Source organism: Felis catus, chromosome B2 (genome assembly GCF_018350175.1).
Source record: "Felis catus isolate Fca126 chromosome B2, F.catus_Fca126_mat1.0, whole genome shotgun sequence".
In the NCBI taxonomy this organism is placed as follows: domain Eukaryota; kingdom Metazoa; phylum Chordata; class Mammalia; order Carnivora; family Felidae; genus Felis; species Felis catus.
Window position 1 is genome coordinate 88,704,697 of NC_058372.1, and position 144,179 is coordinate 88,848,875.

Here is a 144,179-nt window from a genome sequence, read left to right on the forward strand (position 1 = left end):
ATAATGAAATAAGAGTAAGTACTCATGACAACAAGCCCTCGTTTTTGTAACTGGTCATGAGGTCATAGCTGGTATTCACGACTACCTCCTTCCACTAGCCATTTGGTATTCCCTTTGCCTTTAGCAAGCACCTCTGCTGGTCTTGGTTATTTACATGGTGAGGTGACCCAGACCTTCATTCCTGACCGTGTACTGGAACATGTCTAGGACCAGACCAGGCAGTAAGGAACAATTAGGGAAATCTAGGCCGGGGAGGGGAAAATGCCCAAATAAGTGGGTTGTTTTAATGTGGTCTAATCTTATTCTATTAGAAATGTTGTAAACTCTACAGCAGCTATTTGTTTCCTTCGGTTTTCAAAGGGCTTTGGACCTGTTACCTCTGTAACTTCAGCTCTGTTTCAGTCAGGCATCTATTTTTATTTTATTTTTTAAGTAAGCTCTATGTCCAACGTGGGGCTTGAACTCATGACCCTGAGATCCAAAGTCACATGCTCTACATAGTGAGCCAGCCAGGCGCCCCCAATCGGGCATATTTTTATGGCATAAAAATATCTACCAGTACATATGTTGGCTTTAGAGGGCATGTATCAGACGGTACTGAAAAATAAATTATCCTTTTAGTTTGTTTTTTAATCAAGAAGATTTCTAGTTTTCAGAGGAAATCCTGAATGCTATTACACATTCATATACCTATCCCATATATGTATCACAAGAAGATAAGTGCTCAGTTTTATGGGAATGTAAATCTGGTGCCTTTCACCAACGTTGAATTCATAGTTGGGAGTTTCGTGTTTCAATTAAGTAATTAAAACTTGTTGAAATGAAATATCATCTTTAAATTGCCATAATTCAAAATAAAGTATCACACATAATTAAAAAATAGACTGGAAAAAGATGGAAAGAAGAGAGTTTGCAAAAAGGGATGATAAATCTAAAAGTAATAAATTAAAACGACTTTCAAAATAGATGGGGCATTAAGAGAAAATAAAACTGCCTTTAAAAACATCGCCTATCTTATAAAACTTGGATCTTAATAGTCTTGCCTTATACTGGAGACAGGCCAAGCTGTGTACAATCTCCAAAATTTGCTCAACAAATATTTATTGAGTACCTACTCTGTGCCAGGTATTATTCTAATTCCTGGAAGACAGAGCAGTGAACAAAACAAAGCCCTTATACTTATAGAGGTAAAACTTATAGAGGGATGGATATAAATCAACACATAGTATGTCAGAGAGTCCTAAGCGCTATAAATAAAAATACAGGGTCCAAAGGGTAGTGATTGATAGGTGGGAGAGAATACACTACTCTATCAGCTGTCAATAAGGGCCTTTCTATAGAGGCAATATTTGAACAGAGCCCTGAGGAAAGTGAGAGCTGGGATGGTGGAGATACGGGGGGGAAGAGCATTACAGCAAGGAGCAGGTGCAGAGGTGGGGGTGGGGGCTAGTTGGAGAGAGAAGATCCTAGAGGATAAGGGTTTTGGTTTCTATTCTGGAGGATTTTAAGCAGAGAAATGACATGATGTGAGCATGTTTTAAAAGGAGTATGTGGATGTGGAGATTAGATTGGAGGAACAAGGGAAGAAGCAGGGGACTGGGGGTAATAATCTAACAGTAGTGCTAATTTTGTAGTATTTCAGTCTCAGGTGGATCTACCCTTATGGATTTGAAGAAGCCAATACTAACCGAAGCACTTTCACTTCAAAGGAGTATTAAGATATTTTGGTTGCCGCGTTTCTAAAATGTATGTATGAACATAATTCCATACCTTACAGAGGTCCAATAAGCTAAATGCAGAAAAGAAAAAGTTAAATTAATGAAGACAAAATACAGCCACCAAATAAGGAATGTATAGTTGAGAGGCATGGCAGTAACTGATTTCAGATTATTAGGCTAGGTATTTAGTATCTCAGTGTTTGGGGTTGTTATTATTATTATTGTCATTATTATCATCAATATATAGGGTTTGTACTGCTTAGACTAGTGTGGATACTGGGGATGCTTGTTAGAAATGTAGTTTTCTGGGTTCTGTCTAGGCTTAGAATCTCCGGGGGTTTGGGGGCTACAAATTTAGATTTTAAACAAGCTCCCAGATGATTCTTACATATAGTGATGTTTACATCAGCAACCTCAGAGTAAAGGAAGTATTAGTTTGAATATTAAGATTAAAAACAAGGAGGATTGTATTCTATTACTTTATCTTGACTCCCTTTTTTCATTGGGTAGGATATGAATGAAAGAAAATTAAAATCCCATTGCTCTGCCGTAATTCTAAGAAAAGCAACGAGTTAAACTATCATAAAAATTGAAGAAGGATATGCTTTGTTAATGAGACGACAATAAAAAAGCATTAGAATGAGAGCTTTATAGTAAGAATGACCTTAGGAAGCTTGTGGAACAACTTTCTTATTTTACACGTGAGGAACTCGAGACACAGAAAAGTTAAATAACAACTACGACGTAGCACAGTCCAGACCGTGGATTCCTCCGGACTCCTGTTCCCCTTCTGTTGTTTCCATTCCTACACCATCAATTCTCTAGGGCCATTTCAATTAGTTTATCCTATTTTTCATTTCCTAGAGAATTAGGTGATAGTGGTATTTGAGACAAGCTTTTTATTTTCCCAGGGGCGAAATAGAAAGAGTGGGGATCCTCCTAAAAATTCTGAACGTCAACCAACATTATCAGTAATACATTTCTTTGTAAAGAATGAAGACGTTATTTCCTCTCATGTTATCTGGACATACTTTGGCTGCTTACAGTGAGCTCAAACATTGGTGGAAAATTGCGGTATCTGGAGTATTGTTGTTCAGAATTATTTGTTCCCAACACCTTTGGCTATGACCTCTAATGGCTCCCTGAAGGAGAGCAGTCCTGTTGCCTGATGACTGGGCTTGGCCACATGCCTGGCTTTGGCCAACAGAGTGTGAGCGGACCTAATGAGCAGCGTATCCACTTCGACATTATAGATGCATTTCACATTGCTTCCACTTCTCCATCATGCCTTTTGCCACTGGAAGGGCATATCCCAGTTCGGGCCTTCTTCAGCCTGGATCCTGGATGGAGCAGACCTGAACCTGAACCACATCCTGGAGGCAGCTACAGAAATCAACCCACAGTAGCTAACGTGCCACATGAGCGAGAATTAGATGTTCTTGGAAGCCACTCGTATTTCTTAAGTTGTTATTCACTGTAGCCTGATAAAAGCTAATACACAAATGCTTCCAAATCTGGACCAAAAATCTGGTACCTGAGGCAGAAGGATATCAAAAGTAAAAATTCTGAGGTTCCCAAGCTCAGAATCTTTGTTACAAAATTGTGTACACATCTTATCAATGTGCCTACATATACGTTAGTGATAGAATGTTTTTATGCAGTTTAGAGTTTGGTATACGATAGGTACATGTTTGAATTATGGTCATTTGTGTTTGGAAAATAGATGTAATGAATCTCCATGACAATTTCATAATGTAAAATGGCACCAACATGCAGAAAGGAAATGTCACAACTTATCTGGGGATATAATTTTCAAAGTCCGTGGAAATATAGGGAAATGTTTTTTTTTAATTATAATCCCACAAACACACAATGCTCTTTCAATTTACATGAGTGATGTCAGATTTACATCAGCAAAAATATTTTGCTTCTCCTTGTAAGTTTTCTCAAAGTATTTTTCTTCTTAGTATTCTTAATCCTCCTACTGGTGATTTGATAATAGTGTAGGAAATTTTTTAATTTTATTCTTTTCAATGTATTTGGTGGCAAGGAAGAATTTCATAGATTTTGAAGGATCACTTGAGTACAGATAATACCACCTTGGCGGGAAAACTAGCTATAGCTTCTTTTGCCTATTTTCATCTGGCGTTGGTGAGCGGGAGCTGGATCGCATCAGCTCAAAAGAACAACGTGTGTGCATCTCATCCCAAATCAGCATTGAGTCACTTCACACTGAAAGCTCCAAATCAGGGAATATTTGCATGACAAAAATTGGGAGGCACTCCAAATCAGGGCTTTTCCCCCACCAGAGAGTTGGTGGTTGAACATTTGTCAAAAGGCTTAAAAAGTCACCTGCTTTAACATTTGGTACTTTAATGTTCAAAACATTACAAAAAATAGATGGCCTAATTTGATTTATGAGGGTGGACTGAAGGCTACCGAGTTAAAACCGAAGCGAGTGGCTTGTTACAGAGGTTAAGGACCGAAGGTGCTGAGGGGTAAGGCGGAGGCCCCAGGACACCACTCTGCTCAGACTCCAGGCTCCGGTAAACAAGACAGAGCCGAGAGTAGGAAATGAGACCCCTGGCTTTGGCAAGGAGCGTATATACATGGGCGATCAGAAGATGCTTTGAAAGAAGCAGAATAGTCGTTCAATAGTCTAATATTTTCTCTCTTTTCTGTGTAGCTACGCATGGTCAGACACAGCGCTGACAAACGTTAAGGTAACATATGCTAGGAACACACATGTGAAGGTCTTTCGATTTTACAAATATTTCTGGTTATAAATACTTGTGGATATTTATTTTAGGTTTTACTGGGTGGAATTATTTTTAGGGCTTTTCAACAAAGGAATCAACATGATCAATTCTTTATTTATGGTATCTGTGAGCAAAAACATCTCAAATGAAATAATGGTGTGACAGAATCTGTATTAGTATTAATAATTCTCTAGCTTTTATGGTTGTAATCTTAGCAGCAACTTACAAAGATTCTATGGAAAGCACTGCAGAAATATAACTTTCCACTAAAAAAATTAACAAAATTAAACACATATTTACCTAAAAGACTGAAAAGAATATATGAATGTGTGTATGACTACACATATAACAGGGTTCACGTAATGTAAAAGTATCTAATTGGGAAGAAATGGTCTTGTAATAAATTACCAACTTCTTTGATTCATAGACTTCAGCAAAACAGGTGCTAGCTCCGAACTGTTGTTACTGTAACTTTAAAAAACACATACTACATATTACACATTTTTAAGTAGTCACTGCTCAGAAGTTAATCTAAAATTTCTACTCTTTCTATGGCTACACAATTGATGATTAGAATAGTTTATGGACTAGCACAAGATATAAACAGTAAATACAGCAACTTGACCGTGAAACCCTACATACAAATATGAAAAATCATCATATGATGGCAATTCCTTTAGCCATTCCCAATGACCAGACTGTCATTCATGTTCCCCAAATTTTAGGATACCTAAAGTAAATACATATTCTAGAAATCTAATACAGGAAGAAAAATGGGCTTAGAAATTATGGGCCCAAATAAAAAGAAATCATGCCCAGAAATATTTTTTTCATCGTATCGCCAGAGCACTAGTCAACTTCCTAATCTTCCTCTTAAATAAATACATTTTAAATATTTTTATTGTTAAGAAATTACAATGCAGGATCTTGAGGAAGCATTTAAAAGTAACTGTAGTGAATACTTTTTTTTTAATGTTTATTTGTGGAGAGAGACAGCACGGGAGCAAGCTCAAGCTGGAGAGGGGCAGAGAGAGACAGGGAGACAAGGGATCTGGAGCAGGTTCTGTGCTGAGAACAGCGCCCGATGCGGGGCTCAAACCCACAAACTGTGAGATCGTGACCTGAGCCAAAGTTGGACACTTCATCGACTGAGCCACCCAGGTGCCCCTGTAGTCAATACTTTTTATAAGACACCGTGTACTGCTTAGTAACACTTGCCAAAGTGCTCTGAGAGACTAGTTTCCAAGAAATGTTGACAAGTATTCCACAGAAAATTGGGAAACGCCACAAACCTTACCTCATCTCACCTTCACAGCGTCCATTAAATATCAAGGTTCTGAAGTTCAGCAGTAAGGAAACCTGCCTAACTGTGCTGAATTCTTGGTATCCCGTGCTTATTTCACCATAGAATTTTTTCTTGGCACATATACCCCTTTTGAAATGTGCTCTTTGGTGATTTATATGCATTCTGTAAACCTGATCTGCCCACCTAATTATGTGCTAGCACAAGAGATCTCAACATGTCTTTGTTGTCCATATATATACTGTTGACTAAGTGGATAGATGAATGTGTCTTATCTTGTGTACTTCATTCCGTTCTAGCTCCCCAAAGTAATTGGGGCGCGACAAGAACTGCAGTACTTAGGAGCTAATTCGTAAGAAAGGGACTGGCTTCCACAAAAAGCAAATGCCACAGTACACGATACCCTGCAAGTAAAATCAGTTAAACACTGTATCAAACTCTGGTTTAAGTAACAAGCCAACCAAACTTTAAGTAAATAACTCTTATATGGGGGAATTACTGAGAAAGGAAAGAGGAGTAAATAATAGTGTGCATGCAGTCTGCAGTGTAGTTGCAGACTCGTGTAATTTTTGAGTTTAAAATGAGCGGATGTCATTTTGTAACATGAGGACGGATTGTGAGTGTTTAGCACACAGATGATCGCTCATCTACTAGGCTTAGCCTCGTCTAATTTCATAGAGGCTGTGACACAAACCTATTTACCCAAACCTTCCATTATATTCAGCAGTGTCTTGAAATGATCAATTTTGAAAGTGAGCTAATGAGATACTCAAGCTTATCTTATTATTCTGAAGTACAGAATAATACAAACAATAAAAATCATTAGATATTGAACAGCATTTTTATACAAATAAAATTTAAGACATCTCAGTTGTCTGTACAGATTCTCATTTGTAACAGAAAGAGCTATTTTATCTTTAGTGTAATCTACTCAATATATCTGATCACATGACTGCTTTGCTTTTAAATTTTTCATTGAAATTTTATAGCTAAGACTGCACTAATTTACTTGCCAAATACACCGATAAAAAATCTTCTTTCCTCTGAAAATGTTAATTTCAACATAATTACATTTTTCCTTTCAAAACGTAATCAAACAAACTGTTAATGGTATTCATATGTACACAAATTTAAGCACAAAATTTAGACTTATAGGCAAAAATCTTTATATACTTTCTGCTGTGTCAAAGGAAAAATCTTGGCCTCTGTCCACGGTTATAAAATATATATAATAAATCATGATATCTGATTAAAGTAATTTATCTTTTCCCTTTTGACTTGTGGCTATTGCTGTCAATCATCACCTCATTTGCTTATTGACATTAACGTAACTGCTAGAGAAGCAGGTTACAAGGAAAAACATCACAGCTGCTAGAATAGTGTTTTAGCAATAGCTAACATTCTGGTAAGGGTCACTGACATTTTCAGAATGGCTAAACATGAAAAGTTCTTCTGAAGTATTAATTTAGTATTAAATGTGCTAAACAGGAGGAAACTAGATGCAGCACTGAAAAAATGTGTGATAAATGGCTTTGAAAATGAAAATTACTGTGTCAAGAATAGGTATCCTTTAACACTGTAAAGCAAAAAAATGAAAAATCAAACAATCATTTTAAATTTATGTGGCAGCCAAATGAAATTTTCATTTGGTTTTATAGCTCTTTGGTTAGTATTACTATACTTGTAAATGTGAGTTTCCAGTCTTTAGTTAATTCCTGGGAAACACCAAAAATAAAAACACTTCTGCAAAAAAAAAAATCACTTTTTCTTTGCTACATACTGGCTCAAAATTAATCACCCCAACAAAAAAGAAGAATATTAACTATGTAAATGTTTTTCTATATATTGTATATTTTTAGGGTCTTATTTTAGGGCAGTTTAAATTGAGAGGCTCCTTTAATTATGCTCAGAGTCAGGGACATAGCTTTATCTATTACTAGTCACTGGAAAGATATTTTATCTTACCAAAATGCTAACAAATATTAAAACAATTAAGTTAGTTGACAATACTAATAATAATGGGTCAGTTGTCTTCAAATTTTAATGGATAGTCTACATATTTTCTCTTGTTAACGGAATCCTTGTACACTGTTGGTGGGAATGTAAATTGGTACAGCCATTATGAAAAACAGTACGGAGGTTTCTCAAAAAATTAAAAATAGAACTACCATATGATCCAGCAATCCCACTTCTGGGTATATATCCAAAGAAAATAAAATCAGGATCTCAAAGAGATATCTGCATTCCCACATTAATTTCAGCACTTGTCAACAGATGAATGGATAACAAAAATAGGTGATGTGTGTTTATACACACACACACACACACACACACACACACTCTCACACAACACACACATATCGTTTATACTGTGTACACACATAATAATGGAATGAATGGTATTCAGCCTTGAAAAGAAGGAAATACTGCCATTTTCAATAACATGGATGAACCTGGAGAATACTTTGCTGAAACAAACCAGACACAGAAAGACAAATGCTGCATGATCTTATTTTTATGTGGAATCTAACAGTCAAATTCACAGGAGTGTAAGGGTTACCAGGGACTAGGGGAGGGAGAATGGGGAGATGTTGGTTAAAAGAAAGTTTCAGTTATGCATGATGAATAACTTCTGGATATCTAATGTACAATGTGACTACAGTAAATAGTACTTACTGTATGCTTGAAATGTGCTTGTCACTACCAAAATAAAAAAAAAAGTTGTAACTATCTAAAAAGATACATTATTTAGCTTGAATGTGGCAATGACTTCACAATGTATATATAATGTGTATCAAATCATCAAATTGTATACTTTCAACATATACAATTCTTAGTTGCCAAATATACCTCAATAAAAAAGAAAAGTTCAAAATTCTCTTTTGTTATGGTAAAAATTTTTGTTTTTTTCTAAGTCAATAAAATATGGTTCTTCATATTAAAATCTAAATGGTAAAGTGAGAAAGATAAAGGCTGAGAAGAGGTTTGAGAGCGGTGTATAAAATTAGGAGTGTGCAAACCTGAGCTTAGTCACTGATTTGAGAATATCCTAGAACCCGGGTTACAAATTTGCTCCACCAGCCTGCCACTTAAAACGGTTTTTCCATTTTCTATTGGCAAAAAAGAAAAGAATATAAAAGGAAGAACAGTATTTTGTGACACATGAAAATTACATGAAACTAAACCTTCAGTGTCCATAAGCAATGTGGCCACATTCATTTCTACATCGTCTATAGTGGCTACCACACCACAGGGGAAGAGGTTAAGTGGCTACAACAGAGACCTACGGTGCTCTCCATGCTCTGCTCTTCTGCTTGGCTCATTACAAATCGCAGTGATGCAGTTATAATCTTCGCCTTCTGAATACCACACATCTGGTCCTTCCACAATAGTTATTTATTACCAGTGGATACTCATAATGCCAGAACAAAGAAAGGGAAAGGAAAAAAAGAAACGTGGACTCCAAGTTTCATGTGCTGAAGGCACGGTGCAGTCTGGATAATTCTGTTATCAAATTAGATGGCAAAGCACTGTGTTCAACATGCAGCGATACTGCGGCTGTTCTGGAAGAATACTATACCTACATTGGAATTATCAAGTGAAGTACTCATCACAGTGGCCAGAAAAATTAGAAAACTTAAAGCAAGGTATCTCATTTCATTACAGAATTTCTTTATAAAAATAAAAACATGAAAATAAAGCCGCGGCCAAAATAAGCTTCTGAGCGGTTCATTTGTTAGCCAAGCAAGGAGAGCCATTTACCAATGGTGAGTTAATTAAAATGTTTTTGATTCATCAACTAAAGTAAAGTGTCCAAAGTAAACTTGCTTAGACTATTTAATTAGCCTTTTGGCAACAATAGTCACTCAAAGAGTGGAGAACATTGGGAACAACATCAACAGTCAATAAAAAACAAACAAAACAAAACAAAACAAAACAAAAAAAAACAAGGCAAATGATTCTGAGTAGTTTTCCTTGGCTCTTGATGAGTCAACAGATGTTACTGCTATTTCCTGGTTATTGTGGTTTATTTGATAAGTCAATGCTGAGGCTGAAGTGATTGAAGAGTTAGTTTCTATGAATAGTCTGTGTGTAACAACTATAGGTAAGAGTATTTTCTAAGAAGTTAAGAAAACGTGACTTTGGTACAAGCTGAAGTAGAATCTGCTAAGATGTGTTACATCTGGTGGTAAGAACGTGTGGAGCAAAAAAAAAGGCTTAGGTGGTCAAATTTACAAAACTTGTGAAGATGCAAAGTATTAAAACCCTATGGTTGGGGCGCCTGGGTGGCGCAGTCGGTTAAGCGTCCGACTTCAGCCAGGTTACGATCTCGCGGTCCGTGAGTTCGAGCCCCGCGTCGGGCTCTGGGCTGATGGCTCGGATCCTGGAGCCTGTTTCCGATTCTGTGTCTCCCTCTCTCTCTGCCCCTCCCCCATTCATGCTCTGTCTCTCTCTGTCCCAAAAATAAATAAACGTTGAAAAAAACAATTAAAAAAAAAAACCTATGGTTATTCACTGTACTATTTACAGCAGGTTTTTGTGGAATATGGTTGACTTTCATCTTGTGTTAATGAACTAGTGCTATCGACATTGAACTTCATGTAACCGGCATCAGTTGTTATCTTTTGTCAGCTATGGAAGGTGACATCCCGATTTGTCCTACCAGTTGGCTTAGCAGCAGTTTTATTGTGAGTTTTTGAGTTCAGAACTGACACTGCAATTTTTCTGGACCAGAAGAAAATACCCTCAACTACTGTTACAGAACACTGAATGGCTTTGGAATCTAGCTTTGGTTGCAGACTTGATGTTTTGTAATGAATTCAACCAAAAACTGAGACCGTGCAAAACAATGGGAACAGTTATCCCCACTGTCTGTAGGATTCAGGAAAAGGCTCCTCCAGATTCAGTGTGTTCTAGAGTAGTGCTTTTCAAAGAGTGCCCTCAGACCAGCAGCATCAGCATCGACTGATTACTCATTAAAATGCAAATTCTACTGAATCAGAAGCTCTGGAGGTGGAGACAGCAAAACAATGTTCACGCAAAAAACATACACTAGAGTAATTTTGATGACAACTAACATGATTTGAATCACAAAGTAACACCCAGGAGCTTTATATATTCCTGTGCTCTCAAGAGGGAAGACAAGAAGCAGTATTTCCATTGTCGCACAAATCTGCAGCAGATACATTTTCTGCTCAAACCACAGGTCCGGCAGTGTTTTTCGGACCCTGATGCAAATGTAAAGGAAATTTCCATTTTTCAAAATCCATTCAATTGTGCAATTCAGGAGCTTCCATGTAACCCTTAATTGGAAGGGATTAATCTGCAAGGCTCTAGCAGGCTAAAAGGAAAAGACCAAGGGAAGAAAGAATCTAATAGAATTCTACCAATGCCTTCCAAGTGATAAATATGCTCCGGAAAATACTCTCATGGATTAACATATGTACTTGGCAATTCTTATCTGTCTGAAAAGATATTTTCAAAGACAAAATATGTAAAATCTTACTAGAGATCAACATTAACAGATGAATACTTACAATCAATTCTGATGATAGGAAATAGTAACTTTGAATCCCAATCGAGTGAAATATTATCCTCCCCATGAGTATTCCATTCTTCTTTAGTAGAACCGTATCACAAAAAAATTGTTTTCCATTACTATGTTTTGAATTCTGTCAATAAAAGTTTTGTGGAAATTCATTCCCTCTCTCATTATATAATACCTACATAATAATCTCAATTTTGCCTCTTAGTCCATTACAGAAAATGTTTGCTGACCTCTGCTCCGGAATCAGAAGTCACCCTGCACACTTAAAACATAGGTTAAACTCACTGCCTAGGTGTGTAAAAGCCAGGTGTCCAAGGTGTGTAAAATGGCTCTGCCACCAGCAGGTATGTGGACAGGAGGAAGTTCTTCAACCTTTCTTTGCCTCAGTTTCCTCAACTGTAACCGGAAGCAAGCAACAGTATCTATCTTACAGGGTTGTTGTGAAGATTAAGTGACTCAGGGAATACAAAGCCTACCAAAGAGGGTCTGGCCAAAGTAAGCATCAACTCAATGTCGGTTGCTAATTTACGATAAAAGTACCACTTCACCCAGTTGGTAGTCAAATTATAAATCTCATCCTCCTAAAAGTTCCACCAGATAAAACATCTAAAATGTTTATATACATTTGTGAGTGGAAAGAAGATACAAGTGCATGAAGGTAACGTGTAGGATAACCCAGCCCTCTCCCAACTGGCCCTTGCTTCTGCCATGAAAACAGAAGACAGGGTGGGTCCTGCCCCATGACCGCAATCTTCATATAGATGGTTTCTTATATGGAAGAGACTGTACTGCTATTTTAATATTTCAAATGTCACAGTATTGCATTCTTTATATTCTAGAAAAGAGTAAGCATAGTACTAGTTTATAACATTTACATTAAAGATTGTTCTTAATGTTTTATTTATTTTTGGGGAGCCTAAGTGGGGGATGGGACAAAGAGAGAGGGAATAGAGGGTACAAAGCAGACTCCATGCTGACAGCAGCGAGCTCGATGTGGGGCTCGTACTCACAAACCACGAGATCAGGACCTGAGCCAAAGTCTGATGCTCAACTGACTGAGCCACTCAGGAGCCCCTATAGCCTTTACGTTTTTAAGGTTTGACCTATTCTATGGCTTAGCTCAATAATATATTCTTACTCATTCAATAAATATTTATTGACTGCCTAATATTTGTCATATACATAAATTCACTAGCTTATGCACTTTGGGGGAAAAATGCTTTCATATATGTACTTTTGAGAATGCCCTCAAAAACTGCCCAGAGATATATATTAAGCATGCTAATTTTTTAACTAAGTGTGCTTCTTCTTAAATGGCTACAAGAAATTCTAGAGTAATGATGTCCAATATGATAACCACTAGCCTCAGGTGACTACTGAACACCTGAAATGTGGCTAGCACAACTGAGGTAGGGAATTTTTAATTACACTTAACTACAATTAAATAAAACAGCCAGATATGGCTAGTGGCTGCCAGATAGGACAGTAGAGTTCTACAGGATTATTCTGGGATGTGCAGATGTTGGAATTTAGCAGTTTGTCCTATGTGGGAAAGTAAATTTGGTTATACTATACACTTAATATTAGTTTGCTACTCAAAACAGCCCTGTCTTTTCATGCCACAAAATATTTTGTTTACTTTCTTAGCAACAGAACTAAATCAATTCACTATTTTAACAAAACAGTGTTTGTTTTTCCTCCACTGTAACTGATTTCTAATGATTTAAGGTGCTGGGACACAGAAAAAAAATAGATATAATCCACGTATGTTTCAGAAGTCTTAAGCCTCTCCCTCCAGGCAAATTTTTAAGGCATCTGCTAATAGTTGGAAAGTTATTTTGTTTAGTAGTTTACCTCTTGTTCTTGATTATGCCCACATTTCTACACTGGTATTATCCAGTAGTAAAATAAATAAGTCAGAAGAAAAATGGAAAAACTAAAACCGTCAAATTGAAGAGTTAATGTATCAGCTTAAAAAATAGTTGCAACATGAAAAAATAAGACTCTTCCTCCAAACAACTCTGAAAATTCTGTATACATCAAACAAAACACTGGCCAGGTCATAAGGCTTATTATAATAAGACATCTTTACATGAGGGTGTGAAAAATTAATTTTATTTTTAAACATCATGATACTTTCTGGCTCAACGTGTTCCTTTAAAAATAAGTTAAAAGGTTTCCATATTACTCTTTTATTACACATGTAATTATTGACTAAAGAATAATATTACTGATGAACATAAGGTAAAAATAATGTGACCCCCTCACATATTCTTGAAGAAAAGCGCTTACAGTATTTTATGAAAACACTTCTTTACATTTTTACTTGATTTAATGGACAATTTCATATCTTTCTTTACAATCTACAAATGCCTTAATGGAGCAGCAAGACATTCCCACCATTATAAAACTAAACGAAACCAACGCCAAAATAAAACCCTACGAAAGCACATGGATTTTATTATAGAACATATACGAAGTCACTGCGTAAAGCTCTTTTTTATGAATACATTTGGAAAGCTCACATTGAGTTCCAGCACAGCTCTGTTATCAATCTGTGAACAGAAGGACACATCAAGCAAGCAAAGATCTTTACAAGATTCCAGAAGTTTTCTTAAAGATGCTGGACTTACCATTCTTGTTCCTGTTAAAATAAAACAAAACACCTTAAGTATCATATTTACGTAATGTCCGGATAAAGAACCCCTTTATTATTTATTATTTAGAATGCATTTAAGATAAACTGCCTTTTAAAAATTAAAAGCATTTCTTTAAACAAAAGACATATTGAAATAGTCTTGTAAAAAAAATACAAACTGAATTGTTCCATCCAATTTGGCATCTAGGACCTGGACTTTGTCAATAGTCTACTCACTATCTTCATTCCTACCTCCTGGCCATTCCAATCAGCTCCTCCAGACTTTTCCTAGTTCTGTCACCCAAGTTCAAAACTGTCTACACATCTCGTTTTCCTCAACCCATGGGTCAAATCATACAGCAATGCTTACAGTGATTCAACCTCATATTCCATGCAGTGCAATTACTGAGCAACTACCACTTCAGGCACTGGAGATACAAAGATGAATAAGACATGTGTCTGCCCTAAGGAACTCCTTGACCAGAGTTGAAAACAAATAGTTACAATACAACTCGATAAGTGGGTATAAAATGGGTATAAAATGGCATTATCAGAAGTCAGATAGATAATGGCTGAGCAGTACTCCATTTAGCCCACGTTAAATCTGAAGAGACTACTGGCTATTCAGATAGAAGCCACTTTATATACGTTATGAAAAGCACCTGCTTAAAGTCAGCACTCAATAAATAACAAATATCATTAGGCTTGAAGATATCATCTATTGTAAAACACGCATGCATGCTTTAACTGTGGGTTTTCTAGGGAGGAAAAAAAATCACTATCATAGCACATAAACACATCTAATGTGATGGAACTGGAGTTTCTGAGACGTTAACCTATGCCTTTTCCCCTGAGAAATCCTTTCTGCTCCCCTCCTTGCCATGGGCTCCAGAAGCAGTATACTGCTACCTTGACTGCGGCTAGCCCCGTGCCAAACCCATACAGATTCTCCTGGGAATCAGGAGAACTGGAACTCACTAAAGCCTTCAGTGTCCATAGATCCCTTGAACTAAAGACACGAAAAACTGGGTTGGGACTGTTGTATCATATAGCCACATGTACATAGGAAGACAGAGATGGCCAGCATGACAAGAAAAGAGTAAGGCAAAAACAAAGGGAAAAGCAGATGGAAAAGTTATTGGTGAGTGTACAAGGGCAGTGGAGGTGGGGCAGGCGCCTGAGCATGAAGGACAGGAAAAGGCCGAAAAAAGAGAAAACAACGTTCTTGCCTTTTGATAGTTTTCCAGTCTCTGCTGAGGTCTGACCATAACTCCTACCTATGGATCCCAGAGAGACACCTGTACCTTCACAATAATGTTCCTTCTCTTATGTGGAAGTTACTGTGAGTGGGCTTCTGTTGTACAAGATCAGAGAACCTCAGCTGGGACACTTGGCTATGCGGTCGGTGTTCTTCACCTAGGGTTGTGACTGTTTTCTATTTGCCAGACTTGGTCATTAGCATCTGAGTTTCCTAGTAAGTTAGAAATTCCTAAAAGCCTAAGAGAATAGAATGTCAGGGAAGGAAGGTGGAAGACTGAAAATTTAACAAGGCTAAGGCGCCCTGTCTTATGCTTCCAGAGGACTGTGTGCTTTTGTTTTCTTATCCACCTAGGAGACAACTATGTTCTCAGTCAGTTTGCTCCCTCAGGGCAGGGGCCACATCTGTCTAGCTGACCTATCTCCAGTGTTGGAAATAATGCCTGACACAGTGTATGCTCAGTAAGTGTGTAATAAATGAAAGAATGAAAGGATGGTGTTTAATTTCACAATACCATTACCCTGGTTTGGACCCGTATTAGATGGATTACCATGGCTAATCTCCCCGATTTTGATTTCCTCGCTCTCCCAATTCACCTACCACTTGTTTCTAGATTAATATCCCTAACACAGCTCTAAATATATCACTCATGCTCCAAATTAAAACCCAGTAATAGCTCTTCCTTGTTTAATTTTGTGCAGATTCCTCATCCTTGTGTTCAAAACTCTCCACGAAAGCCTGCATTATACTAACGTTCTAAGTCAAATTAGATTGCCAATTCTCTGAAGGTATTCTGTATTTTTAACTCCTATGCCATGTTTCATGCTCTTCCTTCTGCTTAAAATGCTCTCCTCCTCCTATTTTCTATTCCCTTTTCAAGGATACCTTTCAAATACCTATTAACCTTAAAAAAAATTTTTTTTTTAATTTTAGAGAGAGAGCATGCACGAGCAGGGGAGAGGGGCAGAGGGAGAGAGAGACACAGAGAGAGAGAATCCTAAGCAAGCTTCAGGCTCAGCACAGACACAAACACAGGGCTCAATCCCACTACCCTGGGATCATGACCTGAACTGAAATCAAGAGCCGGACGCTCAACTGACTGAGCCACCCAGGTGCCCCCTATTAACCTTTTCAAGTAAACTTTTTCATATTTCTTTAATCATATATACTCTCTTTTCTTTGAGCCCCCAAATGAACTTGCTTCTGGCTTGCATTAAAGTTACTTATAATTGTTTTACTGCGTTTTTTGGGGGGGGGGGGGGTTTGGCCAGGTCATAAACTCTCTGAAGGTAGGGACTGTATCTTACTCAGCTTTGTACTGGTCAGTAAGCATTTTCAGTATGAAGAAGGAATGCCACTTAACATTAATATGCACCGGGGCGCCTGGGTGGCGCAGTCGGTTAAGCGTCCGACTTCAGCCAGGTCACGATCTCACGGTCCGTGAGTTCCAGCCCCGCATTGGGCTCTGGGCTGATGGCTCAGAGCCTGGAGCCTGTTTCCGATTCTGTGTCTCCCTCTCTCTCTGCCCCTCCCCCGTTCATGCTCTGTCTCTCTCTGTCCCAAAAATAAATAAACGTTGAAAAAAAAAATATGCACCAATCACAAAATGACAAAATAATGACTATAAGCTTGGTTTAACTAAGAATCTTTTTTTCAAAATGGATTCAAACACTTAAGGAAACCATAAACAACAATAAAAATGAAAATTTAGCATAGTGGTTTAGGAGCATAGATTCTGATTCAAATTCAGATTCCTGTGGCACCTGGGTGGCTCAGTTGGTTAAGCATCCACCTCTTGGTTTCGGCTCAGGTCATGGTCTTGTGGTTTCATGAGTTCGAGCCCCACATTGGGCTCTGTGCTGCCAGCACGAGCTTGCTTGGGATTCTCTCTTTCTCCTTCTCTCTCTGCCCCTCCCCCATTCACGCTCTCTTTCAAATAAACAAATAAACTTTAAAAAAATTGTAAAAAAAAAAAAAATTCAGATTCCTCATTAGACATGAGACTCTGGCAAATCATGTAACTTCTTCCAGCCTGTTTCCACTTCTGTGGCTATAATAACAGCTATCTCAAACACTGTGAGGGTTAAATCGGTTAGTATATGCTCGGAACAATATAAAGCATAGTCACATTGCTGTTAACATTATTTTACTTTGTTCTTTATATTTGAAATAAGATGTTCTAATATATTTGCATGATGGTCCTCTTCCTATAATTTATTTTGCCATAATAATACTTCCTTGCTCTCTCTTCTATTTTTTTTTAGTATAGTTGACACACAATGTTATATTAGTTTTAGATATACAAGGTAGTGATTCAACAGGTTTATACATTATGCTATGTTCACAAGTGTAGCTACCATCTGTTACCATGCAATGCTACTACAATATCACTGGCTATATTCCATATGCTGTGTCTTCTTTTCCTAGGACTTATTCATTCCATAACTGGAAGCCTGTATCTCCCACTCCTCCTCACACATCTTGCCCATCCCTCCACCCCCCTTTCCTCTGGCAACCATCAGTTTGTTCTCTATATTTATAGATTTGATTCTTTTTGTTTATTCATCTGTTGCTTTTTTTCCTAAAGATTCCACTTACAAGTGAAATCATGTATTATTTCTCTTTCTCAGTGTGACTTATTTCACTTAACAAAATACCCTACATGTTATCACAATCCCATCCTTTTTTATGGCCATGTAATATTTCACTGCATACCTATATACCACATTTTCCTTATCCATTTTTTATTGATAGACACTTAGGCTGACTTCATATCTTGGCTACTGTAAATAATACTCCAACAAACATAAGGGTGCATATACCTTTTTGAATTTGTGTTTTTTTGAGTAAATACCCAATAGTGGAATTACTAGAACATACGGTAATTCTATTTTTAATTTTTTGAGGTACTTCCATTCTGTTCTCCATAGTGGCTGTACCGGTTTACATGCCCACCTACAGTGCACAAGGGTTCCTTTATCTCCACATCCTCACCAACATTTATTTCTTGTGTTTTTGATTTTAGCCATTCTAATAAGCGTAAGGGTGATATCTCACTGTGGTTTTGATTTGCAGTTCCCTGATGAATGGTGATGTTGAACATCTTTTCATGTGTCTGTTCACCATCTGTGTGTCATCTCTGGAGAAATATCTATTCAGATCCTCTACCCATTCTTTTATCGCATTGTTTTTTCATATTGAGTTTTTAAGTTCTTTATGTATTTAGGATATTAACCCCTTATCAGATATATCAATTGCAAATATCTTCTCCCCTTCAGTAGGTTGTGTTTTTGCTTTGTTCATGGTGCATTTTTTTTTTTTTGATGTACTCCCAGTAGTTTCTTTTTGCTTTTGTTTCCCTTGCCTTAGGAGACATATCTAGAAAAATGTTGCTACAGCTGATGTTAGAGTAATTACTGCCTGTGGTCTCTTCTAAAATTTTTGTGATTTCAGGTTTCACATGTAGGTGTTTAATCATTTAAGTTTATTTTGCGGTAGGGTATTAAAAGGTAGTCCAGTTTTATTCTTCTACACATAGCTATCCAGTTTTCCTAGCACCATCTACTGAAGAGATTGTCTTTTCCCCATTATATAATCTTGCCTCCTTTATTTCTGGGCTCTCTATTCTGATCCATCGATCTATGTGTCTATTTTTATACCAGTACCATATTATTTTGATTACTACAGCTTTGTAGTATATCTTGAAATCTGGGATTGTGATACCTTAAGACTTTGTTCTTTCTCAAGACTGCTTTAGCTATTTGAGGTTTTTTGTGATTCCATAAAAATTTTAGTACTATTGGTTCTAGTTTTGTTAAAAATGCTGTTTGTATTTTGATAGGGATTGCACTGAATCTCAAGATTGATTGGGGAAATATTTGGGACATTTTAACAATCCTAATTCTTCTAATTCATGAGCATGGAATATCTTTCCATTTGTTTGAATCATCTTCAATTTCTTTCATCAGTGCTTTATAGTTTTCAAGAACAGTTCTTTCCCCATTTTGGTTAAGTTTATTCATAGGTGTTTTATTCTTTTTCGTGCAACTGTAAATGGTGTTGTTTTCTCTCTCTTTTTTTTTTTTTTTTTTTTGCTACTTCATTATTGGTGTATAGAAATGCTACTGATTTCTGGATACTAATCTTATATCCTGAAGCTTTACTGAATTCATGTCTTCTAGCAGTTTTTTTTTTTGTGGAATCTTTAGGACTTTCCATGTATCGTAACCAGTCATCTGCAAATAGTGAGAGTTTGACTTCTTTATCAATATGGATGACTGTTATTTCTTTTTCTTGTCTGACTGCTATGCCTTGGACTTCCAGTACTATCTTGAATAAACACAGTGAGAGTGGACATCTTAGAGGAAAAGCTCTCAGTTCTTCACCGCTGAGTGTGATGTTAACTGTGGGTTGTTCATATATGGCCTTTATTACATTGAGGTATGTTGTCCACTTTATTATTACTATTATGTTGAGGTAAGTTCATTCTATGTTGAGTTTTTTTTTAATCACGAATGGATGCTGAATTTTATCAAATGCTTTTTCTGCATCTACTGAGATGATCATATGATTTTTATCCTTCATTTTGTTGATATGGTGTATCACACTGATTTGCAAATACTGAACCATCCTTGCACCCCTGGAATAAATTCCACTTGGTCATGGTGAATGATCTTTTTAATGTATTGTTGTATGAGGTTTTGTAATATTTTGGCCCATAGTTTTCATTTTTTGTGGTCTGTCTGGTTTTGGTATCAGGGTAATGCTGGCCTCATAGAATATATTTGGAAACCTTCCTACCTCCTCTATTTTTGGAATAGATAAAGGTGAATAGGTACTAACTCTATTTATTTATTTATTTATTTATTTATTTATTTAACACTTATTTTTGAGAAAGAGAGAGAGCGAGCGAGCACATGAGCAGGGGAGGGGCAGAGAGAGAGGGAGACACAGAATCTGAAGCAGGCTCCAGGCTCTGAGCTGTCAGCGCAGAGCCTGATGTGGGGCTCGAACGCACAAACTGCAAGATCATGACCTGAGCTAAAGTTGGATGCTTAACCAACTGAGTCATCCAGGGAAACCAGTGCTCTCTTCTTTAAATGTTTGTAGTATTCATCTGTAAATCATCTGGTTCTGAACTTTCATTTTTGGTACTTTTTTGATTACCAATTCATTATTTGTAATCAGCGTATTCAGATTTTCTATTTTTTCCTAGGTCAGTTTTGGAAGATTGAATGTTTCTAGTAATTTATCCATTTCTCCTAGGTTGTCCAGTTTGTTGGCATGTAAATTTTCACATTATTCTCTTATAATTCTTTGTATTCTGTTGTGTCAGTTTGTTACTTCTCTCTTATTTCTGGTTTGAGTCCTTTCTCTCTTATTTTTGATGACTCCAGCTATGGGTTTATTGATTTATTTATCTTTTCAAAGAATCAGCTTTCAGTTTCATTGATTTTTTTTTTCTATTGCTTTTTGCTTTAGTCTCTATATCATTTATTTCTGCTCTGATCTTTATTATTTCCTTTCTTCTATTCACCTTGGATTTTGTTTGTTCTTTTTCTAGTTCCTTTAGGTGTAGACTGTTTATTTGAGCTTTTTATTGTTTCTTGATGTAGACCTATATCACTGCATATTGCCCTTAGAACTGCTTTTGCCGTGTCCCAAAGATTTTGGACCATTATGTTTTCATTTCCATTTGTCTCCATTAATTTTGTTCATTTGTTTGATTTCTTCATTGACCCCTTCATTGCTTGTTCAGGATCATGTTGTTTAGTCTCCAGGTTTTTGTGTCTTTTCTATTTTTTTCTTGTGATTTATTTCTAGTTTCATACTGTTGTAATCAGAAAAGACACATGGTATGACTTCAATCTTCTCAAATTTATTGAGGCTTGTTTTGTGGCCTAATGCATGATCTATTCAGGAGAATGTTCCATGCACAATAAAAAAGAATGTGTATTCTGTTGTTTTCAGATGGGATGTTCTCTATATGTTATTTCCCTCTAGTCCAATATGTCATTCAAAGACATTATTTCCTTGTTGATTTTCTACCTGGATGACCTATCCACTGATGTTAAGTAAAATGTTAAAGTCCACTACTATTACTGTATTATCATCAATTTCTCTCTTTATGTCCACTAATATTTGCTCTTTGTAGGTATATGCTCCAGTGCTGGGTGCACAGATACTTACAACTGTTACACCCTCTTATTGGATTGATCCCTTTATCATTATGCAATGCTTTGTCTCTTGTTATAGTCTTTGTTTTAAAATCTATTTTGTCTGATATAAGTATTGCTACTTTGTTTTTGTTTTTTTGTTTTTCCACTTCCATTTGCATGGTGAGTATTTCTCCATCCATTCACTTTCAGTGTATATATCTTTAGGTCTGAGGTGAGTCTCCTATAGTCAGTATAAAGATGAGTCTTGCTTTTTGTTTTTTTTTTTTTAATCCATTCTGCCACCCTATGTCTTTTGATTGGAGCATTTTGGCCATTTACATTTAAGTAATTGTTGACAGGTATGTACTTACTGCCATTTTATTATTTGTTTTCTAGTTGTTTTTGTAGTTCTCTCCTGTTCCTTCCTTCCTTCTCTTGCTCTCTTTCCTTATGAGTGATGAGTTTCTATAGTGTTATGTTTGGCTTTCTTTCTCCTTATTTTTTGTGTACCTCATGAGGTTCAAATATAGCATCCTAAGTATACAGCAGTCTATATTAATTTGATGAACTTCAAAGGCATTCTAAAAACAACAACAACAAAAAATAAAACCTTCTTTTTCTTTTTCCCCTTCATGTTTTATGAATATGTGGTCCTATTTTACATCTTTTTACTTATAATTTTTTTATGTCTAATTATGGCCATTTCCTTTAGGACTTACAGAAGTCTCTTTAACATTTCTTCTAAGTCTGGCTTAGTGGTGATAAACTCCTTTAGTTTTTGTTTGGGAAACTCTCCTTCAAGTCTGAATGACACCCTTGATGAGTAGATTATTCTTGGTTGTAGGTGTTTTCCTTGCAGCATTTTGAATGTAGCGTGTCATTCCCTTCTGGCCTGCAAAGTTTCTGCTGAAGAATCAGCTGATAATCTTACAGGTTTTTCCTTGTAGGTAACTTTTTGTTTCTCTCTTGCTTTTAAGATTCTATCTTTAACCTTTAAAACTCAGGGCGCCTGGGTGGCGCAGTCGGTTAAGCGTCCGACTTCGGCCAGGTCACGATCTCGCGGTCCGTGAGTTCGAGCCCCGCGTCAGGCTCTGGGCTGATGGCTCAGAGCCTGGAGCCTGTTTCTGATTCTGTGCCTCCCTCTCTCTTTGCCCCTCCCCCGTTCATGCTCTGTCTCTCTCTGTCCCAAAAATAAATAAACGTTGAAAAAAAATTTTTTTTAAACTTTACTTATTACATGTTGTAGTGTGGACCTCCTCGGGTTCATCTTGTTTGGAATTCTCTTCTCTGATGTGGATGTCTGATTCTTTCCCTACATTAGGGAAGTTTTCAGCTACTGTTTCTTTAAATAAGTTTTTCACCCCTTTCTCTTCTTCTTACGGGACTCCCGAATGTGAATGTTTGTTTGCTTGATGTTGTCCAAGGGTTCTCTTAATCTATCTTCATTTTTAAAAAGTCTTTTCTCTTTTTGATGTTCATCTTGGGTGCTTTCCATTACCCTGTCTTCCAGGTCTCTTTTGCATCTGCTAATCTGTTGATTCCCTCTAGTGCGTTTTTTACTTCAGTTATTGTATTCTTCAACTCTGATCGGTTCTTGCTTATATTTTCTATCTCTTTACTGAAGGTGTCACTGGGTTCTTCCACTGTCCTCTCCAGCCTGGTATTTTAATGATCACTACTTTAGATTCCTTCTCAGGCATGCTGTTTATTTTTATTTCACTTGGTCCTTCTCTTGTTCTTCCTTTTGAAGCATATTCCTCTGTCTCCTCATTTTGCTTGACTTGCTGCGTTTATTTCTATGGATTAGGAGGTGCAGCTAATTCTCCTGAATTTGAAGGAATGATCTTGTGTTTGGTCATCCCCTATGTAGACTATATGCCTGGTGACTTTTGCTGGCTGGCAAGCTGGACCTGTGGCTGGCATGGGTTAGGGGAACCTGGTACTTTCCACATAATGAGTCCCTTGTCAGGACAGCTAAAACTGAAGCAGATTCAGGTCAGGATGTCCCAGGGTTCTGTGTGTGGAGAGCACACTAGCAGGACAGCTGAAGCTGAAATGGGTGCAAGTCAGAGTGTCCCAGGGTGCTCTGTGCAGGGGGTACCTTGGCAGAATGGCTGGAGCTGATGCAATGTACAGGCCAGGAGATCCCTGAGCTCTCTAGGCAGAAGGTACCCTAGCAGGAGACTTGAAACTAAAGTGGGTCCAAGCTGGGGGGACAAGGGGCTCTCCACACAGAGGCACCTTGGAAAGACAGCTGAAGCAGAAATGGATATAAACTTGGGTGTTTCTGGAATTTCCACACAGAGGGTGCCCTGAATAATGGCTGTAGTTGGTGTGGGGTTATAGGTTGGGAGGTCCTGGGGTGTTCCATGCAGGGGTCATCTTGGCAGGACAACTAAAGCAAAGATGTGGTCCCTGGGCTCTCCACACACAACATGCCCTGGTAGGACCGCTGAAACTGAATTGGGAGCAAATCAGGTTGTCCAATGGAGACGCCCTGGCTGGGTGGCTGGAGCTGAGGTTGGCATGGGTGGAAGTGTTCTGGGGTGCTCCACACAGGTGTGCCTTGGCAGGAGCTGAGGCAGATGTCAGCCAAAGATGGTGAAGCACTCTGCACTGTGGGTGCCCTAGCAAGTCACTGGAAGCACAAGTGGTGTGCGCCTGGAGTGTTCTGGGATGTCTGCACCTGTGTCACCTTGATGTGAAGACTGGGGCTGGAGTGAGCACTAACCAGGGGTGTCCTGGTGTGTACGACTTTGTGGCTGCCTAGGTAGGACAGCTGGGGCTGGTGTGGGCTAAGGGCTCAGGGTTCACTGAGGCAGGAGGCCAGTTAGGGTGCCAGATGTGCACTGGTCTGTGCTTTCAAGGCAGAGGGAGAGTGCAGACCATGTACATAAACTCCTCCCACCCAGAGAGCATTCTAGCAGCTCTCCCCACTGTTTGGTGGAGTTCTAGAGTTGACTCCTTTATATACTAGTTGCTCTTTTAAACCATGGCTTTTAGAGAAAGGTGATGATGATGATGATGATGATGATGATAGAAAAATAAAAGAAAAAAAGGGATAAAAAGGGAAAAAAAGGAAAACAAAAACGAAACAAGACAAAACCAAAACCACACGCACAAAAAAATCCAGTTTATTTTCTATGCCCCAGTGCCACTGCCCCCAAGGCTGGCATGGGCTGTGGACTCTGGTCTTGCTGAGGTTACAGGTACACTCTGATGACCAGACCTGCTGGTGTCTAGATCCTGGTGGGGTCTAGGCTTTTAAGGTGGGGTGGGAACACAAACTGTGTTGTCCTCCAGTCCCTCTGACCTGGAGAGTGAACCCACAGTCCCTCTGCAATTTGGTAGAGTTCTACTGTTGTCTCTTTTATGTGTTAGTTGCTCTTCTCCACTGAGGCTTTTATCCTGTGCCCAAGGACAGAGATCTGTTCCTGGTCCCTCAGTACTATCCCCCCCTCGCCCCACCCCCCCAACTGCTGTTGGCCTTGTCAGAGGTGGAGGTTCCCTTTGTTACTGTGTCTCAGTTTTTCTTGCTGTTCTCTTGCCATTCTATGGTTTTGCAGAAGCTGTTTAGTCAGCCCTCAGTTCTTTCAGGAGGAACTGCTCTATAAGCAGGTATAAACTGCTGTGTTCCATGGAGGTGAGTTCAGAGTCTTCCTATGTTGCCATGTCAGACTGGAACTCTCCATATTTCCTTGCTCTTGCTTGGGAAAGTTACAAATGTTTTCAAAAAGAAGCCATTATACTTCTTACCTATTTATCTTTCATGTCTCTGTCAAGTAATTCATATGCTTGTAGGCCGTTAGGCCACCTGAAAACCAACCCCAGTGCTCACAAATGTGCTTTTGTCTGAGAATCAGCGTTACCAACTTCTTTGTAGTTCTGCAGCATCTCTTTAAGACACTGGCTACTCCTCATCTCTACTGTATGAGGTTCGGGCGGGGGGGGGGGGGGGGGGTGACTGTAAAACAGATATTAACCAACGCCAGCCCCTACCCTCTGAAGTGAAGCCTAATGTAATCAGTGATCCAATTTTAAAGGCCTCAGCTACCTTTCCTCATTCTCTCTCATTTTCTTAAACTTTCCAAAATATTTCTCCTATAAAAGGTCTACACTAATTCAAAGTGGTAGGTAGGCAGAAAGGAAAAGAAATAAGCAAGGGAAGCAGTCGTGGTGTTATAAAAAATCAGTACTGACTATGTTGGGGCCCAAAACCTTTCATTTGAACCCTTGGCTCTGCCATGTATTAATTGCTGGTCTCTAGTCCCTCTGCTATGAAAACACAATGATATCCAATTCCCTGAGCTATGAAGAATAAAGAAAATATAACACAGATGAGGTATCTAGCCAAAAGTGTACCTGTAACGGGCAAGAATTTCTCCCTAAATGTTTAGGCAAGAGTTTCTGATAAAAGTAGCTTGAATAAGTAATATGCAACCATATGAGCAACATCCACAAATGTATCATAAACCTGGACTGTGCAGAGATTTTCAAGGAAACCACAAATTCAGATGCTGAAAATCTTCACATTTCCCTGTGGTTGAATGTTTAATAGACAGGAAAGGATAGAGTCCACTCCATGGACTAACCTACCAACACTAACAGATTACCAGAGAACACAGTACAAGTGCTATATGAATTCACAAAGTACCAACTGTGTGGGCAATTTTAACTATGGTGCTGCCAGCACTTCCGGCTAAAGTAAGAAGTAACGAAGCCTCGCAGGGCTCCCAGCTGATAAACTGCAAGAAGGACACAAGGAATCCCAGAGCTGGAAAGGATTTTCAATACATCTGCCCTGGGGTAGAACTACTCCTAAAATCTAGAATTATTGGAAATGAAGATTTGACAATATTCCTTAATCACGAGTTTAACATCAAGAAGAATTTGTGTGTGTGTGTATATATACACACACACACACACACACACACACACACACGTATAACTCATTATACAAATGGATTAATTTCTTCTCTGTCTTTAAAATGGAGAACACAGCTTATATAAATTCTCACTCTTCTTACTAGACCAAGAATTAATGTTTATTTAGAGCTTTCTGATAGGCTCAACTATAAAATTCTGTTATTGTCCTCACTCTTTTACTTAAGTACAGATATAATCACTCTCTGTATCAACTGGCCTATCTTGCACTTCTTCAAACCAAGCAGGCTTATCAGGACAAAATTTTATTGTACCTAAGTTTTTTTCCCCCCTTGCAAAAAGTCTGAGATTGGCTTTCACATCAAGGCTTTAAAATGAGCTTATACATGGGGCACCTTGGCGGCTCTGGCAGTTGAGCATCCCACTTCGGCTCAAGTCATGATATTGCGGTTCATGAGTTTGAGCCCTGCATCGGGCTTACTGCGGTCAGCCTGTCAGCACAGAACCTGGTTTGGATCCTCTGTCTCCCTCTCTTTGCCCCTCCCCCACTTGCGCTCTCCCAGAAATAAAAAAAAAAAAATCTTAAAAAAAAAAAGCAAAAATAAAAAATAAAACAAATATATACCGTATCCTTACCTAGTATGTCCAGTTGCCGTAATCGGGTGCAATTACATGCCAGTTCTTCAATGTCTGTGTCACACACAGATCTGTTAGCTGTAAGAAAGAGTTTTTGCAAGTTTGGGAGCTGGCGTGCCAGTCTGGCGAAACACCCGGTGCTGCTCTGCAGTGTAGGGCACCAGCCAAGGTCGAGTTCCTCCAGAAGCGGACAGCCAGAAGCCAGTTCTGCTATCCCGTTCTCAGTAATATTCTTACACCTCCACAGATCCAGAGTTCGGAGTTTTTTACACTTGGCTCCTATCATGCTGGCTATCACATCATAGTCTTCAATCTGGAAATCAAATCATTCCAGTCTCTTATATATTATGCTCAGAAATACAGACTGCATAGAGCAAGTTAAAACATTCATAATCATCTCCTATTGTTTGCTTCCATGTAAACAGACTCACATTCTTGTTAATATAGATCTACCCACTCATCTCACAGATCTGCCACTGTTTCCTAAAACAGCAAGAATAATCGCTTACTTAAAAATCCACCTAACAGAACTCTAGACAGAGGGCTTCATGAATTAAATCCCAGAGCAGTATGAAATCTTCAGTCCCTCACAAAGAATTTGAGGATTTTGTGTTGTTCTTGCACGCCTTCCATTTTGACCTTGCTGCTGCTACTCGTTCGGTTCACAGGGCCTCGTTTCTTCTATTTTATATATAATTCATCAACTGTGGTAGGTATGTAAGAGCCCCCTGATAGAGGTGGGCACTTCACCACACTCTAAAATGGTATGTGAATATGTTGAGAGTCCTAATAATGATACTAGTTTGGGGTTAAATGAGGCCTTTAGGGACTGAACATACAACACAAAAATAATTTAGATTGTGATATGCTGTCTCAGTTACTGGAAGTGTCCGACGATTTACTTCATGATCACAAGATAATTCTCTACTAAACAGGGATTAAACATTTCAGTTCATGGGCTTTATATGCTTTAATAATGTTTTTCTGAACAGGTTTCTTTAGAGTTTGATTTGATTATTTTTTAAACAGGTATCAAAATTATCACCAGAAGTAAAAAGGAACAAAATAGCTAACACTTCCAGGTATCATTTCCTTGTGTTCATTTGTTTATTCATATCTTCAACTACCATGTGCCAGGACCGCTCCAGAGGCCAGGAACAACAGTGAACCCCAAAACAAAGACTTTGTTCACATTTTTGGGAAAGACAAACAAACGAGCAAAATAAATCCAGTGAGTGGTCAGTGGTGTTAGAATAATGAAATAGGGTGATCAGACTGCCAGGTGTGCAGAGGGTCACATGCGGTGGAGGAAGGGAGCAGGGGAGAGAGGGGTGATTATTGGGATTTCCAGGAATGAACCTGGTGTATTCAGGGAACAGAAGTAGGATCAGGTATGGCCCAAGGGGAGTGAGGAGAGAGGCCATGAGGGCAGAGAGATATGCAGGGGCCAGGCTGTTATGCCATGAAAGAGTTTGGATTTTTATTTTAAGTACCAAGGAAATCAATGGAGGGTTTGAAACAAATACAACTTACACTAAAACAAAAACAAAACCCCCCTCTGGTTTCTGTGTGGAGGATGGTCTATGGTCGGTAAGACTGGAGGGAGGAAGCCCAGCAAAGAGGCCTGCATTAGGTTAGTGGAGAGAGGCAGGGGCTTGCAATGAGTTTGCAAGCAGTGAAACGAGAAATGGACACATTTGGAGCTATAGAGCTATATTTTGAGTCAGAACTAAGGGCTGATGGCTTAGATGAAGTCATGGGGATTTCTACGGTCTTCAGGAACTGTTATGGTAGAATCAAGCAGAAGACCATGAGAAACGATTTGAGGGGAATACAACTACTTAAGTGAGTGTACCCAAATACAGTTTAACTCTGCAAATTAGTGCAGCCAATCAACTCCTTTACAAAGAATTGTCAAGCTTTCCAACACTCGTGATGCTCACTTGCTATTGTTTTGATAGTCAAAAATAAAATCAAACGAATCATCCTGCCTTTTGGTCAACTGATAGAAAAGAAGCTGAAATAAATATGGTATTAAAATATCAACAAAGATCTGTCTGTGTTACTGTTCTGGTGAACCCTGGACCTGCTGTGAGATGGGAACAGTATTTCTATGACAAGCGTGGAACGTTTCCACCATGTAAATAATAGTACCAGCAATATCACGAATATTTCTGAACGTCAATGTCAAGTCCTTAAAACTTAATTTCCTGACAAACAAATATCAAAAGCAACAATAGTTTACTGGCAACTACACACTTTAATTTAAAAATAGCCTACTCATCTTAAGTAGCATTTCTTACAGTATATCATATATTAACAGAAGGACAAGGAGAAAATGGGTTCAGGAGTCAGGTAAAGCTGCAAAACACTGGCATACACAAAGGCACACAGTTTCTTTGTTGTAGGATATACCGTTGAAAACTCTAGGAGGAAGGCAGGGTAGCATGATTTCCTAATCTTAATCAGGAATCCCTACCTCACTGCCCCCCAATACACATCTTTTCTTAATTGAATATCTTTTAGGACTAATGTTGCATGAGTCAACTTGAAAATGTTGACTTAAAACATACTAATTTCAACTACAAACATATATGTGATTCCAAATCTCAAGTATGTGTGACCAGAGTCCTGCTTTTCTAGAAGATGTTCCAGTTTAAAGGGAGGTAAGTAACAGGCAGAAAAAGGTACCTCCGGCCAAGGTTAAACAGTGGCCTTACCAATCTAAAGAGGGCGAGCTAGCAATTACCAAGCGGCAGTAACTGGCTGGTCTGTCATCACAGAAAGTCCCATCAAATATAACTGGGCCCATCCAGAAAAGTCATCAGAGGGACCCAACAGAAGCCATGAAATGGCTAACGAAGATAAGAATTTGATCAAAAGTAAGGAAAGTCTAATGCTGAGTTAATGGGCTCCCAAGATTGTTTCTAAAGACCGGGGTTGGTCTGAGCCCACACCTGGTGGTTTAATCAGGCCTAACCACCAGGATGGTTTTTATATGGGGATATGGAGATAAACAAGTGGTCGTAACAGGTCTCTCTAGCCTACATTGCCAAATCTTGGAGCATCTCAGAAGCCATCATTAAACTCTAAAAGGTGTTCACATGGAATTTCTTTTAGGTTGAATCCAAGCTTAGGACGCCAGGAGAACTTCTCTGACCTTGCAACCATCCTGCTTATTCAGGTCTTCCTAGTAAGTGGATACAAAATTGGAATGGTTTGGGGGGGGCACCCGGGTGGCTCAGTTGGTTAAGCATCCAGCTTCGGCTCAGGTCATGATCTCATGGTTTGTGAGTTCAAGCCCCACGTCAGGTTCTGTGCTGACAGCTCAGAGCCTGGAGCCTGTTTTGGATTCTGTGTCTCCCTCTCTCTGCTCCTCCCCCGCTCGTGCTCTGTCTGTCTCTCCCTCAAAAATAAATAAACATTAAAAAAAATTAAAAACAAAACAAAAAAAATCGGAATGGTTTGGGATCTCCTGAATCTGTTTTGCGAGGGGAAGGTAAGAAAGAAAAGAGGGATGGATTGCCCTACAGTCAGTTATATTGGGAGATGCATTTCCTCTGAGTGTGCGTACATGTATGCACACACACAGGCACATACAAATACCAAGAGTTCTCCTGTCCCTGGAGTCTCAGTATTACTTATAAGCCACATAATTTAGATGAAAAGAATTTAACTCATCCCATGAACTCTTTCAATGGCACCATAAAGCTAAAATTTTAAATCTGGAAGGACTTTAAAGATTACCTAGTTCAACAGTCCCTAGGCATTTGGATTTAATGGACCAGTAACATTTCAAAAAAATTTGAGTTCTAACATAGGGTGTCCATTTACCTTAACCAGTAAGGACAGTAAAACAAACACACACCAAAAACAACAGCAACAGCAAAACAAACAAACAAAGATAAACCTACCTACTATCAGCAACATTTCCAGGAAATAATTTCAGAACTTAAAAACTAAAATTAGCTTTGTGACAAACATACTGAACTACCAGCATTTGGGTATGACTGATATCTTATTTTGTAAAAAAAAAAAAAAAAAAAAAAATCCAGAGAGGTACATAGCTTGTCTGAAGCTTGTCTGGCTCGAGGCAGAACCAAACTCTTTTTACCACAACACATTACCTTCCTTGCTCTCCTGGATAAATCATGTTGATGTTTCAAAGACATCCTCTCGAATTTAAGAAAAATGTTTGAAAGTAGGGTACACGGTAGTTCGCCGTAAATCTGAAAAGCCGTGGGTGAGTGTGGAGTGGCTGGGTCAGGATAAAATTCACCCATGGGAAGAAAAAGAGAACAAGCGATGGAGTATAGGTAAAGAATTTTCAAATACTTACCATTACACAACTGCCCAAACTAAGGTGCTGAAGCTCTGAACAGAAGTTCAAAATGCTGAGCAGTGCTGTTTGCTGCCATCGGGGACCACATTGGCAGCAAATATGGAAAGCGAAAGAAAGTGAAACAAAGAGGAGAGGTCAATTAGACATTAAAGGCTGTCACCGCTTTTCTTGAAATAGAGCTCAAACCCGAGGTTACAGACACCACAAATGCCATTTAATGAGTCCCCAGGTGCTCCCACCATTGATTGGCTTGAAGTCAAGGTAATCATTACTAGTTTCCATGTAAGTCGCCACCTCGTAGATGGTTTCGTGGGCCCCACAGACACCTATATTCCCTGTGACCTCTCAGCTCATCTCCCAAAGGTAAGCAATTTGAAAGTCTGGTTAAGACTGAACAGCAAGACAAGCTTAACAACCCCTCCCTCAAAAAAAAGAAAAAAAAAAGTAAGAAAACAAAAACCCAGAGAGGCCTGGTGACACTTTGAAGAACAGCGGCAGCTCTGACATTCACTGATCAGCTGCCGCCTGATGGAGCTGCCAATAGAGTCACCCCAAATCAGGATTGAGCTGGTGACGTTAATGTCAAAGGATTCTCTTTGCTGACAAGGATACCAACAACCATTGAGCACCTGTCACTAGCAACATGCTGACTGAAACATATATAACGTGCACTTTCTAGTCATGTTCCTGCCATTTAAGCCCATCTACTCTGTGCAATGAAAACGGTCTCACCACTGAAGAAACCCAAAGATATGCTGGACTGCTACACAATCATGGTACCTAAAATATCTCTAGTCATAACTTCATTTGATGAAATGCCTGCCATGAAAAATTACCAAAAAAAAAAAAAGCAGCAAAACATTCACATTTCTAGTTTTCTTTTTTCTATTAGGACAAAAAACTACTCAAACTAATATGGTAAAATTTCTTTCTAAACATTTCAACTAAATCGTATCTAAAAAAAATGACGATGACACTGTACAACTTGTTTAATCTGCTCCAAGCGTTCAAAACCTGAACAGTATTAGCTGGAGAAAGGACAAAGAATGTGTCGATGACGATACAAAACATTAGTTCGAACCCAGGTAAGATTTTCCCAGAGAAAATAATGAACTATATCAGATAAAATAAACTTAGTTAAGGCAAAAATAAAATAATAGTTACAAGAGATCCTAGAACAAAACTAGACTTAAGACTAATTGCTTCACTGTTGGGCATTTCTTTAAGCAAAATTTAAAAAAAAGTTTATATTCATTTTATGACTTTATACCTAAGTTTCAACACAACTTATCACATTTATAAGACAATCCCATCTAACTCTCAGAATGTTGACATTAGAAGAGATCTATCAAGATAAATTAATTTTCTGCTTCTCCATAATACTTAGCTATTTTAACTTACTAACAGATAGGAAAATGACAACAGGTTTGTTTTTATTAAAATACCAGATCCTTATGACAAGGTTGCTTGATAAGACTTTCCCATGAGCAAGATCCAGGACATATTAGAGAACTTTTATAGAGAATTCCATATATTCTTGTCAATTCAAAATTATAAATGGCTCCCCTTCCCCCACCCCTATATGCACACTCCATTCAAGAACTTGCTGATAATTTATTTTTAAACTATTTACAATGGCAAACCTCAGGTATATGAACAAGTACAGAATCCAATGAAATGAATACCCAGGTAGCTGCAACTCAGATTTATCAAATCTTAGCGTACTGCTTTGCTTATCCTTATTTATTTGTGAATCCCTCCATCCATTTATATATTTCCTTAGAGGTAACCTTTATCATCACTCAGTGCTTAAAAACATGCTTGAAAATTATATAATTTGGGGCACTTGGGTGGCTCAGTTGGTTGAGGGTTTGACTCTTGCTTTCAGCTCAGGTCATGATCTCATGGTCATGAGACTGAGCCCCATGTCAGGCTCTGCTCTGGGCACTGAGCTTGCTTAAGATTCTCAGTCTGTCTGTCTGTCTGTCTCTCTCTCTCTCTCTTTCCCTCTGCAGGGAGATTTTATATAAAAACAGGGGTTTTATATAAATGTGCACATACTTTTGCATCTTCCTCGACAATGTTTGTGAGAAATTTGTCCGTGTTGACACTCACAGCTTTAGCTCACTGACCTGTTAACTGTAGTATATATTATTACATTATGCAACATATATTCCCATTTGGTGAATATTTAGTTTGTTTATAACTTTTACCATAACAAAGAATGTTAAAATAACCATTCTTATATGTGCTTCCTTGTGCATTTTATAGAAGAGTATTTCTCTAGAGCACATGCCAGAGGAAGAATTTCTAGGTGTTTAGGTATGCTTAAACTTTATCAGATTTTGCAAAACAGCTCTCCTGAGTGCCTGCATCAATTGACGTGTCCACTAGCAATGCAAGAGCGCTGGGTCCCCACATCTTTGCCAACATATAATCTTTTCATCCTTTTTAATGTCTGCCTATCTGATGAGCATGGAATGTTAGAATATTTATTAGTATGATTACTAGTGAGATTGAAGATCTTCTCATATGTTTATGGGCCACTCATATCTCCTGCTCCATACACTGCTTAATCATATCCTTTACTGATCATTTCCATTAGATTGTTTCTTCCTTCCTGACTTGTAGGAATTCTTTTCCATGCTGGATACCAATCATTGTCAGTTTTATCCATTACAAATATCTTCTCTAAATCTAACACTTGTCTTTTGCTTTATTTATAGAATCTTCTGCGACATGAAGCTTCAAGTTTTAATATAGTCACATCAATCTTTCCTTTATGTTTGTATTCTGTTGTCTTCTCCAAAAGGTCCCTCTTTACCCTAGGGAGAATATTCTTTTTTTCTTCTTTTTTTTTTTTAAATGACACCATTAAAGTTTTTCTTTTTTACACTGGTTTTTAACCCGGTGGTAACTGATTTTTATACATGAGAGCATATCAAATTTCATTTTTTCCTTAAGAATAACCAGTTGTCCTGGTTCAATTTATTGAAGGTTCTACCTTATCCACTTATTTGCGGTGTCTTCTGTTATATTTCAAGTTTCCATATGTGTAAGAGTCTATTTCTGGGTATTTTGTTTCACTTGTCTATTTGCCCTTCCCCTGTACCAACACTTCAGTCTTTCCTATTATAATCTGGAATGAGTCTATATATGTGGTAAGGCAAACACCTTTTCCTCATTCTTCAAAACTCTTAGCTGTTCTTGATCCTTTGCTCTTTGATATGAATTTTAGAAACACCTTGAGGATTTTAGTTTACCTTTTTAAAAGTAATACAAAAAGATTAGTTTTTCTCTTTCTTACCCCATGGTCAATACAGTTGGTCCCTGAACAACATCAGGGTTAGGGATGCTGACCTCTGCACAGTGAAAACTCTGCAGGTATAATTTTTGACCCCCTGTATCCTAACTACTACTAGCCTACTGTTGACGGGAAGCCTTACCAGTAACATAAATAGTTAATTAACACAAATTTTGTATGTTGTGTGTATTATATACTGTATTTTTACAGTAAAGCTACAGATAGTAAAGTGTCATTAAGAAAATCATAAGGATGTCAGGGCGCCTGGGTGGCTCAGTCAGTTGGGCGTCCGACTTCGGCTCAGATCATGATCTCACGAGCCCCATGTTGGGATCTGTGCTGACAGCTCAGCCTGGAGCCTGTTTCCGATTCTGTGTCTCCCTCTCTCTCTGCCCCTCCCCCGCTCAAGCTCTGTCTCTGTCTCTCTCAAAAATGAACATTAAAAAAAATTTAAGAAAATCATAAGGACGAGAAAATACACGTACAGTACTGAACTACATTTATTGGAAAAAAAATCTGCACATAAGTAGACCCATGCAGTTTAAACCCAAGTTCTTCAAGGGTCAACTGTATTTACTTTACTGGCATTTTATCAATTTCTGTGTCATTAACTGTCTATTATATCTGATACCTTCTCACTGAATTTTTCTTCTTGTTGAAGAATATTTTTAAGAGTTCTTTTAGCGAGTGTCTGTGAGTGGTAAAACCTTAACAACACATATTTATAGAGTAGTTACCAACATGTCAGGTACTGCTGTAAATTATATACATTGTTTAGTCCTCACAACAACCCTACACACTTGTTTAATAAATATTTATTGAATGTCTACTCTGTGTTAGGCACTGTTTACACTTGGGATATATCAGTAAACACAGCAGATAATAACCTATAAGGTAGATACTGTTATTCTCATTTATAAATTAGGAATCTGAGTCACAGAAAGTTAAATACCATATAGTTAGTCTTTAATTTTCGCTCCGTCCTGAGTGAAAATTTAGCCAGGCTTAAAACTTTAGGCAGTCTAATTGTCTTCCTCTGTAAGTAATATATTTTTTCTCTCTGGGGGCTCTTATCCATTTATCTCATATTCTGCAATTTCATCACAATGTGTCCAAAGATTTATTTTCACTTATTCTGTTTGGTATCCTGAGTGAACATTTGACTGGAAGACCTCCAACTGTCATCATGAAAGATGAAGATTCTGGGGCGCTTGGGTAGCTCAGTCGGTTGAGCATCCGACTTTGGCTCAGGTCATGATCTCACAGTTTGTGGGTTCGAGTCCCACATCAGGCTCTGTGCTGACAGCTTGCTCAGAGACTGCAGTGTAGCCTGCTTCAGATTCTGTGTCTCCTTCTCTCTCTCTGCCCCTCCCCCACTCATGCTCTCTCAAAAATAAATAAATATTAAAAAGAAAGAAAGAAAGAAAGATGAAGATTCTTAACAATCCTTTTTTTCAAATATTGCTTCTCTATCATTTGGTCTGGTTTCTTTTCTTCTGGAACTCCTATTACATAAACATTGGAGTCTCCCAAGAACCAGTGCCCAGAGTAGCTTAAAAAGTATGTTCACAGTTTATTCTATACTCCTTCCTTTCAGAGATGGAGCTTACTTAGTTCCTCTCCCTTTGAGTGGGGGCTGGATCTAGTGATTTGTTTCTAACAAAAAGAACATAGCAGAGTGATGGTATGTTAGGTTATTGTGATGATTAATTTATGTGTCAATGTGCCTGGGCCACAGGGTGCCCAGATATTTGGTCAAACATTATTCTGGGTGTTTCTGAGAGAGAGTTTTTGAATGAGATGAACATTCATCTACAGATAAATCAGCAGACTGAAAGCAGGTTACTCCCTAATGTGGATGGGCCTCATCTCACCGTCAAAGATCAGAACAGAACAAAAAGCTGACTCTCCTCCAAGTTGAGAGAATTCTTCCTGCCTGGTATCCTTCAACCTGGGACATCAGCTTATTTCTGACTTCAGACTGAAACTGAAACATGGACTCTTCCTGGGTCTCAAGTCTGCCAGCCTTCAGACCAGAAACACTGGCTCTCCTGGTTTTCAGGCCATTGAACTTGGACTGAACTACACCATTGGCTCTCTGAGTCTCCAGCTTGCTGACTTATCCTGTGGGCTTTTTGACTTGCCAGCCTCCATAATCATGTAGGCCAGTTCCTTAGAATAAAGCTACACACACACACACACACACACACACACACACACACACACCCTCTTATTTCTATGTCTTTGGAGAACCCTAATACTGTTATAAAAGGCTATTGCTCCTCTTGGTTCCCCCCATCTCTCAGTCAGGAAAAGCCAGCTGCCATGTCAGAAGGACACTCATGAGCCCTATGGAAACAGAGGTCTCTGGCCAACAGCTAAAGAGGAAGTCTGCTAATAGCCATGGGTGTGAGTTTGGAAGCTGGTCTTCCAGCTGCAGTTAAGCTCTGAGATGAGTGCAACCTTGTTGGACACCCTGAGCCCAAACTATCCAGCCAAACAGCTCCCAGATTCCTGAGAAGTTATGTTAGATGATGAATGTCAGCCTTTCCAAGCCACTCAGTTTTGGGGCAGCCTATAGATAACAATAAATAATACAGTGACTAGCACATAGAGTAGACACAGTATATATTTATTACGGCAATGAAAAGGATTACTATGAGGATTAAGTGAGGTGTATGTGTGCATGTACGTTATGTATGTGTATGTGTGTGTATATGCGTGTGTGTGTGTATATACATATATATATTTAATGCATACAAACTACATATAATAGTGCTGACATCCAAAGCTTTTACAAGTTTAAGTGCATTCCTCAAACCTTTCTAATTTAGCAATATCTTTGTGTCCAATTTAGAACTTAATCAATTTTTTATTATAATGACTATCATTTATTTCCTAGATTTCTAACTAGCTCTTTACCACAACTACTTGCTCTTGCTGTTTCACTCTATGTTCCATAATTTCTTGTTCCATTTTAAAGGATGCTTTCATTTACTTCTTTGAACTCCCATCCCCTGACTTCACTCTTTGTATTCTTCCCTGTCTAATGGTCTTGCAGACTGCCTCCGTCTGGAACCAGGACTTTTCCTTTTTTTTCCTTTTTTTAGAGGGAGAGAGAGACAGTGAGTGAGCATGAGCAGGAGAGAGGGGCTGCTCCATGCTCAGAGCAGAGCCTGACGCAGGGCTCGATCCCATGACCCTGGGATCATGACCTGAGCTGAAATCAAGAGTCAGATACTCATCCCACTGAGCCACCCAGGTGTCCCCAGAACCAGGACTTCTACTGAAAGTGCAGTGGTCCTGCTCTGCAGTGGTACCGGAGATACTGCAGAACCAGGAGAGGCTTGGCTCAGTTCTGACAATGAGGTACAGCCAATGCCAGATCACTATATACTTTTTGTTGTATGTGCCCAGGCCCAAATCCCTCCTTTCTCTAAGATTTCCATCCAACCCCTGGGGTGGCTTGGACAGTCACGTAACACAGTCTCCTGACTCTGACTACCCCCGTGTTGGGACAGTAAGATTCTCTTTTATCAAGAGATGAACTCCTGTTAAATCAGTTCTTCTAATTAAAGGTAAGAGTAAGACAAAAAAATGTATTGCCAAGAACGCCGTATTAATCTGTCTTGACTATTCCTTTGAGGAGCCACGCGTATTCCTTACTGCCTAGCTTACCAATTATAATTTTGAGGCACAGACAATACACTTCTGAATTCAAATTCTCATAATTACGTAACTAAGAAACATCTTGTGTAAAGGTAGATGCATTCTAGAGGAATTACAAGCCGTGGAAGAGGAATTCATGGCATACTATACTTATGCAAATATTGTACAATAACTTACAGTCTGCACATTAAATTGGGAATTAAAAATTCATTTAATGGTAGACAGAACTATTATTTTCATTCCCACCTTAAAGAAGGAGCTAATATAGGATAAAAGATTAATGTTGAATGACATCACACATCTTTGCTAAGTAAGAGCTGTGAGACATGCTGAGACCACCACACGAGGGGATGGAGGTGATGGCTAGGGGGAACAAGGATGGCCTAGGAAGAGATGCTGTGAGGAATATAACAAGGAGTCAACAGAGATCAATAAAAGGGCCGGCAGGAAGCACTGAGGTGAACAAGCACAAGTTTACAGTTCCATGACTTTCTCCAGCAGAGCTCATGAGAAGCCGGAGACTGTGGGAGTACCCAGGTTTAGAAAACACAACAATAGTTTGTAGTCTCTCTAAATCCATTTAACCAATTTCCTCCTAGAAAATGTTTAGGATATTCTCTCTCTATGCTGTTAGTATTCAGAATTAAAGTTCTGCTATTGATGATGAAGCAAAGAGAAGAAATTCTTTGTTTCCAAATATAAAAGGGCCTGATTTGGGAGAGACCACAAACTCAATGACTTAGAGCAGGAGTTGACAAACTACTGCCCCAACGCCAAATCCAGCCCACTGCCTGCTTCTGTAAATAAAGTTTTACTGGAACAATGACACACCCTATCATTTATGTATTGCCTAAGGCTATTTTTACACTACAACAGCAGGTTGAATGCATCGACACTTACACATATGACCTGCAAGGCCTAACACATTTACTATCTGGGCCTTCACAGAAAAAGTCTGCCCACCCCTACTTAAGAGAACAATTCTATCACACTGAGTACTTGCGCTTCTAGAACACACAAGTGGATGGATTAAGGCTACATTAGCAAGTATGCCGCGAAAAAGGCATTCAGAAATAAAAAAGTGAAAAAATCGTATGAACCTCTGATTTAAGACTTAAGATATCTATTAGGTCCTAAAGTCCACAAATTCTGGTTAGTTCAGTAAAATTCAATAGGAACACAAGAGTAGCTCTATAAAATCAAAATACAATTTATTTAAATAGTTATCAGCTTTAATAATGCAAGGCAGGAGATGCGTTTTCAAATGAGTTTGTCATTTTTAAACAAAGGCCAACCTTATTTAAATTGCCATGGAAAGGAATCCACTAAGGAGTGACTAGATCCATGTTAATTTCTCCTACAGAATTATCAAAACATACCCTAAGTGAATGCTGGCATCTAGTAGTAGAATATATGTTCCTAAAAAAAGAATCCCTTTGCATTCCACCTATAATCTACCTACTAACCCTGTTCAAAAGCTCCAAAACCCAACAGATAACTATTAGTCACAGAGAATTATTATTAATGCCTCTCCTTGCTATAAGGAAATTTAGTAAGAGGTAAAAGAAGGAAATTCAAATTTTCATTCACATTTTTTTTAAGAAATGCTACCCATACACTACATAACCTTCTATCCTCCAGACTTTGAAAGTACTAAGCAAAAATACTTAGTAAGATGGTAACTGATGTTTATTATACTCCCATATAAGTTTTAGACAGTCCAGGTTTATGGCTTAGTAGAGTTCTACTTATGCATACCGTGTACATTTCATAATACAGTGAGACATTGGTTAATCAATGTTTGCAGTACTGTGTTTACCACTTTACATTAATACAGGTTTATAGTTGTTATAACTAGTTTATGGCCTTTGTTGCTCAGTTAAAATTAACTGTTGCTTATCTTCAGTAAAGAATTTAATCCTTAATTATAACACTCTTACTATAGGAAGATAGGATTCCAAATCAGTATTCTCTAACTCTAAGAAAATGACTCCTAGAAAGCATTCTAAAGGAACATTATAGGGACACTTGGATGGCTCAGTCGATTAAGCATCTGACTTCCTCTCAGGACATGATCTTGTGGTCTGTGGGATCAAGCCCTGCATCGGGCTCTGTGCTGACAGCTCAGAGCCTGGAGCCTGCTTCGGATTCTGTGTCTCCGTCTCCCTCTCTGCCTCTCCCCTACTCGTGCTCTATCTCAAAAGTGAATGAACATTAAAAAAAAAAGTGAAGCAACATTAAAATAAGTTTATGTATTACAGATATATATTAGCTAAAATATAGAGACTAGTGACATCACCTGATCACAAACAAATGTACATTCACTGACCGTGATATATTTCAAACACAACAGAGTAATGAGATGGGATTTTATACAAGTATATTCCCTGCATGAGTATTCGTAAATTTGCATAACAAATATCACCAAAGAAATCCAAAGAACACAATCAATTAGTAGAATTTAAAATACACATGTATGTATGGGTGACTGACTGGCTGACTCAGTAGAGCATGTGAGCCTTGAACTCTGGGTCATGAGTTCAAGCCCCACATTGGGCATGGACGTTACTTTAAAAAAAAAAGTATACACTGTATATATGAATCTTTCTTCAATTTATTTATTTTTTTTTTTGCCCCAGTATCCCAATCTTAATAAATTTGAGGAAGGGGAATATGGAATCAAAGTTGAAGCATTTTGAGAACTATTTAAAGCACTTGAAACTAACTATATGCAGAAACAATCATCGTTCCAGAGTATTTCAGTTCAATTACTTTATAGAGATTTGCTATAAACCATCTACTGCAAATTGTTCTCTTTTATACAGTCCAAATATACAATACAGTATAGGTTATACAATGATACATAATCACAACTTGAAAATAATTTTGTCTTTTATACCTTAAACTTTAAGATCAACATTGTGGTGGAAAAGTTAGACTTCTCATCGATTTCTAAAAAGAAAAGGTTAAAGACCATAAATGACATAAATTAATAAAGCTCTTACACCTTCCTTCGAGGAAAAAAAGGAAAGCTTTCTAAAACTAACTAGAGTTAAAGCTACCCTAGACCAAAGACTCAGAAATTTGGCTATATGGTACAAGTTTCAAAATAAGGTTCAAATAATTTAAATTCCAAAAGCCCATCTGTGTCACAGAACAAAATCTAAGACTAAACCACACACGTTTGCCTTGCTCTGTAGTCTCATTTCAGAACCATTTTACTATTGTAGTGGATCTCTCCTATAATCATACAGTTGAATGCATCTTTGCTCACAGATGACTAGGCTGATCAATTTCCATATCAATCCATAATGGGTGATGGCAGATATCTACAGTCACAAAGTCAGGGAAGTTTCCACACCAGCTGGACTCGACAGTAACCTTACTGAGTATATAAAAAAAGAATGTTTCAATCAGAGGGGTAGAAGGGCAGGACTGTCAAAGAAGCATGTAAGAGGAGTCTGAGGCATATGCTGGTTGACACTGTTCGTCTAAAGAGAGTGTCTAGTGCAAAGACTTTATTTATCTTCTTTCCTTCCTGTTGAGATGAAAGTGTCAACCTGTTCTGTGCTGATGCCTTTAATCATTTAAGTCACATAACTAATTCTCAGTGTTCTCATTCTAAATTCACCAAGTAAGTCTTGTAACTATAGTTTCCCTAGTGGCATGCCAACAGTGAGAGAATATGCTGATCAGCTATCTCTAATGAATGATGTCCTTTCCAGGTAGATTTCTTCTACCCGGTTTACTGGTGGATGATAACAAGTCTGACCCCCAAGAGATGACACTCTCTCTATATCCCACCTCACTGCACGGACAAGTTAGGCTTCTTGACCCTGAATGAACCGCAGCCTATTCTCTCAGGCCACATATACTCAACCCCACCAAAAGCCTCATATTCCCACTGGAACTTCTATAAAGCCTATCAGGATAAAGAAAAGTATAGATATATTCTTGCCTGGAGACATATATTAAAGGCTTTAAAAATTGTTAACTTTAGTATATGATAGTTAAGTTATATAGAAGTTATTAAAAATCTTAACTTTTAAGCTATTTAAGAACAAAGTAATTATTAATCTTTTTGTTTTATGTGTTATCTAGCCAAATTAATCTGTCTGAAGTGGACTGCATTTTAGGTGGCAGTTAGCTAATGGTGCCCTGCATTAGTCAATTTACATGACCAGCATAGGTTTTTTCTATTTCAGTTTCTCCTCTTGGTCTTGGTTGTCTACACTGACTCTGTTAAGTGAGAGGCCATCCCTTTCATTTGAGTTTATTAGCTGCACTGGTTCCATTAAAGGAAAGGCCATCCCTGCTTCTACTTACCAGTATAAAAAATGTGCTCTTTAAGTCAAGTAAGAATGCAGTAAGGAGGCCACCATTATCTCTGTGTCAAGAAGCAAATTCATGTCATTAAATCAAGCCAAACGGTTTTCAAAAGACAGTTTATGTATCTTTAGTGGGAAAGCCCAGGCGCTTTCATCAATAGACGGGGTCGGATGCATTTTTACCTACAAATCTACTCTGCCAAAATGAACTGGTACAGAAAGCAGAAAATACAAGGAGAGTGCTGATATCCAAGAGAAGTAAAGACCAACTACTTTTGTCGTCTTCTAGTTGATGAAGATGAAGCCAGTGGGGTCCTTGAAACTGTCGTCCCTGCCTAGTAGGCCAAGTAAACAGTTGCTGAACCATACTTTCGGATTACTGTCATACACTAGTCCCCCACAATACCTATAATCAGTTTTTTCACTTCTTCAGATTCTTTCAATTTATGCTCTATCATTCTTGAAGTGAGGCAATCAAAACTGGATGCAGGTGTTCCATTTATAACTCCAACTTTTAAAAAACACACTTGGTTTTCTTGTCTGCTGCTAAGCAACAGAATGACATTCTTACTGAGCTACTATCATGCCCCATCTCACACCCATCCCAGATATTTTTTTTTCTACAAACAAAGAAAAGGTAAACAGGTCCAAACTTCCACCGCTAATCCACATTGTTTTAGTAAATGCACATGACCTCTCTCCAAGACACTTTTTATGCAATATGTGAAAAAGTTGTTGTTATGCCATCCTTTACAAACTGCATTAGTTTATTAAGGCTGCTACAACAACGTACCATGCACTAGGTAGTTTTAACAACAGAGATTTATTTTTGCACAATTCCGAAGGCTAGAAGTCTGACATTGAGGTGTCAGAAGGGTTAGCTTCTTCTCAAGCCTCTCTTCTTGGCTTGAAACTGGCCATATTCTTCCCTTGTTTTCACATGCTCTTCCCTCTGTGCTTCTTTGTACCCTAATCTCCTCTTCTTATAAGGACACCTGTCATATTGGATTAGGCCCCACCCTGATGACCTCATATAACCTTAATTACCTCTTGAAAAACCCTTGCTCCAAACACACTCACATTATGAGGTACTGGGAGTAGGACTGCAACATATGAATTTTAGGGAGATACAATTCAGCTCATAACACAAGTATTTAACAGTAGGTTACAGATACATGTCCCTTTAGAAGTAAAGAATTGTATCTTCTGTTTTCAAATGGTTCAGGAAAAAAATTATGCATATGGTAAGGGAATCTACTTTTTATGCTACATTTCTTTAAGTCTAATATTAGTTTGAAATTAAAGGTTTCCTTTTAAGTATTCCAAGGTCTATTTAATGAGCTAAATTTTTACAGCCCTCCTCTCACGAAAAGACATCATCGTATATGGCAGGAGAAATGCTTGCAATCAGTGTTTATCAAACATGAAAAGAATCTAGTGAACAGAGAAGAAAAGGACCAAAGGGACTGAAACAAAGTACGTCCCATCTTTATACATCTATAGCTTTAGTATATATAATATACTAAATATACACTATAATATAGCTATAGTATATACATCATTATACATTACAGCTACCCTTTCGTCATGGATAGCAGAAGATCCTAAGTACAACAAAGCTTCCTTCCTGTCTGTTCTAAGTTCCCACCTTTTGTCTAAAAGATCCACCTAAAAGATCCACCAAATTCATTACAAAGAAAATTACCCTATTTATCAACCCACTTCACTAGTCATTCTGGGATCATACAGTAAACAAGGCCTAAGTCTTGGCTGGAGGGTCATTTCTCCCAATAAGGTTGCACAACAGACCATTCTCCAACCAAGCACACACCTGTGACGTTCTTGGATGCATGTGGGCTTACTGCACACCAGCCTGCTTTGTCTCTCTTTATCGTAGTATTAGCTTGTTCTTTACTAGGCATATGTTTACTGCTCTTTGCATCTACTGAATTCCAACAAGTGTATACCACTGACTCTGCAAATAGCTTATTTAGTGATGTTTTTTGGTTGATGTTTTAAGAAGACATTTGTTATTTCTCTGATGAAACCAGTTCCCATCTCAACCCTAAACACATCTAAAAAATGAAAAAGATCTCATGAAACAAATGAACAAAACAGGTTGAACTATACTGCATTATCTTTTAGGGCTAAAACTTCTGAACAAATACAGATCTGTTCAAATATTTTCTTCTACGTTTTTCAAGTTGCAGATCTAACTGTCCATCTGTTCAATAGATATGCTTATCTACTAATGAAAAAATGAACTGATAAGAGATAGCTATCACTCATTCATTCAACAGAAGTTTACTAAATACCTACTATGTACATTCACTATAATGAATGCTGTTCTATGCACTAGTCGTGAAAAAAAGTAAACAGTCAAAAACATGGTCCTTCCCGTCAAGGAGTTTTTAATTTAGGAATGAACATTCCTTTCACCAGAAATAAATCAAAAGGGTAAAAGAGATAATTCAGCCTCAATCTCCCTTCACACATGATGGAAAAGATACTTCTATTTAGGAAGATATACAAGAATACTTGACGAAGGTGGGAATATTTGTGTACGACTATGCTGGGTAAATCTATACTATCATTTCCACAACTATACAGGTCCATCTAATTTATAAAGTGTGGGTTTGTTTTTTTTTTTTTTTTTTGAAATACGTATGACCTAATTTGGTCTTTTCAATAGTTTATGTGATAGGGTAAGTTTGGCTTTTTTTTAATAGATAAATAAACTTTTAGCTTAGTACAAGTGGCTTACCCAAACACATAAATCTTTTAACTGGAAAAGCCAAGATAAGGACTGAGTTGTATGACTTGGGTCTATGATACAGACTAAATAACAAATATCTTTTCAGTTTTTAAATTATCAAATAGTGTGTGAATCAGATACTTGAATCCTACTGCTAAGCAAAAGTTTTAATCATAGCTAAAGTCTCAACAAGATCCTACTGCTGCCTTCTCTCACTGCAGGGTACTGGCCATAGTCAGCCAAAGCAGTGGAACTGGGCAGAAAATCTTTTTTTTTTTTTTTTAATTTGATAAACTTGATTCATTGTAATTTGTAAATCTAAGGTGTACAGTGAGTTACTTTAATACTTTTATATATTGAAATACAATTACAATTGAAACAATATTTGTATTGTATCATTACAGTATTAATGTCTATACTCATTATACTGTGCATTAGATCTCTTAAACACCGTCAATCTTACCCTCCCCCCACCCTCTATCCCCTGGTAACTACCATTTTATTCTGTTTCATCTATTTATGGGTTTGACTTTTTTAATGAACTAGGCCAGGTAAAGGTTGGGCTCAAAAATTGGTGACAATGGCACTGGGACTTATTTTAAGGTTGCTCTCAGTTTACTACCAAAGCAGCAATCAAGCAATATGAAGGATATGAACCACAATACAACCCCAGCTCCTGACAAAGTTACCCATGAGGTTCATGAGGCTCAAGCAGCCTTGATGGTGAAATATGTCGGGGAGAGAGAAGCCCACTACCCTGGGCTCATGACCTGTTTTACCACTGGCTCACAAGGGGCCACGTCAGCATGTCAGGATCTATCCACCGGCATATCAGGCAATTCTGACCCGATTATACTTTCATTCTCCTGGGTTCTCAGTCTTATTGAGTAATCAGAACTGCAACATGCCTGGCTATGCCTAACAACTTAGGAACATACCACCTAGACATCAATAACACATAGTTTTACCTGCTAAAATTATGTGGGGGATTATGTGTCCCAATGCTACTGTCCACTAGGGTATAACATTGAGAAGTGGCCTATGTAACCCATTTGCTTAAAGCATTATTATGTATTGATTCCACAAACTATTACTTAAATTTTCTAAATGTAATTTAAATAATTGTTATTTATAAATGCAGAGCAATTAAGACTTCAAAGTAAGTTTGTTTATAATAAAAATAAAAGACAAGAATTCCACTTCCTTGTAGAAGTTTCAACTACAAAATATATATAGAATATAACTTACTAGTTTGCATTTTACACTGGATCACGATGTTGTGTATGTTAGTTACAATGTTATATTTCCTTACCAATTGCAAATCTTTTCTAATAGGTAGTAAGGAAAAATCTCTCGTTTAAATAGAGGCAGTCAAGTTCTTAGAATAACCACCATTCTGTGCTTTTACATAGCATACAATTTTAACTATGACACTGAGACCACCAAACTTGGGTTCAAATCCTGACTCTAACATATTGCTCTGTGTCACTGGGAAGGTTACTAATCTTTTGGAACCTTCATTTGATCATCTGTAAGATGAGAATGACACCTACTTTCACTGGACTAGTGCAAAGAATTAAATAATACGCAAAATGTCTAGGACAGCAAACAGAGTACATTCAGTAAGCTTTCCCAAACATGGGGGCTAAAACCCAGGTCTCCAACATCCTCTAAAGCTTTGCTCACTAGGCACACAGACTTAAGTCTTATAAAATGGCACAGATGTATTATGTTTATTAGTGTAAATTATATATAGGCCTGTAAAGTATAACTCTACGACACCATCAATCTGATCTCTCTGAAGTTAAATGCTATAACAGACTCAACATTTAATAATACTAATTTTTGCTTATTTAAAAAATTTGTAGAATTTAGAAAAACAGGCAAAAGTGGCACTGGATAATTTGTATTGCTTGTTAAGAAAAAAAAACAAAACTCGCCCAGGAAGTTCAAATTTGTTTTGTTTTATTTTTTTTCTTCTCATATATTTCCTCGGAGCAGACAGAGGCATTTAAAATTAATTGCTGTTCCTTTTTTTCAAAACAGTTCATAACATCTGAATGTACTGCCAATGATTACACGGGAGGTTCAGAGAGAAGCCAAGCCCCTGAATCTTGTCTTATTCCCTGTTTGTTCTTCATCCACCAACATCACTGAGTGTAGGACAGAAGTGTACATTCACGGAAGAAAGAAGGGGGTGACATAACGCCGTGCCTAAGTGACAAGGGAGGTGTTTGCAGATTGATATGAATGCCAGTGTTGTAGCTTCTGCTTGTTTTAAGAGACCAGAGGACTGTGCTGCCTTCTCCCTTTATTCCTGTGAGCTACTGAGTGCCCACGTCAGCATCTGATACAGATCCCAAGGATGAGAAGACACTAGAAGTGAATACTAAGTATAGGTTGAGAGCACTGAATATAGACTCGAGAAGCAATAAAAGTAAACACTGCCTAGGTAAATTTTTCCCAATTTTGAATTTTCCCATTTACAGCACTCAAATGGCATTATTTTTATTTTACTGGAAGTTAATTGCAGATCATTAAAATGTAACTTTATAAATTTTTTATACACTCAATGTCAGAAAATTGTATAAAATAAATGTATAAATTATTTTTATAATATTTTAGCAGATGGAACTACAACACAAATTTTATTTAATGCATTCCTACAATGATTTTACATCTGTGTTTAAGTAACCGAGGGAAGCTGGAGATGATGCTTGCCATCTAGAGTTAGATACGTATAGATCTCCACTCTGGAGATAGGAAATCTTCTCAGGCTTTTACAAATCACACTTCTTGAAAAATATACTCGTATGTGGAGTTTAAGAAATGAAACAAAGGAACAAAAGAAAAAAGAGACAAACAAAAAAACCACACTCTTAAATACAAAGAACAAACTGGTGGTTGCCAGAGGAATGGTAGACGGGAGGATGGGTAAAACAGAAAAAAGGGATCAAAAGTACACTTAACACAATGAGCACTAAGGTATAGAATTGTTGAATCATTATATTGTATCCCTGAAACTAAAAAAAGAAAATGATTTTAACAATATATAGTCATATTCTATCAGTTTCTTGAGGTAAATTAAAGAAAACTGGATTACTTCATGATTTCCTGACACTTAGATGTTGTTGATATAGAACATTTCAAAAGCATCCCACAGGCTATACATTTTTTAAGGTATCTAATTTATTTTTTAAATTAATTGATTAATTAATTTTTATTCTCAAGTTAGTTAACACACAGTGTAGTCTTGGCTTCAGGAGTAGAACCCAGTGATTCTTAAAAATCACCATAGATGTAAGGTGCCTAGCAAGTTAGTATAATTTCTTGTTTTTATCCTATTTTTCTTCCTGAAGATTCACTGAATAATTAACTGTGCTATATTTCTTCTTAAAGTTAAATTTCACCGGAAAATTTTTAAATGAGGCATTATCTTGCTCAGAGGACCTCAGACTTTATAGTACATAGGCCAATAAAAGAGTTAATATATCAGTAAAAATAAGGTATGGCATAATTTAAGAATGGACAGACCTACCCAAGAAAAGATAGCTGACAATTTTACACTCACGAGTGGCAAGTCATTTCATGACAGACCAATTAAAACATGGGCTAACACTATACTTAAACATGCATTCAGGGATAACGGCCCTTTTATTTCACAAAAGAAGAATCTGGGAATATGAGAGACTGTGTGACTCAACCTAGATCATGAAGCTTGTCACTGGGCCAGAACCAGAATAAGTCTTCTTTCCACTATACCAGGTTATCGGTTAAACTCTGGCTAAACATTGTGCCCCAAACTGAAAATACTGTATTAAACAGACGCTCTTATACTCACATACTTTCAGGCTTCCATATATTAGAAAAAACGCCATGTCTATACAAGGGTATATACTCTGATCTACCAACAAAAAAGGCTATATACCCAGATGGTTGTATAGGTCAATTCTAGAACAGATAATTCCCATCTATCGAAGCTATTCCAGATCAAAGAAAAAAATGGGAGTTTCCCATATCATTTTGCTGCGTTGTCATAATCCTAGCCTCAAACCTGATAAAACAGCAGGAAAAGGAGAACTACGGCTCAATCTCACTTAATAAAGCAGATGTAAAAATTATTTTTTATAAGTATAAATCCTTAAAAGATACTAACTATGAACCAGGCACTGCTATAGAACTTCACGTATAGTAAATCATTTAATCTTCACAAAAACTCTGTGGTGCATACTATTATTATCTCCATTTTACAGAAGGGAAAGCTGAAGTACAGGAGGTCAAGAAACTTATGGGGCGCCTGGGTGGCGCAGTCGGTTAAGCGTCCGACTTCAGCCAGGTCACGATCTCGCGGTCCGTGAGTTCGAGCCCCGCGTCGGGCTCTGGGCTGATGGCTCAGAGCCTGCAGCCTGTTTCCGATTCTGTGTCTCCCTCTCTCTCTGCCCCTCCCCCGTTCATGCTCTGTCTCTCTCTGTCCCCAAAATAAATAAATGTTAAAAAAAAAAAAGAAACTTCTTCAAGGTAACAATTCGTAAGTGATAAAGCTAGAATTCAAATTCAGGTTAATTTGGCTCCAAAATATTAGGAAATTAACCCAGCTTTGTATTAAATTAAAAACATGTAGGGAGGCAAGGACTATTTGACATAGGTCATTATATTGAGATGAAAGAAAAAAGATGAATGTATCAATGGAGGCTTAATATACATTTTTGATAAAATATTCTTAAGCAAACAAAAATTATAAAGACTATTTATCAGAAAGCAATATCAAACAACATATAAACTCAGTAAGCTGCATGAGGAGTTGTCTATTTAGTTCAATACTAAAGTTCCAGTGCCTAAAACAGTACCTAGCACATAATAGTCAAACGTTTGTTGTATAGATGTTTTTAAAATGAAACATTAATGACATTCTCACCACATTAAAAATAACACCGGTACACCTGTTATGACTCTATTGCTGCACATTATTTATTAATTTCTATCTAATAAAGCAACACTTTAAATATTAAAAAAGACAAGGTATAGTAATTTTGAGATTATGTAATTGTATCATTAGAAAATCCAAAAGACAAATAAAAATTAGAACAATTATAAGCATTCAGGAAAGTGAGCAGATACAAGATAATGATACAAAAACAATGAACTTTAACAATAATCTATTAAAATTAAATAGAAAACAGTACCTGAGACTACAAAATGCAAAAGATAAACCTTTTAACTAGAAAGATACAAAACCTAAGTGAAGAAAACAACAATACGCTCTTTCTTGGACATAAAGCAAGGCTTACGCGACAGACAGGAAGCCTTATTAAAAAGCAAAATGAAATAAAACGAATACACTTCTGATAAAATCCCTTGCCAAAAGCTGTAAGTGGCAGAAGAATATACAAGGATTAAAAAAAAGGTTTAAAAGCTTAGAAATGAGACTTCCCCCACCATAGAGTAAAACACGCTACAAAACTACCATGATGGTACTATTATCACTACTACTGTTACGTGCAGCTAATGTTTATTGAGAGTTTACTATGTTCTAGGCACCCTTTAAGCGCTTTACATGTAATTTAATTCTCACAATGACCCTAATATCTGTATTTTTAGTCTCTCCATTTTAGAGAAAAGGAAATGGAAATACTAGAGGTTAAATACCAGAGGCTGACCAAGGTAACACTCAAGACAGGCAAGAGTTCGCTATCGTGGGAAAACTACCGGTATCCCATTTTGGAAAAGTAATTTGGTTATTTTATTCATTCATTTAATAAATACTTATCAAAGAGCCAATCTTTACCAAGTACTATTCTAGATGTTGGAAACACGGCAATGAAAAAGACAGACAAGGCTCCTACTTTCGTAAAATTTATATCCCAGTGTAAGGAGACAGATAATAGCAAGAAAACAAAATCATTTCAGAGTGATACAGATGCTAGAAAGGAAATAATACTGGATAAAATGAAAGGAATGAGCCAGAAAGGGGCTACCTTTTTATCAATGTCCAAGAAGTGATCTCTGAAAAAAAAAAAAAAAAATACTTGAGTTGAACACTGAGCTAAGAAAAGGGCAGCCATGTAATAAGCTAGAAAACATTCTAGACAGGCAGAAGGGCTGGGACCAGATCAGAATGTTCAAGTAACAGAAAGAAGGCCAACACGACTGAAGAAAAGTAAACAAGTATATGACAGTAAGTGGCCCCTAGTAGGTCCCAGCCACATACTCTTTGATCCAGTAATACCACTTACAGGATTCTATCCTACAGCAATAACAGCATGTAAATGCAAACTTCTGCACAAAACAATGTTATTGCTAGATAGTTTATAAAAGGAAAACAACTGGAAAAACCTGAATGTTGATCACTTGGGAAATGGCTGAATAGATAGATTATGGTATAACCTACACTACACAGTCAGTGGAAAGTGTCAGGTGGTATATGTAGAGATCTGGAAAAAAGTCCTAGAGATGTTACATGAAAAAAGAAAGTAGGTCAATATACATGACAAGATTCCACTTTTCATTAATGAGCCTCCTAAAATATGGTACCAAGAATTTTAACTCCTAAGTCTGGCCCTGGCTAAATTCCACTTTGCTTCTTAGCCCTCCTGCATACTATCATTCTGCCTCTTTTTCTAATTCATTCTCTGCCAGCATTTCAGCTCATCTCAGCCCATTGCTTATTACATGAACAGTATTACAAAAATTTTAAGAACACAGAGAAGAACCTCTTCCTATAATTATAAAAACAACACAATACACTTGAAATAATTTTGAAATGACTGAATCAGTTCTATTGATTTTAGAATAGTCAGGTGGCATCATAATCTATTTAAAAATCAGAAAGCACATTATCATGAGCAATTACAGGCAACTAAGTATTCGGTTGGCTATCACAGTAGCAAAGACATAAAGGATGGTTATTCTTACCTCTATTTTTGTTCTATAGAGAACAAGTCGTCTAAGACCGCATAATTTGGCAATGTGGTTGAAAGCTTGAGGTGGTAATTTATCACAGGATGAGAGATTTAAGTCCTGTAAATTTGGACACATCTCGGAAATAATCTCCAAGCAAGTTTCATTAAGAAAGTGGCTACAGGATAATTCCAGGCGCACTAATTCAGATCCACAAACCTTTAGAAACCTGTAAAAACAATGTTCCATGTGAATTTTGTAAAACTAAATGATACTTTTACAAGTACACTGGAATTACCTCAACTCTTAATAGGCACCTTCAGAAGAATGGATTCCTACTAGGGAAAATGTAAAGCTCGTGTCACTTAAATTCTCATTTACTGCTTACCGAAATAGGCATGATTAGGCTAAAATAAATCAACCTGATATGATAAGATGTATTCACATCATAGAAAAAGTCAGCCAATGCTAAGTGAAAAATTAAGAAAGCAAAGAACGCATTTCTCCTATCTATCTAAAATTCACACCTGAGTTTGTAGAGCCAAAATCCAAAAACATAACAAAACTCTTAGAAGATATTTCCCCCTGAACAATATCCATTCAGGGCTGGATAATTTACTTTGAATATGACACACAAAGTGAAAGCTTTAATTAAATGACTTCAAAATACATCAGACTAACCTCCTCTTAACTAAGGAAATGTGGAATTGGTTTAACCATACTATTGTAATGTTCCTTATGTTTGTTACTATTTACCATACTGATGCTGAAATTATTACAAGATATTCAATTGCAGCTTCGCGTAAAGTACACAGAAATTATTCAACACGGTGGACATAAAATTCCGTATCAGATTGGTAATAACAGTATTTATCTTAGTAGCATTACAGATGGGGGGGGGGGGGAACAGTCCTGTCCATAATCATCATCTGAAAATAATATAAAAGGAGATGTGAGTCTAAGAGTATCTGAATCCATGAAACTTTATCACCTAAGCAAATTGAACCCTTAAGTGTACCAAATCATCCCTGTCCAGGTCTCTCGACATTTTCTTGCCTATGACAATGTCACATCAGTGACATACTGTTAGTTTATTTATGCCACATCTTTTTTCCTCATTAGCTTTCAAATACACATATAAAATAAAACTGACTAAATCAATCACGAAAATAAAAGAAATAACACTAAAGGATTAATTTTTGGCCCTGTTCCACCACTTCCAAGCATGTGACCTTGGAAAAGGCATTTACCCAAGTCTTAGCATTTTCTCAGCTGTAAAAGGCAGACAAGAATTACATAACAGCACTCACCACACTGCCTCATGGTTTTGAACATCAAACAATATGTGAAAGCAGTTGGTAAAGGTCAAAGCACCCCACAAACATTAAAATAAAAGTTAAATTGTGGCCAACTCACATTCAAACAACAATAAAAAAAATTCAGTTGCTACCAATTTATTTTAAATGTTGAAAATAACTATTGCCCACGTATCTTATTTACACCTGAACACCATTTATTCTCAATCCAATGCAATATATGTTCTGTTCTCCCTAAATTCGCCCTTTCCTTTTAAATGCCAAATTCAGTGCCCTTTCTTTTCAGTGCTTGAATTACTTGACTTATTGTGGCATTTTGCACAACTGCCCATCCCTTCCTTAAGATTCCCTGACACTCCGCAAGCTACTCCCTCTCCCAGATTTCTTCAAACCCATCCCACTACAGTTACCTTTGCTAAGTTGAATTAGGTAAACTGCAATTTGCATCAATCATGTTCATTAATTCATTAAACAAATATTTATTGAGCTCCTAGTATGATCTAGGCACTTCTCTGGGCACTGGGGAGTTAGCAGTGGACAAAACAAAGTCCCTGCTCTCGGGCGGCTTACTACATTTTGGTAGGAGGCAGGCTATAAACAAGTAAATGAGTAAAACAAATAAGTGAAAAGTGTCGGGGCGCCTAGGTGGCTCAGTAGGTTAAGCATCCAACTTCAGCTCAGGTCATGATCTCACGGTTCGTGAGTTCGAGCCCCGCAATGGGCTCTGCACTGACAGTGCTTGGGATTCTCTCTCTCCCCCTCTCTCTCTCAAAATAAATACACTTAAAAAAAAAAAAAGTGTCAAGGAGGAAATAAAAGGAAGGAAGGGCAACAGGAAGTATCAAGGGTAGATAGGGTGGTCGGAGACACCTCACCGAGATGAATCAAGACCCAAAGGAAGTAGCAGTATAAGCAAAGCAGGTATCTGGGAAAGAACTTTCCAGGCCGAGGGAAAGGCAAGCACAATGGCTCGGGGGCAGGATACCACACAGACTGAGGAAATGTGAAGGGACTAAGGCGGGAGGTACAAAGTGAGGGGGAGATGAGGCGCAGGTCAGAGAGGTAAGAGGCAGTTCATATAGTGTCTACGTTTTACTTTGAGGGGGATGGCCTTCTCAATCATCAGAGGGTCTTGAGCAGAGGAGTGACACAAACTCCTTGTGTTTTAGCAGGATCACTCTCGCTTCTAGGTAGAGGAGAGACTCAAGGGGAAGAGGAGTGAAACGGGGGCAGTCACGTCACAATATTCAGGAAAGAGAAGATGGTGCACGAGATCCAGGTGGTAGCAGTGAATGTGGTGCTCAATATTCAGGTTCTGGATCTACCTCAAAGGTAGGCAATGTATACTAATTATGACAGGGGAGCCTGGGTGGCTCAGGAGGTTAAGTATCTGACTTCGGCTCGGGTCATGATCTCACGGCTTCTGACTTCCAGCCTCGCGTCAGGCTCTGTGCTGACAGCTCGGAGCCTGGAGCCTGCTTCGGATTCTGTGTCTCCCTCGCTCTCTGCCCCTCCCTCCCCTACCCCTCTCTCTCACTGTCTCTCTCTCTCCCTCAAAAACGAATAAACATTGGGGCGCCTGGGTGGCGCAGTCGGTTGAGCATCCGACTTCAGCCAGGTCACGATCTCGCGGTCCGTGAGTTCGAGCCCCGCGTCAGGCTCTGGGCTGATGGCTCAGAACCTGGAGCCTGTTTCTGATTCTGTGTCTCCCTCTCTCTCTGCCCCTCCCCCGTTCATGCTCTGTCTCTCTCTGTCCCAAAAATAAATAAATGTTGAAAAAAAAATTAGGGGCGCCTGGGTGGCGCAGTCGGTTAAGCGTCCGACTTCAGCCAGGTCACGATCTCGCGGTCCGTGGGTTCGAGCCCCGCGTCAGGCTCTGGGCTGATGGCTCGGAGCCTGGAGCCTGTTTCCGATTCTGTGTCTCCCTCTCTCTCTGCCCCTCCCCTGTTCATGCTCTGTCTCTCTCTGTCCCAAAAATAAATAAACGTTGAAAAAAAAATTAAAAAAAAAAAGAAAAAAAAATTAAAAAAAAAAAAAGAATAAACATTAAAACATTTTTTTTGAAATAAATAAATAATGACATACCTCTATACACTGAATTGAACTCAGGCTCATCTATTCCTCAACTACTACTTTTTTTTTTTCTCTCTCGCTTTTTTTTTTTTTTTAATCTTTGTTTATTTTTGAGAGAGAGACAGAATGTGAGCAGGGAAGGAGCAGAGAGAGAGGGAGACACAAAATCCGAAGCAGGCTCCAGGCTCCGAGCTGTCAGCACAGAGCCCAATGTGGGGCTCGAACCCTCAAACCGTGAGATCATGACCTGAGCTGAAGTCGGATGCTCAACCGACTGAGCCACCTAGGCGCCCCCCTTTTTTTTTCTCTTAACCACAATTTCCTCCCTTACTAACTTATTTATATTGAGCTTTATAAGCTGCCTCAAATTCCACTTAATGAAAATTTACTTGAAGAATTTACGTTTCCTCTATTCTTTTTTTTTTTTTTTAATTTATTTATTTATTTTTGGGACAGAGACAGAGCATGAACGGGGGAGGGGCAGAGAGAGAGGGAGACACAGAATCGGAAACAGGCTCCAGGCTCTGAGCCATCAGCCCAGAGCCCCACGCGGGGCTCGAACTCACGGACCGCGAGATCGTGACCTGGCTGAAGTCAGACGCCCAACCGACTGCGCCACCCAGGCGCCCCTGTTTCCTCTATTCTTAAACAGACTAAATTCTATGGACTCAGGGTATTTTTCCTGTAGGTTAAACTATTCCTAAGAAATGGGACAAAAATTAACAGTTTTACCTAGCTTTGGGTATAAATAATAGTTATAGGTGGTTCTTCGTATTTTTATAAACTAGCAACCTAGAAATGGATGTAGGGTTTCAGAGAACCTATTTTGATTTGATACTTCTCCAAATATTTGAAGATTATAAAAGTTAAATGAGCACATTAACCCTTAAAATCTTTTGGCATCTTATCTCTTGAAGGTCTTCATTATTTGGCAAAGTACTTTGTTCTATAATTCTTTCCCAAATTGGACTTGGAATACTTGGACATCCCTTTTCTCCTTACTCCCATTATTGAACTTTTCTCCTCTAAAGAATTTACAGGCCAATCAGCAGAAAACCAACCGGTTAACAGACTAGAAAACTTCCCAAATTGATTTAATGAATGGTAGAATTTGAAAGCACAATGAAGATAATGATCATGCCTGTACTACCTTTCTGACTTTCCCTCTCTCTTTTATATTGCATATTTTCAGTGTGAGCAGATTAGTCAATATCCCTATACTCTGTTTTCCTGAACTTACAGGATCTACACTACCTAATTTTTCATGATCTCTCCAGTTCAAGAAGGGAGAAGTAGCAGCAGAGTCAGTTAATTAGCTGAACACAACTCTCGTTTCTTTCCTTAATGCTCCTCATTTAAATTTTATTTTAATGCATAATTACATGTATGTTTTTGTCTTGGTCATGTATTCATTCATCTCAATCGTGACACTGGTCACTCAAAATGAGAACTAAGCTTCTTTATTTCCTACAGCCTATTCATTCCACGGTGTCAATTCTCAAAAAGTATTTCTTGATATTGGGGGTATTATGAGAAGACTTAATTTCACACGAACAATCCCAAACTAGGTCTCCTGCTATGAGAAAAGAAATAAATGGCTTATCCTTATGTGGTGAATTAATTTGTCCAGAGTAATGTAAGTCCATAAGAAGTAACTTACTAAATGGTAACTTGCAGCCTAAAATAATAAAATCATATGAATGAATGATTTGAGTTTACTCATCAAAATAAAAGACACTAATCCTCACACTTGCCTGATGTATAAAGGTAAGGGGAGAATTAAACACAAATATCTATGGCTTCTGATTCCTAATTGTACATTTTGTTAGCTGACTCTCACTGAGTTTTATAAAATAGCATATTTAAGATAATCTTTAATCCCATGTAATTTGGAACATTATTTAATACATCTGATCCAAAATAAAGCCGTTAAAAACAAAACTTGTTGGCAGGGGAAAAAAGTCTTAAAGTTGTCTCCAATCTCTGGGAATTGGACATTCTAAAAGACAACTGTATAAAGCATAGGTAGGCAACTGAGTAAACAAATAAACAGGCAATGAGCTCTTTATCCCATAAAATTGTAGCTCTGTGTCAAAACATCTAATAAAGTTCTAGAAACTAAAAAGTATCCAAGAATGTTTTCTAAAGGAAACAATGAGAGGAGTCAGGGGTAAAAATCTCTGCATAGCTGAGGTGGAGATCAAGGTGATTAATTTGGGCAACTATCCGAAGAAAAATAGTAGTGGAAAAATAAACCTAAGGCTTTTTGAGCATCAGAGTGATGTGATTAAGCCTCAGAGCACAAACAGGCAGGGGGGCAAAGAAATATCCAAGACTTTAGGGAACTGTATTATAAAAGAAAAGTGGAATTATAAAAGATGTGATTTTAATGAGTAATGATATGCATGAGCAGTACTTGAAGTTGCAAATCACAAATCTGGGGATAGAATAGGATTTTAATAACTGATTAAAACTTTTAAGTTCTTGTTATTCCGATTCAACCTATTTTCCTGCTCTTCTGAATAATATAAATTCCTAAAAAGTTCTTTGAAATCCAGTTAAACAGTTCCAACTTGTGAGGATAAGGTTTTTTGGCAACAAAAATAAATGGTATCAAACTTTTCCCAAAGACTTACTCATCATCACTGGTCTCTGGTTTAAAAATGTACTTTTTTTTCTTTAAAGTATTATAAATAAGTCTTCTTCACAGTAATGAGCATAAATAGACCGTACTTATTCATAGATTATTCATTAATAATCAAGCCATGAATATTTATTGTTTATTCTGGGAATGCTGCCTACAAGGCATAATGACTATCAATTCAGCAGTCAAGTCAAGGGGGCCAACAGCAATCAGTAGGCAAAACTCCAATATCTCCCACCCAGAAAAAGAATTCTCTCTTCTCTCCCTGGTATTTAAACTTTTTACTTGCTTAATGGGAACAAGGACTATGCTTAAAGGAATGCTATCAAGATTTATAGTTTTACTATCTGAAATGCTACAGTAAAATATGGAAAACTTAAATGTATGTATATACCTTCGTGATTATTTAAACAGCCCCACAGCAACTAACATGGCTGAACTGAAAATGGAAGAGAAATTGCTAGAGAGAGAGTAGATTGGAGATTTAGTCTTGCAGATCTTTATCCCTTATGAGTCTAAAATTAAAAAGTAGCATTACTAAACTTTCTTCTTACAACTTATGTCTCTGCTCATGCATCAGAATGAGCTACATAAAGGGAGTTTTAAAACAATGATTTAATATTACTGCTACATTTTACTCAGTATATCACGGTCATATGCAACATTTTGCCAAAGAAGCTGGGCTTCAGCTGTTCGCCATCAATGTTTTCTTTAATGTCTACACTCATTAGTTGTCATGCTGTTATTTTATTAATTTTATTAATAAAAATATAGGATGTTTACATGTTTATCTTTATATCTTTATCATTTCCGTAGCCTAATGTAGGACTGTGTTCAACATCTCTTGATGTGGCCAACAACACTCACTATAATTCCTTATACACAAAGGGTGAAAACAAACAATAAATTCCCAGTAGCGGGAAACATTAAGGAAAGAGCTACAAGAGGAATGAAAATACCTGAAAGGTCCTAAGAATGTAAAATAATGCTTACTGACACAGTTATTCTAAGAGTCAGTTAGCCTTGATTTCTGACCTTAGGGCCTGCTCTAAATACCCACAGTTATCATTAAGCTCAGTTCTTCTTGGTCCTATTAGCAGAGAGCACAATTTTCAAATGAAGCGTATGTATCTGGGCCAAGGGGAAGTAGAAAGGATTAAGCTGTGTTCCACTGGATTGCTGTCAAATGTCTAGCAATTTTTAAAATGTGGATTCTACAAAAATTCACCAGAATCACACTGCCAAACAAGAAATGCCCATTTTTCTACCATAGACATCTCCTCTTAAGAAAATTCACATAATGGAAACCATTTTGTATACATAGCATGTTATAAAATCGTTATACCCTCTGACCCCTCTGACCCACCACAACATAATGTTTTATCGAAGAACTCCTTTCCCTGGCTCTATTTTTGGAGGAAAAGAAAGGAACTCGGTGCATCCATGGTTTCAACATGTGCCATAAGCCATCACTGCTTGTGTTTATTTTTTACTTTGATGCATAAACTATCAATATTAGCACTTTGAACACATTGTGACATTAGTTATCTCATCTGAATCTTATGCTATCAAATATTTATTTTTGGAACTGCATCTTTATTTTTATAGTCTAGTCAAGGGAAAACAAGGCTCAATATACAAATTTCTAATTCATAAACCTCTGTTTAAGAATGTATCCACTGAGGATGCGTGAAGGGAGAGCTGTTGTTCATTTTTAAATTCTAAAAACGGGACAGAAAATTATTCATTAATCAAAAATCACAGGTAATTTCCCCAAAGTTTCTACTCCTTCATTATTTAACTTAATGAAATGATGGGATTAGAGTGTAACATACAATGAGAATAACTCTCAGCAAGGTTAAGAGAAAAACACCTGTTTGTATCATAAGAAAAATTAATATGGCATTACTAAATGAATATGCACTTGTGCAAGCTTTCAAATGTTTAACAGGTGACATTTAATAGTAAGGAAACGAAATGCTTCAATAGAAAGGAGCAGAAACACCTGGGCAGGTCTGCAAGTGTGGTCGCCTACTTAGCATGCAATTGCATTTTCAACATAATTAGTTTAAATGAGCTTCTAAATTTGGGTGATGTATTGCACATGTAATTAAGATTTAATTAAAAATGTTCTATAATAAATTGTTTTCCATTTCTGACAAATCACATTAGAGAGGTGGATTTTGATTTGGAAATAGTTTTTAAAATGTGTTAATCATCTATGCTGAAAATATGAGAAAGAAAAAAAAAGGGGGGGGCTCTGTTCAAAGTTACTTGGGATTTAAAACATATGAGGTAAAGGGAAGACTTTCCTTTTATCTCATTATAAAGTTTCACTGAAGGGGATGAAGAAACTTACTCACGTTTATAAGCAGAACACGACGATACACAGAATGGATCTCCTTTTTATTTCCATATGGTATATGGTGGATACTTTCGGACTTTGGTTATGGAAAAGACCACGTAGTAACGACCGCAACAAGGCTTGGCACTAACCTGCTGAATCCTGCAACAGAGATGAAGCCCCTGTTCCCAGTCCAAGACAAGTTGAGCCACTGAACAAGGGTGCAGCGAGACTGCAGAAATTCCAGAGAGGTGTCATTTAGTTTTGCCCAGTACGGCTGCAGATTGAGGTGGATGTACTGTAGAGGATCACAGCAGTGCTGGTTCAGTAGTTTGCAAGTCTGTGCTAGTCTACACAGGTCTGGCAGTGTAAGATGGTTCAGAATCAGTTGAATGAGCTACATCAAACAGAGAAACCAAGACCATCAGGACGGAGAAACAGTATCACGTAAGTACATCACATGGTCTAATAAAGAACAATCGTATCAAATTTGATGACAGTGTCTTCACATACTAGATAAACCAAGATTCATCCGAATTATCCAAATTAGAAGAAAGCATTCATGCATAAGACTATATTACATTTCAAAATTGTTTACAAGGTACTTCAAGTTCAGATTGACTACTCATTTTTTTCCAGTATAAACAATTTGGTAATCAATTTTTCATGGGCTCAACATTTACTGAACATCTACAGCCCAGCAAGCATGGTTACGGAAGAGAGCTCCGACTTCCAGAGTTTTGCAGGGCCCAGTGGGAACTGGTTAGTGCAGTAAGATGTTTTAATAGCTTCAAAAAAGAGGAGCATAGGCTGCTATGGAAGATAAGGCCTAACCTCGAAGGAAGAGTGTATTTGCACGAGGAAGGCTCAGCTTTAAAGGGCGAGAGGCAAACGAGGTGAGAGACTAGTTAGTGGTAGGGTCTGGGTTACTAAGAACTTGAATTTATTCTGAAAGCCAGAAGGAGTCTTGAAGGGATATAAACTGCAGAGTGACAGGGTCAGATTTGTGTTTGGAAAGCCCATTGCAGAGGGTACTACTGGAGGCAGGGAGGCAGGGAGGCAGGGAGGCAGAGAAACCGGTCAAGGAGCGATTACAGAATTCCCAGAGGAAAGAGAAACCACGGGCCTGCTAGCAGTGATGATGGAGTAGCACACGGATACAAAAAGTATTAAAGGGGAGAGAAATCCAAGGGATTTTTACCTCTAATTAAAATCGTTTTCCTCGAACTAGTTCAAGATTTGTTTTTTCTTGACGGTGCACAATTTGGGGTTTCTAAACTAATACTGTTGAATAGCCTATTCTGAACCAAGAAACACAAAGAAAAAAAAGACCAAATATTTGCTAAATGGTAAAAATCTTTAGATGAGAGAGAATATTGAGTTTCTTGCTTAACGCAGTATGTTTATCTAGCTACATTTTTGTTTTGCAAATATGCCCCTTAACCCAAATGATGTTCTTCTATTTATTTGACTACGTAAACCCAATACTAGTTTCAGGTCATAATTTCACTGTTTTAGGCCGAAAGATTACAAAATAGTGACAACATGATATTTAAAATAAGCATAAAGAGTGCATAAAGTATGAGCACTGCTAACTAACATAAATATTGTGCTCCGTGAGGCTTGGAGGGTTTTTACTATTTATTTTTAAGACTGAACTAGGCTTTAAAAATATTAAGAGTATGTGTTATAAAAAAAAAAAAACAGGGAAATATAAGGAAATTAAAAATTAGTCTAAAATCTCATCACCCCGATAACAGGTAAACTGCTGACATGTAAAATATTATACAAACAAAAAGAAAATTCAGGTAAAACATTAGAAAAACCAAACACTGAAGAAGGGTAGTATATGAGAAGTTTCTCCCTATCTATCCTCAAATCTAACAAACCCTCTCCCCATTGGTAAGCACTGTTCATTTTTCTGATCTCTTCCAGACAAATATGCGTGAATATGTATAAAATCCTATGTATGAATATGTATAAAATATGTATGAAATCCTATTTTGGATTTGCACTAAAAGCTATACCTTGCTTTTTTCATTTAATAATTTATCTTATAGGCATCTTTTTATCTGCACATAGAAATCCACCCCATTCCTTTTTAAAGATGTGGCATACTATTCAACTAATTTCGCACTTACGGAGTTCCTGGGTTTTTCCCCATCGCAAATGATACTGCAATATCATTGTGTGTGTGCATATTTGGCAAAATTTGCAAATATACCTCAGGGTAATTGCCCTTCAGAGCACCAATTTACTACAAACAGTGTAAAAAAGTACCCATTCACGGATGTCCTAGACAGTACTGGTTATCAATGCTTTAAATCTTGCCATTCTGAAAGCAAAAAAGGAAGAAACAAGAACAAAATAGTGTGACACTGTTGTTTTTTATTGCTGTTCTTTTTTTGTTTTTACTACAGAAATGTAACCCTTTGCCAAGGGAGTTGCCAAAGTTTCTTTCTCTGATCTGTTTCTGGATTCTATTGTTCCATTTATTTATTCATTATTTCTCTCTTATCAATAGCCCTGTGAGTCAAATGAGTTTTGTTCTAATTTTTTAAAAGTTTATCTGTGGGAGTGCATTGGATTGTTTGGTTGCAAATGAGACTCTACTTCTTTGTTGACCCACAAACATCAGTCCTATAGCTTCATAATATACTCTGTTATCTGGTGGGACTAGTGCCCCCCTCTAGCACTCTTCTTTTCCAGATTTTTCCTGAGTATTTTCATGTTTTTTCAGGTGAACTTTTCAATTAAAGAACAAAAATTCTGTTTGTATTTTAATTGGGACTTCATTGAATACATGAAGGAAAACTGACATCTTTACTTCATTGTATCTTCTTATTCAAGGGCATGGGATGATTTATCATTTAATGATCTTTTATGTTCCTTGAGTTTCTAAAGCTATTGACTTTTGTCTATTAACTTTGTAACCTGCCAACTTTACTTATTGTTCTTAATAGTTTTTAGTCTAGTCTCCGAAGTATTCTAGTACAGAATCCTATCATCTAAAAAATGATGATTTTACAGCCTCCTTTTCAAAAATTATGCCTTTTCTTTCTCACATCTTCCAGCATTGGCTAGTACTTCCAGAACAATGTTAAGTAACATTGTTGTCTTGTTCCTGGCTTTAATGTAAATGTGAGTCACAAATGTGATACACATATATATTTTCAAATTTTTAGTAAATATTTTTTTTAAGTCAAAAGACTATAGTTAATAATACTCTATTGTATACTTGAGGGTTGCTGAGAGTAGATCTTAAGCATTTTCAACACAAACAAAAAACGAGAAATAACGATGTGAGGTGATATATGTGTTACTTATCTCGATCTTGGTAATCGTTCCACAATGTATATGTATATGAAATCATCATGTTGTACACTTTACATATATACAATTATATTTGCCAATTACTCCTTAATGAAGTTAAGAATAAAGGCAAAGGAACAGGTAACATTAAATATATTTAATAACATATTAAAAATGATCATTTCAACATGTAAATCAATATAAAATTACTGAGATCTTTTATTCTTTTTTTTTTTGTATGAAGTCTTTGAAATCTTGTATTTTACATTTTCAGCACATCTCAATTCAGACCAGCCATATTTCAAGTGCTTAACAGTACATGTGGCTAGTGGCTACCGTATTGGATAATGCATTTCTAGTGTTTGATAATTAAATATGTTAGCTTTTGGTTAATGATATTTGGTAGTAGACAATTATTATCATATAGCTTAACCAGGTATTTATTTTTTTAACAGAGATGGATTAAAAATTTGGATATCTGTCCAGCTGTCATTTGTCAACCAATTTTGTATATCCACTAAGATGATATAGGATTTTTCTCCTTTGACCTAGTACTATGGTATTATTATATAATTCTCTGATACCAAAACACTCTTGAATTCCAGGAATACATGCTGAATGATTTTATTGTATTATCTTTCAAAATAAGTCTATTTATTTTATTTGTTTGCTGAAGTACAATTGGTCTGTGGTATTTTTAGGTACTATAATGTTATACTGGCTTCATTAAAAAGTTGAAAACTTTTCTTTTTCTTTATGCCATGAAATAATTTAAATAATATAGGATTTATCTGTTTCTTAAATGTTTGAAAGAACCTATGAGCCACCTGGACTTGGCAATAGTAGGACCTTAAATATTTGTAGAATGAATTAAAAATCCATTGGTTTAACTATAATATTAAAAGTTATTTCAAGAGAATTTGTAAAGGCAGTTAGCGCAAAAAGGCATTAAAAATTAAGTATATCTCTGTATCAGAGGATCAATAATTTACTTTTTCCAGATGATTTGTAATTTAAATAATACCCAGCAATTTCTGGCATTGTTCCAAACAAAAGTCACCAATATGAAAAGATGTATATTTTGTGTGAAAACATTCTATGGTAACTTAATATTACATTTTAAGCAAATATCCAAATAGAAAAAGAATAATGAAAAGTCACTGAGACCATGACACTGACATGTGAAAATGCACTTTGGGATTTTGATTAAATGAGAGATAACTGGTTTCAGGCCTACAGGAGAATACCCATTAATCATTATTTGTCTAGTGTCTATAAAAACATGTTTTCATACAGGGGTATCCCAGCATGAAGTACCATTTGCTACCACAGTGAGTGCAGGATGTGATGTTGGCAAGGGCTCAATTGTGCCCTTATTTTCAACTGTGGAAACACTCACTTGATATATTTAAATGTTGGGGTTTTTTTCACTTTAAATAATTTAGATTATCTTAAAAATAATTTGGGTAATTTTTTTTTTTAATTTCTCCTTTTAGTCACCGTGAGATCGTTCAGTGTTCTGCAGCATTAACTCTCTATGCAATGTACTCTGCTTTCATCATGGCTGGTTAATGTTCTCAGGACTACAGATTCTGTCCCTCACCTTCTCCCACGTGCCCTTGTTGTATTGACCAAACCCCCTGCCTGTGTTGGAAGCTTTCCCTCTCTACTGCCTCCTTCCCTTCAGCCTAGAAACATGCTGAAACCTCTCCCAAACTGCATCACAAACAGAAAACTTCCTAATCTGCTGCTTCCTCCACCATTTGTCTTTTCTCCTTTTAGAAGGCAAGTTAGAACAGATAATACCTCTAATTCATACTTTCCTTCATTTTGATATGCCTTTTTTGAGTGCCATACAAAGGGGTGGAGTGTTAGTCAAGATGACAATATTATTCATTATTGGCGGACAGTCTTATCCATGTTACAGCCCCCAGAGTATATTAACAGAAGTATTTTTCTGCTTACACTCAAAGTAAACAGTTTTTGTCTCTGCTTCTTTCTCCCTCCTTTATGCCTTAGCCAAATATGGCAAGGTTTTCTCATCCCTCACCTATGTTCATGGCTCCACTGAACCGATAACAGTAAAGGATTATCAAAGATGTCCCAATAACCAAAACCTGTGGGCACTTGTAACTTAGCTCTCTGCAGCCATGTGGCTGACTAGGTCCTTTTTGTGTTTTCTAGGCCTCCTCTTGCTTTGCTTTTAAGACTCTCTCATTGTTATCCCAAGCGCCTTTTCTGACAGGTCTTCTCTATGAGACTCTTAGATGTTAGTATTCCCAGAATTCTGCCCTTGGCCCTTTATTCCCACTCTACAGAGTGTCACCAGTCAATTTCATCTACCATGATGCCCCTCTCCTCTTTCAAGTGGACTCACTCAAATGTAAACTCAGACCTCCCTCCTGCATTTCAAACTGAAACACTAACTGCCTACTGTCCTCAACCAGACAGCGGAGATGCTTTGATGAATCACAGGCACCTCAAAGTCAGTATATCCTTCCCACCTTCACCCACTGTTTTATGATTAATGGCATGTCCATCCACTTAGTCATTTCAACCAGAAACCTAAAAGGGTCTCTGATGTTCTGCTTCGTCTGTAGATAAACGTTTACTACTTTCAATTCCTACCTCCTGATCTCCGGAATATTTCTCTTACTCATCTCCCTTCCAAATCTTCCAATATCCAGGCTTCATCATTTTTTGCCAAAATTACAGCAGTAGTTTCCTAACTGGTGTCCCTGCTTCCCCACCCTGACCTCCTCTTGCCCTATTCTTCATTTACCAACACAGGTATCTAAGATAGAAATCTCATTTTGTTATTCTCATTTTTAAAGTAAATAAAATAAAACCTTCAATGTTTCCCTAATGACCACAGAAAAGGTTCACTCTCTTGTTTATACCATGACACATATGAAAGACGAAATTTACACGAAGGCCAAACACCTGGGCAATTACTCTAATTGTGGGCCAAGAAGTGTGCAAAAATACCTACATATTGTGGAAGATTCCTGGAATGTTAGCTATTCCACACCATTCTCTCCCATTCAGAAAAGCATTATGAATACAAGACAACACAAGAAAGTGAGTGTGAAACTATTACAGGTATAATCTTGGATCTGCTCTAATTTTTCATCAAAAGTAAACTGATGCAGCAGTGATGCAGGCCGCATACTGCCAATGCTAAACTGTCCCAATCACTGTCATCTACACGAATGGTGTCCTGGGGAGTCAGGCACCGAGGCAGTCCTAAGCCTCCATCCAATTTCATCCTCTGCAGCCATCTTGTTCCCAAACGGGTTACAAAGTTATACTTCCTCTCCCCTCCGTACATTCTCTTCCCTCTGCTGGAAGTTCCCCTCAGGTGTTCATTTGAATGCTACGTGTCAGCATTTTATCAGGTCTGGATAAAATTCAAACAAACACTGTTCAAATGTATTGGCCAAATTTAAGTTTCTGTTTTGTCGTTTTAGGAAAGGGGAGAGAATCAAATAAGTGCTTTTGTTTCTTCCTGATGAACTGTTCCCACTGCTGTGAGGACAGCTGCTCCTTGAAGCCCTGGGGAACAACACTGTCAGCACCCTACCCTCCTCTCTTTCCCCAGCTCAACTCTTCCTTCACCTTTCCCCAGTCCTCCCATTAAGGGCCAGAGGGTCTTGTCCGATCCGTGAGGCTTTCTTTCTGTAACACAAGACTTGACCTAGACGGCCTGGGTGGGGTCCTGTTCGTGGCTTACTGACTCAATTACCTTGGATCCTTCGCTTCATCTTTACGCGGCAACTCTAGCTACTTCGCAGGACGTGACAGCATTTTAACCGCAGAATGGTGCACAGGCATTGTAGTAACCATTAGGCTTTCAAGAGACTATCTTGCTGTTCTATGCAGGTTAAGCTACTTGTGTTACTACAGTGAAAGCTGAAATACCCACCAATTTGGAAGGCGGCCAGTTTAAATTGGCTAAAATTTGCGTTATAAACACAATAAACACAAAAAACACATTTTTCTTAAAAAGTTTTGGTTACATTATTTTTAGCCACACACAGCAGTTTGTCAGCAGGGGACAGAAATGCCTGGCAGGATCCCCCACCACCAGGGGGTGTGCTTCTGGCATATGATGCCTCGGGGCCAGGGACGCTAAACATACTGCAGAAAGGTGCCTGCAAAGACACACTGAAAACAAGACTTTAAGTAAAGGCACTCTGCACCTGCCTAGACCAAAAATTTCAGCTAGCCAGAAGGATATAAAAGAGAATTGGTATAGAAGCATAAAGGAGACTTGGAGAAACTGTGGACTATCAAAGAGAATAGGCATCCTTCTCGTGGTCTTATTAATACTCTAATGCAAAACCAAAAGCGGTAAAATTACTTAACACAATTCTGTCCAGCTTTTTCAAAGTCAAAATACAGGTGACCCTTGAACTACAGCAAGGGTTAAGAGTGTCAACCTCCCCTCCACCAGTCAAAAATCCATATATACTTCTGACTTCCCCAAAAGTCAACTACTAATAGCCTACTGTTGACTTGAAGCCTTACAGATAACATAAACAGTCAAGCAACACATTCTGTATGTTAAACATAGTATGTACTATATTCTTAAAGTGACATAAGCTAGAGAAAAGAAATTGTTAAGAAAATCCTGAGAAAAACACATGTATCATACTATACTATAAAAAAACCTATATCTAAGTGTACCCACATAGTCCAAACCTGTGTTGTTCACAGGTTGACTGTATATGATACATGAGATTATGTACACCATACCAATGTTTCTATTTCTCCGATATCTAGCAAAATAAACATTAATACCTAACCATTTAAAAATTATAGTGTTATGTCCAATATTGCCACTGATTATCTTTGGCTTACCTCATAAGGCAGTTTATCAAAATATCCATTATTTGGCCCTTCCCTGAGGGCAGTACTGCTAAACTTTTTGTTAAGACTGTCCATTCCACAACCGTCCTTTTCTTCATAGTCATCATCTTCTAGATCATTCATGTCAATAAGTGAAGTCTTGAGAGAAAGCACTGGCTTGTCCTTCGTACCATGTAACACGACTGCATCTAATTCGGTGTAATAATCCAGAAGAGAACTATTTACTTCCAGCCGTATAAGGTTTGTGGGAAAATTTATCTGCTTAATACAAGGTTTAAATTGGCGAGCCTGGGAAGCATTCACCTTCGTCGGTCTCTCTGACCAAAGAATCTCCCATCTGCCAAAGAAAGAAACTTACCTATAATACACTTTAGAATGAGATTTACTGTTACCTTAAGGTTATGGCCCACGCCCAAAACATTATAATGTGACACACAAAGGTATTAAATAAGGTGAACAGAATCAAACACAAGTGTTGCTTCCCGGATGTTAACAAATTTATAAACTAAATATCACAGACCTTGAAATATTTGTACTACTTGAATTATTTTCCCAACGTCCTAGAAAGTACTTTTTTGCAAATTCCATATCAGTCAGTTAGAAACTGGAAGAGCTAGCGTTACATGAAGAACACCACTCAGTTTTAAAGGAAAAGGATACCTGAAGTCAGAATGAGGCACACAGGAGGAATTAAGCTCTGTTGTGTACGTGTCCTAAAGCCAACAGTGGAAACCAACATGATCATCTTCACCCCAAGCTCTCCTTTTCCAGCTTCTCCATTTCTGTTACTGGCGTCACACAAACTCAACACTTCCATTATCTTTGATTTTCTCTTATCGAGTCATTAAGTTTTGTCAAATTTTTCATGAAAGCATCCTTGTTCTATGCTCTTCTTCTAAATTCTCATTGTTCTCCTCTTTTAGTCATCTGAGTGTGGTCTCTACCTGGCAAGTACCTAACACATAACAGATAAATAATATCTTCTCTACTCCTCCAAAACGAACTCTACTTTCCAGCCAGATTAATCATTACCTTCCAGATAATAAACTTATTTCTGCTTTTGTGTCTTTGCTCATGTTGTCTCCCCACAAAGAAATGCCCCGTTTGCAATTATCTGCCCATCTCTTCTTCAAGGCCCAACTCAGATTCCATCTCTTCATAGAAGTCTCCTAATAAAACTAATCTCCCAAATTATGTAAAGATTTTTCATAACCTAGGATCATCAGATATGTAATATTCTTCCACATGTGTCACAAGTAACCATTTCTCTAATACTCTTTCCAAATACATCAGAAAACAATTAGAAACACAGATAAAAAAAATACTTCAATAAAAATCTTTCCATTTCTAATTATTGACTTTAGCTACAGAATTTTTTTTTAATAATTTTTTTTTTTTTGAGACATAGAGAGACAGAGCATGAACGGGGGAGGGTCAGAGAGAGAGAGGGAGACACAGAATCTGAAACAGGCTCCAGGCTCTGAGCTGTCAGCACAGAGCCCGACGTGGGGCTTGAACTCACGGACCGCGAGATCATGACCTGAGCTAAAGTCGGACACTCAACCGACTGAGCCACCCAGGCGCCCCTACAGAATTTTTTTTAATACAGATTTTATGTCAAAACTAAGAATATTTGTAAATCTGAATACATACTACAAACTGCTTTCAAAGAAGCTTATGCTAATAGTATACAAGAATGACTACTAAAAGTATTATTTTTTTTTCTCTCTTTTTTTTTTAAATGTTTTATTTATTTTTGAGACAGGGAGAGACAGAGCATGAACAGGGGAGGGTCAGAGAGAGGGAGACACAGAATCCGAAACAGGCTCCAGGCTCTGAGCTGTCAGCACAGAGCCCGATGCGGGGCTCGAACTCACGGACTGCGAGATCATGACCCGAGCTGAAGTTGGCCGCTCAACCGACTGAGCCACCCAGGCGCCCAGTATTATTTATTTTTAAAAACAATCTCTAATTTCATGGTAAGCCATATCTCCACATGACAATTTATGATTCCCTGATTACTAACAATATTTAAAATATTTTCATAAACTTATTAATCATATGAGGGTTTTTTTCCTCTAATATATTGCCAGTTCATTTCCTTGGCCCAGTGACCTATTAAGATTTAAGTAAAAACTGATTACGGTAAGACATTTAGGAAACTGAAATAGACAAAAAAGCGTGAGTCATCAACATGTAGGTACCCTCATGGTCTTTAAGCCAAGATGGCAGCAAGAAGGGCATACAGGGAATGGAGAAAGGAAGCATGATCATATCTACCTGTGGGAATAAAAGCACAGCAGAAGCTCACAGGGATCATAGTAAAAGGATCACTACCCACTATAGTAGGAACTTTCGCACTTACTAGAAGCTTTATAATCACCTCATAGTTGCTACTTTTGCTGGTTCTTTCCTGAAAATTAGAAATAAAACTCATCAAACACAAAGAGGCTGTGAGTCCCGTATCTGGAGACAACATGAGAGTTAAGAGTGGAGAGACAGGTCCCACTCACTATGACCCACCTTGACAAACTGGGGAAGAGTTCTATTCTAAGGAGTAGAGCAGGTTGTGGCGGGTGTAAGAAGGAAAGGAAAGCAGGCAGGCTGGGCATCTTCCTCTTCCTGTGACATGGCAGTCAAGCACACTTGGAATGCCAGCCTAGACCTGGGCACCCCTACAGATTAATCGCAAAACTCTTGAGGGTTCCTAACAGTTCTGATTTGAACAATCTCACATAAACTTATGCATTTACATAAATGCATGTAAAGGAACTGACGTATGAATCATTTAAAACCATGCTGGTAGGAAAATGCATTCCTAATTTTGAACAGTATATTTCCACGAATCAGGAGGTAAACGGTTTTATTCATTCTTTTGTTGCTATGGCAAAATGACATCAGATGATGTTAGAGAAATGTCTCATGTCTAGGAAAGAAGGACCAGTCAGACCCTTTGAAATAACTGCCTGTACTGGTTCACAACACATGTGATCTTAAACCCAGTCTGTTTTATTATTTAGCTTCAATGAGGAGTTTTTATGAAGCTTAACAGGAAACACTGAAAATGTGACATAGAAATCATCTGTGCCAGATCCTTTGCAATAAATAAATACAGCTAATACATGCTCTTCATGTGCAGTTTGAACTGCGCTATGATGTAAATTACATTATAAATGTACAAATATAAGCTTAAAGAAAAGCATTGACTACAGCAGCAATATTCTATGTTTATAATAAGGTATTAATCTACTAAAGTCTTCCTTACCTACTCTGCAGAATGGACAAGGCTAGATGATGCTTCAAATTGACTTCCTTAACTTCTGTGGTATATCAGGATTAATGCTATTTTAGCATCACTTTTGCTTTTGAATATTATATATTTACCTATACATATAACTTAAGTTGTAAATGTGACAGTACACTTAAAGGAGAACATCATCATCATCTTATCAGTGTTTAGAAATATTTAAAAATATGTCTAAATATAAAAACTTCCAAGTATCTAAATTAGTTATTTATATTTCACTTTTGTCTTGATAACCTAAAAAGTAACAAAAAATTATGAAAAGAAAAATTATTTTATAGGTCTGTGGCCATCTGAATTAAGTTAACATTAACTATGAGATCAATCAAATTGATCCTGAGGTGTGTGTATTAAAGTGAATTTTTATTTAAAATTTCTTAATAGAACTAGAATGTATTATTTCAAAGTTAGCAAGAGAAAGGTATCTATTTTATCCAACAAGAAAATATGCCAGTATTATTTTATTCTGGAAAACTAAAACCAGAATCTTAAAACCCAGTCCATGAAAACAAGCAAATACAAACAAATGTACATGTGCACACGTGTGGGTGTATACACACACACACACACACACACACACACACACACACACTATTCTGTGAGATAGCCCCAACTCCTTTAATCCCCTAGATTTAGGACAGCATTAACAAAATTAAACCACTTTAAATTGTGCTCCATAGTCCACACATTTAAGTGTTTACTATATATGCTCACACACTGTATATATCTACCAGACAAGTCTGACCAACTCTAAATGCCCTATGTAAGTATTTTAAATCTAGACTATCGCGTATGCAGGATTCAGCTCTGAATCCCATTCTGGCTGCACTTTAGAACACTTAATTCTGGGATGGTAACCAATAACATTCACTTCACCAGCCCACTTATTTCCCTTTCTGTTGATGGTAATGAACGCCTACTATGTGTCCAGTTCTTAGAAACAAAGAAACAAACCACTCCTTCTATGCTGTTGATCTCGTTTCCCCATTGAGAAAGGCCCTCCAAGGCTCCCAGGAAGCAACAGGTAAACCAAAAGAGAGAGATGTTCACCAACGGAAACCAGAGAAAGCAAGTTTTCCAACATATTTAGGTTGGAAGTCAAGCACACAGATGCAAAAAGCTTTCCTATAACCAAAATTTCTCCTGGTTAGTAAGCATATGTAGTAGTCAGCACAAAGACAGTTCTCTTGGCAACACTGCTCCATTTCACCAGCTGAAAGTAAATGGATAGAAGAGGAAAACCAACAAGAAGAAAAGAAAAGGATTCCGATAGTATACCTACTCATTCCCTGCCTCCCAGCCTATCTCTAATTGGAACTAACTAGCATCTGCTTTAAGAACCAACCACTTTAGGGCCTGGCGACTTCCATGACAAAATCATGCTTCTTGGCCTACAAAATCAGGACTAGACTATGACCAATTTGGGAAACCGTTACTTAAGCAACTTCCTTTGGCAGCAAATTCTCTATGTGACAGCCACTTTCTTTTCCTCTCCTTTCTTAACTTCAGTATTATATAATTAAAGGCTTTCTTTTAACGCTCAAAAAAAAAAAAAAAATCCACACCACTAAATTTTATCCCCAAATAACTTTATTCCAGTCAGTTTCTTTAACAGGACCTCAATTTGTCATTTTCTTTCTCCTCTTTTTCTGTCTCTCTCTTCCAATGTGTAACCCTGTACTAGCCTTTTTCTGACTCTTACACAAGCATCCAGTAAGATCTTATCCCCAGGACCAGGACACCGTGTAGTACCTATTTTCTTTTCTCTTAATAGGGCAGTAGGCAAGAAGTCAGAAGACTCTGAGATCTTACAGAACTACCTGTAACTTATCTACTTCATTCACTGAACAAAGAAATCAACCAGACGAAATGGGGAAAGACCGCTTTTGAATTTTGAATGTTCTGGGACTACAAGTCCATTTCCTGCAAACAAATTCCTGACCGACTCCAACACACTCCCTTGTTTGCTAACTCTTAAGATAGGCATAAAACCATGTACTCAATTAAAATATTAGGTAGTAGAGTCCAGTGGTTCCCAAATAACAGCGCGTGATGGAGATTTCCATGAATAAATGTGAAAAATAAGGAATGTATTGGTAAAAAGTTAGACAGGGAAGGAGTCAAACCATAAGAGACTCTTAAAAACTGAGAATAAACTGAGGGTTGATGGGGGGTGGGAGGGAGGGGGGGAAAGTGAGTGGTGAGCATTAAGGGCACCTGTTGGGATGAGCACTGGTGTTGTATGGAAACCAATTTGACAATAAATTTCATATTTAAAAAATATGCACAAATATACATGTAAAATGCCAACCATTCTTTAAGATTCTGATCATGCTAATTTCTCAGTATAAACTGAGGTTTCTTTTATGACATGATGGTGATGACAAATGATGTATTCCATTTGTTTGTGTTTTTAACGCATACTTACTTAGCAAAGTAAATAATGTGACAACCTGTATCAGTTTTTATGATCATTTTTATTATGTTTACTAGTTTAAGACCACCAGCTTTCTCTCCCTGTATTCCACTTAGACCTCCTGGTCAGTTCTGTGTGCGGACCTTCCACATCTCCCTGCTTTGCTCCTAAGGGCCTCCACCTGCATCCTTCTTCAAAGTACAGTCTCTCCATCCAGAGGGTAGCATGTGCCTAAGAGACTTCCATTCCCCTTCCCACTCCCCTGGCCACAGCCCAAGACAGGTGCGGGAGTATAAGAGCCCACCTCCCTAATAACTTTTCCTCCAGGCAGACTGGGACTTCACGTGAAAGCGCCTCCTTGCCTGACTTCTTCTTCTCCCTAGTTCTCCTGGCTTCTCCAGGAGCACTTCCAGAGCAAATCATTTGCATAACAGCAGTCTTGAAGGTCTGCTTCTGGAAAACTGGATCCAAGAGCCCTGCGATTCCCAAAGCGTGGAAACCACTAAGCTAGATCTTAAGAATGGCACTTACACGCTTGTGGCCCCTCACTAGCTTACTCTCTGCACTCTTGAACCTTTGTCAGAAAGTTCTTCAAACACCCAGATCTCATGTCATGATTTCGCCTTTGCATGTGTGGTTCTCTCTGTACCTCTCCCATCCAAACTAAAGCCTCACTCAACCTTCGGCTCTCGGTTAAGTTACTTCCTCAGGGAAGACTTCTCTGAGCCCCACAGCTTAGGTCTTCCCACCACCAACACACGCTCCCTGTGATCTTATGGTCTTCTTCCAGACTGACCTACAACAACTCAAAGAACAAGAGCCGTGTTTGTCTGGTTCTTTGTTTTGTTTGCAGCAGCGAACTGGCAGAGAAGGTGTTCAATGTTTCTGACTGTTTAAAGAAATTCACCAAAATGTTAACAGTTACTGAGTCTGGGGAGAATTGTGGAGGTCTTGTTTCCTATGTATTTTCTTTCTTGATATTTTATAACAAGTTTTTTTAAACAATGAAACAACTATTGATTTCATAATCAGTAAAATTTTAAAGGTCCTTTTTTATTCTGCAATAATATATATTGGCTAAATTATTTTTCTCTTAAAATGTAAGGGTATTGTCTGTGGAATAAAGATAAAATTCAGTTAAACAAATTAGAGATATATCTATAAATAAAGTCGTCACTTTAATCTCAACCACACACTCCAACTCTCAGCTAGGAATCCAAGAGCATGATTTACACTCAAAATCAGTTATGCAGACATTATGTTTTAGATTAAAGATACTGCATGTTTCATAGATCTCATTCCCAAATTTGTTTAGCTTTTTAGGAAAAAAGGGGATAACTTTGTAGGAAAAAGACAAAGAATGATAGAGTCCAATTAAACAATTCTCATGTAAGAAAGGATCCTTCCCAAAGGACTTCTCCCTCAGGGGGAAAAAAAATCAAACCTGTATATTAAACGATGCTGGTTTTGTGTTTAAAAAAAAAAATAGAGGGGCGCCTGGGTGGCGCAGTCGGTTAAGCGTCTGACTTCAGCCAGGTCACGATCTCGCGGTCCGTGAGTTCGAGCCCCGCGTCGGGCTCTGGGCTGATGGCTCGGAGCCTGGAGCCTGTTTCCGATTCTGTGTCTCCCTCTCTCTCTGCCCCTCCCCCGTTCATGCTCTGTCTCTCTCTGTCCCAAAAATAAATAAACGTTGAAAAAAAAATAGATTCATCAGTAGTATTATTCACAATGAATTTTCGAGTTCATTCTGAAAAGAACAAATAGAGATTATTCCAGCAGTTTCCAGCTCGAGCTGTATTTATTTCCTGACATTGGTGAGGTACTCCCTTAGAGTTGAGGGGGCAAGGGTCTTCAAGGAAGCAATGTGTCAGGTGGTAACTGATCCTTGTCCCCACTCCTCCTCCAGTGGCAGCTAGAGTCTTACTGTTTAACAGGTGCCCACAAACTGCTCTGGAGTTAGAATACACTCAAAAGGGCAGGGCTTTTTGTCTATTTTGCTCATTGTTCACTGAGGTATCCCCGATACCCAAAACAATGCTTAGCACATGGTAGACACACACAAATGTTTAATGAACAAATTAATAGTGATATAAAGATCTTAAAACTGATAACAACAAGTAATAGAAAAATGAGCAAATAAGATGATCAGACGGTTCAAGGAGAAGGAAATTTAAATGGCTTTTAAACATGAAAACATATTCAAGCTTGAAGATAATAAAAGTATTCCAACTTAAGGTTTATATAACATTTTCACCTACCAAACTAGCAAAAATATTAAAATTAACATACTCTGTAGGTGAGGCTTTGGCCAAACATGTATGCACATACACTGCTAATACGAATATAAATAAACAGACTCTTTGAAGAGATTTTGGCACTATATATCAAAATTACAAATACACAGACCTTTGGCTCAGCAATTCTTTCGGGAACTTAACCCACAGACATACTTGCACACGTGAGGTGATTCATGACAAGGTTATTCATTGCATTAATTCTCAAAATAGCAAAAGCATGGAAAAATTAAGTTCCCATCAATAGGCGTTTGGTTAATAAGTTGGGATACATATACACTGTGCATTACTTGCAACTATAGAAAAGAATAAGGAACCTCTCTCTCTTTGTACTTATATGAAAAGACACAATATGTAGTATTAAATGAAACATGGTATAGGACAATGTGAATAGTATGCTTATTTTGTGTGTAAAGAAAGTAAAATATTTGTTTTTGCTTATATCCACATAAACTCTGGAAAAAAGTAAGTAGATAAAAGTGGTTTCTTTGAGGAGGGATGGGTCTTAGGCACATGGAGAACAGGATATATGCAAGACTGCATTATGTACTTTTTAGATTCTTGAACCATACGAATATATTACCTAGTCAAATAATTATATTTTTATTTTATTTTTTATTAAAAAAATTTTTTAATGTTTATTTTTGAGAGAGTAAGAGAGAGGGGAGAGAGAGAGATAGAGTGCAAGCTGAGGAAGAGAAGAGAGACAGAGGAAGACACCGAATCCGAACCAGGCTCCAGGCTCCCTGCTATCAGCGCAGAGCCTGATGCAGGGCTGGAACTCATGATCCATGAGATCATGACCTGAGCTGAAGTCGGATGCTTAACAGACTGAGCCACCCAGGCGCCCCAAATAATTATATTTTTAGAACACAGGAGGCTGAACTACAAAAGAGAGGCACTGGTATGCAAATTGATATAAATAGGCTTTTAGAAAGAATGCATGAATTTCTTAAAGCAACATGTTTTTAATGAATATGCTTGTTACAAAAACATCCCCCTAATATTAAAGTTAATCCCCCAAATACCCCACCTTAAGTATTACTCTATAGGCCTACTTTGAGTTACTCACTGTATGTAAAAGCAATCATATGATACTTTTCTTAAATATGTTACAGGTCATATATCCTACTAACTTCTCAGATTGGCCCACATCCCAATTAGTTCAAATCATGCTTTTTTTGTTTATAGTAAATTGACACACAAATCTCATGACATATGAATGCTATAGTGTAAGGTGTTATAGGTATAAAGAATTCATCATATCTTAAAATGTGTGATCTTTCTTTCCCTATTAGAAAACTAAGGAAAATTTTAAAAATCCAATTTGTTTAGGGGCTCCTGGGTGGCTCAGTCTGTTAAGCGTCAGATTTCGGCTCAGGTCATGATCTCATGGTTCGTGAGTTCGAGCCCCGCATCGGGCTTTGTGCTGACAGCTCGGAGCCTGGAACCTGCTTCAGATTCTGTGTCTCCCTCTCTCTCTGGCCCTTCCCCTCTCAAGCTCTGTCTCTCTCTCTCTCTCTCTCTCTCTCTCTCTCAAAAATAAACATTAAAAAAATTTTTTTTAATCCAATTTGTCTAAATTAGTTGAGAATAAAAAAAGACCTCCAATATTAAAACATCCAAAACCTTCCAGCCATAAAATCTGGTCATTAAAAACTGAGTCTTACCTTACTTCAGCCGGTGGAATTGGGGAATAGGGATTTGCAGAACAAGCCAGAATTCTAATGACTGCTCCAGGATGATAGGTTTCCAGAACATGAACGGCTGTAGGATACACCTGTTGTTCAAAAGTAAGTTCCACATAGTCTTGGCTTTGAAAATTAGGTGGCGTCCTCTTGAATGGCAAGGAAGCACTAGGACACTGATCCCACCATGTTCCGTAAGTTCGAAATACGGCTGTCTGAGTGAAGTCACCAGAACTTGGAAATACATTTGGTACACCTGCCAAATTCCACATGGTATAGGACATACTGTTCTCACTTCCATAATGGGAACTGAAATCCACTACTTCTTTGGCATACTGGACCACCTCTGCGTGGAGAGGGGAAGTCCGGCTGTTTGATTCTATAGTTCTATGGCTGTTCATCATTTCTCCTCTTGTAGCTGTCCTGGCTCGGCGCCGAAGGCATATATAATAAAACATAGTCAGAACGGTTAACATGGGAAAGACTGGTGACATCTAGGTGTGAATTATGAAGCTTCAAAAGGTCAGGTGTCCTCAGTAAGACGCATGAACTCTTTGAAGGATGTTCTAAAAAAAAAATGAATGGCTTGGTAAAGTAAAATAATTTAAATAAGCAGAAAAATGCATGGATAAGGTAATAATTAGGTTTTCCCCCCAATATAATTTCCCAGAATGAAACTGAAAAAGCAAACTCACTGTAAATGTGAAATCTCTGGCACAACTTATCAAATATATTTTTAAGAAACCTAAATATTGAAAATGTATATAATTCTCTGCTATGTGGGAAGCAAAACTGATATTATAAGGCAATGGAAGGTATATATGATCCAAAAAACTCCATTTCATACAAAGTTCTATCTTTCAAAAAATACTAAAATCCTTGAACTTTTAAAATTAAAATTATTTAAAATATATGGTGAACCACTAAGACACTGCTGTGAATCTGAAAGAACCTTAAGGCTTTTTTTAATTTTACATTTTAACAAATGATTCCCTATCGTTAATTATTACCTAACCTCCAAACATGCTAAGTACAGATTTCACATTATGGGAATATAGTTTTCTGGAGCTGACAGTTAATCCAGACCAACTAAATTAACTGCCTTACACATCACAGATCACCAGACAGTGTTTAATTTATAACTCTTAGCAGTATTTGTTAGGGCAGTCCATGGCTGGCTGGCATCTGGTTAGCTGCCAGATACTCTTCGAAATCACTCACCCCAGAGAGAATGGTCACAGGATACACACAGGAAATGTAAAAGTTGGCATTCATCCATGTGCCTTGAAAATTGCATGCTGATTTCAGGTTCAAATGTTGAAACGTCACATTCTTTTACCTATAAGATAAGAGTTTTAGAAGATACTTTTATTTCCAATTTAGGAAGTCAAATAACCCAAAAAGATTATAGATCATCTTTTAGACAGATAAACATAAACAGCTATTTATTTGATACAGAACTTTCTAACTGAACAGGTTACATGTTTCTGAATCTTGTGGACAATTGTGAATAATTTATTTAAAATTTCATGACAAGAGCACCTGGGTGGCTCAGTCGGTTAGGTGTCCGACTTCAGTTCAGGTCATGATCTTGCGGTTCATGGGTTTGAGCCCCAAGACAGGCTCTGTGCTGACAGTTCAGAGCCTGGAGCCTGCTTCGAATTCTTGGTCTCCCTCTCTCTAGTCTTCCCTGCTCATGCTCTGCCTCTCAAAAATAAATAAACGTTAAAAAAAATTTTAATGAAAAAACAATTTCATGACAGAATGTAGTAAAAATATAATGACCCCTTTCTATATAAACGCTACAAACCTATAGCTTACGGGTCAAAGTATGCGGGCAGACATGTGTTATGGAGACCAAACAGTACTTTTTATCTCATTGTTTATTTTTATTTTTTAAAAATTCTGATTATAATTGATACGTAATGTTACATTAGGCTCATATGTAAAACAGTGATTCAGCATCTCTACACTATACTATATACACTTATACTGTGCTCACCCCAAGTGTAGCTACCATCTGTCACCATATAATGCTATAACAATATCACTGACTATATTCCCTATGCTGTGCCTTTTATTCCCATCACTTATTCATACCATAACTCCAAGCCTGTATCTCCCGCTCCCCTTCACCCATTTAGCCCATCCATCAACCCCCTTCCCTCTGACAACTTACAGTGTTCTCTGTATTTATAGGTCTGATTCTGTTTATTCATTTGTGTTTTTAGGTTCCACATATAAGTGAAGTCACATGGTATTTGTCTTTCTCTGTCTCACTTATTTCAATTAGTGTAATACCATCTAGGTCCATCTGTGTTGTCACATATGACAAGATCTCATCGTTTTTTATGGCCATATAATATTCCTGTGTGTGTGCATACATACACACACACACACACACACACACACATACACACACCACATCTTCTTTATCTATTCATCTATCAATGGACACTTAAGTTGCTTCCATATCTTGGCTATTATAAATAATGCTGCAAAGAACACAGACGTGAATGTATCTTTTTGTGTTAGTGTTTCTGTTTTCATTAGGTAAATAGCCAGTAGTAGAATTATTGGACCATACAGTATTTCTATTTTTTATTTTATGAGGAAACTCCATACTGTTTTCCACAGTGGCTATACCAATTAGATTCCCACCAACAGTGCATGAGGGTTCCTTTTTCTCCTATCCTCACCAACACTTGTTATTTCTTGTCTTTTTGATTTTAGCCATTCTGACAGGTGTAAGGTGATATCTCATTGTGGTTTTGATTTGCATTTCCCTCATGATTAGTGATGCTGAGCATCTTTTCGTGTGTCTGTTGGCCATCTGTATGTCTTCTTTGAAAAAGTGTCTATTCAGGTCCTCTGCCCATTTTTTAATCAGACTGGTTTTTTTTTGTTTGTTTTTTGTTTTTTGTTTTTTGTTTTTTTTGGTATTGAGTTGCATGAGTTCTTTATGTATTTTGGATATTAACCCCTTACTGGATATATGATTTGAAATATTTTCTTCCATTCAGTAGGATGCCTTTTTGTCTTGTCGACTATTTCCTTTGCTGTGCAAAAGCTTTTTATTTTGATGTAGCTCCAATAGTTTATTTTTGCTTTTGGAGACACATGTAGAAAAATGTTGCTCTAACCAATGTCAAAGAAACTACTATCTAGGTTCACTTCTAGGATTTTTATGGTTTCAGGTCTCACATTTAGGTCTTTAATCCATTTTGTGTATGCTGTTAGAAAGTGGTCCAGTTTCATTCCTTTACATGTAGATGTCCAGTTTTCCCAGCAGCATTTATTGAAGAGACTGTTTACTCCCCATTGTAGAGTCTTGTCTCTTTTGTCATAGATTAATTGATCATATAAGCATGGGCTGTCTATTCTGGGATCTCTTTTCTGTTTCCATTGATCTATATGTCTATATTTGTGCCAATACCATACTCAAATAATATTTTTTAAAAGTCTGACTAGGTTGCAACCCTTAAAAAATCAAAGGACCCCCTGTTAGAAGAGCTCTATACTCTCCAGGCAGCTGCCATTATTCCCAGCCAACTTCATTAGTTTGTAACACAGGCTTAACCTCTGTCCATGTTGAGTAGGTACCTCTGGTCTACACAAACAAGGAATTCAAATATACTCATGCCTGTGCCTAAGGTTTAGAAGTTTAACAGAAGTTTAACTTCTCCTAAGAAAATATAACTTTTCTTTAGTAGAGTGATGGGTGAGCCTTTCAAAACTTTAACACTAAGACTAATACCTTAAATGTCCCTGCCACTCAAAAGCCTTCAATAATTTTTTTCTTACCTATAAGACATAATCTAAGTTCTTTAGTTTGACCTTCCAAGGTTCTCCTCAAGCTAGACCCACATCTATTTGTCTAACCCAGTAAACTCAGTCAACCTCTAAACACTGTATTACTCTAGGTCTGTCTGCCTCTATCATTCCTTTTGCAGCCACTTTACTCACTATGTTTAGTCTCTGACACCACCTTGGTATCAGATATATACCTTAGCTCCACAAGGGTTTACACTAAAACTGAGTTTCTTGAAGGAGGGAATCCAGCCAAAGATCTTCATTTCTCAAAGTACGAAGAACATGGTAGGTACAAAATATTGTCATATTGACAGAAAGGTGATGGGCAAACAAAAAACACTATAAAAGTCTAAAATAATTTAAAATTATATAACAGCATTCTTGTGCCTCTTAATCCCAGCCAGATGCAAACACACTGAAATATAACCAGTAAAACAGTAATGAAAGAACTGAGCTTGAAACAAGTGAGGAAAATCCACAGCTGTGAGAAACAAACAGCACAGAGCAGGAGCTGAAGCTAATACAACTCTCGGAACCAGTTACAGGCCTTAATGGTTATTAGGGGACCTTCTAACACCCATGCAGAAAGGTTATTTCAAGCCAGAGGTGACCTCTGGAAGATCTTCATAAAGCCAAACATTAGGAAAGATCATCCCATCTGTGAAACCAGGTATATAAAAACTTAGCTCAATGGCCAAGAAGCCTAAGAAGATAGGACACCAATTTAGGCAATGGAGAAAAGTTGCTAGAGGGAAATCAGACCCTATTAGGCATATATCATGCCTCATAAAGAGCATGGGCCTAAATTCACACTACCTTCATCCCTAAGCCAAAAAGCATGGGCCTAAATTCACGCTACCCCATCCCTAAGCCCCCCAAAAAAACCCAAAAAAAAGTAGTCCTGAGCTGGTAAAACTTTAGAAGCTGATAGGGGTAGATGGGAAACCTCTCTGCAGGGATGCTTCCACAACACAGGACAGACTAAACCCTTACAAAAGATAGGGCACAGTAAAAACTCACAGACTACAAGAGAAAATGAACCACGATGAAGGACAGTCAGTAGGCAGACTCACTAAGTGGAGGAACTTGCACTCCAAGAACAAGAAATAATAGAACAATCTGAACAAGACAATTTCTGGAGAAGAGTAACAAAACATGTATTAAAATAAATAAGGTGGGTCTGCAGCACATGTTCCTAGAGTTGATGTACCAGGAATCGACAATTTGGATTCACCTCAGAAAATGTAACACCAAGTGCTAAAGTATAGGTCATGTTATCAGTGTGGGAAAAAATAATTATCTAGTACGCACTTCTTTATTCAAATATTTCACCTACCACAAGTATAAATCTGTTGCAAAGAAAAAATTTACAAATGCACAAATCTCAAATATTTAATGCCAAAATTTAAAATGATACAGCTCTTTGATCATACACACTTCATTCCAAAATAGGCTCCCAGGTAAATCAACAGGGGTAATTTCCCAAAGAATTTATTTGGTCCTTCTGTCTCTTAAAAGAAAAAGAATAAAATAAACTGCAAAATGAAATTTAGGAAATAAAGAACAATTTATAAGTATCCAACTCAAGTGACAGACAACTGGAAGACTGCAAGTTTTATTCCTGGAAATCTTCATGAGCGTGACAGGTAGGCCACCTGCAAGGTGGACGGATGGGTCTGGCTTTATAATCTTTGGACATCCCTTCTCACTCCACAGTCTGTAAACTGCTTCGAATAAGTTTCTTTCACTTTCTTTCTAAAACTGCATTTATCAGAAAGTAAAAATTTCATAAAACCAAAGATACATCTGCAAAATAAGATATCATCATTCATGTGAACTTTCACAATCATTCTGGGCAAAAAGATGGAGACAAATTGGGATAGCCAAATTCTATTTGACATACTAAGCCACAAACTTTCTGTTTCCCAGCTAGCTTTTACTACTACAGAATATGGGATAATATCAAAAGCAGCAAGAGTGCCATATGAGCAATATCATTTTAAAGCTGTGTTACAGTAAAATTTTACATTGAAGCAACATATGTAAAAGTGAGTTATAAACTGTAAATATATGTATTATGTATTCAAACTTCTGCAGAGTACAAGAGAAATGTAAATGGATGCTTTATTTTTTCCAACCACGAATAACAATAATTGTTATTTTTTAAGATAAAGCTAAAAATGACAAAAGAAATTTTTGAAAGAAGGAAAAGCAGTGTATAGTACACGGAAAAAGCAAATATATTTATTCTTTTCCAGCAGTACTATTCAGAAAAATGTAATAAAGTTAAAACCTGCTTTTTGAAAATAAACAAGGCATAGAAATAAAAAAGGAAATGTGCAAACCCATTGTTAACACCCTTCATTGATTCTAAACTCCTTTCCAATCACTCAGATGACACATCAAAATGTTTGGGGCGGCTGGGGAAGAACATATGGAGAAGAAAGGCTAGCTCACTCTACTTTTCCCTGGCAAATGAAGCTGAAAAGGGGATTGGAGCCATAGTCTCAGGACTCATGTGGGCGGCAATGGCCAATGCTTAAGTCCAAATCGTCTACGTACTGTCTGGACTTTAGCCAAGGCATGGAGGCAATTTGTGATAACCAATGAATATCCCAATGGGCAATGAACCAAATGTAAAAGATACAATAACTCTATTTTATGGGGAGAATGGGATTCAAAGGCAAAATGACTTTTCCCACCTGGTTCAAATAAATAAATATTAGTCTGTTACACTAAACTGGTCCAAAAGGATGATTACCAAATATACCTTTTGAGAGGCATTTTCTCTTCTGGTTCATTCAAAATGCACCTTTAATTTTGAAAACTCTTACAACATATACAAATATTATTTTCCACTTAACAAGTCAGAATTAGAAATAGGGTGATTGTTATCTTGTTAGTCATTTAATCCAATTCCTCGCCAACAACGGCTAGGAGGTGAGAAATTCTCCACAACACACGGAACTTTTCTACTAGCACAATCAAGGAATACAGAACGACAGCCATTTGAACTTCTATCCTGAGACTCTCATACTCCTTGGGAAACAACGTGCTTTACACGACATGATTTTATTATAATACAACTTTATTTTCAACTACATCTTTCATATTCTAAAATGCTTAACAAAGTTAAATAATACAATTGCAGAGAAAGCAGTAACGGTGGAGAAGAGAAATTAAGAGGTGTAGACAAGGGAGAACATATGTTTTCTACTGAGATTTGAAGTGAGATGGGGAGTCGATGAGGCGGAGAGAAGCAGGATGGCAGGCGCTGCAGAGAAGGCGGCTAGAGCTCCGGCACGGGGACGAGGAGGGATGGAAAGGGCTTTTCATACAATAAACAAAAGGAGGCAATCAGAAGGAACCGCAGCCAGGACCACGCCAAGGCTAGGTTCACAGTGGGAGGCAAGAGGCTAGAGACAAGTTGAAGACTCAAGGAGGATTCTCCGCGTCAAGTGAAAAGATCCGGGAAAAGGAAAGAGGACGGGCAACAAGGCACGGCCAGACACTGAAGGCAACCCCGTTCATCACGGTACCTCCGCAGAGCGGCCCGCGGAGACGTGCCCGAGAAGAGCTGGGGGAAAACGAGGGTCGGGGCCGCTCCGCAGCATCATACCAAAATGTAAGAGTGCATCATGTGGTGAGGTATCAAGAAGAAAGGCCAAACGTGAAATCCTGCTGAAACGGACCAAGAGACACGCTTTTGAGGAGAGGTGTCTTGCAATCAAGACACCGGCGCACGCAGGAACGTATCGGTCAAGAAGAGTGGATGGAATCAGATTTGAATTCAGGGCAGCAGCTGCCCCTCCGAAGCAGCCCTCTTTCCTGGCCTGCCCCCTCCAGGCTTCTCTGCCATCACATGCTCTTATATCTCCTCCTCTTGTTGGAGCACTTCTCCCCGGGGCTTCTTCCTCTTCATCCTCAAATATACAGAGGTACCACTGAACGAAGGCTGACTTTCTGATCAAATACTCCAGAATGCTCCCCCTACCTGGGCACCAGTCTTCTCCCCCTCCCTTGCACTTCTACACACTCACCACTCTTGCCGTAGAACATCCGCCTGGCCCCCACCACACCTGGGCTTGCACACCTCAGCGTCTTCACGTCTTCCACTGAGGCTGGGCTGCTCTGGAATGCCCCTGTTCTTCCCCCACTTGGCACCCTCTTATTCATCTGTTAGGGTCCGTCAGCTCACTCACTGTTTCTCTGCTCTTACATTTTCTGGGTCATTTCTTACACGGTGAGACATTTTTTTCTGCCCTCCCAGACAATGAATTCCTCAAGTTCTGAGATGTCACTGAATGGTAACTACACTGTTAGGGCCTAGCACATGCCAATATATGCTCAAGAAGCACTTGTTCTGTTTTTTGAAGACCGGCAGAGGAGATGGCTGGACAGAATTAAAATAAACACAGAAATGAAGCCAGAGACTCTTCAAGGTAAGAACACGTAGATGGAAAAATGAAGCAAAAGGAGCTCCATACCTTGATACAGAGCAAAAGAGGGGAAAAAATGGATAATAAAAACCGAAACACAATAGGTAAGAATCAAATGTAGGACCTTCTTTGAAGCCATCCAATAAGGAATAGTATACATATTGAAATTTTACTTTTCAAAGAGAATGTAAAAAAGTAGTAACCTCTGTTAGTACAAAAGCAGCCCCAGAACCCATAAAAGAGACTTGACCTTGGCTACAAAGAAACTGATTGAAATTAAAGAAAGATTCATGAAAGAGATGATTGGAAAGGTAAAAGGAAACTATTTTCTCAAATACAATGAATTTTTTTTTTTTTTTTTAGCACTCCAAATCTATGTTAAAGACTGGAGGATGATTAAGAACTGGAAAAACTATGAATGAAAAGTAAATTCTTAGAAAAAGTGATAACCTAGGAGCAAGAGGACACAGACAAGCTGAGAAAGGCAATAATAAAAAAGAGCAAGGGTAAAAAGATAAGTTGATACAGTTCTGGTATTAGATGAGCTACGAAGGAGCACAGACCGAGGCAAAGCAGCCCTCTATCTTCACCATAATTATTTACATTACAATGTACTATATTAAAATAATGTAACACTGTCAGTAAGGAGACTACCGGAGACGGAATATTACTACTTGATGTGCCTCTCTCTTCCTCTAAGTAAATCTTCCTCCAGTTAAAACACTTTTATTCTGATTAGTTTTTATCCAACAAGGCCCCAATATAGAATAAATGTGTAGAGTTCTTAACTGAACCAAGCATAGGAACTGGGAAAATAGAGCCTCCTATCCAGCTTCAAAGATTCTTGAAAATCTAGAGCAAAAGAAGGCAGGGGAACCACTGAGAAAGAAAAATCTAAAGGTGGAGGAAAAATCCTGAAAACCAAAGACAAACAGTACTTCTTTTTCTTCTGGGAATCAAAGTAGCACTCAAAACTACAAAAAGTAGCATTTCAAAACTTCTGCTGAGGTGATGAATGATCGGTGAGGACGAAGCAAGAAGTACAGAGGAAGTCAAATTACAAATAAACTTGTCAGAAAACAAGGGATAAGATTTAGAATCAATTTAAACTAGAAACTGATCATGGTTAGTTTTGCAGAATGTTTTCTCTCTCTTTCTTTCCTATACTTTAACAACCAAATCTCAATTTATGAAATACTTCATGACCATTCTTTAGTAGCAAGAGAAAGGAATTAAGGAGTCAATGTTTTGTTTTGTTTAAAAAAAAAAAAAAAAAAAGGAAACAAAACAAAAGTTTTGTGTCTGGCCTGGAGAAACCAGGTCTGGTCCCCTCCTTCTTTACAGTTTAGGGTTATTCTGGCAGCCAGCTTAATCTGTTTAATGTTATCAATACATTTTAAACAGGGGCACTGAAGTTCACTCCCACCACCAGGGCTTTCTTTAGGGTGCCAGGGCCCTAGGCCTTAAAACATTAGCCAAACTCCCAATTTGCAAATCAGAGTCAGGAGTTCCTGCTCCCAGCTGCAGGCCCAGGCCCCAACATGTCCCCTTCCTAGGGTCACAAAGAGCAGAGAGGAAGAGGAACCTGGGGGTTGTGTGGGAATCTGCTCTTAGGCGCTGGATGCCTCTGCCTGGCCCTGCATAGTGCTGACTGCCCCTCCTCTCTCTCAACAGATTCTGAGTAAGTCGTGCCTGAGACCCTGCCCCGTAGGGCTTAAAGGTGGGACTGGGGGTGTAGAAGTGGCCTGCCCTTTTCTGTCTTCACTGAACAGCTCATTCTAACAGGGGAGGAAGGGGGAAAGCTCTAGATTGGGTGAGGGGAGTAGGGGTGTCAGGGAGGCAAGTGTGCTGTGTTACTGTGTCAATAAACTGAGTTAAAGTTAAAAAAAAAAAAGTGACAAGGAAGGACATGTTCCGAAAAACACAGATACGATATATAAAGTACCTTAGGTACAGATACCACCATGCTATATTATCCATATTTTACCGTTTTCTTCATTGTTAATAATGGGTAAGAATAAGCCATCTGAGTGGGAAAATAACCCTAAACCTTTGGCAGGTACACAATGTACATTTAACTAAAGTCTAAAATATTAGGAATATCTGGTTAAGGGCAATTTTAATAGACTCACTGAAGCCAGAAAAAATCTTTCTAGCTCTTAAAACCATACATTATATTGAATTTACTTTAGCCAAATACTAACTGTACATTTTTGTACAGTAAAACAAAGAGCATTTTACCTAACAGAAATATATTACATTTATACTTACCCTCCCTAACAAAAATCCAACTACAAGATCATACATATGTCACTTCTAGCCATTCTTGCAAAAAGAGCAACTAACTAAAATGGTATAGTACTGTTAAATTAACTTTGGTGTGCAATTTACATTCCAAAAAAAGTACTCCACTTTAAGTGTATAGTTTTTGTTTTTAATTTTTTTAATGTTTATTTATTTTTGAGAGAGGGAGAGAGAGAGACACAGAGACAGAGCACGAATGGGGGAGGGGCAGAGAGAGAGGGAGACCCAGAATCCCAACTCAGGCTCCAGGTTCTGAGCTGTCAGCACAGAGGCCAATGCAGGGCTCGAACTCACGAACTTTGAGAAAATGACCTGAGCCGAAGTCGGACGCTTAACCAACTGAGCCACCCAGGCTCAGAGTATAGTTTAATGAGTTTTGACAAAGACACATACCAATGTAATCATTTCCAGAACTGAAATATAGAATGTTTCCATTCAGCACAAAAGTTTCCTTGGTGCCCCCTTCCAATCATCCATCCACTTCCTTTTTTTTTTTTTTAAGTTTACTTATTTATTTTGAGAGAGAGTGCGAGAGGGTGCAAGTACATGTACACGCACAAGAGTAGGAGAGGGGCAGAGAGAGACGGAGAGAGAATCCCAAGCAGGTTGTGCACTGTCACCAAGAGCCCGATGCAGGGCTTGAACTAACAAACCGCGAGATCATGACCTGAGCCAAAATCAAGAGTCGGATGCTTAACTGAGTGAGCCACTCAGGTGTCCCGTCCCATCCACTTCCTGCACCAGATAAAAAACAATCTGCTTCCTATCACTGTAAGTCAGATTGTCCTTTATTCTAGAATTACATAAGTGAAATAATATATCTGTATTCTGTTTAGTTTATCTTGCACAGCCTATCTTTAAGATTTATCCCTGTTATTATGTGTATCAGCAGTTTGTTCCCTTTTACTGCTGAATCATACCCATTATGTGGACATATCCTGTCACCTGCTGATAAACATTTCGTTTTGTTGTGCCAAAATGGTTCTAAAATGGCTGCGGCAGTTTACATTTCCACCAGCAGTGTGTGACAATTCTGGTTGTTCCACACCTTCATCAGTAGTCGATGCTGTCAGTCTGCAGCCATTCCAGTGGGTGGGTGGAAACATCTTGTTTTAATGACGTGGGACATTTTTTTATATCTTTATTTGCCATTTGCATCTTCTTTAGTGAGATGTCTAATTTGTCCATTTTTAAAATCAGGTTTTCTTGGTTTCATATTATTGAGTTGTAAGAGTTCTTTACACATTCTAGATACAAGTTTTTTTATCAGATATGTTTTGCAAACACTTTCTCCCAGTCTGTGCCTGGCTTTTCATCTATTTGATAATATCTTTTAAAGAGAAAAGTTTTCCATTTTTATTAAGTCCAATTTATCATTTTCTTCTTTTATTGCATATTTTTGTGTATCCTAGCAAACATTTTACTTAAAAGCAATGTCAAGCATAATTTCAAAAAGGTAAACCCTGGGACAGATAGTATTTAATATCTTAAACCTGGGAACAGTTAATTATAGATTAATGAAAGTTTGAGATGATACCAAATTGGATGCTGCAAACATTGCCGGTGGGAATGCAAAGTGGTATAGCCACTTTGGAAAACTTTGGCAGTTTATAATACAGTTCAACATACCCTCACCAAAACATCTAGCAACCTCACTCCTACTTTATTTATTCAAGTGTATTAAAACCTATTTTCAGACAAAAATCTGTACACAAATGTTTATATATTTATTCATAATCACTCCAAGATATCCCTCAACAGATGAAAGATTAAACAACTATCCATACAATGAAATATTACTCAGTAATAAAAAGGAATGAACCATTGATTCAGCCAATAGCACAGATGAATCTTAAAATGATTTTGTAAGTGAAAGAAGCCACACTGAAAGGCTACATATTGTATAACCTCATTTATAAGACTCTAGGAAAAAGCAAAACCATAGGGAAGACAAACAGGTCAGTGGTTGCCAGAGAGTTAGGAGAAAAGACAGGGGTTGACTCCAATGATTACAAACGGCCCTCACAAAGGAATTCGTAGGGTAATGGAACTGTTCTGTGTGCTTTCGATTTCAGTCTTTGTTTTGGACCAAAACAAAGTCAAACTGGAGATTTAATATCCCCATACCGGCTTGTTTATGGGAGCCCTACTTTATTGGCCTCTTCTTGACCAGCATACCCTGAAAGATACCTATTAGTTGGCATGTCCTGCCCATTCATGTCTAGCACAAAGCGGCATCACAGAGCCCCTACCACTCACCTGGCTTTAGGAAATTACCTGTCCAGAAGAGTGAACAGTGACCTTCACGACCACAGAGATTCCCAACCAGGTACAAATCAGTCAACATAGATCTGCATTTATAGATATGAGTAGAATTAGCCATCTTAAAGACCAGGAAACACGTTGGGCAATTAGAACAAATGGTCTCCAATAAAAAGTTAATAAATGATAGAAGAGCACTGTCAAATACAGTTGTTCTCTTTCGTGTGGATTAGTAGAGTATGGGATTCATAAAACAAGTAGAACTAATTTTTTAAAAATGTTAAGGTCTTTGAAATTAAAAACATGGTGGCTAAAGTTAAAAATTTAAATGAAAAAATGATAAGTGACTTGGAATACAAATGCAAGAAACCTAATGCCTATATAAAATGGATTCAAGAGACTGAAGCTGATGAAAATTCAAGTACATGCTAGAATATAATGTAACATTTCAGAAATTCTACAGAAGAAAAAATGTACTTAAACTCTTATTCACACAGAAAAACAAACAACAAAATGAAAAATATTTCTTGACATGCAAACATACTTCCCATAACTCTCCTTAAAAAGTCTTTAAAAAGTATTCCAATCAAAAAACAAAAGAGTTAAAATAAATATTTTTATTTATTTTTATTTTTTTAATGTTTATTTATTTTTGAGACAGAGAGAGACACAGCATGAGCAGGGAAGGGGCAGAGAGAGAGGGAGACACAGAATGTGAAGCAGGCTCCAGGCTATGAGCTCTCAGCACAGAGCCCGACACGGGGCTCGAACTCACAAACTGTGAGATCATGACCTGAGCCGAAGTCGGACGCTTAACCGACTGAGCCACCCAGGCGCCCCAAAATAAATATTTTTAAAAGGGAAAGACATAATATTCAAGTCACTAGTGACTTTATAGTCAAATTTGAATCATTACAGACACAGTACTGGTGAAGGTGAAAAGGATGGTTGGCAAAAACAAGTAATATAAAAAAGAAATCAAGTCAATAAAACTAAGAATGTAGGGAAGGCAAGGAGTCACAGTCTCATATTATTAAAAGGAAGTATAAGGGAAACAATTATATAGCTGGTTTTATAATTTCCAAACTTGCAAGGGAGAAGAAAAAAGATAAATATGAATAGGTTAAATTTTCCTATGAAAAGATAAAGCCTTTTGCACAAGGAATCTCTGTAACGGAACTGTTCTGTATTTTGACTACGGTGGTGGTCACAAGATCTATATGAAACTACAGAGAATTAAATGCAAACACACCCAAGAGAGCACGTGAAAGTTATGAAATCTAGATGAGGTCTGTAGATTGTACCAATGTCAATTTCCTAGGTGTAATATTATACTTTAGTTATGCAAGATGCACCACAGGAGGAAACTAGGTGAAGTGTATGTAGGCATTTCTCTATATTGTTTCTTATCATTGCATGTGAATCTACAATTATTCTCTTACAGACTTTCAGTTGAAGACAGGGGAAAGACTGGAGAAAGAAACGTCCAGCTATATGATGTCTGAGGTTTACAAGAGAGGCAAGTAAAGCAAAATGATGTAGGCTAATTAAAATTAAACATGGGCAATATAAATCTGGCACACACAAAACTGACAGAGATGCCAACAGTAATATCAGATAGTATAGACTTCAAGGCAAAAAAAATCATTATACAAGGAAAAAAGGATATTTTGTAAGATTAAAATCCAAGCAATTACACATAGGATGAATTCAACCACATTCGTAGTCACAGTAGGAAACCAACATATTTTACTTACTAATTTGTCAATTTTGAAGAAAAAATAATATAGCATAATAAATGTGTCAAATGAAAACAACAGGGAAAGGATGGCTTATGAAAATAAATGTTTTAGAAAAATATCCAGATATTTAGAAAAGTAAATTTAGGATAGTAACATAGCAACTATTTCTTAATCTAAATTTATGATACAAATATCCAATTAAGAGAATATGTACAAAGTATCTTAATAATCTTGGGGTAGAAATTCAGAGGTCATGAAGAGAGTAATAGAACTGACAACATAAATACTATAAAAATGTATATATAGCAAAAGTTCCCAGAAACATTAAAAGAATATAGACTATGAAAAAAAAAATATTATCAAATGGTATACCAAGTCACTAAGAGCCACAACATGTAAAGAACTATTACAAACCACTAAGAAAAACAGAAATACTTCAACAGAAAACTAAGCAAAGAGGAAGAACATGTAAGTTACAAAAGAATACAAATGACCAGTAAACACTTATAGATATTTAACTCCACCAATAAGCAAAGAAATATAAAAATTAAGAGTAAAAAAAAAATAGCATTTTTCATCCATAAAATTACTAAAATGTAAAAAAAAAGTAAAAATGATAGTATTATCTTAGCAGCTATGTTTTGAGACAATTCCTCACAGGTCTCTCATGTTTCTGTAGGTCTTATAAGCAGAGGCACTGATGGCCTCTGTTCCAGATTATTTTTTAAAGGGATGTCTACATAGCAAACGTCCATGGTAAAGAGAGGTTTCCCTTTGGAGCAGAGGGCAGGTTTGTTTATTAACCAGCAAAATAAATATAATGCCTCTCTGTAGGGCAAAGGTTAAGCAAGTTTACTTGCAGCCCATAATGAAAGATTCAGGTTTCCTACACTCAGGCTTCCTGTCCTATAATGCAATCTACTGTGTGTGCTAGAGTCACCTAGGCCTTATCACATCACCCCACAGAAACTGGGGTTCAAGGAAGAAGCACAAGAAAACGATGATACTCTGGTTACTGCTGTTGCTGTGCTTTGTCTCTGGCCCAGGAGTCTCATGTCTTCTGCCAGTATCCATGAAACTGTTGGCTTGCAAATAGGGTAAAATCTCAGATCTGTGACAAATCTTGGCAATGATATGGTAGCAGCAGCATTCTTATAAAGTATATAAATTTACTCTTCCAATACCTTTTGAAGAGCAATATGACAATCTATCATAATTTAAAATGTATACAGCCTTTGACCCAGCAGTTGCTTATCTAAGCATTTACACGAAGGAAATAAACAAAAGTGCAAATAAATATATACATACAAAAATGATCCCTGCAGTTTGTCTCTGATAGAAATAAATTTGCAATAGCTTAAATATCAACAGGGGGATCAGTTAAATAAATTTTAGGTTATTCCTACACTGAAATACCAAAAAGACTTTAAAAAGATAATGTTCAATGCAGTGACATAGAAAGATGCTCATCAATTATTACTAGCTGGAAATTATAGAAAATTATATATATATATTATATGTATATATATAATATATATATAGTACAGTGCCATTTATGAAATAAATGTAGATTTATACATATGTATTTTTAATGTCTGGAAGGAGACAGAACAAATGATTAAGTAATGATGATCTCTGGGAAATGGAGTTATGGGGTAGGTGGGCACACAACACTTTCACTTTCTCCTCTGGCTACTTCTGTATTACTTGACTTTTTTTGAAGAATGTATATATTTATTTTATAATCTAATAAAGTTTCTAAGGATCTATTACAGCAGCACTTGAAAATTCATTACATTTAAGATGTCCAGTTGGGATGGTAAAATACAAATGGACACGGGGCTGTCCTGGGTATCACTTTCATCGGCACTGATTCCTCAGAGCTGCTGAAACCAGGTAGAGAAAGTCCTGAGTCATAGCTGACGAGACACACTACACTTACTGGTAAATAACATAATGCAAAGTCTAGAGACAGGAGGATTTTGAACAGCTGCTTTTCTACCTACAACTCTGAGGAGCAACTCTACACGGCGAGTTCTGAGGTACCAAGAAAAGGGATTTATTATCTAACAATGGTTAATGATGCAACTCACCATGAAAAAGTCTAGCTAAAAAATAATTTCAAGAATAGACAAGAGACTTTAAGGGGGGGGGGCGGGGAGGAGTAACAAGGAAATCAAGTTACCCCTACCAAGTGTCATCATTCCAAAAACATTTAGTGGCCTACAACACACCAGACACTATTTTAATCACTAGATACTAAACACATTATAAAGCTAGAATAAGAAAAGCAGCACGGTATCAGCACAAGAAGCCAGAGATCACTGAACAACAGTTCAGAAAACATCCTAAGAATACACAAGAATTAAGGCCGTGGATAAATGGAGTATTTGTTATCAGTAGGAAAAAACAGAATCCAACAAATAAAGATGGGATCACTGGCTAACAATTTTGGGTGGGGGGAAGCGCCCTACTTCCTTTCTCACGTGAAAATATTCTTGGGGTAGGTTAAAGATTTATAGACGGGAAGAATAAGATCATTAAAGGTACTTAAACAGGGGCACCTGCTTGGCTCAGTCAAGCGCCTGCTCTTCATTTCAGCTCAGGTTGTGATCTCACAATTTGTAAGATAAAGCCTGGCCTTTGGCTCTGCGCCGATAACACAGGAGCCTGCCTGGGATTCTCTCTCTCCCTCTCTCTCTCCCTCCTACACAAGAACCTGTAGGTGCTCTCTCAAAAATAAACAAACATTAAAAAAGTACTAGAAAAAAACAGAGGTGAGTACATACATACATACACACACACACACACACACACACACACACACACACCCCTCATGTGGCAAAAGGTCTAAGAGGACAGCAAAGTTAGCTCCTTAAGTTAAGACAGAATGTTGATCCTAGGAAAATTAAGGCAGAGACTAAGAGAGCAAAGAACAAAGGGGCAGTTTTTGCTAACTGACCATGTTCAAAGTAAAAGATAAGCAGTTAGCAATATTTTAAGATGCCACGTACAGAGTACTATAATTGCATCACTAGATCACAGCATTATAGAGAAGAAATTAACCATTTTACATTGAGTTGACCTCTCTGCTTTTCAAGTCAGTAACAGAAGAGAAGCGCAGGAAATTGAAGGTTCAGAAAAGCCAAAATTTGAGACAGTGTAAGAAGTTGGTACCCAGAAAAGAAGCATGAAAAGAAGAATCCAATTCAATGAGAAATTAGAGAGTTCCTACCATAGGGTGATGCACACTGCCACTAGGAAGACCAGTACACTGTCTCTTTCTCCCAAAAACTTAGTATCTAATAAAGGACTATAGGATAGTTGATGATGTATTAGGAAAATGTCCCTTTACTTAACCAACAGCTACAAGATGCAGTATAGATCTACAGACCCATTAGGTGAGCTTTTTAAGGATAAAATGTGCCTGATACCGAGGAGTACAGGCCAGGCAGCAGTAAAGGCAGCTTGTGTCCTCAACCAAATTGGAACAAGCAAGATCACAGCCCCTGGCGTAGAGTCAGTCCTCCACGGCATAACGCCAAACACGGTATCCTGTCAACGCCACTACCTGACCACAGGTGTATATCACCTTAACTTTCTATTTATCCGTATATATTTCAATCAGTGATGGCCTCTTGAGGCTATGTGACAATAAGCATTTGGGAACCATCAAGGCAATCCAAAATCACTCCCATTGTAAACAGGTTGACAAGGAAGCCCAGTGGGTGGTTAAAGTCAACACGACACTCTAAGGACACCCCTAAACATAGAAACTGCCGGTATCTTGTGGCAGCCCTGAAGACATGGGCCTGATTAGTCAAAAACCATCGATGCCAGAGGGAAATCAAGGCAACACGCACAAGAGCAACAAGTACACAGCCGGGCAGGTGGCCGACGGGGTGGCTGCTGGGTCAGCACGGCCCGGGGACACCGCGGTGTAAACAACCCTAGGCAGGGTGAACGCCGGCACGCCTCACGCCTTGCAGACAGAGCGGGACAGAGAAGCAGCACCCAAGGCACGTAAGCCATTCACAGGTGCCCAGCAAGCTCCGCAGCGCGACGCGGGCTTCGGGGGAGGGGCGATCGGTGGGGACCTCTGCCCTGCGCCCAGGCTCCCCGAAGCGCGGCGCTCCGCCCTGGCCCGGCCCCGCCCCAGCGCCGAAGGAGGAAGACGGAGACCCGCAGGAGGAAGAAGTAAAGGAAGGGCCGTACCCTGTAGGGTCCGGGAGAGGTGCGCGCCGTGGGCTTCACCAGCGACCCAGGCGGCACCGGGAGACACCGGCGCGGGGGCGGCTCCCAGAGTCCCGCGCTGCGGCGCGGCGGCGGCGAGCGCGGCCCAGCGCGACCCGGAAGGAAGACGCGAAGGCCACGAGGAGGGGCGGGGCCGAGACGGGGAAGGGGCGGAGCTAGGGGGAGAGGTGGGGCGCCGCTCTGGCCTGAGACGCTGCGCTGAGTCTGGACCGCCCTGTCCTAGGATGAGGGGAGGAGCTTCCTACAGACTTCCCGGACTCAGTCTTGCCCTATAAATCGCCCAGTTACTCCCCAGCAGGCAGTGGTTTAAATTCGCTGCAGGAGTAATCCCTATCTCGCGCCAGCCTGCCATCTGTAGTGTACTCCTGCTAGGGCTTTTGCAGTCCAGAGTTGGTGGGTCAGGTGATGCCTAGGGGTGGTAAGGTCCTCAGAGCAAAAGCGGAAAATAAATTACAGGCGCTCTAGAGGCATAATTCACCAAATCTGCAAACCTCTTCTGCCCCAGATACAAATCCGTCCTGCAAACTCATTTCCCTCACAACATTTGGAAACTGTGACCATTACCTCTCATGAACGAGATGCTCTCACATCTCCCTTACTCGGTTACTTTTATTTTCAGTAGATACAATACCACTTTTTTAAAGTTTGCATTATATTGATCTCGTTACAAGGCTTTATTAAGATGGAAAAACCTTGAATAATGAAGAGATGCTTACTCGTTACTATTTAATTGCTCCTAAAGAGGAAAAATAAAGATATTTATTTATAAAGTATATGAACTGAGCTGATACATGTGGTAAAAATTGTATGCAAAACTGGACATTTTAAAAAAGAATTGAAGTTTAATTTTCAGTCTCTTTTGAATGTGGGCAGCTTAGTGACTTGCTTCCAAAGAATATGGAAGGGAGAAAAAAGTTTTATTGTGGAGAAACCTGGTAAACACTATCTTGGCCAGATGAAAATTAGCATCAGTGATAAATCAAGTTATAGCATGCACCCTGATATGCTGTGATGAGAAAGGGGTACTTCATCTCCATGATATTCTTCCTCAAAAGTCATAAACCCACTCTGACCTTGAAACATCAGAAAAACCAGGAAAACCTACAAAACACCTGAACAAACTGTCAAGTTAATGGGAAAAAACATAACAAGGAAAAACTGAGAAGTTGTCACAGACCAGATGGACACTTGGTTGACTACACATAACATGGTATTTTGAATGGGATCCTAGAACATGCAAAGGATGTTAGTGGGAAAACTAGCAAAATAGTGATGGAATTTAGTTAACAGTTATGTACCAATGTTGGTTTCTTAGTCGTAACAAATGTACTATTATAATACATGATGTTAACAAATAAGGGGGAAATATATGAATGGTATGCAGAATCTTCTGTACCACCATTGCAACTTTGCAACTTTTCTGCAAATCTCAAGTCCATTCTAAAATAAAAAGTGGAGTGCAAATAAATTCACTAATGAGTAAATAAAACCTGCCCTTTTATGATTGCCCGTGAGACTTCACTGAGTTGATACCTTTAGGGCACTCAGCCCCAGTCTAACTAAAACAGTTTCTCATTTCTAACATTATTTTGAAATCAATTCTTCATCGAGGTATAAAATATATATTCAGAAAAGGACACAAAATACCAATGGAAAGTTTCATGAAAAATGAACACACTCATGTATTCACTCAGATAAAAAAAAAAAATGGATCATTACTAGCATTCAGAAGACCCCCTTGTTTTCTTAAATCTCTATCCTTCACTCCTCCCCAAAGGTAGCCATTTTCCTGACTTCTAATACCAGAGTGGTTCTTGCCTTTATGTAGTTGGATTCATACATTATACACTCTTTTCAGTGTGGCTTCTTTCTCTCAACATTAGGTTTGTGAGAGCTATTCATGTTTTTGAGTATGTTGAGTATAGTGGTAGTTTCTTGACTTTCCACTGTATAAATATACCATAATGGACATTGAGCTATTTTTTGGGTTTGACAAACAATGTTCAAACGATGCTGTTATGAACATTTTTATTCACATCTTTTGTTGCAAATCTTTTGCACACCCCCCAATACAGTTTTGTCTCTTTGGTGTATAAGAGATATAGTAGTTGGTGCTATTATTTGTTTTGCTTAGTGCTTTGGTTTAGTTTTGTTTTTAAAGGCACTTAGAGTGCTGCTTGGGAAGTATATAAGTTTATGTTTAAGGAAAGGGAAAGACTGGGGCAAAGTTCCATTTCTGTGACTAGAGGAATTTGGGTCATCATGGCTCAGTCTGTCCTCCCTCCAACCTTCTCCTCTCAAGTGCCATAACATTGCCATGCTTCATTCTCTAAGCGGAAGAGCCAAGTGGGGCCAAGGAAAAGGGCGATACTTATCAGTTAGTGATGGCGCTGATTTAATGGGTGAACTAATGCCTAGTTATTAAATGGAATGTTGTTTGGAGCTGAATAGCATCCCACGCCGTAACAGCACTATTACAAATAAAGAAAGTCCCAACAAAGCTTAATTGTGCATAAAGAACCAGCTCAGCAAGCTAGTTATGATCCATTCTATGTTCGCTTCAAAAGTTACAATGTTCGACTCAGATGGGGAGGCGGGCAAAGAAGCAGCAGGTTCAAAACTCTTCTTTGTCTCTAACTCTTAAAACACTCACCATCATACCCTCGACTGTTTTCAAGTGATTCGTCTGTATCTTAAAACGAAATGCCTACCAACTATAACCTTTCAGGGTGAGGCATATGCATGACAACAAGACACTATATCAGAGAGGCAGAGATAGCATATATTCAGCACACTGCAGGGAGGGCCAAAAATGTCTTCACAGTGTGCTCCCTGAGGTTTTCTGTCACTGGTTACCAAGTAAGGTCTTCTGTCGAGTCAAGATCTCTCTGAAAATGCAACTCCATGCATTGGAGTATGTAACTCAGGCAGAAAAATTTACCTCTTTATGAAATCTTCAGTTAACTAGTCTACTGAAAACTATGATTTGGTCAGTAATATCAGTCAGTCCAAGGTTTTTAATAGGCCAATGGCCAGAGAGCATGAATAATAGCCAGTAGGAATGATCTTGTGGTGAACTTTTTTCAACTGCTTATAGTCTATAAAAAGTTTTATTTTAATGTTAGTCTACCACAATTTTAATCTAGGCATAGTGACAGCCTTAAGAAAAAAGAATTTTAAGCAAGAAGTAAGCCCAAAAGTCACGTAGTCCAAATCCCTTTATTACAAATGAGGAAACTGAAGCTCAGAGAGGTTGACTTCCCCAAATCATACTGTCTGTCAAAGAAACCTAGTTCTCTGACTCTACATCCAGAGGGTAGAATACCCTCTGTAAAATAATACCACATTACTTTATGATTAAACAGAAACTTAACTATCCATGTTACCATCACCTTCAAGTACCCTGAATACAGTAGAAGAAAATTGAACTTGGGGGTAGGAAGACCTGTCTATCCAGCTCTGCTGTATAAGAACTCTGTGATCTTGGATAAGTTACAACTTCTCTGAGCTTGCTCTCACTTCTATGAAATGTGCCTAACTCACACACACTGGAAAGATTTAAAGAGATCATATATGTGAAAGCACTTTGCAAGCTATGAAGTAGTATGCAAATGTATGAATATTATTAATATTTATTAAAACATGTTGAAGATAAGAAGCTGAATCTTTCCAGCACAAAATGTCAGAATAGAACCTTCATGTTCATTCTCCTCTAATCCTTTGAATTGTCACCAGAGGAGAGAAAAGCCTCAAAAGACAGGATAAATTATCGAAAGACTTATAGCAAGTTGCTGGCAAGCCAGGACTTGAATTAAGTCTCCTAACTTGCAATTTCAATGAACTTCTAATATGTTTGATAAGTGAACACTAACTACAAACCATTAAGATGGTTTAAAATGATCTGATAAAACTTTAAATGTTTATTTTTGAGAGAGAGAGAGAGAGAGAGACTGTGTGTGTGTGTGTGTGTGTGTGTGTGCGCGCGCAAGCAGGGGAAGGGCAAAGAGAGAGGAGGACAGAGGATCTGAAGCGGGCTCTGTGCGGACAGCAGCAAGCCGGATGCAAGGCTCAAACTCACAAACTGCGAGATCATGACCTGAGCCAAAGTCAGACACTCAACTGAATGAGCCATTCAGGTGCCCCAAATCTGATTAACCTTAAACTAAATTTATACAAGTTTAGAAGGGATATCTTGAAATGCTTTTACAAGTATTTAAAAAATACATTTAAAAAATGAAAACGTATCTAACTCATACTATTTGTGCTGTTTTGACTCGTATTATTCCTTTTCCTATAGCTTGGATCATTTACTTAAAAACTTAACATTAATAAAACATTGTCAATGGTTGAGAATAACGTAGGAGAAATACCACCTGGAAACAGTGGACAAAACACTGGAAGTGGATCTCTTCCTCAGGTAACTTCCTGCCAAGGGTTCTGTGAGGACGGAAAACACAGCCATGAAACTGATGTTCATGGCCAGGGCATCAGCTAAGGCCAAGTGAGGCTACAATCCCTCTTCTTCCTCCTTTTTCTTTTTTTAAGTGAATATGTTTTTGAAAGAGTTCCTGTGTGTTTGCATGAGGAAGATCCCTGTGGTCTATTCATAGAGTGATATGGTAATCAATAGAAAAAAGCAAAGTTTTTCTGTCCATACAGGTAAAATAAATACGTGAGGGTTTCAATATTAATGTTCCACATAATTCAATCTGCAATCCCTCAGTATTATTTTGTCCTCAATGGAAGATTCGAGAGGACTGGATTACCCAGATAAACACTCATCATTCACCTATTTATTTGTGCCCTTGCACAACTGTGACTGTCCCTTCCCCACTGTAATATAATCTGTGTATTTAAAACAAAAAAATCGAGGGGCGCCTGGGTGGCTCAGTCGGTTAAACATCCGACTTCAGCTCAGGTCACGATCTCGCGGTCCGTGGGTTCGAGCCCCGCGTCGGGCTCTGGGCTGATGGCTCAGAGCCTGGAGCCTGCTTCTGCTTCTGTGTCTCCCTCTCTCTCTGCCCCTCCCCCGTTCACGCTCTGTCTCTCTCTGTCTCAAAAATAAATAAAAAACGTTAAAAAAAATTTAAAAGAGAAAACCTCTTATTAAAAAAAAGTTGAAAATATGATTTTCTGGGTAACCTAAATCCTTTGGAAAATAAAGGAGTGTATCCTATTTGTGTTATTGAGCCATAAATATTTTCCCCATCTGGTTAATATGAGTAATAAAATGTATATAGTAAATACAAATGACTCAAGAATAATTTATTAAGCATAATTTAAAATGAAATCTTTACCACAATTGTTGAACCCTTATTATAAATCTTCCCTCAAACCCAGTACTCTTTGCCAGTGCGTTTCTTTCATCCAGCAGCCCTGCCTCTCTCGTCGATAGTGTGTGAAAGGACAGTGGTAATCTGACCAAATCTCCCTAAAAAGTGCATTTTTAAATATCAATCTTTGAGATGCTCCAACTGTTTGGAGTTTCTTGGTTAGATTCCTCAATGCCTTATTGGGAAAAATTCCTCTATTTCAAAGTCACTTAAAAAGAAAAGACAGAAAACAAATTTACAAATAGGCTTGCTTTTCTTCCCTCCTGGTTTTAAATTGGTAGAAGTTCCAGAATTTTGAGGAGAAATTGGCTTTTCTTTAATAGGTTCCTCAGAACATTATTGAAGACAAAGCTCCCTATTATATACTGTTCTATAGCTATTCTTTTGTTTGGTGTATCATTTCAGCCTTTAACGGTGAGAGATTTGAGTGCTTTCGAGTAGGGGTCTTTTCCTCCAAATCAAATGACTCATAAAGCAAGTCAGTAAGAGAAGAGGGTGAGAAGCCAGGATGGCCTGCTGGCTGCGTTCCCCCTTCCGCCCGCCTCCTGGCCCCCTGCCCTCTGAGAACGCCTGTGGCTGCCAGGACAGCACAAACAACTTGGAGACGGGCCAGACAAGATTTAACGATGGGCACTCGGGATCGATCTGTTATGGAACCGGGCACTTTCTCTACTATTTACTAAGTAGATTGCTATTCATATAGTGTTGGACTATTTTATAGGATAAGATGTCTTGGGCTAATTTCATATTTGTATGTCCTATTTCCCTAATAATGAATATTTTTCCATAGCCTTTAGTGCAGCTGGAAAACAAGCTTAATGCAATCAGTCAAAAGTACCTCTTTAGAGAAGCAACGCAAGTATTTGAAATTCAGAAGAGTGGGTCTTTGAGCTACTTTCTTTGAAGGTCATATTGAGGATAGGAGGAGCCACCATAATATTTCTAAGGGACAATATTAGTATTTTATTCTTCCACTAATAATAATTCATGTTCATTTAGACTAAAAGAGTTCACATACAAATTGTGTTTGATGTCTTTTCTACTCCAATTTTGTCTGTGCTTCCAACTACAGACAAGAATCTAAGCAGGTATTCTTTTACATGGAATGATTGATGGATACAATTTAGGTAAAAATAGTAAAAGTCCTATAGGCCAATACTTCTAAAACTTCAATGAGCAATGGAATATTATTCAGTCATGAGAAAGGAAGATATTCTTTCATTTATGACAACATGAAAGGACCCTGGGCACATTATGCTAAGTGAGATAAGGCAGACCTCACTTATGTGGAATTTTAAAAAGTTAAAACTATAAAAAAAAAAAGAATAAAATGATGGTTACTAGGGGTTTGGGCGGGAAGGATTAAAATGCTGGTGTTTAAGGGTACAAACTTATAACAAGTAGTAAATAAACCATAGAGATCTAATGCACAGTATCATGAATACAGATTGATAATGTTGTAGCATAATTATGTAATGTGATAAATATTGCTACATTGGCAATCATATTACAATATGTAATATTATATGTTATATGTAATATATATATATGTGTCCCCAAAAAAGGGACACCTGGGTGCTCAATCAGCCAAGTGTCCGACTTGATTTTGGCTCAGGTCATAATCTCACAGTTCACGAGATCAAGCCCGCATCATACTCTACACCAACAGCATGGAGCCTGCATAGGATTCTCTCTCTCTCTCTCTCTCTCTCTCTCTCTCTCTGCCCCTTCCCCACTCACACTTTCTCTCTCTTTCTCTCAAAATAAATAAATAAGCATTTTTTAAAAAACAATATATGAATGTGTCAAGGCAATACATTGTGCACTTTAAACTCACACAATGTCACCTATCCAATTTATCCAATTAAAAAAAAAAACAACCTTTAATGTGTATATGAACCTCCTGGGAATCATGTTAAAATACGATTCTGATTGTGGGTAAAGCCTGAGTTCCGAACTTATAACAAGCTCCCAGATGATCCAGGTGCTACTGACCTCTGAACTACACTTTCAGTGGAAAACTTTAGGCCATTTCACCAGCAGAGTATTATGCCTGAATTGTGAAGACTTACAGTGAACAGGTACTAATATTACAAAGCAACACCTCAACTTCAAGTGGAGACTCGAATAAAGTAAATGCATAGAGTCTCGTCAAACATTTGTATTGACTCCTTTCAATAGTGTTAGATTTCCTTGGGAATAGGGACGGGTAATCCATAGTCTCTTTCTGTTTTACTGAAAAAGCAGGCACAAGAGAAAAATCTGTGAAGCGACGGCACAAATGGTCATCGCTTTAGTCTCAGAAGACTGTGGCAGGCCCATCTTGCAAGGTAATGGAGAGAGCCGGCAGCCAATATTAGAACAGGCTGGGGATAAAATTCTGGCCTATGCCAACACCGCATGGGCTTGACCAATTTAACTTTCTATATGTCAAAGTTCTCCACCAGTAATGTCGCATCTCCAGCCGCCGTTCTGCTGCGTCCCGCCTTTGTTTTCACCCAGCGCAAGTGCAGCAAGGAGACGGGGGCATAAGAAAAACATCAGGTTTGTTATTCACAGCAACAGCTCCAGGCCCAGACAGCTCCCAAGTAAATCTGAGCAAGGTCTTGCTGTGACTTTGTGACCAAAGACTTAATGTTCTCATACCATTAGTGGGCTCTGGCACTTTATCAAACCTGTGATATTGACTAACTACCAGTAATTGCTGATTTATGGGCAAAGTTTTCTTAGCCTTGTTTTCCTCGGGATTCTAATATACCTTCATCTTCTGGAAACGTGTTGAATCAGTCAGTTCACGTTCTCTGTGAGCTTTGCTGTTGACATATCTAAATAGAGGACATCTTGCCCTTTTACCTGTTGCTGTTGAGATGACTTTGTAGTACTTTACGTGCCTTAAGCTATCTCTTAAGGAAAAAAAAAACACACTTCTGTGCATGCAGGGAGGGCATATGGGGAATAAATTGTATTGGTCTATAATTTGTAAAAGCTCTTTACTTAAGCAGGGTAAGATAATGATATAACTAGAAGCATTTCTAAAGAGCCTCTTGTCCAGGATGACAAATGAATTTCATTTCTAGTGCCACAGGATGGAGGGATGAGGGCAGATGTACCTTTCATTTTCTAATCCAGGTCTAGTATCAAACCTAACTTCTAGTCCATGCTTTCCTTCTCTTGTTCTTTGTTTCCTTTTTCTTCTCTATCTTTCTTTCTTCTCTCCACCTAAAATACAACTCCCCAGCTAAATACAAGTACCAACCTGACCTCAAAATTACATCTCAGGAAGGATTAGGGTCATACCAAGAGCATAGGACAACCCTATCCATTTAACCTCCCCTTCAAACTTCTCCTACTTATTCCATCACTGACCGGCACCTGGGGCTCCCCAGAACCACTTCCATGATGGCCTTTGTGCTCTAGCATTTCCACAGGGGTCCATATTACTGTGAGTGCTTTGTGCCTGTATGGTCATATTACAGTAACCCTTGAACCACACTATAAAATGTTTATAACCAAGCCACAGCTCACAACAGTTGGACACATCGATATATCTCTGGTTTCCATTTAATTCCTTTTCCAGAATCAGTAACTGCTGTCAGGTGCTTCCTTTATCTCTCTTCACACTTCCTCATGCATTGCATCCAGCACTGGGAGGCAGGCAGAGGTTGGTGAGAGTATTTGAGATCTTATAATATCTTGGAAGTGTCCAAGTATAGAAATAGATCTTGTCCTGTTTATTTCTGGATTCAGGAGAGTGCTAATTGCAACCAAGACGTCTAGAGCTGAGTTAGATTTCTCTCTGGCAGTGTGACCTTGGCTGAGCTACTTCACCTTTTTGATAGTTTGTCAAGTGTGGATAATGGCATCTCCTCTTAAATGTGCTTAATCAAAGAAGATATGCAAAAGAATTTTGCTCTCTCCACAGGAAAGGTTCTGGTCTACATAAATACAAAGAATTATTAAGATACTGATATTTTCAGGCTGAGTTAAGTGCGATTGAATTTTACACCGTTAAGTGTGCATGTTCAGTGATTTCTTTATTGGTAGGCTGATTCTTAGTATGTTAATGAAGACCTATGTATAGTTTTCTTGATTAACTCATGGCTCAAGACTTGTCACTTCAAATACCAAACAAGACTTTGTTTTTTGAGGTGTTGCGTCCAATATCTCAATTATTCATCTTAGGAATTAGTGTAAAATTAGCGCAGATCCCTGTTCATATGGAAATAGATGGGTATGTTAATTGGAATGCTGCAGCTGGAAAAAAGTCTTGCATAATGAAAGGATTGATATTAATACCTTTGAATGGAAGATGTATATCATATTGTTAGTGAGAAATAATCCATTCATGTGTACTTGTTCTAAACAATTATTTTATGTGGTTTATCTTACTTCTAAAGTACAAGCTATTCAATGTATTTAGGAAATATTTTGAAATGGAAATACGCTAACACATTTTTAACTTAAAGTAAAAGCTATGTTGAAACATTGAGATTTCTTCCTTGCTCCTTTCTTATATTTCCTGTTAATTTCAATCTCTAAATGTTCATAGTCACTGTAGGGTTTATTAACTCTTAGTCAGAACTGGATTTTCACTAACTATACAGATAAAATACTAGGTATGTGTGATAACTTGCCATAACTGACTTCCTTCAGGTAGGTCTCTCAGAGCCTTTTCTTACAAAGGCTTTCTTACTTACCTTTCTTACAAAGGTAAGCCCATAGTGGCAACAATAATTTATAGAAATGCTGAAGGAAATGAGATACCAGTTTATATCACAATTTCCATCATATATATATAGACTTATGTATAAATGTACACACACACACACACACACACACACCCCTGACTCAAGTTGAGGCCTTTAATCAATTTTAAGTTTCTAAAGCATTTCACTACATATATGCCTTATTATAATATAACTTTATTCTAATATTTCACCATCCCTTTCATTTAGAAATTTAACTCCACAATCTTATATTGAGGATCTATTATGTGAAAGGCACTCTGCTAAATGGTGCAGAGGAAATAAGGTCTAACAAGGACTTCACCATCTAGGCCTACAAATATCCATGTGTACAAATATCTTAATCACAAGAGGAGGGTTTAAAAGCATTCTCAACAAAATTCTGCGTGAGCATAAAGTTAGACAAACTTGTCACTGAGCATGGCTGCTTAAAGGAGTTGGCATGTTTAACTGAGCTGAAACGATAACAATTTCAGGGATTTCCAGGCAAAGGCAACAACATGATAAAAAGCCTGCAGGGGGGTGGAAAAAGAGGCAGAAAGTGTTTTGGGATTGGTAATGAGAGAGAGTTGCAAAGATTGGCAAAGTATGTCCTACTTCTTTCCTACCCTCAGCACTTTGTGATAATCTTACCTCCTTCTCATCAGTGCTGTGAAAAATTGTTTTTGAATACAGATTGATATGTGAAGAAATTCTAAAGCAGAGAGTGATTTCCTAAGGAGAGCCTACACCATAATTTCACTGCTGTGAACTGCCAAAGACAACTGAGGATGGTATTAACTAACACCGTGAACATTCACGGAGGGCTAGGGAGTACCCAAAGGGGGGAAAAAAAATCATCTGATTAGGCCCAGTGCGCAGAGAAGATGGCCGGCAAAGCCTAAGAAGCCCAGGGTGAGAGTCTGTCAGCTGAGGCTGTGAGTCCGGGCACCAAGTATCATTTCGTATTACAGTTACAACCCCATGGTGAAGGACACTGGGAGTTTGGGATGGCATCGAGCGAGTAATCCTGAAATGGACGGGTTTCTTCCACCATTTCTAACTCAAAATTCTGGGAAGGGAACCCCCCAGATATACCATTTATTTACTCATTTGCCCAAAGGGCCTGTTCCATTTTCTGTGACTGCCTAACAAATTACTCTCCAACCTCATCGAGAAAAATAACTATCACACTCATAGATTCTGTGGGCCAAGTTTTTGACGTCACAGTGGCATCAGCTGGTGTCTGTTCTAGGCTGCCTGGGCCTCACCTGAAGACTTGAAAGTGGGGACTGGATCATCTGAAGGTTCATTCTCTCACGTATCTTGTAGTTAACCCTGGCTGTTGGCTGCAGAGTTCCTCTCCACCCGGGCCTCTCCATGTGGTGTCTCTGCAAAAAAAGCTTGTCTGACCTCATCACAATATGGCGGTGGAGTGCAAAGGGATAGAGCCGCATGTGGCCACATGTCCTTTCTGTGCCCTAGCTTTGGAAGTCAGACGGCATCACTTCTGTCATATATTGCCTGTGGAAGGGGTTAAAGCTCCTGCCCAAACTGAAGGTGAGAAAACAGAGACACCACCGCTTGGGAGGAGGATTGGCAAGGTTCTGAAGGGCAGGCTGAACCAGAATTACTGCTATAACCATATTTGGAAAATACGGTCTGCCAGAGGGCCCGAAAGAGTTCCTGGAACAAACTCTTACTGCCCCTCTCCCTCCCTCTCCTGTACCTTTTGTAACTGTTGTGGTTTCTTAAATGAAGAGAGAGACAGAGGATTAACAAGAAGCCTGGACTCTGCTTAGGGGAATTATTAATAAAGCTTATTATGGGTTTTCAAAATTCAAACTCAATATAGATTCATATTCCTAGAGCATGGGAAGGATAAAAGTATTTGAAGAGGTAGCATGGGATAAATCATTGAGGACTTTAAATGCCATGCTGAGAATTTAGGTTTTATGCTGGACTTGGGACTTTGTTTTGTGGCAATGGACAAATGGCTGCACAGTTTTAATCAGGTGACTGACATAATCATTTTGGAAAGTGACACAGTCTTTTTTTTTTTTAATGTTTTATTTATTATTGAGAGAGAGAGAGAGCAGAAGCAGGGGAGGAGCAGAGAGAGAGGAAGACAGAGGATCCGAAGTGGAGCTTGATGCTGACAGCAGTGAGCCTGATGCAGGACTCAAACTCATGAATGGTGAGATCATGGCCTGAACCAGAGTTGGATGTTCAACCAACTGAGCCGTGGAGGCACCCCAGAAAATGACACGTTCCTAAAGCCCTGGGTCAGATGGCAAGAAATTGGTAACTGAGAGAAAACAGAAGTTCTCTCCTTTTTAATTCAAGTATAATTAATGTACTAATGTGTTAATATAATTAATGCTATATTCATTTCAGGTGTACAAGGTAGTGATTCAACAATTCTATACATTACTCAGTGTTCATCATGATAAATGTACTCTTAATCCCCTTCACCAATTTCACTAATCCCTCCACCCACCTCCCCTCTGACAAACAGTAGTTTGTTCTTTATACTTAAGAGTCTGGTGTTTTGTTTGTCTCTTTTTTTCTTTGTTTATTTTATTTCTTAAATTCCACATATGAATGAAATCTTTCAGTGTTGTCTTTCTCTGTCTTATTTCCCTTAGTATTATGCTCTCTAGATCCATCCACGTTGTTGCAAATGATAAGATTTCATTCTTTTTCATGGCTGGACAATATTCCATTTTACACACACCAAATCTTTTTTATCCCTTCATCTATGGATGGACATTGGTTTGCTTCCATATCTTGATTATTGTAAATAATGTTGTGGTAAACACAGGGTGGGTGGGGTGCATAGATCTTTTCAAATTAGTGTTTCATTTCCTTTGGATAAATACCCAGCAGTAGAATTACTAGAACATATGGTAATCCCATTTTTAATTTTTTGAGGAAAGTCCATACTGTTCCGCAGTGGCTGCACCAGTTTGCATTCCTACCAACAGTGTGTGAGGGTTCCTTTTTCTCCTTGCCAACACCTGTTGTTTCTTGTGCATTTGATTTTAGCCATTCTGAGAGATGTGAAGTGATAATTCATTGCAGTTTTGATTTGCATTTCCCTGATGATGAGTGATATTGAGCATCTTTTCACGTGTCTTTGGGTATCTGTATGTCTTCATTAGAAAAATTGGACAGCTACATGCAGAAGAATGAAATTGGACCACTTTCTCACACCATACACAAAAAATACCTCAAAATGGACTAAAGACCTAAATGTGAGGCCTGAAACCATGAAATTCCTAGAAGAAACCATAAGCAATTATTTGTTTGACATTGGCCATAGAAACGCTTTTCTGGATATATGTCCTCTGGCAAGGGAAACAAAAGCAAAATTAAACTGTGGGACTACACTAGAAATTCTTTGAACAGAAATGCCTCATTAATCCCAGCTCTCAATGTTGTCTCCAAAATTCATGGACTGATGTGCAGAACACCCTGGATGCTGAGACCAGTGAGGTACACCCTAATACTCCCTTGTATTCTTATTCCTTCCAGACGAGTTGCTTGCTCACGGAGAGTCAGGATGTTTGTTCCCAAATCTGTTTATGAGCTATAGTGGCAACTACATAATTTAATTAAATATTTCAAGACAAAAGTAATGATGATGTAAAAGGAAAGAGGGTTGTTGTTTCTGTGAAAATCAAACTACTGTCTTGGGAAAGACTGAAAGGGGTTTAATAATTGCTGGAAGATTAAGGGTAAGTGGAGCAAAAGTAAAAGATTGGAGTGGGGTGGGGGAATGAAAATCTGGGAAGATTTTTGTTTTGCACTTTCAGAATAGACATTATGGTGTTGCACAGTGGTTAAGAGCCCATAGAGCTAAATTTAATGAAACTAGTTCCAATTCTACCATTTGCTATCTATGTGACTTGGGCTAATTTACTTAACCTTTATGTGCCTCAGTTTTCTTATTTATAAAAAAGTTACTAATAGTGCCTACCTCACAGTTTGTGTGAGGATTAAGAGAGTTAAAATTAATAAAGTGCATAAAAGAGTACCTGCTAGACAGTATTAAAGAAGGCTATTATTACTATTATTATTATTAATCATTATGCACTGTAGATATGGCTTTTAAAAGAAGGACAATGCAGAACACCAATAAAGGGAAGAAGCTATGGCTACACTAAAACGTAAGGGCGTGAAGAAACATTCATATGTTCACAAGGTATTGTTTTTATAATCCCTTGCTGAAACATACTTGTAAACAACACTGACAAGCCATTGGTCCCAATGATCAGAGACAAGAGCTTCTTCACTGTCTGGAGGGCTCTTGCCAGGTGGGTGATGCTAGGGGTCTACGGCGAGGCAGGGGGAATGGAAAATAAGGGGCAGTGGGAGACATGATAGAAGGAGACTCCGTGGTACCTGAAAATTGCACACAAAAGGAGAGCAAGGACTCCAACTCCCAACTTTGAGCCTGAGTACTTGAAAAAAAAGTCAGAAGAAAGTATTCAATTTGGGAAGGGAATAATTAAAATGCTTTATTTAAATATAATTGTTTTAAATGTTGGTACTTACCAGGATTTGGTCCTGGGGCCTCTACATTTCTTCCCCCAAACACTCTCTCTGTGTAAACTCATCTCATGGCTTAGGTTAGCATTTTCTAATCGTGCCAAAATTCATAATCCAGCTCAAACCTCTCTGCTGAACTTCAGGACACACAGCTGGATCCCAGATACAGCTTGAATGTTCCACAGAACGTTCATTGAACACTCAATGTGTGCCAAGCAATTTGTCATCTTCCCACTGTCACCTGTTCCTTTTCCAAATTGCCTTAACTAATGATATCATCATGTACCCAATCATTCAGGCCATGGGTAATCTGGAAAGCAATCTAAATGTCTCCCCTTACCATACCCCTTACATTTAATTGGTTTCTAGGAATTTTTACCCTGTAAATATTATTTTAATCAGTCCTCCTGCCTCCTAACTCATTTCCCTGCCTTTCTAACTGGTATCTCTGCCTTCATGCTTTCTCTCTTCTGACCCATTGCTACCAGAGTTATATTTACCGCACGAATAGTTAAGTATCTTCAGTGGCTCTTCATGGTCTATAGGACCTAGCCCAAAATTCTACAGATGGTACATAGCATATGAGACATATTGTAATCTCCTCTCTACTTCTTTCTCCAGATTCATCTCTACCCCTTGGACCCTCTGATCACCCATATGGATTTATCATGAAAAAGAATCCCACCTTGCAGAAACTTCCATTCGAAAACTTGGCACAATGGAATTTTTTTTTAATTTTTTTTTCAACGTTTATTTATTTTTGGGACAGAGAGAGACAGAGCATGAACGGGGGAGGGGCAGAGAGAGAGGGAGACACAGAATCGGAAACAGGCTCCAGGCTCTGAGCCATCAGCCCAGAGCCCGACGCGGGGCTCGAACTCACGGACCGCGAGATTGTGACCTGGCTGAAGTCGGACGCTTAACCGACTGCGCCACCCAGGCGCCCTGCACAATGGAATTTTTAAGGCAGAAGATTTTAAGTGATCAACGAAGACCATTTCTATCGGCTTCAAGGAATAGAACAAGACTATCCTAATCAAAACTTTGAATTCTTTTTAAGAAAGTTTATCTAGTATAATTCCCGGGGCGGGGGGCGGAATCCTCAAAAAAGGTGTTTGCAATCTATATTGTATTCTAAATATTTGTTTCATAAATTTATAAATATTTGCTTCTAGTTAACAATAATATTTTGCATTTTCCTGGCATTTACTTCAATGATTAACATTACTATTTTTATAGTATGAATAGGACCAGAACTCTGATTTATAACACTATAAGATGAAAAGAATTTGTCTAAGAATGACTCGACTTCTAACAATCCTTTAAGAACCAATTATGCTGTCAGAAGTGCCCTATACACAAAGTTAGAAATGAAAAAGAGAACAAAGAGGATATTAAAAGAACACCAAGAAAATACTTTGCACAGCTCTATAATAATAAAATCTAAAGAAATGAACAGTAGTCTAAGAAAATATAAATTTCCAAAATTGGCCCTTGAAGAGGTAGTAAATCTAAATAAATCAATTTTCATGGAAAAAATAAAGTTGTCACAGAACTACTACTTAAAAATGTGCAGGACCCAGATGGTTTTACAGATGAATTATTTCAAACTTTCCAGGAACAAATTGTTTCTATGTTATATAAACTGGTCCAGAACACAGATAAAGAAAGAAACTGTTTCTCTTCCTTATACGAAGTTAGCATCCATTTAACAAGAAGAGTGCAAACTTCAGACCAATCACCCTTGAAAGAACTGACACAAAACTCCCAAGGAAAAGATCAACCCATTTACTTTGAATACTTTTAAATGTTAAAGAATGACCCAGCAAAGGTAATTTCAAAAATGCAAGGATAGTTCAATAGTGTAAAACGTATTAAGAGATAAAAAGGGAAATTATATTATTATCCTGTCCTGCAAAGAAAAAGAAGGGCCTTCATTTTTTTTTTAATTTTTTAATGTTTATTTATTTTTGAGAGAGAGAGAGAAACCAAGTGCAAGCAGGAGAGGGGGAGAGAGAGAGAAAGACATAGAATCAGAAGCAGGCTCCAGACTCTGGGCTGTCAGGACAGACATGGGGCTCAAACCCGTGAACCCTGAGATCATGACCTGAGCCAAAGTTGGATGCTTAACTGACTGAGCCACCCAGGCGCCCCTGAAGGCCTTTATTTTTATAAACTTGAACTAGGAAGATGCACAGACACTCCATGGTTGGCATAACTATAACTTGCTCTTAAAATGGGTATGAAATAGTACACCCCAAGATGTCACAAGGTATCATAAACTCCAGATACTCTGAAAGTGGACCAGCCTGCTTCAGCCCAATTCTATCTCTCCCTCCTCCCAGAAATGGAGACTGAAATGCAAAGCACCACCCATATCACTGCCCTGGGGCAGAGCGGGCATAGATAGAGTCAGGGAGACAATGCAGGGAGCAGAGAACGCGGCCCACGGATAAAAACCCCACACCTAGGAAAACAGAAAGCCATGGCAGGCATTGTAATGAGCATGTTGTCAGGGAGAAATACCACTAACGGAACGAATGCCGTTGCAAACGCTGTTCGTTGTCTGGAACTGACCCTACAGCTCTGGTGATGCTTTAACCTAGGTGATAGAGGACCCAAACAGTGGGCAACGGAAAAAACCCAGTGATCCAGCTCAATACAAGAAAAGCATCCAAACAAGGGCAGGACAAAAACCATTACCTTAGCTACACCTGGAACCATCCTGGGTATGTGCTATAGTTTTTGATATTTATTTATAATTAAGTTCATCATACAAGGTGTAAGGGAGAGAGAGAGGGAGGTACTGATCATGTGGCACAACACCATGAAGACCTAAGGGCCCGCCACTTTCTAAGGGGAGTCTCCTGAACTGCTTTCTTTGGTTTTGTTTTTTCTTTTTTCAAAAGCTGGGATGATATGTGTCCCCAGCTTCAGGGGAAAACCACAGGCCACTCTAGCCACTCCTGACTGGGGAAGAGATTGGTATGTGAAGCAACGGCAGCCTTATAGTGGAGCCTGTAGGCATTAAACTAATAGTAGATGATGACAATTGTTTATGATGCGATAAATTTACATTTAAGGGGCGCCTAGGTGGCTCCATCAGTTAAGAGGCTGACTCTGGATTTGGGCTCAGGTCATGATCTCACAATTCGTAGGTTCGAGCCCCGAATCGGGCTCTGCGCTGGCAGTGCGGAGCCTGCTTGGGATTCTCTTGCCTCTCTCTGCCCCTCCTCCCCCAAAAGAAATAAACTTAAAAAAATTTAAATTTAAGTGAAAACATGACGTTTGAAATCTAAGCATAAAAATATACTTAGGTGGTTTACATGTACAGACAGCTGTTTCAAGAGTCCCAAGACCACTGTCAAGCTGAATGATTTGTTGAAAGGACCCACAGGACTTATTGTAGTGATTTATTGTAGTGAGAAGATACAGATGAAGATTAGCAAAGGGTAAAGGTATGCAGGGTGAAGTTCAAGAAATACCAGGCACAAGCTTCCAGTCTCCCCTTCCAGTGGGACTGCACAGGGACGTACTTCATACTCTCAGCAACAATGTTTTGTTTTGTTTTCTTTAACTTTTTAAGTGTTTATTTTTGAGAGAGAGACAGCACAATCAGGGGAGGAGCAGAGAGAGAGAGGGAGACACAGAACCTAAAGCAGGCTCCAGGCTCTGAGCTGTCAGCACAGAGCCCAACGCCGGGCTCAAGCCCACAAACTGTGAGCTCACAACCTAAGCCGAAGTCGGATGCTTAACGGACTGAGCCACCCAGGTGCTCCTCCCAGCACCAATGTTTGACAGCACATATAAAGTGTTCCCAAATAAACAGCTCAACCGAGTTTTGGTGTCCAGGGATTTTTACTGGAGGTCAGTCATGTAGACATGCACGGCTGCACGATCACAGCTACTCAGTATCCACTACCTGCCCAGACTAAAACCAGGTATTCCAAATCACATTTTTTTAAAAATAGGCTTTTTTTTTGAGCTATTTTAGAATCACAGAAATACTGAATAGAAGGTACAAATATTTCCCATCTACTTCCTGCCCCACACATTCACAGTATCCCCTACCAGAGTGGTACATTTGTTACAACTGATGAATCTACGTCGACACATCATTATCACCAGAAGTCCATAGTTTACATCAGGGTGCATTCTTGGTGTTGTACATTCTATGGGTTTGAACAAATTTGTAATAACAAGTGTTCACCATTATAGCATCATACAGAATAATTTCATTGCCTTAAATACTTTCTGTGCCCAGCCTATTCATCCCTTTGTCTCTCTAACCCCTGGAAATCATTGATCTTTATACCATCTCCACAGTTCTGCCTTTTTCAGAATGTCATATAGTTGGAATCATTTGGATGTATCCTTTCCAGATAGGTTTCTTTCACTTGGTAACAGGCATTTAACTTTCCTTTATACCTTTTCATGGCTTGTTCATTTCTCTTTTAGTACTGAATAGTATTCCATTGTCTGGATTACCACAGTATTTTATCCATTCACTTACGGAAGGACACCTTGGTGAATTTAAAGTTTTGTCAATAGGGGCGCCAGGGTGGCTCAGTCAGTTAAGCATCCGACTCTTGGTTTCAGCTTAGGTCATGATCTCATGGTTTATGAGTTCAAGCCCCACATTGGGCTCTGCGCTGACAGCACAGAGCCTGCTTCGGATTCTCTCTCTCCCTCTCTCTGCCCCTCCCCACCCCCAAATAAATAAACATTAAAAAAACTATCAAAGTTTTGTCAATAATGAATAAAGCAATTATGAACAGCCACATATAGGTTTTTCTGTGGAAATGTGTTTCACTCCTTTGCGTAAATACCAAGGACACAAGTTGCTGGTAAGAACACAGTAAGAATATGTTTAGTTTTATAAGAAACTGCCTGTCTTCCAAAATGGCTGTTTTCTTTTGTATTCCCACCAGCAATGAATGAGAGTTCCTGTACCTCCACCTATAAATCACACCTTTAGAGCAAGCTTATTTGGTCAAACAGGTGTGGCATGGCCCGAGGCCTGAGGCACACAAAAACACTGATTAGGCAGAATATTCCAAGGCTTCAGAAGTTCTCTCCTAGCAGTTAGCTAAGGGCCAGGCTGAAGACAAGTCTTCAGAATGTACTGAGTTGGAGCTATGGCGGTCTGCTGAGTTAACCCTTTTCTGCCCCTATAGCCCAAGTCTTGAGAACCCAGTTGCAATCAGTAAGTACCTGGTCTACACCCAATTAGTATGAGAAGAGGAAGAGCACCATGACTTTCTCCCAGGAAGTCTGAAGTAACAGGAAACACCCAGTGGCTGAAAGGCTGACCCTTCTCTGCTCAGATTAGGTATTTTCATCATTCCTGGGGTGATGCCACTCTGACTCCCGCTTGTCGCCGTTACTTCTAGCTCGCAATGTAGCCTGCCTAAAAAGATAAGAAGTGAAGCCCTCTACTGTGCTCCGGGCTAGAAACGCAGCCCCTCCTCCTCATTCACAGGGCCTGGGGAAGCTAGAAAGAAGCTTGCCTGGGTTAGGTTTGGAATTGGTGAGTTGGATTTCTCGTGAAAAGATCCATTTGGTTAGAAAAAAAAGAAACTGCTTTCAACTTCTTCTTTGGCACTAAGCAGAAATTAATCTTTAACTAGACTACGGTAGTATTTTTTAGTTTAGTAATTTATTTTGAGAGATAGAGTGAAAGAGAGAGAGAAAGAGTGCAAAGGGAAGGAGCAGAGAGGGAGAGAGAGCATCCCGTTGAGCTGGCAGCACAGAGCCCAACACAGGGCTTCATCCCACGACCCTTGAGATCACGTCCTGAGCTGAGATCAAGACTCAGACACTAGGGGGCGCCTGGGTGGCTCAGTCGGTTAAGCGTCCGACTTCGGCTCAGGTCATGATCTCTCGGTCTGTGAGTTCGAGCCCCGCGTCAGGCTCTGTGCTGCCGGCTCAGAGCCTGGAGCCTGTTTCAGATTCTGTGTCTCCCTCTCTCTCTGACCCTCCCCGTTCATGCTGTCTCTCCCTGTCTCAAAAATAAATAAACATTAAAAAAAATTAAAAAAAAAAAAGACTCAGACACTGGACAGACTGAGCCACCCAGGTGCCCCTTTAACTAGACTACTTTAGACATAATCTTTTGCAAGCCTGGGCTTTGACCCTACAAAACAAAGCATGTACTCTGGATTGACAATGCCCTATCTCCCTCATAACCAGAATTTTTGGTCTGGGGACACGAAGGGTGGAGATGAAAATGATGCCAATCTTAATGACACCAGAAGGCCCCCTCTCAACATTTCAGGTTAGACAAGGCCAGACCAAGAAAAATAGTGCATGCCATTTTAAAGAAGTTGGATTTATCCTGGAGTTAATGAGAAGTTATTGAAGGAATTTACATGGGCCACTGCAGACTAAGGTTTATATTTTTAAAATATTGCTCTGAACACAATGAGGACTGAGGGAAACAAGAATGGATGCCAATTTGGGAGGTTGCTGCATTAATTAAGGCAAAAACTAACTACTGAACAAAGACAGTAACCGTAGGAGTGGAGAGGAATTTGGATAAGAGATATTCAGAGAGTAAAACTGACATGCTGGAAAGGATCTGGCATGATGGCCACATTCTGGGTTAGATGAGAGAAAGGCAGAGAATGCATCAGTCCCGGGTTTCCAGTAGGGAATGCATAGGAAGACCTAACATGTGCATGGTAGACTACACATAGGAGGGGTTAATAAATCTTTATTAAGTTGAATGTTGGAGGAGGAATTTTAGGAAAATTATTCTGGAAGCAATAAGTCACAGGCCCTGGATAGAGGGGAAACCAAAACCCAACGTACTCTAAGTAGGATGTGACAGAATAGGAGAGGCCTAAGCACTCGTGAACTTTCAAAAGGAAAGTCCATAGATTCTGACGATGAATAGAATACAATGTATGAAAGGGGAAAAATGAGTCAAACTTCAAACTTTTAATTCCTGGCTAAGTACCAAAGTCACATGACTGGAGTCCCATGGATAAATATTATTCATTCTAATAAGAAACTTCAATCTGAATTTGACTGTATGGCTAAATTATTTCTCTCCATTTGGCACAAAAGTCTCATTATATTTACAACCATTATCCCCATTGGGAAAGAAGTTTTCTTGCCCAGAATTAAGCTGATTGCCAAATTCCTGTTTGTGCTGATGATGTTTAAGTGCCATTTGCTTTTGTTTCTAAGTTACTCTTGCTCCCTGATGAATGGAGATTTAGTTTGTGTAACCATTTAATGCACCAAATTTTAAAGCCTGATTGTAACTTCTGGTTGGAGATGTTTGACCTTTTATCCACATTTAAATATCTGCAAAACATTTGGAAACTTCAGCTGGGAGATCAAACACAATTCTGTCACAAAGGTTCCTGACCTTTCTACATTTCTGAGAAGAGGAATGAAGACTTCAGGCTTTCTTAATACACATTTGAAACTAAACTCATTGATTGAGAGCTTTCTGTTCTCCATTTGTCTCCTCAGCCTCACCCAATGTCAGTGTGAAATCTGTCGCTCTTTATCCATTACTTTCTCTTTTTTCCTCTGACCTCTATAAAGTTCAACTGACTTTCAGGTGAATAAATACAAGTCCAGATTGTGTTTAGGTTTCAGCAGCATCGCCAAAATGGTCAGTCTTAAATGTCAATAATCCTAATACCGGCTGGCAGAGGGTTTACTCGAATTTGAGACCTCAGTCTCGTTTTCAAATATTTTCCTATTTTCCATTTATTCATTCAATAACTCCTTTTTAGGCATACTGTGGACCAGGTATTTGGGATACATCAGTGAATAAAACTAAGATGTTTCACTCATAAAGCTTATACCTGAGTGGAGATATAAAGTTATGAGCATAATAAATAAGTTTATCTGTGGTATATGAGGAGGTGATTAGTTCTCTGAGAACAGGAAAACTGTAGAGCAGGCTAGGGAGGAATTAGGAGAGGAGGTGGGGTGGAGAAACTGCTATATTAAATATAGAGATCAAGGTAGACCTTGTGGAGGAGGTGAGATAGAAGTAGAAAGATAGAATGTTCCAGAAGCAGCAAGTAGGGAGGTTTGGTGGGGGGTGGAGGGGGGGGTCGCAGAGGACATAGGCATGGCATAGACATAAGCATAAGCATGGACAGGTGCTCTGACACGCCTGTCGACAACCTCAAGGCCATAACTGGCTTTTTATCTGGCCATAACTATGCAACCTTTTCTTCACTCTTCCATTCCCCAAATTTTCTGCTTGTTAAGCTCATGTATTCACCACCCTTCCAAGCCATTCACGTCTACTTCTACCTCTATGCCTTTGTACATTCCTCATGGCACCATATTTTGTACCTTTATCTTGGTAGCAAAATCTTCTCCTTTGCTAAGGTCTACCTCATGGTTCATCCATCCTTGGTGATGTTTTCCTTAAATGTATTGACCCATTTTTTTTTCATTCACTCAGTGCCACACATTTTATCCCTCAAATATTTGCTGTCTTGTATCATTCCTTTATTACATCACACATGTAATTCTTTTCTTATAGAGTTTATGCTTCCTAAAGTCCGAAATTGCTTCATCTATATTTAACTAGCCTTCACAGTTAAATATAACTGGTTATACAGAGATAAATAAGACTCTCTCCCTATCTTGGAGGAGTTCAACCTGGAGAGAAAATGACTGGCAAATCAATAACAGTGATACTCTAGGATGGATACACAGCTAGGATTCTGAGAATGACAGCACTCTAAACAGAAAGAAAAGAAGAACCAATATGTATTAGATGCTACACGTTATCTCGCTTAATTCCTACAAGAGTCCGGCAGATAGAGGTTATAAACTTCACTTTAGAAGATGAGGAAACTGAGCTCCAGAGAGGTGGAGCTTCTTGACCATGGTTACTCAGGTAGGTATGATCAGTCCTGGGGCAGGATTTAGGCCTTTGATTTTCATTTAACTACACAATTTTTCCACTTGCCTATTATCGTTTACCAGTCCAAAGAACACAGCAACTAAGAAATATGTTTTCAATCAGTCAAATAAAATAGTGATTTCTTTCATTTGCCCTTATGTTGCCTTTCAAATATCAGAGGATGCCCATGGTAAACATACTTTTCTTTATTTTATAAACTTCAATCTTGTCTCTCCTCAGACTTTGATTTAAAGAAAACATGAAATCCAGTTCTAGCTATATTTTTCTCTTACAATTCCTATTATATGTTTGTTTAAAGATCAGTTGTGAAACGAAAATGTCAAGTTTGAATTCTAACTCTGCCTTTCATTTATTACAGGTTATTCAATTTAGTGGTTTCAGGTCGCTCCATTTATAAAATGGAGATACCAGCATGAGGACCCTGGCAGAATTAATTAATATTTTAAGAACATCTGATATTACGCAACTGAAAATACCAGCTAAGTGAACAAAATTGCAGTTTTCATCGCATGCATAGAAAACATCAGAGAATACATGCACTAGACAATTAGGTGACTTCTCAAGTAACTGTTGTGGGAAAAAATGCAGACAGTCTAAATGAGAACAAACAGAGGCTATTTATTCAGAACTTGCTGTAGCAAGGGAGTCAGCCACCATCACTTGCATTGTAGCAGAGACCAAAGGCAAGCAGAGGAGTGGGAAAATTTTATAGTAGAAAAAGGAGACCTTTTAGGGGTACTCTGATTGGAGGCTGTTGGCACGGGGAAGCTGTCAACAGACTAGCGAGAAGTGGGGCATCCTAAGTGAGGGGTTAAGGGTGTATATTTGGTTTTCTCTGGTTGGTCCTTACTTGGGAGCAGAGACAAGAATTAGGGAAGCTGTCAGTTATCAATCAAGTCCTGACCATTTTGTTACAGATGTTATTGTTTGGCTTCTGGGATTGGTTGCTAGAGGTAGTGATCGGACTTTCCACAAGTCTGACTTATAGCAGTTTGGTTTCCTAGGCTAGTTACTGTAGGTAATGTACTGTTTCCTGGGCTGATCGCTACATACGCAGGTATTTGGGATACATCAGTGAATAAAACTAAGATGTTTCACTCATAAAGCTTATACCTGAGTGGAGATATAAAGTTATGAGCATATCCAGTTCTAGTGTTCTATTTTCTAGCGTTCTAGCATTCATATCAGAGTTCTATTTTTATCTATGGCTTGGCCATTGTCTGTTTGCACATTCAGTCCCTCACTGTAGATCTATCGAAAGTTGAGTTAGCAGACCTGTATGTTTTACAGGACTCTATGTGCACTTTAATGAATTGCTGTTTTTTACTGTTTATATTTTTTAATGTGTATTTAGAGAGAGAGAGAGCATGCGTGAGAGCAGTGGAGGAACAGAGAGAGAAGGAGAGAGAGAATCCCAAGCAGGTTCTGTGCTGTCAGTGCAGAGCCTGACGCAGAGCTCCACCTCATGAACCATGAGATCATGACCTGAATTGAAACCAAGAGTCAGATGCTTAACTGACTGAGTCACCTAGGTACCCTGAGTTGCTGTTTTTTAAAACGCAGTTTTACAAGCATCTAAAGGACATGTGCTAACTTTCCTAAGCATTAACCTCATTAAATTTGATATATTAATAATTTGGTCATTTTCATCTTTTGTCAAAATTTTTATCTAAATATTCTAGATGTGACCAAATTTCCATCATGATTTATTAGAAGATATATGTAGGATAGAAAAGTAATGAGTTGTATTGTAAAGAGTTTATTATCATCATTGATTACCATTGTTAATTAGCCCTCCAAAAAAAAGTTAGATTGACCATACACATATTCATACTCTTCATAGGCTTTTAGGGGAAAAAATTAAGAAAAAAACACTACAACTGGGACTCGAGATGCTGCACACTAAGCAATATGAAATTTCTAGAAAATAAAATCACATTTTAAACTCTCCATGGCAAAAATCATGGCCAACACAGGAAAGGTAATTCAGGCATATGTTGCAAGAGTCATAAGACTATCAACATTGTGGCTTTGGTGTATATTCTCTTGGTCATTTCAAATGAAGATAGCCAGAAAGAGTAGACATTTGTACACTGCTTGGATAATTTTTGATTAGTGATGCATCTCTCCTCCACTAGTAGTTCTCATTATCAGAGGTCAGATGAGACCTTTGCTAGCCCAAGGGGGTAAACCCAGACCTACACTAATCAATATGTTAAATTTCATGACTGTAGTGATTGGTTCCAAGATGGTCTCATGACTTCACCTTGGTCCAATCAGACTAAATGTCAGGACTTTTCATGAGAATACTGGAAAAAAATATTCTCATGCTTCCCTGGTGGGCATAAGCCACGAAGGCTATTTCTCAAGGACAAATGGCAGCCATCTCACAACCACAAGAAGAGTTCAAGTCTAAGAATAAGATCAACAGAGTTAAAAAGCACAGTCCAGCAGTGCACAGGAAAAACTCAGTTTCCATCTCCTTAAGTAGGGGAAAAATCTACTTCCTCCCTACTACTAGTTTCTTCCCTAGTGAGTCTCCTTTTCTACTCAGAACACGTCTGACACTTCTGGTCATCAAAGGTGTAGAGGTTTTTCCCCACAACAGCAAGGAATTCTCCGTGACACCAGCAGGTATCCTACAATTTTACTCGGTGCTAACACTATCTACCTGGAGACAGTATCAGATCCCAGATCCCACAGGTTAAAGTTTAGTCCCACAACACTGTAGTCTCTTCCCTCCCTGCCCCAACTTCACACACTGATTCCAAGTCCATATGTCACCTGTGCTTCTGACCAACTGGTAACAGATTGCAGATTCCAACAACCCTCTCCTTGGGGGCAATTAATTTGCTAGAGCAGTTCACAAATCTCAGCGAAGCACTTACTTACATCTACCAGTTTATTGAAAGATAATGATAGAGGATACAAATAAACAGCCAGATGGAGATATACATAGAGTGAGGTCAGGCCTGGGAGGCTCCTGAGTACAGGAGCTTCTATCCCTGTGGAGATGGGGGTGCATCACCTTCTTGGATATGAGTGTGTTTGCCAGCCTGGAAGTTCTTGAACCCACTACCACTGGGATTTGTGGACGCTTCTCATGTGGGTATGATCAATCATTGACTCTCTCTTCTCTCTAGGGAATGAAGAGCAAGGATGAAAATCACTACTTTTCCCAACTTCTAATCAAGGTTTTGTCTTTCTAGTAACCTGTCCTCATCCAGAAGCCCACCCACAGTGATCTCAACAGGAGAAAAGATGTTCTTAGTGCTCTTATCACTTAGGAATTTATAAGAGTTTTAAGGGCTCTGTGTCAGGAACCAGAAGCAGAGACCAATATATCTATTTCTATTACCCCAAAGCAGTAAAGAGAGAGAAACCAGAGAGCAACTGATGATACTGTTTGAATCTATTTTCCTAATTATAACTTTATAATCTTTTCCTAATTTTAAAATAAACAAGGAGAGCAAAAAGATAACATAAACAAGCTAAAGAAGTAAGTAACCCTAAGGGTGCCTGGGTGGCTCAGTCTGTTAAGTGTCTGACTTAGGCTCAGGTCTTGATCTCATGACCTGGGGCGGGGGGGGGGGGGGGGGGGGGGGGGGACACATATTTTGGAACAATACTGGCAGTGTCTGACCACAGCAAAGCCCCTCGGGTGTAAGGTTCCTCTGAAGAATGTAACAGACACCACCCACTCCCCCTCAGGTTTCCCTCAGGAATTTGACAAAAGACTGACTAAAGATAAGTATTGGATCATAAAAGGTATGACTCACAAGGAATGACATGGCCATAGGCTACCCCTCATACAATGGAAGCGAGCCAATCAGGAATGGACCACCCAGCACCTAGAGCTATCAAGCCTTTAAGGGTAGGACCCAAGAAGGAACTGGGGGAGAAGGGAAGAGCATGCTAACCAGAACCTTGTAAAACAAAGCCCTTTGCCTATAGTGAGGGCGTTCACTTTCTAATGTCCCCTCTCTGTAAAGAGAGCTTTCATACTATTCTTCCTTTCCCATCTTAAACGTTAATAAACTTTTGCCTGCTGCTCATTTTGTGTCCACCTCTTCATTCTTCGAAGCAGCGAGACAACGAACCCCGGGTATTGAGGTAAAAAATCCTGCAACAGCAACATATATTTATTGTCAGTAGTAGACTGCAATTGTCATGCAAGAAGGAACAATTTTTTCAGCAAAAGCCCCGGGACAAAGACGGTTATTTCTTGCAAGGAGCAGCTATGGCCGCAGACCAACAGGCAGGGTTTGGCCACAGACAGCGTTAGAAACACGGCTGGTCCACCCCAGGTTTGACTAGACAAATTCACACATATAATCTCAGCGCCAAAGAAAAACCGCCATGCCACAAGCTGAAGCCGAGGCAAAAGTCATTGCTTTGAAGGGGAAAGACCCGTTCCAGATGTCCCTCAGGCTTCTCTGCCCTCAGGAAGCTTTCCATCCAAAAAGGGGCTTTAGAGCCCCTGTGGGAAGTGAAATGAGCAGCCATGTGCTTAGAGTGATTTCAGAACGAACTCTTCATTCGATCAGAGAAGTGCCTTCACTGCAGGCCTTTTATAGGCCATACTCCTCGAGGCAAAACTTCTACTCCCAGAGACTTTTCTGTGCTGGAAGAGAACAAACCTTGGTGCATTAGTCTTAAAGAGACATTTTTTACATCTAAAAGAAACAAAATTCAGCAGAGCTAGAGTTATGCAAATAAGCCAGAGACAGCCCCTGGTAGCCTAAAATGGCCCCCGTGCTATTTACTTCTTCACAGCAGGCTAAGACCTTTAGCCCAAAGCCTGTCAGCACCAAACTCAAATTTTCACACATCCAATTGCTTTAAATAGACTCCAAATAAACATATTTTTAGCCTATTTGGAGCCTAACTACTTTACATACCCCGTGAAAGCCACCCAATATCTGCTCACCATAGATAAGACAAAGCCTGTAGCTATAAACGAAGCCAAACCCCTGTTGCCCTTCAGAGCTCTCTGACCCAGAAACTCCCCACCTTACTGCTGAGCCACGTCACCTAAGCCCATCGCCCTCACTCTGATTTCCCCCTATTTCTCTAGGATTTCATCTGCCCTATTCCCCTCCTGGGTGGTGGCCTCCTGCTGCTGTTTCTGGAAGGTCTGTTGCTGGGAAGGGCTTACCCTATCCCGCAGCCCTATCCAAGCACTCCCCAGTAAAGCTTGTTGTATGTTACTGTGGTCCTGTCTCTGCTTTGTTAAACCTTGGCATCTCTGTACTTACCAGGGCCAGCTCAGTCCAGGCTTTCTTTTTTTTTTTTATTTTTTATTTTTTTAACATTTATTTATTTTTGAGAGACAGACAGAGCTTGAGCAGGGGAGGGGTGGGGAGAGAGGGAGACACAGAATCCGAAGCAGGCTCCAAGCTCCGAGCTGTCAGCACAGACCTTGACATGTGGCTTGAACCCACTAACAGTGAGATCATGACCTGAGCCAAAGTCGGGCGCTGCACTTGACCAACTGCACGACCCAGGCACCTCTTTAAATTTTGGGTTTTTTTCCCCGAGTCCAGGCTTTCCTTTTTCTTTTTTTTTTTTCTTTTAATATGAAATTTGTTGTCAAATTGGTTTCCATACAACACCCAGTGCTCCTCCCAACAGGTGCCCTCCTCAATGCCCATCACCCACTTTCCCCTCCCTCCCACCCCCAATCAACCCTTAGTTTATTCTCAGTTTTTAAGAGTCTCTTATGGTTTGCTTCCTTCCCTCTCTGTAACTTTTTCTTTCCCCTTCCCCTCCCCCATGGTCTTCCGTTAAGTTTCTCAGGATCCACATAAGCGTGAAAACATATGGTATCTGTCTTTCTCTCTATGACTTATTTCACTTAGCATCACACTCTCCAGTTCCATCCACGTTGCTACAAAAGGCCATATTTCATTCTTTCTCATTGCCACATAGTACTCCATTGTGTATATAAACCACAATTTCTTTATCCATTCATCAGTTGATGGACATTTAGGCTCTTTCCATAATTTGGCTATTGTTGAGAGTGCTGCTATAAACATTGGGGTACAAGTGCCCCTATGCATCAGAACTCCTGTATCCCTTGGGTAAATTCCTAGCAGTGCTATTGCTGGGTCATAGGGTAGGTCTATTTTTAATTTTCTGAGGAACCTCCACACTGCTTTCCAGAGTGACTGCACCAATTTGCATTCCCACCAACAGTGCAAGAGGGTTCCCGTTTCTCCACATCCTCTCCAGCATCTATAGTCTCCTGATTTGTTCATTTTGGCCACTCTGACTGGTGTGAGGTGATATCTGAGTGTGGTTTTGATTTGTATTTCCCTGATGAGGAGCGACGTTGAGCATCTTTTCATGTGCCTGTTGGCCATCTGGATGTCTTCTTTAGAGAAGTGTCTATAGAGAAGTGTCTTTAGAGAAGTTTGGTGAGTTCTTTATAGATTTTGGATACTAGCCCTTTGTGTGATATGTCATTTGCAAATATCTTTTCCCATTCCGTCGGTTGCCTTTTAGTTTTGTTGATTGTTTCCTTTGCCGGGCAGAAGCTTTTTATCTTCATGAGGTCCCAATAGTTCATTTTTGCTTTTAATTCCCTTGCCTTTGGGGATGTGTCAAGTAAGAAATTGCTGCGGCTGAGGTCAGAGTCCAGGCTTTCTTAACGTGTTTGTGCTATTTTGTTCAGAAGAAATGTATTCCCAAAATCTTATCAATGAAACAAATTTCACTGTATGTTAATATTAATATACTTCTCCTGCTCACCCAAGTTTTGAACCAACTGACAAATAAAGGAGTCAAGAGGAAACTGAACAAACTTCTGAAAAAACTATGAAGACTATCATTGCAGGATTTTTTACCGCAATATCCGGGATTCATGTGCTTGCCGCTTTGAAGGATGAATAGGTGGATGCAAAATGAGGTGTTTTCCCCACCCAGGAGATCTCAGGCCCTAATCTTTCCCTCTCTGCTTACTGAATCCTATCTTCTCCTATCATACTATGACATTCGTGTGTAACAACAACAGGCTCTCTAATGCTGTACCCAGAGTTAGACAGATTTACTCATTCAGTCTTGGGGGGGGGGGAGATCTAACCTTCCCACTCCAGGGACAGATCTGAGCCCACACTTACTCCAGGCAGTCAGGAAGACACATCTCTAAGTGACAGGCAGAGGAAAGGGCTCAGCCTTTTCTCAAGCGCACCAGCCAAAGAAGCCACTGAGTGACAGAGGCTAAGAGCTCCCTAACGGATGACCCTCCACATAGAATGAAACAGCAGTACTGGCATCAGTGTTCTCTAATCTCACATTCTCTCCAGTGACTGCAGCTTGTGAAAATGAAAATGTTTCTGTGGAGAAAGCTGAGATCCAAGATGATATGATTTTACTTGAGAACCACCACTTTCACAATCATGCACTTAAAGGAGGAATACTACTATTTCTTCTGATAAAAACACTCTTCCAGATGCTCAAATTCTATAAAAAAAAAAGACTACATTTATTTTTTTTAAGTTTATTTATCTATTTTGAGACAGCATGAGCAGGGAAGGAGCAGAGAGAAGGGGAGAGAGAGAATCCCAAGCAGGCTCCGTGCTGTCAGTGCAGAGCCCGATGAAGGGCTCGATCTCATGAACTGTGAGCTCATGACCTGAGCCCCGACCAAGAGTCAGATGCTTAACTGATTGAGCCACCCAGCAGCCCTGACTACATTTATTTTTATGTTGAGGGTAACAGTATACATGCCTAAAAGTATGACAGCTGAACTGAACGAAACACAATTGACTGATAACCCTTAGTTGAGGGTTATGAAAATTCCACATTGTATTCCGTGCGAGGAAAACATACCACAGCTTTGGGTTTGTTTAGAACCTTTTCCAGCGATTACTTTTCCAGTTTTTCCCAACGAACAGTTCCCCCTTGGTCCTAAGAAAGAAGAGGCTTGAAAGTGCAGCAGTGCCGACAGCCCAAAATATGGGAAAAGGAAAGCACGTGTGGGAACCCATCATCCTAAGCGTCTCCAAGGCAAGTTGTTGTGTGGCATTTAGCAAGTCATACCTTGATTACAAATTCCATAAGCTCACGTATCTGCCTGGCACACTTCTGTATTTGGAGGTACACTTGTAGATGGCAATCTGGCAGAAATGAAGTCTACAAAACTTAAGCTCCAGGAAGTAAGACTGGAAAAGTTTTGAGCACATGAGAACAAGAGGTTATATGAGGGTACTGTGGCTTTAACTGTGAGCCCTGAAACCCTGAGCGTGTTGTGACACTGTTGTGACATTTAAGAAGAGTTACACCAGACAATTTAGATTTCACTGTGACATATGCTGTATAAATTCTTTAATGTTTAGCTTATCTTGCACTAAACAGCAGAAGAATACTTAGTAAGTGCAAGTAGGTCAACATCACTTTAATTTGCATTATCAGTTCAGAAGAACATTTTACACTATATGTGTTGTGATAAAACACTGTGTCATTTCTGTCACCCAATGCAGAGTATTTTTAGGTCTTTGCACATTATGTGTAGAGATATTTGGTATTGCCTTTAATGTAACTTGCCATCTGTGTTCTAGTTTCTCAGCATTGGCAGAAGTGAGCTAAAAGCATTGGCCAAACTTCAAGGGGTTAAGATTTTTGCTAACAAATAGGGACTATTTGATATGAAAACCATCATTGTTTGATATGTCAAATAAAACATTTGTCAATCAAAAGTCTTTAAGCACCGGGCTATGTGACATTTACTCTTTTATAAACCAACAAAGTCCCTAGCGGCATGCCTTTTTTCCTCTCATTTAAATAGTGGTAGGAGACCAAATCAGACTTCGGGGCAAGTTGATAACTGCCAGTCACGATTCCTGCCTTGTTTACTATAATGAGGAGGGTAATAAATGCATCTGACCATTTCGGCTGGCATTTGCATAGATGAATGATTTGTCCAGTCAGTCGCTCTCCAGTGATTTGGGTCTTTTTGTCAGCACAAAGAGCATTCAGTCTCTCTGGAATTTACAGCAGCCAAGCTCTCATTAGCAAACATCCTTTACCATGAATGATTCAAATAATTACCACTGAAATAATAAACTGTTTCACAAAAACATTTTATTTGATGGCTCCAAACATCAACTTTTCTGAATTGTTGACATTCAAATAAGCCAGAGAGCTTCATTGTTAAGGAACAATGGCTCTCTTGTTAAAGGGTGGGCATTGTTTTACCTCCAATAGACCTTTAAACTTGGCGAGCTATCAAATGCGTCCCTCAAACTGCCAGCCAACATTCTGGGTAATCAGAGGGCATGTACCAGATGGAGCTGTTAAAACTTTACATATTCAAACTCCAGGAAATATTCTTTAGATTTTCTTTTGAGGTTGCAAACCTAGAACTCCAGATTAATTAGCAGCTGCTACTCTGTATCTTTTTGCACCTATTGGAGCCAAATAATATTAAATGTCCTCACTTATACTAAGCTATTCAAGTGCGAGTTCTTCGCTGTAATGGTATTCTATGTGTATAATTAAGTGTTATTTGATATAGTTTTGGAGTTCAAACAAATGAGCAAGCAACAATTATACCTTATTACGATCTTCTCTAGTGCATAGCCATAGGGTTGCATTACCAAATTCATAGCACCAGGCCAGGCAACAGTTCCTGTTATCAACTTTTTTCACCCTCTGCGCCATGCATAATTTAGAGAGTTTTATTAATTTTGAGCTGGTTTAATGTATGCGCATGTTCTAAAGATCTAGGTAGATTGTATGACTAAGTTTAGCTTTCATAGTGCAATTGTTTATGCATGTAAATGTCTGAAAAATATTTTCCCTCAAAGCTTAAAAAGCTATGGTTTCATTTAAATAGATTAACTTGCACATTGCACCTTCTTCCTTACCTGCAAGGAAAAAATGCAGGGAGGGAACGAATGGAATATATTTCTGTGCTTTGCAAATTTCCTCATTACTTTGCTTTCACTTTCAAATTTAGACATGTTATATATAGCAAGAATGGAAAACCGTCAACAATACTGAAATACCTTGATGTTCCTACAAAATTACAACACGATGCAAGAAGATCGTGATCATTGGTACGCAAAATTTTTAAGTGTTAACTTTGAGGAATAGCTTAAGGATATTAATAATACCAAGTAGATTTTATAGACTCTATAAGCCACTATCTCCTAGAAGTCAAAGATATCAAAATTACCCCTGAAGATGTGCTTGATATAGGCGGCCACTTAAAATGGCATACAATTCCTTAAGCTTCCATTTCTATCCCACAAAGATAGATGCAAACTAGAAACATAATTTGTCATACTTAAAATAATTTACTTTACTTTATCGGGACTTTGTGTCCAAATCCTCAAGTTTCTCCTTTGCCGCTAGCTCAGAACCTTCGACGCGGAATGGTGTGGCTTTTTTGTTTCCCATTCCTCTTGCTGCCTGCCCTAGTTGGTAATCACGGTCAAGACCACGGGGCCCATTTTTCATTTTGTTATTTGGCTTGTCAAATCAAAGGTCAAGAGATGATGAAGAAACCCCAAAATAGCCCAGGATTGGCAGATTTTCCCCTAAGTTTTCTAACGGAATTTGGTGCTTATGAAAGTGAGGGAATAAAGAACCGGCTATAGCCATAAATCATGCAGGCAAGAGCCTTCCAAGTTTTACATGGTTTCAACTGCCTGGTGCCCAGAGGCCCAGAAAAGAAAAGCGGGCATCCTACCATTAATAGTGCCATCCTCATGATCTTAGGGCTGAGGGCATGTGAGGACAGCTCTCTGACATCGACTCATTGTTTGTGATTGGAGATGTGGGCAACAAAGAAGTGCAGCGTTAACTCTTTAGCTGTGACATGACATGATATATGAGGCATGACTTGATATACGAGGGATATAGACTCACAGAACGTTAGCGCCAGGAGCGACATCAAGATCACAGTAAACTGCAGAACTTGTACTTGAATCCAGGTCTCTTGACAGCAAAGGCGGAGGTCATTCTCAGAGTTAGGCCATAGTGATAAGCCCCTGAGGCTCAAACCTTACTTTTGAGGACCTCTCTCATTACAAGCTGACACAGTCACATGCCTTATATATACATGAGGTTTCTTTCATGTTAATAAAAATGATTCCACATAGTGCTACTCTTGGTCAAGGTGTCTTTTCGTAATGATGTTACTCTAGTCGCGGGGACAAGAATCATTTGTGGTGATGTTTCTCATTTCTTCCCCAGTGATCTGAAAGAAAGTTGTCTGGTATTGTGCCATTAGAGTAAGGGACTATGTCTGTTCTTTTTAAAGGCAGGGATTTTTGTTTGCTTGTTTAAGAAAATATTCCAGGGGCTGCTGCTATCACGTCTTTGAGATATTTGAGCCCAGATCTTCAACTCACATGGGAAGAGTACTGTTTTCAGCTCCGTTTGGAGGGGAGAAGAGAAGTCCCCATGATTCTTTTTGAAACAATTAATGCAGTCTCTTGGTGGTCCCAAATTACTGATGTACTTGACATTGTGGTTTGGTTGTAGAATTTATGCAAGTGCTCTCTCCTTCATCAATGCACTGATAATATTAACTTTTCCTCTAAGCTCTGTTACAGGCTGAATTGTGTCCCCCCCAAAATGCATACATTGAAGCTAATACCCAGTATCTCAGAATATGATCGTATTTGGACATAGGGTCTTTAAAGAGGTGATTAAGTTAAAATGAGGTGGTTAGGATGGACCCTAATCTAATCTGACGGGTGTCTTTATAAGAAGAGGAAATTTGGACATGAAAATAGACCAGAGGTGCACTCACACAGAGAAAAGACCACTTGAAGAGGGAGCAACAGCCGTCTGCAAGTCAAACAGAGAGGCTTCAGAGGGAACCAGCCCTGCCAGCACCTTGATCTTGGACTACCAGCCTCCAGAACTGTAAGAAGATAGGCTTCTGTTGTTTAAGCCACCCGGTCTTTGATATTTTGGTATGGCAGCTCTAACAAATGAACACCAGCTCTTTGAATGTATAACTTCCTCTTATCTCTAAAATAGCCCTTATGGAGCACTCTACCTGAGCCGAATTTCCTCCCCATCTTCTGCCTGCCAAACCCTTACTCATCCTTCAGTCCTTGGCTTAGGTGACACCTCCTCCAGGAAGACTTCCTTCACTGTGCTGCCCTGGTCCAGTGCTCCTCCTTTGGGCTCAGTAGCTATCCCAACACTTGTCACCTGGCCCTAAGCAGTAAACCTGAGTTAACTCTTGTAAGTAACAGCCAAGGACCTTCCCTTGCTCAATTTTAATGAAAAAGTGCATTATGTTACAAATCTTAGTGGCATGGTTGACTTGCATCTCTGTAAGGAAAGCAAGAAAGTTCCAGGTACATGTGCCCTCTGCCAGCTTTGGTGAAACATTTTCTTAATTAAGACTGGTCAAAAAAGTATAAAGCAAAAAGAGTTAGGGTGGGCAAGAAAAGTTGCAACCAAAGGGTTTTGTAAAGCAAGACATCTGTCACCCCGTAAGTGGGAACAATATAAGTTAGAGAGAAATGTGGGGAACTTCTGTTGTTAGAACGCATACGCAATGGAAAATGACCAACTTGAGAATTCGAATAAATAGTGGTGTAAAAGTGGGATTGTTAAAGTCCTGGACTTAGGCCCTCAGACTTGCAAAATGCCACACCGTGCTGACTGCTGGTCTACTACATACACACATATGCACACTCACATGCTCCCACCTACACACCTGCACACATACACGCGCCCATGCATTTAAGGCAGAAGTAAACTGGACAGTCCCAGAAGGGCACTGTCGCTCACTAACGCTGTACCGAATAAGGTGTATTTTTCCTGTTCAACATTTGTTAGCTGCTTTGAGACAGCTTTTCGTATCTGATCTGATGGGGAAAGTCTTCTGATTGGGTGGCACTTAACTAAATCAAGCAATTCACCTACTGCAACTAGCTCCCTACCCTGAAGCTCCCTGAGAGCAGGGACTATCTCCATGGCACCCTCAGTGCCCCTGGGCACAGGACATGGAACTCAAGGTCCCCAGTAAATATTGTTCTTGAAGTGGAATGAACTGAGTGAGAGGGAAAGAAAGAGTAAAATCAAGAGTGAGAGGAAGCTTTCTGATTCTGGCTCCTTCCCCAACTACTTCCCTCAAACCCAAAAGCCTCCAGTGTTTGCATTTATTCACTCTTTTTGACTTGAACCTCTCTTAAATGACCATGTTGAATATATATATGTATATATATATTTTATATATATATATATATATATATATATATATTTTTTCATTTTGAAAGGGATGAATCCAAGTTTTCAGAGTTGGAATGACAGATTCTGTCCTTCCTAACTTACTAGATAAATGTACGACCACAACCGTTCCAGTAACTTTTCCCATTTGACTCTAAATAGTTATCATGAAATAATTATAGATGCTTTCTCCTGTTACGCGGAATAATTGCCTTTCCCACCCCCACCCCTGAACTTATTCACTAAGCTTTAATCATCACAAAAAATTTATTTATGCAAGGAAATAGCAAGTTATTCACTCAGCTCATTTTATTCGCCATTGTCTTCTGATTTCACACTACTTAATTTAGCACGTCAAGGTGAAACGATTAGTTTATCTCACCTTGACACAGCTACAGTCCACTGACAAAACACGTTTGTGACATTCTTGTTGGATACTTCCTTTCTAGTAATAGCTATCTCCTGAATTACTTATCGTGGGACGGTATTTCCAAGTCAGAGTAAGTATGTGACCAGCAGGTAAATCTGGCTGATAATAAATCAGAACAAATAAGGGCATCAAAGAAAATGGCATCTCTTAGGACCACTACACACGATAAGTGGTTGTTTCAGATCAACATCTGCTTTTACTCCTCTTGATGATAAGAAAAGCCCAATTAACACCCGCCGCTTAAAAAGATGCAACTTTTTATTTATCTGAGTCTCTACTGCTAAAAACCTTGCCAGATTTACAATTCTAAAGACAACAGCTTTTTGTAAATGTGTTTTATTTGCAGTTATAATATCTATAGTTAAATCAGTTCATTAAAAATAGAGTTGTAAACTATCTCTCAAACTGCCATATTTGAGTGTTTAAAACAAAATGATTAAATCATATTCTTACACTGCATTTGGGTAGAACTGTGAAGTTGTCTAGTATACAAAATAATGTCCTTAGTTAGGAAATCCTTTCTTAATTAAGATGGAGGTTAGGCCCATGTAATTTTATATTACACATCTAGTCGCTCAACCCAGGATTAAATAAGCATGGTCCCTAAGCACTTCACCGTGGTAGTATTTGCTACACTTAACTTTGAAAGAGCTGTTACCCCTCTAGGTCTCAGGGCAAATGAGCAACAGTGTATAATCCACGGAAGGTGACACCTTCTTAAGCCCAGAACAACCATGTACTATACCAGAGGTACAGAGCCTTCAGTCTTGGTGAAAGCAGGCTGTATTTTGCCTTTTGAATTATATTATTTTTTACAGCCCTACTTGGCTTCATTCTTTCCAGGAGAAAGCTAAGGGACTTCTTTCTTTTAATAAGAGCTGAAAAGATCCTAGGGTTTCCACCAGGCTCTGTGGTGGAAGAAACCCTGTGAGTGAGGGTGCACCGGTTCTGGAGGGAAAGCCAGAGACCTGTGTCCCAAGCGCAAGCCTTCTCTGCTAATTGTGTGCTTTGGGTCTGTCTCTTAATCGCTCCCTACCTTTATGTCTTCATTGTTAAAATAGGAATACTAATAGCTGCCCTGCCTGCATCGTTGTTATGAGGATCAAATGAATTAATAAATGGGAGAGTGCTTTGGAAAAGTTAAAAGTGCCACTCAAGCGTTAGCTATTCTTATTTGGCTTTCATATTCTTCGGAAACCCCATTTATAATAAGGCCCTCCTGGAGAAGTAGCTGTTTCTTGAAATCCCATGAAAGCTTTGTCTTTGTATTATCTCTTACGGGTTCCTTTGGAAGTTCAGCAAGTCTGGCTGTTCCCTACTGTGCTGTGCATACATTGCCCAAAGCGATTCCACAATGGGCACCCTGCTCCGCGCATGCGCACGGTCAGCTGGTGAGGATTGGCGCCGTGCTGATGGCATGAAAAATACATACGCAATTTATTGTGTTTTTCTCATTACAAAAGTAATTGTGGGCGGTGGGGGGGGGGGGAAGGAAGCGTTTCACTTGCAACAGCAAGGAAAATATTTAAGGATACCAGATATTTAGGGATACTTGCCTAAGGCAATGTCCCCTCGAACAACAAAATTGGGGAAGCCTTAAGTGAAGGATGCACACATTCATGACGGGGCTTGGCAAAGGACCGTTCAGTATAGGATTGGGGCAAAAGTCATCCTAAGTTGGCAGAGTTCAGGTCCTAATTGATTGAAGTCTCTGGAGGGCCAACAAGGGTTATTACCAACAGTTCTCTCTCTCCAGTTAGTTCCGTCTTGGAAGGCTCAGAGGGGGTTCGGTCCTCAGTCCCGCAACAGGATCAAGAATATAAGGTCAATTTACTTTTGAGATAGCACTGGGAGTTTTACCACTGATTTATTTTTCTGCAACTTTAACATATCCCAGGGGTTCTGCAAGAAATGTGCTTGGGCAAGTAGCACCAGTCTTGAGAAAGAAGAACAAAACTGGAGATGGCACCATCCCAGATTTCAAAATATACCACAAAGTTGTAGTGATCAAAACAGTATGGTACTGGCACAAAAATAGACACATAGATAAATAGAAGAGAATAGAGAGCCCAGAAATAAGCACACACTTATACGGCCAATTAATCTACAAGGCAAGAATATGCAATGGGGAAAAGACAGTCTCTTCAACAAATGGTGTTCTGAAAACTGGACAGCGACATGCAAAAGAATGAAACTGAACCACCTTCTAATACCATACACACAGAAAAAAACCCTCGAAATGGATTAAAGACCTAAATGTGAGGCCTAAAGCCATAAAAATCCTACGAGAGAATATAGGCAGTAATTTCTCTGACAGCACCTGTAGCAGTGTTTTTCTAGATAAGTCTCCTAAGGCAAGGGACACAAAAGCAAAAATAAACTATTGGGACTACATCAAAATAAAAAGCTTTAAAAATTTTTCTTTAATGTTTATTATTTGAGAGAAAGACAGATAGAGCAAAAGTGGGGGAGAGGCAGAGAGAAAGGGAGACACAGAATCCAAAGCAGCCTCCAGGCTCTAAGCTGTCAGCACAGAGCCAGATGCGGGGCTCAAACCCAAGAACCACGAGATCATGACCTGAACTGAAGTCAGATGGTTAACTGAGCCACTCAGGTGCCCCCAAATAAAAAGCTCTTGCGCAGCAAAAGAAACCATCAACAAAACAAAAAGACAAGCTCCTGAATAGAAGATTTTTACATACCCTTTTTTGTTTTTTAAGTTTATTTATTTATTTATTTTGGGAAAGAGCTTGCATAGGGAAGAGGCAGGGAGGGAGAGATGGAAAGAGTGAATCCCAAGCAGACTCCACCCTGACGTAGGGCTTGATCCCAGGGAAGTGAGAGCAGGACCTGACCCCAAATCCAGTCAAACACTTAACAAACTGAGTTACTCAGGCATTCTGATATTTACACATTCTTAATAGAACATTTTGAATTGACAGAAAAAATATAAATTACTTTCAATCTTACTATCTAAATATAAGCACTGTTAATATTTTGATACATATCATATACAGCCATCAGGCCTCTTTCCACGTATACATAATACATGTTGTATATTTGGAAATATATGTGTTGTTATGGAGAAGATATTTGTTACTTTCCCCCTCTCTACACTCTTATGTTGAAGCCTGACTCCCAATGCGACTGTATTTGGCAATAGGGCCTCTAGGAAGTAATAAAACTTAAATGGTGTCATAAAGGTGGGTCCCCAATCCAACAGGATGAGTATCCTTATAAAAAGACGCACCAGAGAATCTCTCTCCTCCCTCCCCCATCAACCTTGTGAGGACAGAGTAAGAAAGCAATGGTTTTCACCAGGTACCAAATTGGCCTTCCAGCCTCCATTACTGTGGGAAATAAGTTTCTGTTGAACCCCCCATCTATGGTGTTGTGTTACAATAGCCTGAGCAGACTAAAACATGTGTATTATACACTGCTATATCATTTGTGTTTTTCATTTAGCAGTAGATGATGAACATTTCTCTGTGCATTACTATTCTACAGTGTGATTTTTAATGGCTTTAAAATATGATAAAACGTGGGTGCAACCTAAATTTTTAATAATCCCTATTGGACATTTTGACGATCTTCAATTTTTGGTTATTATAAATAATGTTGTAATGAATACCCTTGGATATTTATCTTTTTACATAGCTCTCATTCCTCAAAGTAGAACTGCTGGATCAAAAAGAATGAATATTTTAAAAGTTTTTGATGTATGCATTAAAATGTCCTCCAGAAAGACTGTATCAATTTATACTTCTACTGACAGTTATCTGAGGTTGCCTATTATCAAGAACGCCCACCAACAGTAGGCACTATCATTGTAAAATGGTACTTGTTGGGGCCCCTGGGTGGCTCAGTCACTTAAGTGTCTGACTTCGGCTCAGGTCGTGATCTCATGGTTCATGAGTTCGAGCCCCACATCAGGCTCCATCCTGACAGCGTGGAACCTGCTTGGAATTCTCTCTCTGCCTCTCTCTATGCCCCTCCCCACTCACGCTCTCTCTCTCTTTCTCTCTCTCTCTTTCTCAGAAAAAAAATAAACTATAAAAAATATTTTAAAAAATAAAATGGTATTTGTTGATCTGAAGGCAAAGAGGTATCTCTTTGCTATTTTAATTTGTATTCTTAATTCCTAAATTAATGAATTCTGTTTATTTTTGGATTTATTCTTTAAGGATAGAAAAGAAAGAATATCCTTCTTAACATATAATTATTAACACTTTATTACTAAAATCTTAATTTTTCAATATGACATTTGTTTTATGACATACACTTTACCACGTGCAGAGAACACTTGATGTATTCACCAATCCTGCAGCTTCTAACACAATTCCACTGCTTTATTTTTCATGATTCTTAGAAGACCCCAGAAACATGGAATTTTTATAGGTTTTAAGGAAGCTGGAATTTAAGTCTGAGTTAGCCTTAGAAAAACTTCTAGGAATCCTTAATACAGAAGATTATGGGATGCTTCAACATAAATGATATGCTGGTAATATGGCAATAGAATTTTCAAAATAGGTCATTTTAATTTTACTACCTGGATATTTTTTTCTATACGCCTTAATTATCCATTCTTAATCTTCATTATGGCACATAGCAGATGCAAAATAAATATCTGCTAGATGATTGAATGGAATAATGGAGGAATCATCTACCGTGTTTTCATTTTAAACCGAAACAAATCATATCTATTCAAAACCATTTTAAATTAATGATTATAATCAACCTATTTCTATCCCCAATGCAATCCTCCTTTACATTCTTCTCTGTTATGATAAATTCTACTTCTTTTCTTGCCACGATCTCCTGAAAGACCATCTTTCTAGAAACTACTGAGTGGCTAAAGAGTCAAGGAAATGTGCTTCTAATGCTCTAACTCCATGACCACGCCTTCCGCTGAATTTCAAGATAACACGGGATAAAATTAGGGAAAGCATGATTCACAATTTCTCTAAGTCACATGGAGAAAAAAATGACATGTAAATTTCCCTGTTTATTCTTTGGTTTAATCAGAAATCGCCATAGAAAATTTGCCCTAAGTTGACCTTGGAAAATTCATTGTTTATTTTTTTTTCAGCCCATTACCCCAGGAGGCTTTTTGATCTTTATTTTCTTTTACTGAGACTAACCTTGATGTACCCTCCACTTTTGTCCACTCCCAGTGAAAATATCTTTTGTAAAAATTAGTGTCTATTTTACAGTCGTCTGTGAAGAGGCAATTGCTGAGAGATTTGTCATCACATTTTTGATTCAGTTTAAAAAGAGTTAAAAGCAATTTTCTTCAAAAAGACCAGTACAAAAGTACTCCTACATGTACTAGGCTTTCGGATGCCTCAAATATTTTCATGAATGAAAGCCCTTTTGGTTATTTTCATTATAGGAGAAATTCTTTTATGGAAAATTCAAACCAACAAAGAAAGCTCAGATCACAGTTCTAACATTTTTCAGCAGAGTTGACCAAACATGGGTCCTAAATTGACGTATTATGAACACAATAAATAAGGTTTTAAAGGCTGGCTAACACTGCAGAGCTTTGGGAAACAGACCTCTCCTTTATGTATCTATCTTTCTGGGAGTTCATGGATCATGAGAGGACATGGAATTCGAAGACCTCTGGTTATTCTTACAATAGCCACAGCTAATGGACAGCTGGGCAGCAAGGGTCAGTCACTTCCTGTAGAATCATCTGTGATGAATTGTCCCTGTTGCCAGCTTGGGAGTGGAGGAACCCTTATATTGCCGACCAGAGTTGTTAAAAGACTGCACTGGCATTGTAAAAGGTTAATTGCTAATGGATAAACAATGCAACTCAAGCCACTCCTGTTAAATCCCTACTTTGTACAAGGCACCAAGATGGTAGTGTTGGAAGCCGTGGCATGGGCGGTGGTGGTGGAGTTGGTGGTGTGTGTGTCTGTGAGGGGAAGAGAGTTACAAAGAGAAATGACCTCGTCACTGCCCTCATGTGTGGAAATGCTCTAATGGACGCAGAGCTAAGGGCTGTGGGAGCAAAGCGACAGGAGACACATATTCTAAAAAATAAGGAACAGGTATGAATCACCCAGTAGAAGCCCAATGGTTCTAGAATCAGGGTACAAGAGATAGAAATTAAACTCCATGAAGTGGGTCAAAAGGCAATGAATAGTTTTAGAAAGATGTCTTATAGGTGGCCAAAAACATATAGCTTCAACAAATAAGGATTAGTCAATGAGAGAGAGAGAAAGACAGACAGACAGACATACACAGAGAGAGAGAGAGAGAGAATGGCAGAAGTCTCATTGTAAAAGAATTAGAATCTGGAATAATCCAAACCACTTGGTGAGCCCTAACTCCTTTCAGGTTCTTGTCTGTGATAACTTACCTGTATGTAGAATATTTGCCCCATCATTAGAGTGCAAGCTCCAAGGAGGCAGCCAATTTGTCCGTTTTGTTAATTGCTCCCCAAAGAGCATATGACACTAGTTAGCACATAAAAATATCAACAGAATGAACATATAGACGTATATGATGGATGACTTACAGAACTGCAAGGGAGACCTGTATTCCAGAAGCAAGGATTTGAGGAAATACACCCTTCCCTTATTATCAGGTTGTAGCATAAGCCTGCAAAGAGCAAGAAATGTGTAGGCTATAGCAAGACACTGATTCCAATTTTTTTTTATTCTGCTGGATTGGCATCTAGGACCCAAGACGGACATAAAGATGACTCATTGATTCCATATTTTGTAAGGAAAGCAGAAAACAATTAGAAACAAACACCGTCTTCAGAGCTTATGAAGATTTGGCCCAATTGGTTCTACAGGGATGGGAATTCAAAGGGGACACTGGAGTCAGAAGGTCATCAACTCAGTGGGGAGTGCTGCATGTGGTTTTCTTTAGCTTTCATCCTCCCTACCAGTCTTCAACCCCTGGGCCAAATTAGGAGGAAGGCTTTCAGAGAATTACTTGTAGAGATAAAGTTTGTAAGAAGAGGCCGCTGCTCACTCTCTGGTTGAATACGTACTATGCAATGTCATACTCCGGTGTACCAAGTGAGGGGGCATGGTGAGGAGAGAACACCAAAGACGTGTGACTGGACTTTCCCCACGTGGTGTGGCAAAAATGGCCGACTTCCCCATGGATCAAACAAATATAACAGAAGGTGGCTAAGCTGAAGTCCAGAGTGAGAGGATACCAGAAGCAAGAGGTAGTGGGGCCTATTGCTAGAGGTGAATGTGGATTAGTTAGAAAGGACTGAGCTGAGTGAGTCGGGGCACTGTGCCATAGAGAGAGGTATGACATCCCTGCAGGGCCTCCCTAAGGGCAAGAGCCCTCATGGAGAAAACCTGGCACAACTTCTGGCCTGGAATGCTTTCCCAGTGACCACCACCCTTCCTTCATCAGGCTACCTCCTCTGGACTCTCCGATCACATCAGCTCCTCAGAGAAGCGTCAGACCGTGATTATCTTTGCAATGCCTTGATTAATGGTTGTCTTCTCTTCTAGACTGCAGCCTTCCCAAGGGCAAGGGACCCTGGGACTTTAGCTCAGTGTGGGACTTTAGCTCAGCTCAGTGCTTGGCATGAGGTTGCAGCCTGGTGGGTCAGGAGAGCCAGCCCTGGTTAGAACACCAGTGTTAGCATCTTCTACCTGTGCCACCTCTCTACACCTCAGTCTCCTCATCTATAAAATGGGGTGAAAAACATATTGTAAAGATTAAATGAGACAATACATATAAAGTGTGTGACTTAGTACGTGACACAATTATTATCCACAAAATGGACAGCTTTTGTCTTTTCTGAGTGGCATTCAGTATGTGCTGACTTGAATTAACAAGAGCCAATGGTATTGGGTGCTCGCTATGCCAAGTACTGTTGAAATGCTTTACATTGACGATATCTTTCCATCTCTCACCGCCCCCCCCAAGAACAGGGTACCACCATCAACCATATTTTACTGATAAGGGTGCTGAAGTGCAAAGAGGTTAAGTAACTTGCTCAGAGTTGCACTGTGATGCAAGTAGTAAAAACAGTTTAAGGAGCATCCCCGATCATGACATATATTATTGATTGCCAACGGGTTTGTTGTAAATGCTTCTTTATCTTTGGCACCCTCTTTTCTGGCCAAAAAACAGAATCTGTAGCAAACAGCCACATCTTATACGAAAACGTTGATTTTCTATAGCTATGTACTAAAAACATGTAATTTTTAAAAGCACAAATAGTCGAGGGAACTTCCTCTGTAGTCATATATATTATTTCTCATAACTCAATAAAATATGTCATCTGCATCAAGGTCATTTTGTTATTTGCTTTTATTGGACACATGCAAATTTAGAAGATACCTTAAAATCTGCGAACCTTGAAGTACATAATCACCCTGGCATTGGTGTAAATATAAATCACTTAAAATATATCAAAGTAGGAATTCTAGGAATGTTTGATTGAGGAAAAAATCACAGACATCTATATTTGGCTATGTTTACATCTACCTATGTAAATATGTGACTTTCGATTCATATTCATAAATAAGGAATTCAGCAATATTTTATCTTCACATTCTTACCTTTGAATGGAACTTACACATTGCTCACTGACCAATTTAACTTAAAAAATAAAAATTTGAGACACCTGAGTGGCTCAGTTGGTTGAGCGTCCGACCAGCTCAGGTCATGATCTTGTAGTTGGTGAGTTTGAGCCCCGCGTATGTCTCCTTCTCTCTCTGCCCCTCCCCTACTCATGCTCTGTCTCTCTGTCTCTCTCTCTCAAAAATAAATAAACATTAAAAAAAATTTTTAAATAAAAACTTGAAGAAAGTAGTTCATTATTCACCTAAAGCATTTTACACAGAAAGCTAATAATTTTTTTCCAGTTGTTTAAATGATGTGCTGTACAGAGGTGCACAATATTTCCCTCTAAGTCTAATCTTTGCTAAATGCAGAGATTCAGGAACCTAGAAGTTAGGAGCTCAGGCTCTTGGGTTATACTGACCTGGATTCAAATCCTGACGTGACTTAGTCAAGACACTTAAGCTCCACAACCCTTAGTGTTTCCATCTATAAAATGGGATGATAATATTTACCTCTCAGGGCTGTTGTAATCATTAAAGAAGATAACACAGCAGTCCCCCTTTATCCATAGGGACACATTCCAAGACCCCCAGTGGATGCCCCAAAACTGCAGGCAGTGTGGAACCCTATCTACAGTTTGCTTTTTGCTATACATACATATCTATGATAAAGTTTAATTCATAAATCAGGCACAGCATGAGATTGGCAACAATAGCTAATAGTAAGAATAGAACAATTGCAACAATATATTGTAATAAGAGTTATGTGTATGTGGTCTCTCTCTCTCTCTCAAAATATCTTATTGTACTATACTCCCCTTCTTCTTGTGATGATGTGAGACGATACACTGCCTCCATGATGAGATAAAATGAAGTGAAAGACACAGACAATGTGACTCAGGGTTAGGCTACTCTTGAACTTCTGCCAATACCTCAAAAGGAACATCTGCTTCTGGACTGCTGTTGATCTCAAGTAACTAAAACCATGGATAAGATGGGACTACTGTACTTGTGAAGGGCTGAACAGAGTTCATCTACATCTAGAAAAACAATTTCCAGTCATGTCTATTAGTGACTCCCATACAACACTTGGCAGATGTTTAAATGATTGTTGTTGAATTGAATCAAAATTCAGGAGGCAACCATGGAGTCAAACAACAGAGTCTTAGTATGAGCCACTATTTAGCTTTCCCCCAACGCA

General features: G+C 38.7%; 1 protein-coding gene across 4 annotated transcripts; it reads right to left on the minus strand.

Moving 5' to 3' along the window:
* Window positions 1-13,421: 13,421 nt before the first annotated feature.
* FBXL4 (F-box and leucine rich repeat protein 4) lies at window positions 13,422-97,370 on the minus strand. Of its 4 annotated transcripts, none has more exons than XM_045057873.1 (10): window positions 97,236-97,365; window positions 91,294-91,367; window positions 79,682-79,799; window positions 78,443-79,026; window positions 68,750-69,095; window positions 60,727-60,971; window positions 52,213-52,426; window positions 31,242-31,313; window positions 26,903-27,215; window positions 13,422-13,972 (listed from the first exon to the last, which is right to left on the minus strand). In XM_045057873.1, the coding sequence occupies exons 4-10, from the start codon at window positions 78,952-78,954 to the stop codon at window positions 13,809-13,811; spliced, it is 1,866 nt and encodes a 621-aa protein (XP_044913808.1). In that variant the 5' UTR covers window positions 78,955-79,026; window positions 79,682-79,799; window positions 91,294-91,367; window positions 97,236-97,365; the 3' UTR covers window positions 13,422-13,808. The 4 variants fall into 4 exon arrangements, with proteins under 4 accessions (XP_044913808.1, XP_011280756.1, XP_006931961.1 ...); XM_011282454.4 differs by having other exon boundaries at window positions 91,276-91,367; XM_006931899.5 differs by lacking the exon at window positions 91,294-91,367 and having other exon boundaries at window positions 97,236-97,370.
* Window positions 97,371-144,179: the final 46,809 nt, after the last annotated feature.

Bases quoted from the DNA above. Each gene is read 5' to 3' on its own strand.
- FBXL4 (XM_006931899.5), bottom strand. From the start codon at position 78,954: ATGTCACCAGTCTTTCCCATGTTAACCGTTCTGACTATGTTTTATTAT. The intron at 69,096-78,442 runs GTAAGACTCAGT...TTTCTTTGGCAG, and splicing joins ATTCCACCGGCTGAAGTAAG to ATGGGAGATTCTTTGGTCAG. The intron at 13,973-26,902 runs GTAAGGATACGG...TTATTTTAACAG, and splicing joins ACGGCAACTGGACATACTAG to GAACAAGAATGGTAAGTCCA.